Source organism: Cyanistes caeruleus, chromosome 1 (genome assembly GCF_971803275.1).
Source record: "Cyanistes caeruleus chromosome 1, bCyaCae1.hap1.1, whole genome shotgun sequence".
Taxonomy (NCBI): domain Eukaryota; kingdom Metazoa; phylum Chordata; class Aves; order Passeriformes; family Paridae; genus Cyanistes; species Cyanistes caeruleus.
The window spans coordinates 29,904,872-30,049,050 of NC_141701.1; the positions used below are offsets into that span (position 1 = coordinate 29,904,872).

Below are 144,179 nucleotides of genomic sequence, written 5' to 3' on the forward strand. Positions count from 1 at the left end.
AAAGAAAATACGAGTTTAAATTCTTGGTTGCCAGATGTGGGGTAAATTTTCTCAAGCTGAGTAGCCAGTAATAGAAGGAGACTAGGGACTGTGATTTTATCACTGGATGTAGTACCTCTGCTGTTCTCTTATTTCTATATATTCACTTTTGCAACCTGCATAACAGTCTTTATATGTTGAGATGCTATTTTTTACAGCTGTACTAGCAGACAAGTTCTTAAAAAAATAAGAGAGCAAATCAGAGCACAGAATATGTAAGCCAAACAAATTGACTTTTGGTAAATCCCCTGCACTGTTTGTGTTTAATTTCCAGCACACTTCCATGCTTCAGCTTGCTGGTTTAGGACACAATCTGTTTAATAAGGCACAGCACAAGCCAAAAGGGGAGATCACAGAGAAACAAAACAATGCTGCAAAGTTGGTTTTGCAGAGCCAGAGAGTTCCACAAAGCATTTTATGTGTTTGTCTTTCCTAAATGCTCACTTAGAAGATGGACTTTGCTAGGTAGACATGTAAAACTTGTGTGCATCTATGTATTGTATGAACAAATTGACCACCCAGCTGCTGAAATCTTCAGCTCTTCTGAAACTCTCCAAATGTCTTACACAGTAAATAAAATTAAATTTGTACATATGTACCATGATTCTGTCAATGAGATGAGGTGATTTCACCCTTTAAGACAATTTTTTTTAAATTAAGAAATTAAAATGGCATTACAAATTAATCTATATTTATATTGAAATTTGATACTGTATTTCTTCACTATGCAGAGGAACAGGTCATATTAGATCATGTCAAGACTAGAAATTCTGTCTGAAATTAAATTTTGTTTCAGAATAAAGTATTCTGAATTAATAGATGGAAAAGTTTCATTTTTTATTAATCACCTAAGATACTCAGCTTTTCTCCCAGAATGTGATCTTGTGATCCATCTATTCTTCCACAAAAACATGGACAGATTATGCAGTGCATATCATCCCTTATCACATTGTGAGATGTGACTCAATTTGCACGTTTGCAGTTCTTTGGGAATACATAGCCATGGATATGCCAGTAGAAGTCCTTCTTAAATAATTTTTTATATATCAGTTTTGCCAAGAAAGAAAACACTAAAGTTTCATCTAGTTTTAGATGAACATTTAGTTTTGTCTAATCCAAGTATCATTAAATTAGATGTACTTTCCCTTGAGTTAAATAAAGAGCCCAGTCAATGAATTCACCAGGCCTGTTCTAGTTGTAGCTGATCTCCCAGTGATCGTCTCTTTTTATTTTTCCTTTCAAAGCCACAGCCTCACTCTCTACATTTCTTTGGCCTTTCTCACACTGTCTCATACCAGTAACATTTGTGCATGGCCAGGGTGAGAATTCCCTCTGTCTTATGATGATTTGTGGGTTTTTTCCCCCCAAATAATAGATACCTGCATGCCCCATGTTCTGGTACTAAGATTACATCTACTGTGAGTATGGGATGAAAACTGATGCTCCAGCCTCTATAACACCCAGCTCAACAGGTTATTGCAATCAATTTCTTTTTAGGTATAGATCAGTACATTGGAAGTTTTCAGCAAACTGGAAGTAATCGTGGCAAATGTGGTGGCCCTCAGTCTGAGCTACTTTGGCTTTCTCTGTAAAAGTTTGCTTTGCTATGTAGTTAGATGCTTGGATAAAGATCTAATTTCACCATGTGATACAACTCCCCTGATCTTTCCAGCTTCATGTGAGTACTTATGGAAGAATCTTGACACATTTGGCACATAGTAGATTGTAAAAATTATTTGTCGTGATGAATGGTTGCTCATGAGTGAGTTTAATAATTACTGTAGATTTTAATATAAAGAAAAAAATGTTGCGTTTTATTTTCTAATTTGCCATCTGGCAGGAAGTTTTCCATATCTTGATAAATACTCATCAAATCTACACAGGCTTGAGCAAGAAACACAGAAATATTAGTCCATACTTTCACTTTGGGGAATGGGCTCATCAAACTGGAATATGTCAGCAATTGGGCTGTGGCACAGTTCTGTTTTTAATCACAGAAATCAGAAATAGAGGGGACACATGCTAGGTCAGAGTAATTTTCACAATATGTTCTTAAATATTTCATGCCATTTGAGCAAACTGCAGAATTTAGAGATGCAAAAAAAATCTTTGATTATTTGATTCACTGGATAGTATTTGATTTGACATAGCTTTTCCTTGATTCTCTTCTTTGGCTCACTGTGAAATGTCATATTGATGAAAAAGATTTACATATATTGATCTCAGAAATGGAGTCAAGGTTTCTGTTTTTGTTCAACAGCATGAGACACACTTTGAATTCAGAGCCTGATTAAGCTGATATTTACTCTGAGTGTAAAAAAAAGCCTATTTGGATATAGAAGCTGTTACTTGTGAAAATAATATCCAGCAACTATGGAAGTTTTTCGATCTCAAACCATTACTGACACTGGCAGAGTAAAACATGGAAAAAGGAAATGAAAGCACAAAAAACCACAAGTAGAATGAAGAACTGAAATTATCCCATCTGCCTCTTACTCACAATCATCTTCTTTTTCCTTGAAGAGAGGTAAATATTTGCAAAATGTAAACTTAAGTATGTGATTTTGGCTTTCATTTAATAATGGGCATAAAGGAGATTTTGAGAATCAATCTATTCCGCATTGATTATAACACTTTATGATGGGATTTTTGTTTGTTTATTTCATTTTCCTGATGCCACTTCCATGACGTTTGTGAGGATTTAGTTGATTTTAAATGGAATTTAATCTTATTTTCTCAAAAGATTACATATAAAATAAGGTAAAATATGCCAGGTAAAATTTGTCCAAAAAATATTTTTTTATTTTGTGTCTCTATACATCAAAATTTCTTATGGGACTCTTCTTAGTCTTTAATACATGAACATTTTAAGTGTTCAGTAGATTTTTGTGTCCATTTGAGAAGGCCATTTAGATCATAAACATATCAGGTGCTTCCAAGTATTGTCATTTAAAATGCAAAGGAGTTAGTCAGAGATCAAACATAGGCAGTAATGGGAGAAAAAAAAAAAGAGTGTTTTGCTGGCAGGCACTGCTGGTTGTCTCTTTCCTTATTGATTCCTCCCTTTGATTTTTCTTTAAATGCTTTTGGAGAACTAATTCTATAAAAAGTCTAATTAAAACTGAAAGGAGAAACAAGGAACTGAAACTGAGCTTCAAGCCCAATTTTGTATTTTTGAATATGATTTTTGTGTGGATCTAACTGCAACTAAGCCAGCAAAAATCATTTACAGCTCTGGGATACTGCTTACACTCCCTAAACATTTTGCAATACAGAGTCCTTTTACCTACAGATCTATCTACTTCCCTCTGATCCTAGGGATAATTTTATTCAACATCCACTAGTGTGAAATTCTCACTTTTTGTGGACCTAATTCATTAGCAACAGAATGGACAGAGCTGGCTTAGCAGTGCTGTGCAACTGGCAGTTCAGGGAGATACTCCACTGAATGCTATTACTCCTCTGAATACTTTAAAATCAGTCTCTTGTGTTACTTTCTTGGCTTGATTTTCTCTCAGTATTTCAGATAAGGCTATTTCCTAAGTATTCTCTCCAGGTATTTGAACATCAATTTCCAGAACTTTGCTCTCAAGGAATGCTCTTGCAACCTCAGGTTCTTCACTTCTCTCTCATCATTATTTCCCTCACCAATTTCTGTATTGTAAGCAGAATCAAATGAGCCCAGCTCTTCATTTGCACTTCTGATCTGGCTTGGATGACTATGTCTGTATTATCCCTTGTATGCATTTCATGCATCTTAATCAAGATTTGGGACAGCAGAGTCAGTAGGCACTACTTGTACCTGAAACTACTTTTCCTGAAACCAAACTTAAGCATACAGATATGATTTGACCTTGTGAAAGGAGATTCTTGGGCATCTCAGAGTACCCCAAGTTCTCTCACCTGTCCAATGTTCTGCATAAAATCACCATATGCAGTTGGGATAGATGGAGGCTGTTCAGCCATGTCTTGAAAGGCTGGGGCTGTTTGCATCTCAGATAAGTATGTGACTAAGTGGCTTTCAAAGTGCCTGCAGTACAGCAGACAAATGTGGGGATTTGATTAGAGCATGGTGACTGAGTCATCATAAAGCAAGCCCCATTTATGTCTTATGAGTCAGCACTTTGCATACCTGCTGAATATAACCATCAGTCCATATTTACAGATAGGCATGCCCTCCCTGCTGACCAGTCCTACAGGATATGTTACCTCAAGTCTTGGTGTCTTCACCCTTATGGCAAAGAGAGGGAATCATGTTGTGGACTGCACTGACAAAGCACTGCCAGCAGGCAAAGGGAGGGAATTCTGCTGCTCTACTCAGCACTGGTACTCAGTACTGGGGGGGTACTACACTGCACCTGGAGTACTGCATCCCGTTCTGGATGGCCCAGTGCAACAGAAATATGGATGTACTAGGCCTTCCAATGGAGAGCCATCAGGATGCTGAAAGAACTGGAGCATGTCTCCAGTAAGGAAAGGCAGAGAGAGCTGGGACTGTTCAGCCTGGAGAAGAGAAGGCTCAGAGGGATTTCATCAATGTGTAGAAATATCTCAAGTGAGTGGGCAAAGAGTACAGAGCCAGGCTCTTATCAGCAGTGCCAGTGACGGGACCAGGGGCAGTGGGCACACACCAACACACAGGAGGCTCCTGAGCATCAGGAAAGAGCTTTTTACTGTGAGAGTGACTGGGTACTGACACAGGTTACCCAGGGAGGTTGTGGAGTCTCTGTTCTTGAAAATACTCAAAATTCACCTGAACATGGTCATTGGTAGCTTGCTGCATGTGGCCCTGCTTAAGCAAGGGGGTTGGAGCAAATAACCTCCAGAGTCCCTTCCCTCTTCAACCATCCTGTGATTCTATAAATAATTTCAAACATAAAAGTCTAGCACAGTTCCTGGCAGAACCTGAACATCCCCTTGTACTATTATTTCTATGTCAGAACTACAGTGTTATAAAAATGAGTAGGTATCTCTTAGGTCATTCAGTTTCCCTATATTCAGACCTCAAACTTTTTGTGTCTTGGACCTTGTATTTGAATTGTCATTTTAGCTCTTTCTAGTCCTTTGCTTCCCTCAAAGTCCTCCACAGAAATCTCAAATGTAATTTCCGTCAGCTGATGTGTTTAATCATCCATTATCTTAATCAGTCATCTTTTGTGTATGTTATGCTATAGTTGTGTGCATGCCAGTTCAGTTAATATGCTTGATGCATAAACATCTGGTTTGCTAACAAAATGATTATTATTTTTGCCATCAAAAGAAACAAAAATTAGAAGCAAATGCTGCCACTGACATTCTTTGAGGTAATTGGGTTTTTCTTTGCCAATGGCTTACAATTACTGTGCAGCTATTTTTGTATATAACAGATTTCATAGTTTAGTAGAAGGGATGAGGTCACTGTTTCATATCTATGGAAATGTGGATCAGCATGCAGTATTCTACTTGATACAGTAATTTATAGGAGCTCTGCATTGTTCTTGTTTGCACTGTGAATTCTCAAGGCTTTTGTTTGCAGCTTTAAAACTCCTGCCATTCCTAGTTTGAGGAAATACCATTTTAACAAAAAGTATTGCTTATTTATGAAATATTCCCATTTCTGCTATGGATCATTAAACCACCATGAAAACAGCAGAGAAGTTGATTTTGGATGCTGCTGTGGTACAGATGATTTACGTCCTTATGCTTCTTTAAGTAATGCTTTGTGACATGATATTGACAGACAAGATTTTCTACATTCAATATGATTGTAGGCTTTGGCAAAGAAACTATATTAGCTTCATTTTCAGATAGACAAGATTTTTGGAAACAAAAATTCTTCCTTTCCCAGGAATCACTTTTAGCTACAGTTCTTTTAAATGACCAGTAGAAAACCTTTGTGTGAGTGGAAGGACATCCTTAAAAGTATGAAAAATTTTCTTGGTCCAGTTAGCTGCATGCTAAATAATCAAGACTGAAAAGTACTATCTAACCAAAACTAGGTGAAAAACAGGTGACTCGATATGGGAATGCATTGTTGTTGAATATTAGAATCACAAAACAAGCTTATTGTGCCTTTTTCTCACAGCAATTCCATAATTCCAGAAATGTTAATAATAAAAAGGTATTAATTGAATGCCTGAAAATGGATGTGAAATATCATTTTTATATATTTTGATCATTCTGTCTATGACTATTCATCTATCTGCAGTGCGGTAGAAAAACAGACTGTGAAATCTTTTTTTTTCAGGCTCTGCTTTTCATTTTGCATGATGTGAACTTCTTTTCCCTTAATAATATCTAGAGAAGTTATTCTTAAAAGGCTTGACCTGGGTGCTTGACTTACTGTCTAAAGAAGGCTACACCCACATAATTGGTGTAGAAAAAAATGTGACCCCTTGTTATCAGCAGATACTAAAGCTTTGTTTATCCTTTCTGGGTTCAGTATGTGCTTCCAAAGCCATCAGCCTGAGATCTGACCTCACATTCTTAAGTTTCTTAAGTTATTCTGAGATTGTTCTAGTTACTATGCAGACTTCCCTTCATTTCAAAGAGGATTTTGCTTGAAGGAGTTGTGCAGAAATGCTCCTGTTCTTTATTTGAGGTGAATACCTAAAGTTGTAGGGGTTCAGTGTGGTAAGGAAACTTGTAAGCAAGAGTAGAGAGTGAAACAATGATATGGTCAAATGTCATTACAAAAATTCTATTGGTATTTGCTTAACAACCCTCCTGAAATCCAGGCAGGCCCTTAAAGAGTACTCCTTTTCCTTCTCACAGCAAAGGCATTCAATCCCAGAGCTTTTTAGTAAGCCATGAAGGGACTGGTCCATAGTCTCTTCTACATTGCTTAATTAACCTGTAGGACTTAGTTAATTAGTAAGGGCTATCATTCTCTATCCAAATCTTACTAACAGGTCATGAAAAGCATGTGTCACCAATTACAACTGTCCTAACTGCAATAATCTATTGTAGCTTTTTCATTAGGGAGCTCTTCCATGTTTGTTAGCCTATGACTTTGTCAAGAACTGTGAGGGGAACAAGAGCTCTCTCTGCAGTAGCCTCTTCAACAAGACTTTCTGAAAAGGGTAAACAGTAAAGCTTGTGCTGCCAAAGTGACTATGTAGTCCTTTGGCATCTGGGCCTCTGCCCAGAGAGGATGTTCTGCCTGGCTGGCTGTGCTACCTTTCTACTCAGGTCCCCCGAAGTTGTCATTGTTTTGGTACAGGGCACTGGCTAAAAAAAGCTTTTTGTTTTTCCTTGCAATACAGTCAAGCAAAATGCTTGAGAAACTTGACAAAAGATGGTTTTTTTGTAAAAAAGAGGAAGAAGAGACTGTCGTGATCTTAATAGGCATCCATCTGCTATGTGACTTCATAGCTTGCAAATGCTATGCTGCATCCATCTGCTATGTGACTACAAGTGCCTTTCTGAAACTCTTAAAGAAAAGGATCTCACTCCATAACTCAGGCTTAAAAAGAAGACTTAAAAGATGAAATGGGACAACATTAAGCATCAAAGAGGGAAGTTTCACCTACAGTTATTGAAGAAAACAAAATTTTGACTTGTCTGGACAATTCTTGGAAGATGCTCCAGTCTGGGATGTCTGACTTGCTGTTGCAGAGGTCCAGCCCCAGCTGGAAGAGAAAGGTAACATTTTCTATGACCAGTTCGACTGGAGACAAAGCCCAAGACTTCTAGAACCAGAGTTTCTAATGACACACTTCAAAAGGAAGGATGAGGCTGGGAAAGTCAGACAAAAGGTCATCACAGAAGCAGCAAATAAAACCTGTCATTGCAAAGAAATCTAACTGTCCTGCCCTTCTCTTAAAAAAGCTGTTGTAAACCAGAAACTTGAACCAGGAGCACAATGTTTATCAGGTTTCCAGAATCTCTGTGCACACTGTCTGTCTGTTTGCTGTGTTCTCTGCTTTATCTGCTGTGTTCTCTGCTTTGTAAGTCCTCTGTCATCTCTTCTAAAGCATTCAAATCACGAAGTATTTCTCCAATAGATCTCACAGGTATTTACTGTAACTAAGTGCAACTTGGAAGTTCATGATGTTGACAAGGTTACCTTCCTCTTTGCATATTCTGAGTGAACAAAAACTGTGGAACAGTTACCAGACATCATATGTTAGAAAATATCTGGCCTGTAGGGCCTAGCAAGCATGGATGAACCCTCCTAGGATACAGCACTGAACAGTTAAATGGTAGGACTCAGGCTTGTGCCCTTGGTCCTACAGGGAAGTAAAACTTCTGTGTGTACCAGCTCACAGCCTGCACTCAGTCTAATGGTTTCCATTAAAAGGAAATCAAATCTGCTGTCCTATAAAGCCCTTCTTTTGGACAATGAAAAAGTCAAGTGTACTGATGATACAACGTGACTTCAGAAAATATCATTAATAAGTTCCAAAAAAGCACCACGTTTCTCATAAAAAGGACTTAGAACATGAGACTTTACTTTTTACCATTCACGGTAAGAAAACAAGGTGAGGATGATGTAGAATGGTCTCATTATTCAGGTTCATGGGTAAGGGTTTTTTTCCTAAGGAAAAAGCTTGGAGACATGTGGAAGACGTCAGTCACTAATGCTAACCATGATATTAAATCATTTAGTTGCCATATATTAAATAAATGCATGCAGTGATCTTACTTTTTACTGTATATGGATTTCAGCATGGTTCCATTTAGGTAACTGTTTTGTGAGAAGCAAAATCATCATAGCTTGCATAATCAAGCTATGATGAAAGAAAAATGAACTCAGTATTATATAATAAAAACAATAGCAATAATAATAATAGTAATCCGCCCTCATGACTCCTTAAAGTCTCAAGGCTGAAAGTCAATATGAGGGGAATGAAAATAATCAAGATTTTGTTTGAAGAATGGGGATTTTGTTTTTGTTTCAAATGTATTGTTTGCTCTTCTGAACTTTCAGAACAATATGCTATTCTCAGATACTGCCTTACAGCTGTAAACAGTAACAGTATTTGTAGTCTTACGTTCAAAGAAAGAAGTGAGTTTTGAATTATGTTCACTGGATTTTGTTAAGGATAATTTTCTAGGATACAGACATTTTGCATTAAAAGGAACCCCAGTACACTGCTGGACACCTCCCCCTCCCCTCCACCGATAGACCTGTAGTAGCAATTTTCAACAAATGCCCTAAGAATAAATACATCTATGCGCAGATTTAGATCCTGATAAAACATGAACCTGATTTACAGCATGGGTTTGATGCAGAAATTACAGGGTACAGTCAATTCCTGCCCTAAAAGCCAATAAATAAATGTAATATTCACTTCAACACCATTATCCTAAATTTACATCACAGGAGCTGAATTTGCCTCAGCAGTCTCACATCTACTCAGGAACGATGGATTTTAGAAAGATGGAGTCAAGGTAAATTTCTCACTTGTAATTTTCTTTTTTCATATGATCACTTAATTTTAGTATCTCACTTCATCAATTTCTCCAGTCATACGTATAGATTTATGGTATACTTTTCTGTCACATATATACCCATTTATATTCACATCAGATAAATCTTTCTGTTAAACACAGCTGTATAAGTTATATTTTTCCTATTAGTTTTAAATGTATTTTCTTCATGAAGAATAGGTCTTTATTTTTAAGTGTTTTTAAAATATTTGTTTGGAATACTATAAAAACAACTGCCAGGTCAGAAAACTACTAACTCCAAGGATTTTTTAGATTTTTTTTCTCTTCTTCTGTTCCCAGATTTCATTATTCCAGTTACATGTTTCTCTTGGTAAAGGATGTTTTGGGATTTTTTATGAATTATCAACATCATGCATGAAAAAGGCAGGTTGAGTTATTAAGTTAAAGACCCTAGGGTGGAGAAGCATTGAGTAACTGACAGCTTCAAAAGCAGCTGTTTGTCACTAACCTCTCCCAAAATTAGCCTGGAATATTAATGCCAAAAGGGAATCTGCTCCTGGATGCCAATGCTTAGTTGAATAGTTATAGTTTAAGGTTGTTTTATTATTCTTACTGTTGAACAGAAAACGCTGGTTATATCTAAATTTCAGATCAGTTGTGGTTTGTGATGTCTCCCATGAGAAGACTTAATAATGTTTGACTGTTTTCATGAGGAGGATACAACTCTTGCAATTCTTTGTCCTTTGAGGATGCCCAGACTGACCCTGGGTTATGGGCATAGAAATGGGATCTGCAGAAATCATGTGCCTGTACATTAGCCTGTACATTAGCCATAAGTGAAGGATAGCACAAGGTAATGTCTAAGACCTGCTTGTCAAGGATGTAAATGTCTCCTTTTGAGCTTGGGATGACTTTCTCTTCTTTGGCTTGACTGCTCTTATTAAGTATGCAAATTCCTTTGAGTAGGTCCCTTTGAAGACGAGATTATCAATCCCAATCTTTTTTCCTTAAAGAAAAAAATCAGTGTAGTTTTGGACCCATTGTGAGGTAATCTAGTGGTTTATGATATTCACCTGGGAGAAGGTAAGAAAGGCCTTTGATTTCTTTTTACACAGTGGGGAAATGCTTTTGAAGGAAGTCTTGAGAATCTCAGCACCAGAATACTTTCTTGTCTAGAAGGTATATAGTGGAGGTTCAAAGCCTCAGACAAAGCATGGGAATTACACTAAATCTTTGATGCCATGGATCAAAGCTATCAAAGCTTTATTTTTCAAACTGTTGTGGAAACAGGCACAATTGCTATATCCTTTAATAAAGTGGTGTCCTAGGAAGAATGAGTGATAGATTGAGACTCAGTGTACTCTCATGATCATCTGGCCTTTGTTTTTTCTCATGTATACTTCAGGTATTTTCTTTAAAGAGCAAAATGCCCTGAAGTTCCTGTGGCTTTCAACAGGAAAGACGGAGAGATGTCATCTTCAGCCACAAAGGGACATGGCATCTGGACCTCGTGCTGTTTTATACTCTTATTTAAAATTTTGAGTTTTGACTTCAAAAAATCATTGATGAAAGTGATGAATAGCTGTCCAAAATAATAGAAACTTGACTTTCTGGAAGAATAAAGGGTTTAGGGAGAATGGTTCTGAGTCTTGTACTCAGTGGCTGTCATATTCAGAGCCACTAAATGAGCTTAGTCAAAAACAATCCTTATGCAGAATGCTTCTGTCCAATGTTTATTTCAACTCTCTGGCAAGGACAAGTGAGCATATTGGCTTATGCCTAAAAGATGGTAATTGAAAGAGAGGGCTAACCTTTCCTATGTCTGAAGCTACAAGGTTATATGCAGCACCTTCACTTCATGTACAGCACATCTGCACTTCCTTGTGATGCAGCCTGGAACACTGGTTTGTAGAAATAATGAATTTCAAAGCCCAAGCTGTCAAACTGCACCCAGAAAGCTTTTAAGATAAAACTGCTTCCTTGTCCAGTAATGTGTCTTCAAAAAGCTTCGTGTATTATCTTTATTGAAATATAAAAACTAACAAAGACTTTTGAACAATATAAAAAATAATCTCATCCTACCTGGACTTGTTAGGTATTATAATGCTCATGAAAAAAATGTTCTGCTTTTCCTGTTGATGAAACTGAAAAAAATATTGAATGCTACTGAAAAATCAATTGCCATGTGATTATGGTTGGTGAGTTGAGCAGTTTCTCTGCTCGGGAGATTGTACTGTTCTACTCATTATAGATTACAGAGATATGTAATATATACCTATAATATCCCTATATATCTATATGCTTGTATCTGTATAAATGTGTCTAGTGTATCTCTATATGGCTGTATCTAATCTATATGATTAGATGGAGATATAGATATAAATAAAGATATATAGGTCCAAAGATAAATACAGATCTTTTATTGATGCACTGCATGGTTCAAGAAACAAGTATTAAGATAGGGCACCTTTCACTGCTCTGAACTTGTTCACATATTAAGTAGGCAAAAACCTATTCCTCCTGGCTGAGTAGTGGAACAGATTGATTTTCTTAGTCAGTATGCCCCCACATTCTGTAAAAAAACTTTATCAGTATCATTCTGAAACCCTTCTAAGTGTTCCCTGTGCTGTAGGCAAAAGAGCAGAATCACCTCAAAGTTGTTACCTACTGAGTGCACGTGCTTCTCTGAAACTGCTTATTTCCTATGTAAAAATGGTGAAAAAAACTTTACATTTGATTTAAACAAGCCAACTGGGCTTATTTTTAAAGCATTAAAAGTAGATGTCTCATGCTTTTTTTAAACAAGCAATGTCTTCAGAAAGTGAAGAGGGGAATGTCAGTATATGGTACAGAAATAGTAAGAAAGGAAATAAATTTACTGGTATTGATGAAACATATATTGGTAAAAAAAGTATTGTATTATATTTAATTGTATTGAATTCTATTAAATATATTCAGTTTCAGGTATTACCACTGGTTTAATTCATTATGCTAGTTCTGCTACACTCACTTTACAGCCCTACTCAAATATTAAAATAGAAAAGAACACAGTATAGATGGAAAGGAAATACCTTCCAAGTTGACATATATCTTCTACCTCCTTCTACAAAGTGCAAAGAAATAAGACAATATGAAATACAGTAGTGTCATCCCGTCTTTTTAAAATAAAATCACTGATACAACTCAATCCACAGCTTTTTCACAAAGGAAGATGTTTTCAAGATTTCTCATCAAATAGCACTGAAGGTGCTCTAAAATGACCCTACTTGGGCAAGGAAGCTGGACCAGATGATCCACTGTGGTCCTTCCAACCTGACCTGTTCTGTGACTCTGTGAAAAACAGACTTGCAGCTGTTACCACTGAAGACACTGAATTGTCAGATGATTTTATGTGCAATGCAATTGCTAAAGTGAACAAACTTCAGATGCCTCTTGCTGGGGTTGTTGATGTGCTTTCTTCAGAACCTTACACAGCTGGTCAAATTAGTGTCTTTTGAAGTACTGCTTTCCAGCTCAAGCTGGATCATTTTTCAGGTTGGCAGACTGTCATATGTTAAAAAGTTGATCATTGTGTTTATGAACTGCAACCTTGTTGTGAATCATCTTGTGTCTAAATCTGCAAAACTCCATTCACCCAGTTAATGTGGTTCATAAAACATAATGACTACAGTGAAACTGCCACATATGTTTGAAATACCTGCTCCACTTGGATATGAGCCTTTGCTATCTCATTTCATGAGAAACGGCAAAATTAATAGAAAGTGAAGGTGAAAAGACAAGTTTGTGAGTCCTGATTTTCATTGCCTAGGTATAAAGAAATATTTGTGCTAGACACTGAAGGGAATTGTCTGTGTAACTAAACAGGAAGTCCCACCAAACAGTTTTTATAGGGCGCAATTCAAAGAACCTAAACTAGATTGTGCTGCTTAATCATCCCCTGGAGAAGCTTCTCTCTCTCTTGACTGTCTTTCAGCCCAAACCAGTACAATTGGTTAGATGAGGGATAAGAATTTATGGATTTGAACTGGGACAATTTATTTGGTGAAACCTCAGGGCAAAAAAATACCTCATTAATTCTCCTTGTGATTGAAGCTGGAAGACAAAAAATTTATTAGCTGAGTCTGCTTCTGGTAGCCAGAGTGTATTTTCCTGTGAGTTTTATAATTCTCCAAATCTGTTATCTTCTGTGAAGAGAGTCTTTATGAGGTTTTCTCTGACCTATTAAATCAGATCCACTTTTTTTTTTTTTTAAAAGAAGTGGTATTTTTGCAGAATGTGGTGAGCACAGTCTAGTAACTACTGTACATGTACTGTGCCATAAAACTCCAAGCAGTTACTTTTCTTTTTTCTTGAAATTAACTGCTCAGTTCTTTCCATTCACTATTACTGTGAAAATATTCAGGATGCTGGAGTATCTACTGAATAGTCCTAGATTTACACATCCTAAAGAAATAAAAACAGTAGAGAAAAAAAACCCACACTTTAATATGGGAGATAAAAGTAGTAATCTGACTATTTTCTGATATCACAACACATGAATATAATGCTTCAGAGAGTAGCCCCTAAATATCTAATGGAAGAGAGTAAGGAGGGATCATAAAAAGGCTGTGAGGTCTTTGGAAGATGTTGACTGGCCTTGCATGTAGCTGACATGAAGGCAGGTCTCCTGCAGGTCAAACTGTGATAAAAATATTATGTTGATAGATCTGCGTGCAAGTTTTGCAAAACTACTGTAATTAGGACTAGGGTTTGTTAGACTACCATGGCAGAATAAATAAGGTACTTCGTCATTTGAAAACAGTGTCTTCAGGATAGCACAGTACAAAGTGCTGACATTTTACATTAATGTCAGGTATTTTATGGCCAAAATTTGGTAGAATATTATTTAGTAAAGGATGTGGATTTTTCTATAATATTTAATATGTGAACTTGTTTTCTTCAACAAAGAATCACAGAATTCCAGAATAAGCAGAGTTGGAAGGCACCCTGAAGGACGCTCCTGCTCCAGCTCCTGGCCTACATAGGGCCATCCCCAGCAGTCACACCATGTGCCAGAGGGTATGGAATGCCAGCCTAATTTTCCAGTCCTTGAATACATACACAAACACATATACATGTATGGAAAGTAAATACCTTTCATCAGACACATCTATCATTTTAAGCTCTGAGAAAACAGCAAGTTTTAGGGAAGAATGTGTTCCTGAACAAAAGCAACAGAATTCACAACTGATATGATTCACAGGTACATTCGGATTGCCAGTAACTCCTTGGGAGAAAGCCGTGCATGCAGAACTGTGTTTGCAATACTGAAAGAATGGTTTCTGGTTTTTGAGTGGTACAAGTGTTAACACTTTTGCTACATATTGAAGAAATTCATTACTATGAGGGTGGCAAGGAGCTGGAACTGATTGCCCAAAGTAGTTGTGGATGTTCCCTCCCTGGGCGTATTCAAGGATGAGGCTCTGAGCAACCCAGTCTAGTGGAAGGTGTCCATGCCCATGGCAGAGGGGTTGGATCATCTTTAAGATTCCCTCTAGCTCAAACCATCCTATGATTCTGTTTGGAAGTACCACTGCAAGACAACTTCCCATCCCTGTCATAACTCATATTACAATACTCTGTGGACTGTGTGAAAGCACAGATAGGCTACTTTAAAGGGAAAGAAATTTCTCTGTGGCTTTGTCTTATGCAGAACTGTTCCATAAACCTTAATGATTGCTCACAAGGCTTGTTGGAGGAGGAACATATTCCAGACACCGAAAAGAGAAAAAAATTGTTGATAAAAAATTGAACCCACAGCAGCACTAAGTCACCTTTCAGACATCAGCAGAGAAGGTAGGAAATAGGTTTACTCACCAGAGCTCTTTTCTGTTGACCCCTTCTCTTTGAAACATCTTGGGTTACTTATGGTGCTAGCCACCAAATTCCTACATTTATCTTTTTAACACCTAGTTGTTTGGCCCAGATCATGGGAATAGCACAAGGAAACGGAGGTCTATCATAGACACTCTGTAATGCTTTGGGATTTCCCCTCTTCTGAATTTGCCTTGATGACATTTCTGAGGGTTTTTTGTTTGCTTGTTTGGGTTTGGTTTTTTTTTTTTTTTCAGGGGGAAATTCTGGTAAGCACAAGTTTTCCACAAATTTCAGATGACTATTCTTTGGTTTTGCTATGCTGACTATTTAAAAGTTTATAGCCTATCTGATATACTCAGATTGTTAATTTCCTGATACTCAATGTCACCAGGAAGGTGCAGTATTTTGTCTGTACTGTCAGACAGTGACAGAGTACAGATGAACATAGGCTGGGATTCTTTTGGGTGTCCTCAGAGCCATCAGTTTGAATGAAGACCAGCCAATAACGCATTTCTGATTTCACTTCACCTACTGCAACCAGTTGCAAGGCCTACTTTAAAACCCCAGGTTTATTTCCAGTAGTTATGGAAATCTTATTTATGGGGTATGGGTGCAGTGCCTGGGGAAGTTCTGAAAAATAATGTTTTTTAAGAGATTAAATACAAAAGCCAAGGCCATAATTCAGTCATGTAAAAGATACATTTACAATACTCCGCTGTCATGATTTTCAAAGAGTTTTCTCAACCCATTAATTTCCCTAAGCCTTTGTATTATGAGTTGGTTTAATTTTGAATCCTTCTGTTTAAAAATACACCCCAGTGCCACCAGGAGGTGTCCGTGTGCCATTTTTTGGTTACTTTCTGGGGTCCTCGCCTTTTTTTTTATTTTTGGGGGGAGAGCTCCTTAATAATGCCATAATAGTAGCAGTTTCTATAGAATCATTATTATTAATATTATACACTGCTGGTGTTTGCATCTCCAAACAAAAGAGGATATTGTGTTTGTGTCCAGAGGGTTCTTAATTCTTTCCACGGATGAGAGAATTACGGTTGAAAAAGACCTGTTGAGTCATCCATCTTCTTCCCTTCTGGCATGCCCTGTTCTCTGAAATATACTGTATAATGTATTGAGTGAGGATATCAGTCTGTTGCTAGGGAAATGATGACTATAATCAGATGTTACACAGTCTACATTTTGACTGCATTGCAGGATCAAAGATGAGGCTGTGAAAACAAAGATTTTTACTGAAACACTTAAGCTGTGCCCTATTTGTACTTGTGTATAATTTCCAGGAAGACAGGAGTGTATACTTCAAAAAGCTAAATATCTCATAGTATTTTTATGTTGCATATTCTTATTGGGTCTGTGATGTTTAATTGAAAAGTATATAGTGTAGTTTCAGTGCAAATGCAGGCACAAAACATTTACAGATTCCAAGGACATCACAAATAACTACAAGAAATTGTATTACACTTCAGCCTGAAGTAGAGACATTTTAATTACCACACAGATATTCAGCAGTGTAGATCAGAGTGAATATTAAATCTATTTTCATTTGAATATCAGATAGGAAGAAAAAATTGATAAAATATACCTTGTGATAGAAGGTATGGTTCAGTTGTACTCCACAGCCTCTCTTGAAAATCCTATTACAACTAAACCAAAATACAGTGTGTTGCAACAGTCACAAGCATCACCTGTGGATGCTGTGTCTTAGGGAGGGCCATGTGCAGGAATGACACTTTTTTCCATGGCTGTAGAGCCAGATTGAGTTTTTCTACTTTTTATTACATCTTCTAACCAATGTATTTTGATAAAGTGCACACAATCTTCGTTGAGAAGAAATTGTTAGCCTACAAACAATTTCCAAATACAATGGTGTGTTGTATGGGTTATGGCTAAACTTCTTAAAATGTTAAAAAGCTTTTTAAGTTTGCCAGATCTAATTTAGTAGCACATTTCTATGAGGATATGATTTTCAGGCTACCTGTGTAGCACTCCAAGTTTAAAGCCCCCCTCCCTCCCCAAATTTATACATAGTGCTGGTGTTTTATATTCATCTGTAACTATAATACCATTCCACCAAACACCTAGCATAACCTCTTCCAGGACCAGTTATTGGATTCCCACAAGTGATGGCAGTCCCAGGACATTTTAAAGTAGATCTTCACCCCAAGGACACATCTATGTTCTTTTCTATTGATAGAGAGAAATATTAAAGCAGAAGGGCATATCATTACAGTGCATATGTTCTTGTATCAATAGCCAGCTACTCACCCAATTGGAAAGAATGTGGATAACACAAGTCATTCTACAGGCAAGTGAGTTGACTAAACTAGTAGGAAACACAGTGAAATTTCACTAAGACTTAATAGATTTCCCACATCTAAGATATGGCTAATAGACTAAACACTTGCCATTTGAGGACCCTAATAATAACTGAATTCTATTAAGGAAAATGCATGGTTTTGCTGATGTGCACATTCTAATACTGAATTTCTTTGCACAATCACATGTTGTTCTTTTTTTTATTGAAAAAAAGAACCTGCAAATAAAAATATACGAGCAATGAAATGGATCTGTTAGCATGCTGTGTGGTTAAAAATACCATGTTTCCTTTGCTTTCTTGGAAGCCTGTTTTTGGGTTGATAATTAACTGTTTTGTGTATCTGTTTGCAATACCCAATGTTTGATGAATGCAATGAGACAATTTACATGCTAATGCAACAAACCAGATGTAGAATAGATCAACTCACATGCAGAGCTGCTCAAGATTTGATCTCTCAACAAGGATTTCCCATACCTCTTGTAGGTGACATGTCAGTATTTCCTGTAAATTACTGCCAAGCTACCTTTTAAAAAAATTTAATCCCTTATCTTTTTGTATGCAAAATCATAATTAATTTTTCAGGTTCGAAAGTTTGGTTTTTTTTCATAAAACTAGATATAAGTATTAACTGATAAACCACTGATAAAATAGGTTTATTATTTAGCAAATACAAAACACTTATCACCTTTCTTTGCTATTGAAAGAAGGTGGTGTGGATTTTTTACGAATGTTTTTGTCTCAGATATTTTGGGAGCACTCAAGATCATCTGCCTCAGTTGAACTTTTGTAAAGCTACTTGCTATCACACTACAGTCATGGATCAGCACTGGAGAATTTCCTAACAGCAAATAGGACTGAAAGTGTGTACTGATGGCTAATTCGATAAAAGCTTACCTTAAGAACTCATAAACAAGTCATCACTAGCACTGGTCTTTCTACAAACATTTTGTTTCAGGGTACTGAAGCATGTGTTGCCTGAAAATACCAAGAGACCATTTATAAACACATCATGTGCTGACAAGTCTGTCCTGTCCTCAATCCTAAAACATCAGCAGCTCCTAAGCCATAATGTAAAAATCAATGTAAAATGACAGTACATGAAGTCCTGCTGCTTTCAGAAGATGGGGATGCTTTTTGTAATCATGAATGCACTATATTTTTGTTTACCTTTACTCTCTGCTTTAAAACTTGTTCATATTTTGTTAACTCACTATTAGATAGTGAATTAATACTCAACCACATTGATCATTTCTGTCCCTACTCTCTTGCAGGAGAAAATAAGTTCAGTCTGAAGATGTAGAGAACAGTGAGAATGTTCATGCCACCTTTATTTCTATAATTTTCTTATCTGTTAAGTGTTTCTGCTTTTTGAGAGCATTCTGTGATCTGTGTTAGAGAACAAGAGGTATCTTTGATTTCATTAGAACCTGGTGATACTCAGATTGGTCTCAATGGTACGTGCCACAGATTTATGGATGCTTCTGTTCTAGAGTACAGTTGAGAACCTGAAGTTGGTTCTGGAATCAAAATAACACCTAAAGTTGAACAACTTGTCTTTTTAGCCACTATCAACACATTCTAACTCTTCATCATATAATGAAGCTATTTTGTGCACTGAGCCCACCTGCCTTACTATTAAGAAAAGATATCCTCCTTATATTGCTGGCCAATCTTCCTGAATTCACACTTCCTTCCTGGCTCTATTGCTTCTCTTGTGAAAAGAACTTTGAAACAGATCCCATCTGTGCAATGACCAAAAAGATTAAGTGAAACAATCTTTCCACTGCAAATCTTTAGTCAGTCAATTTACAGTATTTCTGGGGAATTATTTTACATCAGGGAACCACAAGACAGAAAATAAACCAGCTAGAAAGAGAGGCAGAGTGAAACAAAGTAACAAGTTGGCCAAAAAAACCCCAGCAGTTCAACACAGGAACACTGCCGAGGTAAGGCAAACTCTGTCAAAGCTGAGGTTACTATACTGTGCTCGGTCTGAACAGCTGCTCTCAGTCCTTCCTCTGAACAAAATTCCGTGATGTTTCTGAAACATAAAATACAAACAAAATTAAGAACACCCAAAATTCTACAATTTAGCTGAGAAAGGCATTCATACTGTAGAAATTCCATCTTAACCACTTTGGTAGTTGCTCCTTCTGGGCACCAGATAATTAATTATCCATTTGCACTACTATGAGGATACACCTTTTCCCATTTCAGAATTCTGGGGAAAAAAAAATGCAAGAGAAATTACACAGATGAGGACGCAGTATAATGACATTTTTTCACATTCAATAATGGTGTTATTAAAGGTCATGGTGAACTTTTGGCTCTAAAACGATGGTTTGATGAAGTAACAAATGTGTGTGCCTGCTGCTGTCTTTTAACACATGCTTTTTTGAAATACATGGCCAACACCAAAGGAAATAAGCCGAAGAAAGAAATGCCAATTATAGTGCTAATAGTTCTGTTTGTTTCAAGTGGACAGGGAACCTGGACCCTGCAAGTGCAATATTTGTGGATATAGTCATAGACTTTATTATGGAAACAAGAACATGAATATAGAGACTTTTTAAGAGATGGTCCTTCAGAGTGCCCAAGAGACTGTTAAAAAACAAACCCAAAAATGAAACAAAAAACCCATCACCATCCCACCAAAGCCAAATCTTTTAAGGATAAGGAGTATTTATTATGCTGATATTCCAGACCTGACTTTGTTGTGTTTATATAGCTTTTTGGGAAGATCTTTCTAAGATAAGCATGGATTAAACAGACATTTAATTATTACGAACAGAATAAAATAGAAAGAAGATACTGGAAGAGAAGCCAGAGTGTGAGGTGAACTGAAAAAGGTAACTAACAAAAGCAAAAATAACCCAGTCAAAATCTGGTTCTGCCATCAGTGTCCCTCTTATATGATGCAATTACACAGAAGTAAAGGTGTGAATATATTGAAAGTAGCTTTTCTGTAATTGGTGCTTCTGCTTTGGTAACAATAATATTTAAGATACACTGCTATGACTTGGCACAGACTAACCACATGTTTACATTGAGTGAGGCCTGCTTATAGATGCTACAGAAATATCCAAAATTGGGATAGCAAGCACAGCTCAAGTGATAAATCAAGCACTTGTACACTTTTGAGGGAAGAGGAACATAAATAGCCTTTTACTCCACTAAAATTAACAATACTATTTTCCATCACAAAGAAACAGGTTTCAAAAATCAGCAAAATACTCCATAATTTGTTTAAAAACAAGAGAAAAAAGAGGAGAAACAGAAGAACAGGTACAAAATAGAGAGGAAAGGCTGAAATTAATTTTATTTAACAACACAAAAGAATTAAGAAGGAAAGTATACTAAAATAAAGAAAAGCAGTGAAGGAAAATAAGGAAAACCATCATTTTAATATACTGTAAATACTTATTTCACTATTGCCTTTTTTTGCAACATTTTACTGATGTTTCATGGATCATCAATAAAGAAACACTATAAAAAAAACCCCTAGAATCCTATTTCCTTCTGGCATTTGTGCTAGATTGACTGTAACTAGTCCATGACAACGAGTTCAGCTTGAAGACTTGATGCAAGAGCAAAAAGGGGAGAAATAATTTAAAAAAATGTCAATAATAATGTGTTAAGTCTGAAAGGAACACCAAGTGAAACAAATGAATGAAAGTTATTTAAGGATAACAGTATTTCCAAAGCAAATGGACTACTTCTCTTACCAAGAAGATAGGGCATTTGACAGCTAGTAAGACAGCAAGGCATTCAGCTTCCAAACACTAAAAGTTGAGAGTTAATATTACACGCATGAGCCACAAGCATACGGCTGGCTTGTTTTTTATTAACACTAATAAATGATCTCATAATACTGATCAGAAGTGGGTTTTTCCTCCACACGTCTCACAAAAAATTCTCAGGTGACAAATACTATGATACAGATGGTGGAAACAAACAGCTGTGGCCACAAAGATGTCTTGTTAACTGATGATTAATATATTCAGGAAGCAATCACACTATTCATTAGTAAAAGTTTACAAACATTAAAAAGTGCATAACATTTGAAACCAACAACACAAAAATATATATAATATATATACTATATATAAAGTGACATCACCTCCTATTAATAAAAGAAAACAAATCTTCTGACCTTGTGATTGGTGCTTGTGTGATTGCCATGGTTTACTATCAGTCACTCTCTTCACTCACCTTAGTCACACAGAGGTGTGGCTGCCCCATTTTGCAGCATTCAGCCTCATGTATGGCCTTGTCTATTGGGGCAGGATGAGGGGAAAAAACAAATCAATCAGCAATAGCTATGCAGAACAGGTTATTAATTTGTAGATATTTTAAGTGATGTCCTGGATGGACAAGCTATCCTGGTATTTTGATGAAGGCCCAGTTTGGACTGTCATTTTGGAATAGATGAAATGGGAAAAAATCTAGTCTTTGGGTGCTAGACGCCAAGTCTCTCACCTCCCTTTCCAACTCCAAGCCACAAGGCTACTGTAGCAGTTTCTAGCACTTGGCTGTCCTGGTGCATCAGTAGCAGGCTACTGGCTGTGCAAACTCAACAGCCTGATCAACGGAGGCAAAGGGAAGGAATAGTAAAAATTGAACCTCTTGCTGAATTCAGCCCAGGATCCACTCATTGGACTATCCTGCATTCTAAAACTCATTTCAGAATACATAATTGGCAATAGCCTATGCCAGTTATTTTCCCATGTGTAAACAAGGCCTATCTTTTACAATGTGAATCAGGAAAACCTCTAGCACCGTGGAATTAGTTTGAATTTTAACCCATATAAGGTTATAAATGTATTCTTAAAACTACTGTAACAATAAAATACTTGGAATAACATTTTAAAAAAATATCTCAGAGAAAGATTACGAAATTGGGACCAAAATTAGAAAAATGGGGAAGAATAACATAAAAGATTCAATTTGAGTCTCTGATATGCAACTAACTACAGGCAAGTGGCAAAACTGTACCAAGGACACAACACACGCTCAAGTATTCACATTAACAAATCGTTTTGAAGGCTCATCTAGTAACAAATTAGAGTGTTGCTGAGTCATTTAGGTTTAGGCATAATCAATTTAGCGGTTGACGTTTAGATCTATCATGTGCACATCACCACCTTATGCAAAAAACCAGCCCTTTCAAAACGTGTGGTAGAAAAATTCACAGTAACAGAAAAATTCTTCATAAGCAGTTGAGAAGGGGCAGTGTGGAGCATCTAAGTCGTACAATACAAAAACCATTGTAAATAACAGAGCTGTAAAACAGATGCAAAGTTCTAAAAACAGTGCTTTCTTTACAGTTCTTATAATGGGCAAACACTTTGGCCAGAGAATTTTAAACTCTGAGGATCACACAAGCCTTTGCTTAAGATACACAATTAGATCCTCTGATGCTTCAAAGGCCATTTGCTACAAGATTTACCTGTTCTACTTTCTAAAAGTGTTCCCATCGAGTAGTCATTATGAAGGGATCCATCTGATGACACTATCCCAAAAAATCAATACATGTTCAACCATTGCTAATGACAGAGGTAGAGAAAATTCTGTCTTCTGTCACAGCTTGTACCCAGATTTTTAGCATTGTGTTGAGTGGGTTCCAGCAGTGAAGACACACGCACTTTCTTTTCTACCAGCTTGCTCATGGAAACAAATTTGTTCCAGCACACTCTTGTAGCCTGAAAACATCCAGCAGCTGCTCCACTCGGTCAAAGTCCGATGTCAGCTTTCTTGCTTTGCTGCCTCCCCTTGGGCCTCCCCGGTTTGCTCACTTGGGTTTCGTTGTGCATCTCCTTCTCCTTCTATAACACAGGAAAAAAAGGATGAGAAACCTACCCTAAAATAAAGAGAACCCTGATTGTTCATCCATCATTTTCCAAAACAAAGTAAAAAGAAACTGAAATATGAAACTCTTCACTACTAAGATAGCTACACTTTGTTTTAGAAAGTGACTCTTGAGATGCAAATTCCTAGCTGCAATCACAAGTATCACTTTAAATAAATAGCAAAGGTAGCTAAAAAATAATGAATTTAACAAAAACAGTAATTGCTGAAAATTTATTCACTATGATGCTGTAGCACTATAAGAGAAAAAAAACAACATTGCACCAATCTGAACGGAGTTTGCTACAAAGAGATGCAACTTCAATAAAAGCTATAGCTTGTTAAAGCTGCTTTAGTTCTGTGCATCTGTTTTCAGCATCATGTCCATGGAGTTCAGTCCAGCTGTCTCACTGCAAACCACAGAACAACCTGAGGAACAGATCACATCCTGCAGAGGCACAGTGAGCAGAGCAGACAACTCAGTCTGTCTAAACAAGGCTAAGAAAAGCACTGTCAAATGCATTTACTATCTACATGCAAAGCGTTGTATTTTACATAACAATTAAAGACCCCACAGGTTCAGGCAACAGGAAGGTAAGTGCAAGTGAGACACAAGTCCCTGAACACTGGACTGATCAGCTATAGATACACAACAAGGAATAATGTTAAGACATACATTATCTCTTATATGTTGCAAGGATTCTGAGTAATTTGTACTGAAATGGTTTGATAAATTACCATCAAACCATGGGAAGAAAATTTTGGGAAGAAAATTCCATGGCTAGGTTGTAAGGAGGTCTAGATAGATGTAGCAGTGCCTCCTAATTTTAATCTACAGATCTTCAGAATGAAGTCAGGGCTCTCAATGCAGATATTTATTGTTTCTTCATTTCAGATCACATGGTGCATCTGCAGATTTATTTCTGTTTATAGAAATAAGCATCATAAACGCCTTCTCTTTTCTGTTTAGAAGAAAGGGCACACTGGTAGGGGAGAAAGTTCTTTGCCTTGAAAAAAACATTGCAAACAGCTTAGACATGACAGCTGTGTTTTGTGCATGCACTGGGTATTTAGGCAGGAAAATGCTCCAAAGGGGACTGTGAATTATCACATTCAACCTGATTTAAAGTTGCATGGAAAGTTGATTTCCCATTAAACAGGTTTGCTCTGTTCATTATGGGCTGAGTAGTAAATACACAATTGTTTTGCAAGGCACTTTCTCAGAAAACTCTTCTTCACTTTCATCTCTCAAATTAGAAAGGATTCCATCAGGACAGAACTATGTGTGATTATTTACTATTGGGCAGAAACCCCTTTTGCCCCACTTGTCCAGACACTTTCTGCAAACCTCCTACATTTATTCTGATACTGCAGAAGATGTGATAAGTGTAACTTCAGGGTTTTGTTTCTTTTATACCTGCTCTGCCCTACATTTATTCTTACTACTATGTGGGCAAGCCAAACTTGCCTGGTGGAAAGCTCATCAACAAAAATAATAGGAAAAAAATCCCAAAACTGAAGAGTAAAAAACACTCTTTCAAGGAATTTGTGTTTAGAAGAAAAATCACTCCTGGACAAAAAGCCTAAATTTTTCACTACCTTAAACATAGAGTACAGAGTTCCAAGGAAAGAGCACTAAGGTTCTAATAACCACTTCTTGAAAGATTCTTTTAAACTTGCTGAAAAAACTGACTAATCTGCATTCATTTAATCTATAATACACTATCGTGGTACCAGCTTTTTCTTTCTACTGGCAGAGCTCTCCTACTAAAGGCTTTAAAATATACTTACAGAGATAAATTTGCTTTTAAGTTCAGAGAACCTCTACACTGCAAAGCACATTGCTATTCTTCCTTTAAAGTCTGATGGCTAGAAACCCTGAAGAGCAAGATTGTAATTTTTATACATAATTTTCAAACCAGCAGGCAGTATTAAAAAAAGAAACAAAACTAAATAATACAATACTCTAAGCCACAATACAGTTGTGTGAGTTGGTCAGCTGGCTACAGTTACCAGTCCTGCTAATGTGCAGCTTTTATCTCCATTTTCTTCCTGTAACATTACTGACACTACAGTGTCTATCACTATTCCTCCTGCTTACACCCAAAACATTTCTACCATGGACTAAAATCAATTACTTTCAATCACTAATTTCTACAGTTTTCTGTATTTTTTTTAGTTCTTCATTCCAGTTCTGTATGTCTTCAACACCCTATTACCACCATTATTTGTAGATGCTTGGACCAAGCATCTACAACTTTTACAAGGAAATGTCCTTTTCACTTTTGTGTTCTATAGCACATACAAAACCAGCAGTTTGTTTTAGAGATAGATCTGCAGAGACTTGTCCTCATTTTTCATTGTACTTTTTCCTCACTACATCATTTAGCTACAACCTGCAAGATGACCAAGTCTCTTGGACTGCACTGATTACCTTGAGAGTGTTGAGCAGAAGAGCTATCTGCTGATTTCACTGCTAAAAATCTTTTGCTTCTGTCTTATGAATTCTCTTCCAGTTTTCTATCTATCACAGATATCTATCTATCTATCTATCTAGTACACAGTGTTGCTTTTACTTAATTTAGATAAAATGTATTGACATAGTCCTTGGAACCTGTATTTTGGGGTTTGGTAAATATATCCATTCCACAGATAATAACAGGTTGTTAGCTTGCAATGGACAAAGAAAACTGGGACAGTTGTTTTGAAGGGAGAATATCACACAGTAATTATACTAATTACACATAATTATGCAGTAAACTCTTGATTATCTGTTGTTGACTCATTGATGAGGGGATTAACCAACACTCATTTCAGGTATCAGCTATTGAGTAACAGAAAAACAGATTGTCTTTGAACAAGTCTAGCATTGTTAAAAGCTGTTCTGGTTTTTTTCCACAGGAAATGTATCTGAAGGCTTTTCAAAGTGAATGTACTAAATATGCTTGGGTAGTTTAATTTAAATATGTTTTATAACCACCTTTCTTTTACTTCAACATCTGCATTATCTCCTACTCTGCCACTACTCCATGCAGCTGAAAGCAAAAACACTTGAAGTTTTGCAAGAAAATGCACGCAGCTGTAATAGGAATGAAAGGAAAGAATCGAAACTTGATGTCTATATTTATATAATTAAGTTGTACTTAGCATAAATTGTTTGACATGCACCTTGAAAGAAATAATATATAGATGCCAAACATTTGTTTTCTTCTTAATCCTGTCAGGTGTGATGCACATATGCATCCTACAAGCATTAATCTATTCTGAACTAGGATTTTACATGCAAAATATTTTTTAGCCTCTCTCGATTTGGAATGACATGATGTGATAATACACTAATACTCGCACGAGTGCTAGATAAGACAATGCCTTTTTCAGTAATTTTGGTTTGGAGGCTTTAAGTTGGCCCCTAGTTGTACTAATAATACAGGATTTAAATGTATTTTCATTTTATCTAATGGAAACTGAATAACCTTCTGAAGAAGTATGGAGACATTTCTGTGTTTCTACTATCTAAAGCAATTTTATGAGCAGCTCTGTATACTTTTCTGCATTGATTAAGTTACCTGGGCTTTAAAAGGGATCACCAAGAAGAACTAGAGACTCATGAAAACACATTTCTGGCTTATAGCAACTCCACTGTTTAACTTAAAAATTGGGACTGCTTTTATCTTCTAAATGGACAAGATCAAAAACAATTTTGTTAAGTGTAAATCTGAGACTGAAGAAAATTAGAGCACGAAGGAACGTTGGCATTATGCCTTTCAGATGGCACCTACTTTCTATTTTTCCAACATTTTACACCTGTCCCCACTAAAATAATTAAGACACACCTACACACATACTTATAAAGCATTTTTTTAAAAACAGAAATAAACTAAAGGGCCAGCTAGAATTGCATGCATCTAGAATCTATAGGTTCCAAAGTGGCAATTGCAAAAGGAATTACTTAGGATGTACATTAGTCCAAAAGCCAAAAAAAGCAGCCCTCCTTCAAAACAGCACTACAACCACCTCAACACCATGCTGCCCACATGTGATTGTTCTGTCAGAGACTGCCTCTCAGAACTCGTCTTTATCTCTGAGAAAAGTATGTGCACAAACAGGGCAGCTGCTTATCAACAGTTCCTTCTTTGCTGCATTTATTTTCTTCTGCTATTATTAAAATAAGCAAAACCCTAACATCTGAAAAGGGCTATCTGTAAGATCCATTAATCAGCTGCTACTCATCTAACATAAAAATAAATACTCAGTCATATTACTATTTTTATTTCATGGAAGGTCCACTCTCCCTCCTTACTCTCAACTGAATATGCACAAACATTTAAAAACACTGGTAGTATTAAAGATTTAGGGTTGCATTACTGTTTATCACCTTAGAAGGAGGATAAGTATCAGCAGAAAAGAGGAAGAGGAAATTCACTCAGAAACAAAGATCCAGGTAAAACAAACAATAGTGCATTCCTATTGCTCTGCCCTTTGGCAGTTGAAAAAGTTAATTTCACAACAACCTTTCAGTAGACACATGGCTTCTACAGGCTTCAAATCAGAGAGCTTCCATTAAAGGATATTATGCAGACTTGGGTTTTAATAAAGACTTCCTTATATTTTATTTTTCATAAAATTTATCCTGATTTGGACCCTGTCACTAGGCACTCACTGCAGAACAACTTTTTTCAGTGACATGTTGTACTTGCAAATAACCACCCTTCCTGATTATGAAATCCATGATTCTTATTGCAGGCAACCCATGCTAATTAGAAAAAAAAAAATAAAAAATCTCCATCTGAGGGACAAGGGAGTAATATGGGCACATAAACCATGTGTTGTGTACTAGTTGTCATTTTAGTTTGAAATAAATATAATAAAAGCCCAAACATACTCACCTGTTTTGTTTATATCGAGCTCTGATAACTTTAAGGCTAGTTCACTAGAGTTCCCACCCGGAGACGACACAAGGATGTCATGTAACGCATTTCTTCTACCTGTTCTTCCTGAAGCAATAAAGTCTGCATATGTAGATTCCACATCAGTCATTGCTAACAAATATCCACATAGCAGTACCTGGATGGGAGGAAAAAAGAGAAACAAAAATCATCACTTAGACCACCATAAAAACAGATGACTTTATGGAAGGTTCCTATTACAGGGTAGATTGAGGCATCTTCTTTCACTGGTTAGCCAATCTCAAAATTCGGAGAAATTAGAGAAGGAACAAAGTAGAAAGCAAAAACACTGTGTGAATTTCATGCCATCTGTATGCAACAGTATCTTACCCAACTTCATTTTCCATGCTTCATAAAGAGATAGTGAGTACTTTATAAAAGCAATGACCTCAGCAACATAATTTCTTTATGGAGTTGTCTCTGCTTTTAATATTAGCTGAGATGTAGGAGGTAGGCAGGGGGTGGAACAAAGTTCTTTTCTACTAAAAGCAAGAATGTAACGAGTAAGAAAGTACAAATCGATAATGCTTTTGGACACAGAACCCTGTGCTCATACACAGACACAGTTATGTTTTGTATATTTTCTTTTCTCTTAGTATTAGTTTTGGCATTGTATACAGACCTCTTCAAGCTCAACTAATTTATTTTGGTGTGGCAGTTTCCCTAAAGCGAATGCATTACCATAATGCTTCTGAAATGAGTAGAGATGTGCTACCAGAGCAAGCAGAATAGCTAAACTAGAATGCAGAGGTTTGAAAGCAGTGCTGTGTAAGCTAGATATAAACCTAGAACTTCTTTTCATTAGAAAACAATTATTTCTTGTGTCATTATGGAATAATGTGATGATATGCATTAATGCAAGATCTGACAAAGATACAAGGAATTCAAGATGCTATTTCAATCTCATTAAGAGAAAGATTTGCCTCTCTGCTGCAAGATATGCTACAGATCTAAGCTATTAGAATTTTATTTTCTTAATTTATAAAATGTTGAAGAGTATAGGGGAGGATCACTTTCTCTTGCTGATCACATTGCTTTTACTGTAGTTTCATGTGTACGTGTCTAAGGTTTCCTGCAAAATGCTAGGCAACCATACCTTCCTCATGTTTTCTGTTTCCATGTAATAGAGGAATCAGTGAAGCTTTCTGCTAGAGGAGTACTCCAAAGAAAAGAAACACTACAGAACTACTAAACCAAAGCAGCACCCCCACAGTTGTATGCTTCCTCCATTCCTAAGCAGAATTTCTCTGGTTTTGCACACTGCAGACAGAGGACATGGCCACAGGCAGAAACTCACAGCTGCCTACAGCAAGAAGCTTTAGCTGCTATTAGTAAAGTAGCCAAAACTTCACATTTGCATAAAATGCACTAATCTTTTTCACCAGTTCCTACTGCAGGTGCTGGACACTGAAGCAGCTCTTGAAGTCATCACAAACATTAACAGCAGCAAAAGGTTCAGCTTTCTCTCTTCAAATTAATGACCAAAACCCTAATTTTTTACAAACACTTTTTATTTTAAAAATAGATACAAAAAAGACAGCCAATCCTTCTCCACCCTCACCTCTGAATAACTTTACAAACCCTGTTCACTTCTCATCTTCATTCCATTCTTCACCTCCCCAGATTCAGTCAGCTCTATGAGGGTGTACATATGCTGTGTGAGAAACCAAGAAAAGTGTTCTACACCTTATTTTATTTAGTCTAAACATAACTACATCAAGAATTATTGCAAGACTGACTGACCTGAAAAGAAGTTCACTGCTATCAAGCATTGGTGTCCCATGCCAAACACTGAATGGCTAGCAGGCTAATTTTACTCTTATGATCAACCACTGTGATACAGGAAAAAACTTTAAAAAACCAAACCAACAAAGAAACAAAAACTCTGACAAAGCAACAACCAAAACAAATCAACAACACAAAACCTAACACCACCACCTAGGGAGGGAAAAGAGGTCAGCACTGACTGAAAGCCTGCCTGACACACGTAAAGTAGAACGGTGCCTCTGTTTAATAACAAAAGCTTTTATGAGAATGAGACCACGTGCATTGCTTCCTCTGAACTGCCCTCTTATTGGAACACTGCAATGCCAAATGTATCAACCTTGTAGTAATGCACCATGTAACTTGCAAAGGTGAAGGGAAACAATGAGAACAGTTTTTTATAAGAAAACAGTACAAGTTTTCAGACTTATCTGACCCATTCACTGAAGAGCATTCACCAAAATCAGAGACTAAAAGATTTTAATCAGAATTCACTTATATTTGTGCATGTTCTTTATTGCAACTGACTTGCAGAAAAGGAAGTGCAAACCATGAAAGCAATCAATATACAGGCTTGGATTTCATATTAGTGTAGGACCAGTCCAAAGTCACCACAGCTATCACCCCCGTGAAGACATTAATTTATTTTTAATTTTAATTTATTTTTAGCAAAAAAAAAAAAACCCACCCCAGAGTTGTTTTCTTTTCTTTTTTAAAAGGTACATATGAGTGCATCAAGCCCAGAATAACCAGAGAAAACTATGACCGAGATGGAACAAGCTGCAGGGCTGTAAGACTTGCAAAATAATCCAGATCATACTCCATGAGATATTCCATGGATGTACAAACCATACTCCACAGAATATGCTTATGAAATATTATACTGCTCTTGAAACATTCCATATAAATGGAGAACACCACGGGAAATCTCAAGCTTCTTTAGTTTTAGCTAAGAAATAAGTTATAAAACCATGGAAAAATGTGCTTATAGAGAACTTGTTTTCAAATGTTCATTTTCTGTATGCTCAATATGGGATTACTAACAACATTCTGATCAAAAAAGAATGTTATCAAACATACATTTATGACACTTCCAAATTTGCCTATCTGTGTCTCCTCCTAAATATCAAATACCATTCTGTTTTGTATTGGCATTATCTTGAGACATTACTGCATAAATATGGAACTCCACTGACATCACCCAAGAGCTCCCCTTCCAATGAATGGCTCAGCGCCCAGCAGTTTGTACTTATTCACTGAACCAGTCATTAAGGAATTAACATTCACTCGAAAAAATCTTTTTTTTTTTCCCCTTCAGTCTCTGTGGAAGGAGTGTAATTTGCTAACAACTCTGTGAAATATAATTTGAATTTCCCAAATAATTGCATTAACAGGTACTCATGCATTAAAGATTGTGGTCACAGTCCTGCTAGTTCTACAAATTTAATTTTTTCCAAGAAGTTGCAAAAACGGTACTCTGCTACATGGAATTAAACTGAAATAAGAGGGCTGCAAACCTCACAACTTCTGCCAGCTGAACCAGCAAACTGAAGAAAGAAGCTCTGAGACAATAACGATTAAGGAAACCTGCTGTTGCAAGATTGGATTCCTTGGTAACTGATAACTGTGCCATCAGAAATCCCCCCCAGCTGGGCTTTACCTTTCCTCCCATGCAGAGTCACTATGCCTGATAATGGGTTAGACTTGGCATCACAGCCCAGGGGATTTTCATACAGCATCTTTTATTTCCTCAGATTCTTCCTTTCACAAATGTCTAGAAATGTGGGTATCTTAGGCTTTTTCTCTTTCCCTTCCCAACTCCCTCCTCACAAAAAGTTGTGCTGAAAATTTTTTGTAAATACCGCAAAAATTACAGGGGATGAGAATGGTAGAGTTGTTACCTTGGATTTCGGCCAGTCTATCAAGACATGCCCATATTGATAATGAATATTCTGTATTAAACATAAGGGGTAGAGTAAGCACCCAAGGAATGCAGAATGAGAAGGATGCCAAGCATAGCTTCAACAAGGCCAAGTGCTAGGTCTTGAATTTGCATCAGGACAACCCCATGCAATGCTACAAGCTGGAGGAAAAGTGTCTGAAAAGCTGCTCAGCGGAAAAGGACCAGGGGATGCTGGTCAGTATCTGCTGAACATGATCCAAAGAGTGCCAGGGTGGCCAAGAAGGCCAATGGCATCCTGGCCTGTATCAGAAATATTGTGGCCAGCAACACCAGGGCAGTGATTGTCACCCTGTACCCAGCACTGGTGAGGCAGCACCCGAATCCTGTGTTCAGCTTTGGGCCCCTCACACAAGGACAACGAGGTGCTGGAGCGTGTCCAGAGAAGGGCAATGGAGCTGGCACAGAGTCTGGAGCACAAGTCCTAGAAGGAATGGCTGAGGGAGCTGGGGGTGTTAGCCTGGAGAAAAGGAGGCTCAGGGGGGACTATATCACTGTAAAGTGCCTGAAAGGAGGATGTAGAAGGCAGGGGCTGGTCTCTTCTTCCAAGTAACAAGTGACAGGATGAGAGAAAATGGTCTCAACTTGCACAAGTGTGGTTTATATTGGCTATTAGGAATACTTTTTTCACTGAAAGGGTGATCAGGTGTTGCCCTGAAAACTAAAGCCTTCTGATAATGTTTTCATAGTTTTAGTTACTTTCCCATGAAAGTTCTATAAACATAAGTTGTTTATCACATTCCTTCTAAGAAACATCTTTTGATGGATGTTTTGCATGACCAGTGTGCTTGGGAAGGCGGTAAATTAATCATCCAATCCCTGGTCATTGTTGAGAATCTATAAATACTGGAGTCAGAGAATAGTTTTCTTCTTTCCTGTTCTAACACTGAGACCCGTGTGTGTGAATCATTTTGTGTCCTTTAGCGACAGTCAGGCACTGGAAGAGGCTGTCTAGGGAAGTGGTCAATCACCACTCCTGGAAAAGTTCAAAGGACATGCAGACGTGTCACTTAGGGCCATGTTTTAGTGGTGAACATGGTGATGTTTGGTTAATGGTTGGACTTGATTATCTTAGAGGTCTTTTCCAACCTTACTGATTCTATAATGTGATTATAATTTAACAGATACAGAAAGAGTCAGTAATTCAAAATTCAGAAATTTACTAGAATACTCCTTTAACTCTACAATCCAATTTATGTTAAATTTTCTATTTCCATGCTATATGTTGCAAATGTTATCTCACAAGTTTCTGAAGATAACTGTCAAATCTCTGTAACTGAAAAAAAAAATCCTAAAAAGTTACTAATGAGCTCACAAATGTAATCCAAATTTGACTGTGTTCTATAATCATTCAGTGAAACCCAGCATTACACAGTGCCACTGTTCTCAAGAGTTTGTGAGGAAAACTACAGGAAATATGTGCTATACCAGCATGAACTGAAAATCAGTGTCGCTACTGCTCATGGGCTAGAGGTACCTAGGGTTATTGAACTAAAGTCTGTTTAAGGGACTAGACACCTAAAAGAAGCCCAAGTGAATTTGAAGTACGTGTGCTAATTGGTACTCATTTCAAAAGGGAGATAGAACAGGAGCAGGCACTTGACATACATACAGCTTGTCTATGAATTTGGCACACGCTGCTGGCAAGCACCAGAGAGCTGCCATTTCCTTGGCAAATCAGTGTAAGGCTAAGAGGTACAGTCCTTCAATGTACTCCTGCTCTTTCTCCCTCTATGCTTAATGGCAGCATCAAATAAGAGATTTTCTAATGAATCTCTCCCAGGCCTTGGCTGCTAAATGTTGTATCACGATCAGCACATTATTTAAATGTAATTATCTATATTCAGCTTTCACAAGGGAACAAAAAAAAAAAGAAAAAGAAAAAGAGAATTTGTCATTTAATAGCATGTCTGATTTAGAGAAGGTGTATAATTATGCTTTTAAAATAAATTTTGGTTCCAAATCTAGCCTTAACTTAGAGACAGGGCTACAGGGCTCTTTCCAGTGAGGATACAGATCTATTCCACAGCAACCTCTACCTAGATTTCTACCTTATGCATGGCCTTCTAAGCTGAAAGTAAAACCAGAGGAACAATTTAACAGCAGCATTTTTCTTCCACAGAGGTTGTATCTATTGTGTTATACAACAATGTGCTTTTGCACAGACACAGATGAACAGGAAAACAGCATTAACTCTTGAAAGCAAATTAAAGAAAATATTAATAACAATGCAAGACACCAAACTGGACAGTATTTTAATCTGCACTTTGAAAACCCCTCATGTTGTTTTTTCTATCTGAAGTTTAGAAGTTTTTCTAAAGTGACCAGATCCTTAAAACAGCAATGCAGAACAGTAACTTACCTTTGACAATTAGCATACTTTTAGGGTGCATATTCTATACGTAGCAATCCTAGTACTACTAAGATCTTAATAGAAATTAAAATTTTATCTTTTTAATCATCTGATTAAACAATAAAACAGAACAAAGAAAATCACCATCTGAGATTTTTTTCAGAAAAAAAAATAAGCTTGTTTAAATTTGCATAAAAAAGCACTGTGAAGTCAGATATCCTTCAGCTCACAACCTATAGGAGTTAATGAATGAAGACAGCTAATAGGTTTTCCTTCTATGGTATCTAAGTTGCAGTTTTCCTAAAGAGATCTACAGAACTAAAAGCCAAATAGTTACAATTCTTACCATGTCCTTGTCCAGGCAAATTTCATAGTTTGGTCTTTCATCCACCACTTAATCTGAGTTGAGAAATTTAGTTTTAGCTTTCATTGTTCCATAAAACTGGGCAGTGAAATAGCAGCAGCAAATTAGAAAGACAAAAAAAAAAAAAAAGCACAAACATAACCAATGAAGCAATACTACAGATATCGTGGTTCTTTGGAAAATTACAGTGCAGATATCATTGATAGTTTGGGGATTAATTAAAAAAAAAAACAATAAATGTTTTGATATTTTGAAATTAACACCCTATGAAATAAACTAATCACAACATTTAAGTATTTACATAGGGACACTATGTTGGGGAGCAGAAGGGGGTGACCTAGAATCTACCATCACTGTTCACTATCTAACCTAAAGAACAGTAATGGCAGGCAACATGTGTTTGTGAGGAAAGGGATCCACTGCTGTGTGACTTTTTACTTGCAGTTTGTCAATGAACCTCTTGGCTTGTGAAGGGAAGGAGCAAGTTAAAACACTACTTTTCAGGACACTCTGATACTCTCTATGAACAGCTAAATCCATTGCAAGCACCTTATAATTACAGAGCTAGATAAAGGCCAGATGAGAGCATTTTAGCTCCTCAGGTGACACACACTTGGCAGCCCTGCTGAGCATTCATGCATCTATCTGAGCTGAAAGGAGGTCGATGTTTTAAGGTTTGGGAGGATGAGGCCAGGAGAGCAGCACCTTAGAATGCTGTGGTGCTCTGAACCAAGGAACACAGGTAGAATACTACATTGAACAAATACAGAGTTTGTTCAAATGGACTGGTTTCAGCCTTTGGAGAAAGCCTGTTTATATGACAATCCAGAAACACCTCTTACAGAACAGTAAAATGAAATAAGCCAATGAAGACACAAACCCCACCCTTCAACAGCAAAAATGGGCTCTTCCTCAATTGCTGGGTAACTGCAAAAGACCAGTCAATTGAGAATTCATAACTGACTGGCAGCTTGGAAACAATCCATGCAGAAAAGACAAGACTTGCTGCAGAAATGTGAAGTTGATCCCTACTTAAGATCAGGATGTTTAGTAGAGGGGATGGGGATTAGGGGGGAGGGAAATTTGTGTGGGCTTTGCTCATGAAGCTCTCTATCTTCCTAACCTTGCCTTTAATTCAGGATTTGTGCTGTAAACGAGTTTGTTCTCTCAGACGCTTCTGTCAGCAGTGCCAGCGTTCACAGCCAGTGATTTAAAGGTATTGATCAACACAGGTCTCATTAGGTGAGACTGTTCCTTAGAGAACTTGACATAAGCACTGTAGTGACTATTTTTGTAATAGCCATGCCTCCTTTAGTCACTGCTACACACAGCAGTCCACACATGGCTTCATAGGGGGAAAAAGCCTCAAAATATTGAACAGTCATGATCAGTAACCTGCAAATACTTTGGGCCAAACTGCTATGACCCACAACTCTCCACTGAAAAAAAAAAATACAGGTTTAGCAAACTTTTAACTGAAGGTCTGATAGCAAGATAGTTCTGTGAATTACCCACAGACAGGTATGAGCCTTCCAATCAATGGTACATAGACAGTAATGTGGAAGCCACTCAAATAAAAGGTTTTCTATGAAACAGATTTCCTGTTTTTGGCAGAAGTTTATTGCTGCAGAAGGGGCTAAGAATGAGATCAATTAGATTATAAGAACTGTATATGCTCAGCCTTGAGAAAAGAAGGTTTTAGGGGACACCTTATCACCATCTTTCAGTATCTAACGGGTGGCTAGAAAGAAAACAGAGACTCCCTTTTAACGAATCACATGTAAAAAAAGAGGGGTGATGAGTACAAGTTATCACTGGAGAGATTCCAGCTGGACACAAGAGGAACATTATTCACAATCAGAACACTCATCCATTGGAATATCTCTCCAGAGAAGTGGTGTATTCCCCAGTATTGGACACCTGTAAGATTCAGCTGAACAGGGTGCTGGACCATCTTGTCTACAGATGCTTTTGCCAAGAGAGATTGGAGCAGAAGATCCTTGAAATCCCCTTCTACACTTGCTATCATATGATTCTGTGAATCCTGCTCTAAAAGGATTTCGGTCCATTGAATTTTCTAATTCAGCATTCATAAAACTCTTATCCATGTAAGATCTATTTCCCTCACTATATATATGTTTTGTTTTTTTTACTTTGCAGTTATACATCTTGCTAGATACTACTAAGGCTTTTGAGGTGAAACAAAAACCCCAAACCACCCTCCATAAAAAGACCCCAAAAGAAAAAGCCTTCATTTTCATCAAAACAAAACAAAACAAAAAACAACCAAAAAAATCCAACAAACAAGAAGTGGCACAAAGACTGTATGCAGTACATTGTGGTGCACTTTTCCATTTAAATGGGAACCAGCTGTGTTTTCCAAAAAATAGCTCCATAGCACAAGGCAGCCTCCATTTATTTATAAGGGCTCAAATACTCAGCTGAACTATAGATTTGAATGGCTAAACATTCCTAAGTAATTCATTTTAGTTGTTGCAATTCCTAACGGCAAACCATGAAATTAACATGAAGATTCATGCTCTTTGTTACAAGCCAAGAAATGTAGCCCATCTCTTCTATATTAACTTATACCCACACTGGTAAAATATTTTCTGATGCAAAATTTGTTATGCAATGGGTAAGAGCTTGCTCTTCATTGTTTTAAAAGTATCAGTAAAGGTAATGGCTAGCAAGAGGATATTAACTAGCACTGCCAGGACTTACCTATGCAAGTGCTGGGCTAGGGGAATATGACGGCATTATAAAAACACGATATGGATGTGAAGAATCAGATTTCAGGTGGAGAGGTACCATCCAGAAAGGGTAGTCTGTCTGCAGAACAAGACCAAAAAGGAAGAAAAGAGCATATGGAGATAGGGAGGAAACAGCAATTGCCTTAGATAATTGCAGAGCTCATTCAGAGAAACCAGTTTACAACCAAAAAGGAAGACTGTGGTGGACTCTTCCAGCTGCTCTACCAAAAAGCTCCTGGTGGGATAACTTGATTCAGGGACTTCACACAGGGCCACTGATTTGAATGCAGGGCTTGACTCCTCCATTGCAATGTGTAGCTCCCATTACTAAGTTAGCTGAAGTTTGTATTTTGTGATGTTCTGCATTCTGTCAATTTGACTGATATGTTTACAGTACCTACAACAACTGTTTGCAGGTAACAAAAGCCTTTGATAGGGAAAGCATGCAGTTAGAGCAGCAAATAGAAAATGTCTGGATAACAGTATCATGACAACATTTTTAACAGGAGGATGCACCAGCAGTTTCGTAAGGTTTCTTCCACACCTATTTGCTAGGATTCTTCAATGTTTCAGTACAATGTGTAGTCTGGGTAAATACTCAAGCTATCTAAATGCTCTACAGTTAAGCTGTCCATGAATCCTTCCTTATTGTTAAAACAAACAGCTGTCCCCCCTCCAAGGCATTTTCCTCAAATGTTTAGGGCAATATAAGATGCTAAACAGAAGCAGCATTTGTTGTATTACATATCTTTTCAGCAATTTCTGGTGAAGTAGCTCAACTGTTTGCATGTGACTACCTTTCAAAATCATGCAGGCATGACTCATCAAGAAAGTATGTGCTGCAGCATCCAGAACAGAAGAGCTTGAGCTTATTACTGTTTCTTCTTGGGCAGTAGCAAACACTGTACTGAAAGGAAAGGACTTCCTTTTTTTGATAGCAAGATCAGACACAACCGTCTGTTTCTAAATATTGGTTCCTATTTGCCTTTAATAAAATGAATTACCTCTCAGAAAAAATAAAACTGCTATAGGATAATATGCTTCTGTTAGGATCTCACATTTCACGTGCAAGAGTGGAGTTTCCAAAAATACACCCAATGACATCACATTTTTCAGTATTTGCAAAGATAAATACCACTGGGTTAGCCTGACGACCTGTGAACATGAGACATCTAAAGTATATTTTCAATGCCTGGCACAGAAAAAAACAGGATGGAAAAGGCAATTTATAAAATACTGATTAATGTATTGTGGCACAAAGACATTCACATTCCTGGTTTATCTGGTCGGCTTTTTGATTTGTTAATAACAAATTGCCTTTCCTATCCTTTTTTTTTTGTCCTGTGGCAGGCATTTAAAACCTACTTTACATTTGAATTAGTTTTCTCAGCCATCAGACATTCTGCCTTTTAATTACTATCTAGAAGCTGCAAAAAAAAACGAACAATTTGGCTAACAACATTTCAGGTTTTTTTAACTTAAAAGCAGTTCAGTTTTTTATACCTCACAAAGCAGATTCACATTTTATATTGTATATTATTTCCCTTTGGTTTCTCCTATTCTCAGCCTTATATTTTTCAAGGTTTCCATCATTTTTGCATTCTGTTCCCATGTGTACACCGACTACTTTAGAGACTAAAGGACTGCCTGGCTCTGTTGCTATGCAACAGCATAGCCTACTTAGGGCTTCCTGAAATAATTGTCTCAAATGTGCTTTTTTTAGACTTGTTTCCAGCAGGAATACTTTACAGATTCTTCATAATGGACCACTGATATTACCACAGTGTTAGATAGTGGTCACCTGGGAAGTATGGGTAGCTACTTAAGAACAAAAAAAACAATGTTACTGCTTGCAAAATTCCAGAGATACCTGCTGCATTTTCACAGGGAGGTAAATATCACTAATATTCCTCTATTTTTGCCAGATGTTATTCCTGTGTATGAGAGCCATATATTTATCAGAGGAAAAAAATACTCTTAATTGTTCTTTTTTTCACTCTACTTCATTCAAGGGACAAGTTCTCTGTTTAACAGAATATGTCACCCACCACTCAGGAAAAATAAACCTTCTTTATATAAAGGCTATTATAAATTAAATAATCTCAACAGAATGAACGCATATGCAAATATTCTTTATTACAATTCATTATCAAATAAGTTGATAGAATTCTTTAGGACAAGGGTCCAAATTTTTTAAATCACACTATGGGTGCCAGAAACTGGATCTGTATTTGCTTTTTGAGGTATCTTGAAGCAGCCCCTGAGAAACTGTCCCATGAAGCCTTCAATCTTTCCAGCCTTCAACAGCATTTTTCTTGTTACAATGTTCGTACAAAGCTCCTGCTTCAAGAGTGGAAAAATATGTTTTGTTTTCTTACAGATGGCATAATGGGGAGCCTTAAGTTAATAAATCTCTGTAAAAATACATAGAGGAATATAAACACAAGTGTACTAAAAAAGCATTGATTAATTCCAGAGGGCCAAACATCTTACAATACACCAGGCTGAGGTATCAAAGAAAGGTCTAACAGTACAGAATATTTTAATGAAAGGAAATATTTTATATTTTACCTCTTATTCTTTTTCCTCTCTTGTTCACCTTAGCATGTTCAGCAGCAGTTGCATCTACAGAGAGCAGCGTGTCAGTCCGGAATTGTGGTAAAGAGAAAGATGTTTGTCAGAGCCAGAGAAAATAAGAGCAAGGTTTAAATTAAGGTCCCTGCAGAGGCAAGTCCACCTGCAGTCTTTTAAAGGAAGAGGGGGAAGAGAGCAGCAATTTCATACTGTTTGCAAGATCCTAAGTCTTAAAGATGACTTTTTCTTAACAGAGTGGACTGTGCTAGGCTTCTCAAAACCCAATGCAGGAGGTGGCTTAAAGGGGTAATTTTCCATATTCATATGCATAACCATATACATGCATAATAGCCAAGCTATCCAAGAATATGAGTCAGCAAGGTTTAGTGAGTGGGACTCTCCCAGACTTCAAGCCTCTATTCTTTAAAACCACATAAGTAGTACAGCTCAGACTCTAATATGTAACGATACTGTTTTAAAAGCAAAGAGATCAAGACACGAAGAGAAGCAACGTTTGGAAGGATCCCCTTTGTGGCAAATAACCAGTCTGAAACCTCAAAAATGACCCAGAATCAGGTGGAGGAGAAGAAAGCATTAAGAAAGAACTCTATAATGGTGAAATCTGTTGTTACGTGCAGTTTGTATTTTATATTTTGCAGTATTTATCGGCATTTCAAAGACAGGCCAAATAATTTCTAACCTAGCCAAAGTAAATCTCTTATATTTGCCACAATATGCTTGAAGATAGAAACCTTAGCAACCTCTTTTGCATGTCCACATTTAAAAAAGAATCTTATTAAACAAAGAGGAAAAAAGCAAGACAAACTACAACTCTCTTGCTAAATAATCTTTTATCACCTAGGATCATTCTGTACACTTTGTTTTGAAAACTATGCACTATAGAGTACTTTTCTGACAAGTTTCCATGTGCTGGAACAAGATGGAAACTAGGAAAAAAAAATTGGCTTGCATATACTAATATTTAATTATATATATTATAATATACTAATATTTAATAAGCAATTGTGCTGCATTACACAATCTGTTCATGATACTCAGATTTAAGATGCATTTGTAGATGCAAACTCAGGTACCCTGACAAACAGAATACCCTAACACAACTGAGGAACATACAAATTCTGCAAACCACAGCTACTTAAAATCACTGCTACAGCTTTGAACCTGCTGGTCAAATATTTCTCTTTGCCCCAGTTTCAAGTGAAGTTAAAGCTTAAATACTTAACTCATATTTGTCTAATGTCCCAGTTCTTCATCTAATAAAAAAAAAAATCCCAGTTTGGGCAATTTACAAGCCAGTGATGGAAGCGTATAGACAAAGCAGAATTTTCTGGACTCACACAGGTCATTGATATTATCACTTTAAAACACGGCCTATTAAAAACCACATACAGGAGACATTTTATACCCATGCCAAGAAAAGATACCCAATCAAACACAGATTTCCTGCAACTCAAGCTCTTAATTCTACCTTGCAACTCTCCCTTTCACAGAAGTTGCTGACCAGTAAGAAATATTAGAAAAGCCTAAGAAGAATCTGAACATACAGTTCCTGACATATGCATAAACTCAATAAAATACAATAAAGTGTAAGCCATGTTTTCTGGTTATGAGCGTAAACACACAGGTATAAGCAGAAACAGGAGAACTGAGAAAAACCCTCAAAAAATTCCTGAGAGGAATTCATGTTGTCAGACTACACAAATCCATCTGTATTTGAATAGCTTACTTGAGCTTCAGGGCCATGCAAATTGCAGATTTCCTACTTTTTACTACCTGCTGGTGGATAATGAAAGGAAGTACCAGCTGTCTGCTTACAGTAAGAATGCATATGTGGGCAGAACACTTCTTAAGACTTCCAATTCTTAAATCCTGGCACAGGGAAAAACCTTTTAAGAGCAAGAATCACCCACAGATGTGAATTCCTGGATACCATATTCCCCATAAAAGGCAAACTGCAGGTATAAATTCAGAGGAAGAACGTAAAAATATAAAAAGTGTTGCTCAAAATCTGAGGCAACAAAATCCACATCTCATAGTCACTAAGGAATTGCCTTGTTTGAGTAAAAGCTAAACTTTAACAATAAAGAGAATAAAATAATCAAATCATTGGGAGCCAATGAAAAGACATATGGGCAGAGTACAGTAAGAAGGAGCATGAAAACAAACCCAAACGGACCCTCAGACTGAACAGGAAAAAAATCAACCTGAAGTGTCTCCTGACAAAGATGAGATGTATTTTATTTTTATTTATTTTATAGTTGTCATTCCTCCTGGAAAAACCTTGGGATGCTGACAGCTACCTGTAAGCCTCTATCCTATCCCAAGTACAACTGTCCACCTTTATACCTAGAAAAACATGAAGGACCATAACACCAGAGAAAACTGGTAGAAACCAGTAATGATCCTATGCAACAGTTTGAGTGTTCAGGGTTAGAGAACTTTGAATATGACTTTATCTACCCATGTAAATATATGTATGTATACCTGCTGAGATGGGTATCATTAAATATTCACAGCATCTGCATAACTACTTTCCTCTAGACAGATTTAGCTGTGGATTAGTAGATTCAGTAGATTTCCCATAAACTGTTAAGAGAACTGCCTTACAGCTCAAATATCTGCCTATCTATGTGTGAAATAATTAGTTTTAAAGAACCACTTGTGGGTTGACCTTGGCTGATGTTCACCCTGCTCTCTCATTCCCCCTCAACAGGGGGATAAGGGTGAAATGGTAAGATGAAAGAATGAGAACCAGTGGGTTGTGATAAAAATAGGGAGATATTGTACTAATTATCAGCAAAACAGACTCGACTTGGGGAAAACTAACTTACTGCAAATTAAAACAGGTTTGGATAGTGAGAAACAAGACAAGTTAAAACAACACCTTCCCTCCACATCAGTCCCCTACCTTCAGTTTCACCCTGCCTTTGCCCAGGCTCAGCTTCACTCCTGAAGTTTCTGACTGCTCTGGTCCTTCCCCAGCTGTCCAAGAGGATGGGGAATGGAATGTGCAGTCACATCACTCCCTAACAGCTCTTCTCTGCTGCTCCCTCCTCCTCATGCTTTCCCCCTGCTCCAGCTATGGTCCTTCCTATGGGCTGTTCCCACATGCTCCAGTGTGGGCTGGGGGAAACACCAGGGAGCTCTGGTATGGCACACACTGGCAGGTAAATAAATACCTACTTCTACACCCACTCCACTGTGGTCTCATCCAGGGGCTGCGGTGGAATCTGTGCTCCAGTGCCTGGAGCAACACAGCCACTTCTTCCTTTTCCTTCGACCTTTGTGTTCCCTGCACTGTTTTGCACTATCTTTGTTTGTTTCTCCTCTACCTATGTGGTTTGTTTTTTTTAATTCCCTTGCTTAAATATGTTTTCCCAGAGACATCACTGTCCTGGCTGAGGGGCTCAGCTGTATCCTACAGTAAATCCATAGAGCTGATCTTATCTGTGTCCAGCATGGGGCAGCCCTGACCTTTCCTCACAGAGGCTGCCCCTAAAGCCTCCTCACCACCAAGAGCTACCTAACAACAAAATTCTTATCTGTCAGAAGATGCCCCGTGACTGTAAATGACCGTAAGTACTTAATGTGCTTCCTTAGTGACTTCCTTAAACTCACCTAACTGCTGAGACTGCCCTTCTGTCACTTCGCTTCACATAAGACTTAGAAATCACAAACATGTGAGGATCTCATCCCTGGTATCTCACAGCTGATAGGAGGCAGCCTCTTTCCAAGCAAAGGCTATGTGGATAAGCACATTAACACCATGAGGGATAGACAGTAAGGCACTATTCTCTACTCACCAGCTTCTACCATCACAGAGCAAGAAAATCTCAGTGTTCATGATCACTGTAGCTGTGACTTTTATAGCACCAGAAACAATGTGTTTTTCCCCAAGAATGTGGCCCTGTTTTACATGAGAGTGGACAATGAATCTTTTCTGTTATTTTAAGTAATATTAATACAAGATTATCTTTGACATTTTTAGGTTTCTGTATCAAGAAAGGTAAAAGAGAAGTATATACCAGCTTTTCAAACTCAACGGCTACTTCCAAGAAAGCATTCACTATAGACACTAAAGTACAAGGTTTTCCTCAAGATCACACCATATTATTCAATTGAACTAATGCCTCTCAGAAGAGCCCGAAGTGCCAAGAATGCAAGCACAGTGCAAGAGGTAACATGTTTGTTTTTGGGTCTACTCTAAGCATTGATTAGCTTGTTCACAAAGTAAACATTCCAAAAGAACAATAGGTAAAAAGACAACATTTGCCCATATGCCAAGTTTGGGTGAATAATTAGAGCATATAAAGACTCATATTCTAAGTTTCAGGTGACCAACATGGGATAGTACAGAGATCCTTGCTTCAGAAATTAGTATGAACTAACCTTTGTAAAAGTATTTAGGGTTAAGTAGTGAAATAAACTAGCAAATGCAAGCCCTTCTATAATTTCTGAAAATTTGACTTAATGTAACATAGAAATGTAGGACAACACCCATGGAATTTGAAGATAAAATGCTAATTTCAAGACCAAACGTTGTTGAAGAAAAGCCCCACTTAGATTTCAGCTCAGTCAGAAGTTCACCCAGACTGTAACAAACATTAAGGGAAGAAATACCAGGGGCGAGAGAGAGAAGGTAGGCATTATTTTTTCGACTCCTAACCAATTAATGCTCACACTTTCTAACCTGCCTATTTACAGCTGGATTAAAAGCTTCACTGAACATGTACTCCACAGGTAACCTTTAGGTAAGTAAATTTTAACTTTTAGTTCAATACATTTGAAATTTGCTATCTCAACCACAAAGAATTATCTTTTCTAGCCTCCCCTTTAACAAAATTTTCCATCCCTACCACATACCTTATACCTACATCCTCCTCATGATCCAGCAGAAACACCGGCAATATTTTCAAACAAATAGCACTGATATTTGCACAATAGATAACATTCCATATTTGTTTTCCTCAGACTCCAATGAATTCAGAGCCAAGATAAAAATGGAAAGGCGATGTATCTTCAGTTCAAAACAGCTTTTCAGCAGTCAGAATGAAATAACATTCTGGTAAGACACATCTTAACTATACCATGCTCAGCCTCAAAGTCTTTTAAATTTTTCTTCACAAAATGTGTCTATCCCCCACCACTCCAAGTAATTTGCTTGTTAACCCTTTGTTGGGAATATCTTTAAAGTACAACTTTCAAAACTATGCAATATTTTTGCCCTTTTGTATGTTGCCCCTTTTCTTGCTCAACCCCCCACGAGGATTATTAAAATGTTAGCACTCAAACATTAAAATCAATTAAATTAAAAAACTTTAATGTTACAAATTATGAAATATAAAAATTTAAGCATGCAAAGCATTGAAAGTAAAAAAATATATATGAAGAATCTGGAAGGCTAACTGCAATAGAAAACTACTTCCCCAGAGGTGACTTTTGGATGAAGACTCACAAACTCTGGATGCTACATTCCTGGGAGAAGCACTGCTGCATCCACATGTCTTGACATGTGTCCCCTCCTTTCCACAGAGCCATTTTTCATTATGTCATTACAGGATTAACACATTTGTAACCAGACAGCAGTGATCTACATGTGACAAGATGTTTTTTGGGAATCAATACAAATCTTTTAGCCATTTGACTCGTATGCCAAATGAAGCAAACTTTAAAGTCAAATCTGCTTACTGCCTGAAACTCCACATCTTTCACAATACATAATATGATGATTCTTAGGTTCATTAAAGCTATTTTTTTCTAAGTTCTTATCTTGTTTGGCCTACTTCAGGATGCCATTTAAGAGACTTAAAAAGTTAATGGATTCAACAGAAAGTAATATCAAACTAAATCAAAATTTCCCCATAGAAAAGAAATACTGAAGGATTTTTTTTTTTCCCTTTTCTTAATAAAGATGCAACTGGACTGCTGAGAACATGTAAATGTGCACAGATTCTCTGAGTCTGACAATCAAAAGAGGATATTATATGAAGACAAGAATAAATTGCTACACCATCCTCATAATAAAAACAGTAGAACAAGAAAAGGCATTCCCCACATTTGCTCTAGGAATATAAGCAGAAAGAAATGGGGTTGTTTAGCATTAAAAAAATCAAACCAACCCTCCATAATTCCATGAACCACAAGCACACCTCTTCCACTCATGAGACAGAAGACCAAACAAATGCTTCTTTCCCAATGACATTTAGTTGGAACAATTTCAGTTAACTTTCTGGTTTTTGAAGAAAAAATAACCCAGAAAAGCTACAAAACAAATCACCACCTGTAATTTAATTAAGTACAGATTCTGATTACACTGCCAACAAAGGCAAACTGGTTTAGTCTGATTATTAGGCAGGTAATCAAAGGTTCCACTGAGCTCTAATGTTACTGCATGAAGTTTTAAGGAAGCAGCACAGCCTCATGTCTTTTAGATGTTACAACAGTAATAACCAAGTCCTTTAAAACAAAACCATATGAAACAGATAATTTTTGCTCTTTTCAGCTTCACATTATGTTATTTTTTTTCTGCATTATTCCTACTAATCTTAGGCACTCTAAAACAACAGTAATAGAGCAGAGGAGGTCCAGAGACAGAACCATGCCTGATACTAGATAAAAAGGTTCTTAGAAACAATCCTGATGAGGTACATCTAGAAGACTAAGTACTTCAGGTCAGCTCACATGCTTCATTAAGAAAATTACTCTCATTATTCCATTATAAAGTTGCATATATTTTTCCTTAAAACACAGAGCCAGAAACATGCTATGTCACAAGGGTATTTTTATTTGCATTGAAGAAGACTGGAGAATATTGTGCTGATCATGGTTAACACCAAATAGATCAGAATTTAGAAGATACATTTTTATAGTAAGATACTTCTTTGTTATAAGAAAGCAAGCTTTATGAATAGAAAAAAAACAAAGTATAAACTAAAATAGTGCAGCATGCAGAAATAAAAAAAAACCCTGTGCCCCATACAAAGCGATTACTTCACGTTATGCCACTAGCAACATTACTACCAAACACACTCCTTTTTTATTGAGAATCAAAAAATAACTGTTTTATTGATCCAGAATGAATACTTTTTCACTAGCTTTCCATAAGAGGTCTGTACAGAAAGACTTTGGCAGTTGTTTAAAGTGAATACACTTCAGGAGAAGAAGCTACAGGGTCTCCTAGAATAATGTCAATACACACAATTAAAAAATGAACCAAAAACCAAAACACAAAAAACACCCCCCAAATGGTCTTGAAATTCTACAGTCTTTAATGGATTTTCTTGGTTATCTGTGGTTTCTTATGCCATTCCCCCCCAGTACAATATGAACTATATACTGTTATTAATTTAAATTAATTTACTTCCCAGGGTTCTTTTATGTTTCACAGATTTCAGCATGTGATGGAGCTTCTCTTGAATATCTTCTGCGTGGGTGGATTTTATAGAAGGATAAATTTAGTTTGCAAGGCCTGTTGCCACATATCTGTATTTTTCTGAACCAGAGTAAGGTACATTAAACAATGACAAAGTCATTAACACCTAAATATGGAATTGCTTATTTTGTTCATGTCTCATTGTCTTAGTAAGAACTTCACATGTGGCAGCATATGGAAATCAGAAGTCATCTCTTCAAAGAAAAAGAACGTGGTGATGTCTTGCAGGTTCAGGGGAAAAGCAGCTTTCCACCACTCTTTTCTACACATAGAGTTTGAGACCCACTTCATCTCAGCACTTGAGCGTTGCTCCGCTGCATTTGGATACTCTCAGATGTAACTGAAACAATGCCACTCACATGATCTTAGATCAGCTTACTCCTGTGAAATGACACTCTGTGATGGAAAAACTTATCCTAAGGGTAACAACAAAAGTGAAGAGGACTTCCAGAACTGCTCCTGTATTTTACTACAGAGACCATTAATATCAATGCACTTAATCTAAGGAGCACGATCCAGAAGTGGAGGTTTCCTGTTCTTCAGCATACAAATCACAAGACTACAGAGTCAGGCATCCTCATCTGCAAAAGGACCAGAAGGAAAACAATTGTGCTTGTAACTGATAAACCAGTTTCAACATACCTACTATCTTGGTGGTTCTGTCTGGGTTCCTTGAGACTGAGGACAGTCTGGACTCCAAGTCTTGTCCTTCCTTAGAAAGAAGCTATTATGTGGAAGATGAGCAGTGAGATTCACTTCTTCCCTACCTCCACACAGGGTTTTGAGTTAAACTCAGATCCTGAGTCAGGACTGATAGGTCTGTATGGGCACACCTAGTAAACCACCACTCTTTGAATCACAGAAAAACTTTGGAAGGGATATCTGGAGGCCATTAGGTCCAGCAACCACTTCAGGTTAGGTAGGCTAACCTCAAACTTCAGTCTGGTTGCTCAGGGACTTCGGAAGAATTTAGAGTATCTCCAAGGCTGGAGGTTCCCCAGGCATTCTGCCAAGCGGTACCAGAGCTAAACCGCTTTTTAAGTGAAAGATTTTCCCTCCATCTACCTGGAACTTCCCTTACTACAACTCATGACCATTGGCACTTATCCTTTTGTTGCAGAACTCCAAGAAAAGCCTGTAACATCTCCACAATGCGTCCTTGGGTAGTGTTCTTTCATCCTGCAGTGTCCTTTTCATGATGGACAAACCCATTTCCCGCAGTTCCTGCTTGTACATCATGTGCTCTAACCTCGTGTTTTTTGTAGCCTCCACTAAACTTGAGTAGGCATAACAATATATCCCTGTTGTAGCCGATCAGAGAGTCCTCGATACCAGATCTTAGATGAGAAAAATACAAAGCTATGCAAATACAAAGAGTCTGTCCAGCAGTTCTAGATACTTAGTGCTTTTAAGTAAAATATGAAAGATTAGAATCTTGAATTCAGTTTCTTAAAGCCTATATGTAGTTCCCAGATATTTTCTTGGCTCAAGAGTCCAGTCTCATTAAAAGCACCAGAGAAGTGAAGGGTACAGGAACATTGGTTAATCCATGATTAGAGTGTAAAAAGTGTTACCATGTCATAGGTAAAATACAGCCCTCAACTTAGACATACATCTTGCTGTGGCCTAGCAAGATGATTCCCTCACATTAATAGAGCCCGCTCTAGACTTGCTCATTCCTGACATATAGTAAAAGTAACTAAACATTTTCTGGTTAATCTGCACAGTGTTTGTAAAATCATATTTTAGCTTTCTGCTTACAGGAGCCCAGGTTGAGACTGAAGTTGATTCTCATTTGTATCCTGGCACAGTAAAAAATTACAGGCCATTGATCTACAAAGGATTAACTACAACATTAATCCACAAAGGATGAGAGTTCTAACTCTTCACAAGAAACCTGTCCTCTCAGCTTGCGGCCTCACGCAAAGAATACCTGGATTTCTGCTTACAGGCCTGAGACTCCAGGAGGCTGCCTGGAGTCAGGCCCTTATTGATCCAACTGTGAGACAAGACAGCATGTTTTAAATTACCGTCTGTGTAATTAGGCACAGTAAAGACTACCTTTTCATGTGAAGACATGTTAATTACTTTGCTGCCTCTCTTCTACTGCCATTTCTTGTCCTGAAGGACCAGCTGCCCTTTTCATCTTTCTCTGCCTTCTGCTCAGAATCTATTTCCCCTTTAGAAAAGGGGACCAATATCTACCTATCCCTCCTCTCCCACATAACAGTATTTAATTAGGAACATACCCCTTGATATTTTTAAGCCCCAAACTGTGTTATAGATTGAGTAAGCATTAAGATTTGATTAATTAAGGTTGCAGAAACTGGAAGTATAATCTAATACAAAATTAATGCAAAGTGTTCTCAGGATACCAGCCTTAATTAACTTTACTGGAGAATTTTCACTGGCTGAATTCTCATCAGATCCTACCAACACAGACAAAAATATGCAATTTCTCAAGAGAAGATGAGGATATGCATACTTAACTCCTAAACTTGCAAGAACCCACATTCTCAGGCCTTCAGCTTGATGATAGCTTAAAGGTTGTTAGGCAGTTGGCTTTTAATACATATACTACCTAATAAAGTCTTACATATAAACTATACCTACAAGCTCAGTAGCATAGTACATAAGGCAAAATGATGATCTCCTTTGTAAACTGGCCCACAAGTGAGCCCTTGGAACACAATGGGCAAGCAGGCATTGAAATAAGGTTTTATTTTTAAAAGAATTTTTGAAGTACTAAGTAAAAAAAAAAACTAGAACAGGAAATTGTATCTGTTAACAGCATCTGAAAAAAAAAAAGGCTTAACTATACAGTTTTGCAGAGGTTTCCTCACTAATATATTGCAATTATGAATTTTCAAAACCTTTGTTTTCAAACTAGGAATTTGTGAAGGAAGCTAGGGAAAAAAAGCAGTAGATGTACAGTATGAAACAATCACTCAGACATATGGACTGAGCCCAGAAATTACCTTCATATTTGCTTTTAGAGAGAAAATGAAAGTGGAGGGATACAAACATAGAGTGATCTGGAACTGGTAGAGGCTGAAAACAAAGGATTCTGCAACAGCAAGTCTCATATAGTGTTCTGGCCACAGCACTGAAAAATAGGTACTTTCTAAATTGGGAGGGCTTGGGAACTTTTTGTTTGGTGTGTGGGTTTTTTCTAGTGTTTTTTTGTTTTTTTTTTTGTGTTTTGGTGTTTTTTAAGCTGCTTCTCAGAGACTCCTTAGAAGATCTTGTTCATTACAATTGGTGAGCTTTTTCCTTGCATTTCTTCATCATGTGTTTCATATGCCAGTTTCAATAACTGATTTGAAAGACCAAGTCAGCATGCTCTGGCTGCAACAGATACAAGAGGTTGTCTTCATGCTACTAGGTAATATGCATAAGGCACAGTTGGCAGTCTTCTGTTTTCCCAGCAGCCACAATTTTGTTGTATCTCCTAGAAGAGGAGTAGGGAACAGAGTGGGACATTAAACCACTCCCTTGATGTTTAGGCAACATGCTGATGTCTGAAAGAATCTTACCCTGTTGTAGGTGGAACAAGGAGCTGTAATGGAGCTGTAATGTAATGGAGAACATCCTGTACCAAAGCTTAAAATGCAGAAAGACAAATAAAACAAAGTTCTTGTTGTCCAGTACAAACAAAGCAGAAAGAACCAAGACACACAAAATAATGACAAGAAATTAATGAGGTGCAAAACATTTAAATGAGGCAACAGTGATGAGTCATGCGGAAAGAAACAGAGATGTCCAGTTTCAGTGTTTCAACTGTTTGACAGTTTTACAGCAAGAGAAGGGAGCATTTTAGTGGATTTAATACGTAAGTTTGCTATGAACAGGATCACAGATGCATTGTATGTAAACAGACAAAATTGCACTAGTCGTGCATGTCTTTAAGATGGTCTGGGAGAACTCTTAATTTGCTTTGTGCTGCCTTTGAGTTCATCTAACAAACATTCTTAGTGAGCCTTATGAAGAGGTATTTTTAAGATACTGTTGAGAAATTTGCTATATTTATATACTCTGAGTACCAACACTTTTGAACAAGTGGACTTAGTATGTATTTATTTGGTTTCAGAGTTTTATTTCAAAAGAAAGATTTGCGTCAAGGTAAGCTATCACTAGGAAAATAATTCTTTCCGACTGGTACAAAACAGAAGCTGTACGACATCATGTAGCTCTCCAGATATTCAGAGCTCTTTTGAGCACTTCTGAATTCTGTTTCTACTCTCTGCTGTAGGAAAAACTTCCCTCTTGTTTTTATTTCTTGGCAGGGCAGGTGAGGGAGGAGGTGGTAGTCAGGGAAGAGACAGAAAGGTAAGGGAGGACTCACAAATATTGCAAACCATTGCAGAGACAAGCAAAAAAGGGAAAAACAGACATTTGCCTTCAAATAGATAGTCACTGGTATTTTCTGAGGAGGCAAGACTCTTAAGACCATCTTTTAGGCATCTTTTTACAGTGGACACCGAAGGAGCTGCTTATAGCCTGGGCCAGTACTGATCTAAACAGCTACAACAAAGTACTTTTTGGGAAGTTATCACACATATAGGACAGGTACAAAAAAACCTACAGTAGGTAAGTCATAGGCATGAGCTGAACACAGCTGAATGCTGAACAGTACTGAAACTACCACTGTGTTTACCTGGCATACAGGAAATAACATCAACTTCAGTTTTCATTGAGCAAGATAGGCTTAATAGTGTACTTCTTGTAACCTCCAAAATAGTAAAGCTAGCATGTCAGGGTCTCTTTGACAGGATCTTTTTTCATTAACCATCAGCGATTTGCATTAATTATAATCCTGTCCTTCCATATACTTTACACTTACAGCTTTGCTTTTTCTACTGTTTTGCCTGGGAATTATCAGATCAACAGACCTTGGTAACTAAATTATTATATTCACCTTTTTTGTAGAAGATCTTAGATTAGCTTTCTTTTGACCTGCAATTTCCCTGCTATTCCAAAAAAATTAAGTGAAGAGTACATAAGCATGGAAGAAGGAATGGTGAACAGTCTAATTTAAATTTGAGTGACACTGTTTGGTTTTTTTAAGCAAGTTTAAAATGTGGGACAAATAAATTCCACTCTTTTGGGTGGCTTATATACACAGAGTAAGAGAAAAAGACTACAAAATTGGTCACAAAGTATTCTTCTTATTGAAGATAAGAAGAATACCAAGAAAGTTGCATAGAAATAAGTGGATGTCATAAAAGGCTTGTAGAAAAATTTCCTTGAATATGAAAACTCCCTTGCCTATGTCTTCTCCCAGGAAGTCTGAGGAATGAATCAGAATTACTTCAGTTATTAGGTGCAGTATCTTTTCAAAAAGACACTTTGAGTAGTGAAAATTACAACTATTTGGTTAACTACTTTGAAATGGGTTACTTGAAGTAACACAATTTTAGCTCCCTCAAAGCACCTGGCAGAAAATTTGCATGTTCAGGTAAGTCTTGTAACTGTAAATAGGTACTGTTTATTCAGCTTGAGATAGATAGGAAAGCATTGAGTACATCCTCTTCCAAGCAATTGTGGAAATAGAAACTACTGGCCAAAGATATTTTCATCAGAAAACTTGGGCTAAACCATTCTTTCTGAAAGATCCTACTGGATCTTATTACTCAGTGCAAATAGTAGACTAGCTTTTGTCATTTTAAAATTTATAAGAAATAAAAAAAAGTATTTTAAAAGTCCACTTGTAGAAAAAGCAGAAAATGCGACAGTCATTTAGACCAAACAATAAAGTTGCATATTTCACAATTACTTTGCAGATTTGTCAGATTAAATGTCAGGAGGAGACCTAGGCATTTCCATTCTCTGCACCCTCATTCCTGTTTCCATGGAAAGGACATGCACAGACCGTGTAAGTGTGCTGTGGATTACCAAGGTGCACATGGTGAGGCCCACAGTTGGCATTTTAGAGCTTATTCCAGTCTTTGTTTATTCCTCTCATGTTCAGAGGCAAAAGGATTTTCAGAGGACAAAAAAGGATCCTTCCGGAGTAACTGGTTATTGTCAGATATAGTTGTGTGCAGATTTCCCAAGTGAAATTAAGCAAATGATTACAAAAGCAAGAATTATGTTTTCATCAAGCTTGACATGAAGCTCTGGAAGCAATCAGTAAATAGGAAAGGAGAAATCCAAAAAGAAAGTAGCAGGCATTCTGCTTTTGAACAATCAATCACTTGAAGGAATAAAACTGGAATTAAGCTGGTGAGAGTTAGCCCTTTCAGTTAACAGACAGGCCAGCATTCAGCAAGGCCTTGTATGCAACCTTCTTCATTTATAGAGCCACATGGATACTGACTTCAACTCTGGCTCACTCTCAGATGTCATTCATGCCACCTTAAATAACCAACAATTCTGGCAAAATGTGTCTAAAACCATCCTTCAAGGGTAGGAGAGAATAGACTCTTTTTACACTCAGCTTTGTGAGCAGGTACGTAACAGCCATTTCAAAAATTTTACTTTATCCCTAATGGGCTTTTTTTCCATCTCTTCTTATACTTGATAACTTGTAAACCTGAGACCCTGGTTCGATGCTTTCAGTAGCTGAAAGGATTTGACAAATTGTCTTTTCTGATTCCCATTTTACATTAACTTCCCACAATTAATGCCTCTTTCTTTAGCTTGCTTTTAGCTTTCAAAGGCTGCTCCCGCATGGAACAAATCCTTATGCTTTGTTATTTAATCCTACTGAATCTTTTCATGCTTCTCTGAATACTTTTCCCTTTAGTGATACATCAGCTGGGTTAGATATAAACAGCTTTCAAGCCAAATACAAGATTTTGGCTTTTCAGTGAGCTGGCTAGTTGGAGAGAATAGTAGAAATGTGCAAGAAAACCCAGCACAGAAGCCTTGCTCCTTAGCTTGTAAGAGTTGTTAAGCCTTGTTCCTTAGCTTGTAAATTGTAAGTTGTTATGCCCAAACTGTAAGATAGAAGCACCTAACTAATACCCAAATACATATACATGCAGAAGAGAAAAAAAAAAAAAGGAAAGGAAAAGTTCAGAGCAGTGCTACCTTTACTTTGGGTTACTCAAATTTTGCTATTACTAATCATTGTAAAAGGAACTACTCCTTGACTCATATTGGGCTTACAGCTGATAGCTCCACTGAGACAGCACTTCATATGGACAAAGAGAGAAAAAGTCAGCCACTGGACAAACAACTGACACATCACCATTACTATGTGTATGCAATTAAGCTTTCAGATCTTGTGTTTTTGACTTATCCAGAAGGACATGCACTAGATCCACCCTCCAATTCTCCTGGTGACATTTAACTCCTATTAACAATTTTCCAACCTGTCCATATCTATGTCCTCACTTACAAAAGGATTTCTTACAACAGAGGCAGCACTGGTGACAAAGTAAAAGTCTAGTATTTTGACCATAGTTATCAGAATGTTAATTACATTATAAATTACCACTGTATAGGGATAATCCAGAAATTTAAGGTGCTAAAATATGAGTTATCTTTGATTTTCACATCACTCACAAAAAACCTGCACATGTAGAAAGTGAAACTACTTGAAGTATCTACACCTGTTACTATGAAAATCATGTTACTCCAAAATATTTCTCCTTTCCCTAATAAGGCTTTCAAATATGCTCAAAAATAGAGATAAAGCAGAACACTTTACTGGAATTGCTGCTCTATGAGCAGAGCAGGTATACTTCAGACAGGGGGATGGGAAGGTGAAATTTCTTCAGCAGAACAAATGGCAGATATGATTAAGTGTTGAAGAAGAATGTCACAAACATTAGCTGAAAGACAGGTATCACAGGATGCAGGATGCATAGAAAGCTTCCACTGTTTTCAGCAGTTTGAACAGAGAAAAGCCAGACACATTAGCCAAAAATCTGGCCTGCTTCAACAGCAACCACATCAAAGAAGAATCAGGTAAACTAAGAGACTAATAAAGGGAGAATTTCTTTTCTAAACAACATTCAAATCACCTACTGGGAAATGGGATCTAACTCATTATAACAACATGTCTAAGAACAAGTTCATATCATATCATATCATATCATATCATATCAACATGTCTAAGAACAAGTTTTGCCTTGTTCGGAAGAACAAGTTGACATAAGTCGAAAATGCACAAAAATCCTCAGCAACAGTTTAAAAGTCATAGTCCTAGTCCTCAGCAGAATTCAGAGACATTGTTAACCTACAGAGATTGCAACTTTGATCCTGCTGATAGCCATTCCACACAAAAAAAAAAAACCCAAACCTGCCCAAACTCAGAAATTCCATACTTGCCACCGAAATTCATACAAGAATAGAATTATGAAAGATGACACTGAAGAGCAGCCCTGAGAATGTAATGAATCGCTACTAAGCACAGACACAGAGAAGCTGGATAGAAGAGCTCACTTGCCAGAAACATATTTGGACACCAAAATGAAATGCTCAGGTGCCACCTTAGGCTCAAAAAATACACAATGTTCAGATTACACCATCTGGAAAGCAGAGGAAACTTGGGATGTTTTTGTCACTTTTTTTTTTTCTCCCACTGCAGTAGGAAATTAAAGCAAAGTACCACCACAGGAAGATGGGCATTCATTTGGACAATGACCTCAGAACACAACTGAAGTTTTCTTTCTATTCTGCCTTGTAGTTGGCTTAAGAAATCATATGCAGTTACTTAAGGTATGTAAAACTGTTAGTCTCCAAATAAATGTTCAAAACAGTAGCTAAGAAATGTGGTGCTACCAAGAGGAACACAACTTTAAACTCAACAATTTTACACTAAAAAATTCAGTAGAAAAATACATACGCAAAACGAGTACCAGTTCCTGTCTTAGCCAGACCAAGAATGCTAGATGGGGATGGAGGTACAGAAATGCAAACAAAGAGTGGACTTGGAAGACCTAGAAAACTTACACAAAATATATGTGAATAGTGTGTTATCCCACTAGAAACACTGCTTAACAAGCAGAGCAGCAGTCTGTAACGGATGAATGGTCTTCAAAAATTGCTTCTACGAGGCACAAGAGTGAAAGGAAAGAGAATTTTCTGCCTGGAAGGAAACGGCATGGTTCAGCGTGCTGCAGTAGTCATCAGAAATAAGTACTTTTTCTGGAGACTTGCATAAGTAACTCCCTGATCTGCAGCCTTACTGGCTATACAATTGTGGGAAAACAACGTTTAAATAACAGCTTTCATCCCTTATTTCCAAATATTGTCAATGAAAATGGAAGCACTGAAAAGCGTTTTGAGAGCTTCCATGATGAAAGGGGCCACGTAAATAATACATTTCTCCAGTGTCTGAGAAAAATAGGGTAACAAAAATGTTCTTGCTTTTTGGTCTGTACAGCAATTCCCTGAGTGCACAGAGTGTACAGTCGAAAAGTATCTTCTAGAGTGAAAATTAGCTAATGAATTATACCATGCAAAACACTTTCAATTCTTTTCTTAAATGCTAATGAAGTCATTCTCCATTATTAGCTAATATTAAAAGCCTACTGTTACATGAACATGTAATGAATACTAAAGTATCAGTGAGGAAGTGATATTACATGCTTAAATTTCTTACACAGTATCTGTGTTCCTCTGGGTGCAGGCTATCATGTTCATCTTCTATAAATACCCATTCAAAGTTTATCCGTTCTGGAGATGCTTTGTGCACGAGCTGGGGATGACTGAAGGCTTTGCACCTGTTTTTCACCATGTAGCAGGGATTTTGCTTTTGTATAACTGAAGAGAATATTGCCATTGCCCCAGCCAGGCCCAAGCAGTACTACACTAGGTACAGACAGAAAAATTAGACTTTAAAAGGACATGTAGCAGTGGTGGTACTATTTTTGCACATTGTCACTTAGAGTGAATGACACTAGCATCAATGTAATTGTTACTATCATATAATATTCCAGCTGCCATTCAATAAATTAACATCTGTATTCCCAGCAGGCAAATAAACACACAGGAAAAGGGGTAAAAAAAAAAAAAAAAAGAAAAGAAAAAGTGTTCCATAAAGCCTAAAGCTATTTGGAATAACTTAAGAGAACTCCTTATTCAGGGCAAATATTTTGGCTGGAAAAGGTTTTGGTGTTTGCAAACATTATTAGCTTGTATATAAACAAATATATGATAAAATGGGCTTATTTCACTGGCAAAAAGCTGTAGTTCCCTTAGGCTTTAAAGGCATGCTGTAATCGTTTTGATAAATTATGTCTCTTTCTCAAGTCATACCACTTCTATATTTATGCAGACTCCATTCACATCTCTTATCACGCTTTGACTCCATGAGACCTTACAAATAACAGTTACTTAAAATGCAGCAGTCTATTTTTGGTTTTGTGTGGTTTGTTTTTGGAGTTTTTTTATATAAAGTGTTTCACTTGATGCCTGCCTTTTAGAGTCTGATTATTTTCACATGCTCCAATTCTTATATGCATTAACAAATCCTATTCACTTCTGTTTCTGATGCCTGAGCTCAAAAACATTAGCCCAACTCAGTAAAGCTGCCATCATCCAACTATTTCACAACACAAATAACAGAAAAAAAAGGAAGGGTTTATGACTGAATTTCTCTGTAAGACTACACACTACAGTTTGTTCTTTCCTACATTTAAAATGCATTTTTGATATCCAGCTATCAACTTTTATGTCTTCTGCTAATGGCACCAGTACCTTAATGTCAGGCAAACATATTATTGTATTGATCCTACAATGAAAAGGAACCTCATAGGGACCTAAGAGATCAGCCCAATTGAAACATAATTAGTAACTGGAAAAAATATGCATAGTGAAAAAAATTGCAAGGAAATGGGACATAATTATGAAACTATTGTACTACTAAATAGAGTTTCTAAATCCTGCACATGAGAAATAAATTTTCAGGAAGTATAAAAACAATGTCAAAGAATAAATCAAATATGAAATAGAGTCCATATGTACAGAAAGAGTACATACAGGAAGATGACTCTCTCCTTGAGGAAAAAGAATGTGACAGAAAATCTTGACTCGTGATAAACCAAAAAGGAAACAATTGTTTAACATTACATCATGTCAATTAAAAAGGCACCCAATTAAGCCATTAGGCAACACATTTTAAGGGAAAACAAAGAGACTTTCTTCCTTACACTCTACACGCTCTGCATCATACCAAAGGATACTGTGGAGCCTGTGTACAGAAATCAGATCAGCCAAACACATGCAGCGAGGACACGACGTCTCCTGCAATTAAATGTAATAGTGCAAACATTGCTTTATGCCCACGGAACTCCTAATCAATGCTGAGCACCAAACACTGGGAGACTGCATCAAAAGATGATTACTCCACCTAATTTAGTCATTATTTCTCTAAGCATCCTTTATTGGAATCTTGCCAGCCATCTTATTTTAACAGCAGACTTACATTTTTACAAGCTACATACAGCACAGAATTTTTTTACTGAAAAAGAGGTTTTTGCCCATCCTATAGAATTGGAACCGGGATGTGACAGTCACTGTTCTAGAGTGAACAACTATTTATTTAATCTATTAGCAATACTAAACCAAATCAATCAATGCAATCTGTCATGTACCACAGGAAAACAAGTTTTCATATATATTTCATTTAAAAAGTCACAAAAAATCCAGAGCTACTCATACTACTTGTTATGAGGAGCTTTTGCTAAATTTGAATGAAACATCTTTTGTTTCTTATTTTTCTTGTGTATTTTTTTCCGCGTATAATAGTGTTGTCTTGGAATTCACTAGCATCATACAAATATCAAGAACTTTCTATGCCTCAAATGAGTACCTTGGGAAGGCTGAAAGTACCTGAGCCTGTTCAGCCTGATTGCACTTTCAAATTTACATCTAAGCAAACTGACCGTTAACATCAAGAATTTTTCTTGGTCTGCCTGCAGATAGATGATTTCAAAGGAGAAATACATTTTTAACTTCCACTTTGACCACGTTAGACAAAAAAAAAAAAATCCAAGACAAACGTAGATCAGAAATATTAGGCAGAACTCTTTAAATTCTTTGAAAGTAAAACTAAGAATCCAAGTGACTCATGAGACTGAACAAAAAAAAACAGGACTTGATGGAACATTTATGTACCTAAACATAATTTAGTCAGTTTAGAGATTACTGTTCTATGACAAAAAGATACATATATATTAGGCAACAGACTTGGTCAAGGTTAAAGTTCTGCAATTATTTACTTTCCCTTGAAGTGTGAAAATGATGTTGAGCTTGGCCTGGAGGAATTCACTTCAGCTGGGTGCAAGATTTATGAATGTAGATAACCTGTGACTCAGATAGATAGACAGATGTGTAGATAATATCATGATTTTTGCAGCTCTTGGGGTTGACTAGTTATCCAAAAGGCAGCAGGTATTTCCACAGAACACCTTGTGAAGGATTCAATGACAGCTCACTTGATGAGCATCACAGCTTTGACTTTTCTGTGGAGTTTACCTCTCTCCTACCTACTAATGACTGAAAAGTTAAGTCAAGATGCTGAACAAGAATTAATTTAAGGCTGCTGCTGAAGTAATAATATCCTTTACCAACATGATCCACAGTATTTTAAGTGAGGTTTCACATGCACTATAAACAGTATCATGGAAGGACCATTAATAAGCATCTGTGCTATTTTAAAACAACAGGTGGTGAGATCGTTTCACCAAAGTTATGTGCTCACCATATGTGTAAGTGGAAATACTGTAGGAGGTAGAAGGCAAATGAGTGAATAGTTAGCAAATATATATATTATATAATATATATAATTATATGGATATATTAAGATCTATATGATCTCATTAAAGCTGCAGCACATTTCATGGGCTAGCTAACAACTGCCAAGATGACTTCGATATTCCTTTGAATCTTTTGGAATAGTCGCTAGAACAGAAATGTGACAAAAAGAAGCAGTCAGAGTAAGAGAAACTAAGACTGCATGTTGGCATTAGACCTATTTGCCTATCACATCTGATGAATCATTGGGACATGAGTGCAGAAAGGGATATAGAACTGTGCAGATACCATGTAGTTACCATAAAGGCAGGTTAAATTCCCCATGAGTCCTGTAAAGCCAAAGAACAGCAAGAAGACAATTTTAAAATTCATTTTAATATAGGTTAGAAAACAAACCAAATTCTGGTAAAAAGAACTACATCCCAGCTGACATGGAAATTCTTCTACTGAAGCTCTTCCTCACAGTTCATGTTGTATACTTGGTTCAACCAGGGAAAAAGAGTAGAGGTACCCTGGAATCACTTTACAATCACAGAAAAGGACGAGCTCAGAAATGTAGCATGCCTTCAGTATTTTAGGGAAGACAAAAGTCACTATCATAACTTACTGGTTCTAGCATAAGAATTAAAGGAAAAAGTACAGAAGTTTTTTGATCTGGCATTTGGCTGAGACATTTGCACCAACTGTCCTATAAGAGTCCATTTTGTGTTACTTTCTCCTCTGATATGATTATACATTTAGACTGGGATATATACTGGAAACATACAGCTCTTGTACAATCAGATCCTTTCCTTTATAATGTTGTCTTAATAAAGTAATTCTTTAAGAGTAGACAATACGGAGGCTTTCTCAAAGCTAGTCTCTCGATGCATCATGAAAACAATACCTATAAACAGATCCAAGCCTGTGCTGCTGTTTGCACACAGTCCCCTTCAAGGAAAAAGCTTCAATCACCTTTCTTTTTCAAGAAGAATACATGAACTCTGCACTTCTATCTCCATATTTCATATTAAACAGAGGGACTCATTATCCAGGTTGTGAAGCGCTGACTTACTTGACTGTGTCAAATTCAAAATAAGAAGATTATCAATACCTGTCTTGATGCCACCACTAATATATTTTAAATTGAAAAAACTCTTAGTTCTCCTTAATGATTGCTACCTTTGCAGTTGACTGGGTACTCAAACAAAGACCCTCTATTGACAGTGCAACATGAAATCTATTTGCATAGTAGGAGACAAAGTTTCAGTTTGTGCCTGGCATTTCTTTTTCAGAAATCATTTTTTTCTCTCCCAGAAACACGAGATATTGCACATGAAGGACATGCATTTGGAAAGTGTGAATGCATTTCTTCTCCAAAATAAAAATGAGATCACTATTGTTGAAATACTCTTGATTGTTTGTGTGAAGTTCATTGTGTAGTATCTGTCCCCTTTTACCCTGCTCAAACCTGTTCAAATAGAATTCTTAAATTGGAAAAAAAAAAATCCAGCTGAAAGCCTAGCAACATAAATGAAAAATGACCTGCTTGCTCTGAGATACGGTTATTTCAGTCAGTTCAAACAGCACTTGCTAACATCATTTTTAAAATTCTCATAATAATAGAAAACAAATTTAACTGAAGTGTTTCATCTCAGCCTTTGGAAAGGACCACAAGTGAAAGCAAACCTCTGCAACTTCAAGTGCATTCAAGGTCACTGGGTTTTCCAGTTTGCTCTACTAAGGAAACAAGCCTTTTGCAAACATACGCATCTGGTCCCCACGAATAAAACTGGGTAAATGAACCTGCTGGTTCAAAGGCTGACGGCAGCCTAGAAACCTCAAAGATAATTAAGCTCTAACAAATCTGAAGAACAAAACCAGATGAAGTATTCCAAAATAGCAGAAGCTCTGAGGAAAAGACAACTGAATCTCAGCTGCTCCCCAGTCTGTCTAGCACCAACCAGCTGGCCACCTAGGCTGCTCTTCCACTCAGTAGTGCTGCTGCCCCAGATCAACCACAATAAAGATGCTTTCCTTCACTCGGTAGAAGTATGGAAGCCACAGTAACAGAAGGAGCAAGAAGAGTTCTGGGAAAGAAATCTGTAGGAAGTGGATTTCCGTCAGTTACACCACTGAACTAAACTCACATTGATAACTGGATATACTTTTTCTTCTACGGACACATGCGCGTTACACCATTTGCCTTTAGAGTACGCAAGATGAAAACAGAAGCAATTCAAGCTTGCAGTGGGGTTTTTGGTCAACTGCTACTTCATCTCTGCTACCATACTGTTTTAAAAATAATGTTAATTAAGAGCCTCGAAACATTAGGTTTGCCAGGAAGCACAAAGAGCTAAATGTGCTGTGAGAACACTGTGTCAACATCGGTGAGGACTAATACTACCCTGTGCTTGCAACAACTGTCTAGGAGGCCATGACTTGATTTCTTCACTCTTGTGAAGAAATTGACTGTATATAGAATGGGTGGGCTAATATGTGAAGCATCTGAACTCTGAACTCAGCTACATGGTTTCTTTTTTCAACCAAATCCAACTAAAGAAGAAATCAGCCAAACATTGCAACTCGAACTGTCAGCCATGCTTAATTCTAGAAAGGAAAAAACAATAGAAATGTTCTAACCAATTCTTCCAAGTTTTTACAGGAACAAAATAAATGTATGGTAGATGAAAGACACAAATTTGACAAAAATATGTTTTTTTTCTAGTTTGAAATACATATATTGCATGTGCCATGACATGCTTAAAGCAACAAGCCTATACATGATCATACATAATTATTGTGCTTCAGAGAAAAGATCTGTGTGTTGGACTGATTTCTGACTGTGCAATTAATCACGCGGTCTTTGTTTAAGCTTTATGAAGCCTCAATTGTTTTTTTATACACATTTTCTGTCCCTGTAGCTGTCATTTGCCTTCTGCATACCCAGCAACAGTACTGACTGTATTTAAGTATCTTCCCAGAAATAATAACAACAAATAAAACAACTCCCTGTTACCTCCTCAAGTATTATTTGTGTCACCCTAGCCCTTGTCCAGAGGCTTCAACCAAAACCAAGAACCCCACAACTGTCTGAGCTTCTCTGTGAACTCTTGGGTAACAGGATCCTTGAAGATGAACATACAGGTAAATAAATATACAATGAATAAAACATCTTTCAGCTTCCAGTATCCTGCTGCCTTTTTCATTAAGAAGAGACTAATTCCCAATTCTTTACTTCGCAGAGACACAGTCATTGCTCCCATTTCCAAACCACACAGAGCCATTAACCACTACATGCGCAGTTAGTGGTTATTCTAATGAGCTGCCTCTGCACGCCAACCTCCTGCATTGCCATACCTGCTTTAGGGCAAGTTTTCTTTTTTAAAGCAGAACAAAGTTAAAAAATAAAAATAAGCCAAGCAACAAACAAAAAAACCTCAAAAAAACAAACAAAAACCCCCAACCAAACAAAAATAACAACAGCCACAAAAACCCCAAACAACCAAAAAAACCCAACTAAACAAAACCCAACCCAACAAAAAACACCAGTGCATAAGGCACAGAAATAGGTCAGACAGACTTTTTTCCCTTTTTCTCAATTCCAAAATACCATTAATTTGACGTTAAGTATGTACGTACCACAATGTAAAATGTTAATAGCCAAGCTACAATATGCATGCATTCTTGTTTTTTCCACTTCTACAGGTGATATGATGGAACAGCAAGTCAACTAATTCTTCCATCAACAAACAAATGCATTTCAATTTTGCTACTATTTTGTTTGTCGTAAACCTTGGGCTAGATGATAAAAATAAATAAAAGGAAAAAACCACAAAGTCTTCGAAGAAGGAGACAGAATCCAATCTGGCGTAAGGGCCGGTTCCCCAACTTCTGCACTCTTTAGTTTCCTGTGAAGCGACTTCCAAATCCAGGAATGTGTATGAGATGGCATCTTTTTTTGCTTCTGTTCCCTTGAAGCCCTTCTGCCCTAAGATGTCTTCCCCGTCACTCGAGGAAGGCGCGTCGGACTGGGGGGAGCCCGGGCAGCGCGGGCCGCAGTCCCGCACCTGTCGCAGCCCTCCCGCTCTTCCCCCGTCCTGTGCTGCGCCACTGACAGGCTGCCCCCGACACGGGCACGGAGCGCAGCCCGAGCGGCGGCTGGCACCGAGCCACCGCTCATCCTGGCCATGGCAGATAAAACGCAACACCGTGGCGCTTCAGAGAGGGCAGCCTTGCCGCTTTTGGAGGGAACTACGGCAGAAGGGAGGAGAGGGAAGGAGGAGAAGGAGGCTACGAGCCCCAGCACCGCTCCAGACGCTGCCCGGGCTGGGCAGCCGGCAGAGGCGGAGCGGAGCTCGCAGCGGCAGCGCCGCGTTCCTCCGGCCGGGCAGCGCCGCAGCGTTCGCCGCCCGCCCCCGCGCCCGGCGGCTCCCGCTCACCTTTCAGCGACCGGCTCAGCGCATCTTCCTCCCTCCCTCCCTCTCTCTCTCTCTCTCTCTCTCTCTCCCGCAGCGGCTGCTGGTGGCGGCCCAGACTCCCCGGGCTCGGCGAGTGCCCCGCGCTGTTCGTCCCTCAGCCGGCGGCAGCTCCCGCTGTCACTTCACCCCCACATCTCGCCGCCGGCGGCGGCAGCTGCTGCTCCTAAATTCACGGCGCTCCGGCGGCATGAAGTCATCCTCCCCGCCCCCTCCGCGGGCCGCCGCACTCCGCTCCCGCCGCGGAGGGGGAGACGGCCCCGCCGCCCGGCAGCCCGAGCCCCGCGGGGCCCCGGCGCTCCAGCCGCACCGGAGCTCCCCCCGCTCCCGTCGGAACACCCGTGCCCGGCCGCCCGGGAGCCTGCGAGGGGCGGTGCCGTCTCCCGGGTGCGGTGGCGGTCCGGGGGATCCTCCCCAGGCACGGCGGCGGGATGGGCCGCTCCGCCCCGCGCCAGCCGTGCCCTCCCGGGAGTCCCGCCCGGCGGCCGGGGCTACGCGCCCCGCTCCGAGCCCCGTGCCCGGCACCGCGTCCTCGGCACCCGGCCGGCTCTACCGCGCTGAGCGGCGGGAGGGCAGCTCTTGCCGCACTGCAAGGCCGGGACCAAGGGAGAGCGTCCCCGGGGAGAGCTGTGTGCCTGGCTCTCGCCGTTTGAAGGAAAATGCGCCGTGATCCCTCGTGTGGTGTGTGGGCTCCCTGTGCCCACTCTCACCTCACGGCCTCAGGGCGCTCAAGCGCTCCCGACCTCGTGCCCCTAAAAAACGCGGCGCTGCCTGGGATGCAGGAGAGCTCCTCCGGCAGTGGCTTCTGCTCTGTGCCTGGAAGGGGAGAGCAGAGCACAGGCACTGTGCTGTGCTCAAGGTCACCTGGGCATGCTTCCCCCTTACCAAGGGCGTCCTGATATTTCTGAGACCCAGCAGTAGGCAGCATGTCTATTTTTGTTACTTACAGAGTGCTGTGCACATACTGAGTGACCGACAGGCTTGTAAAGAAGTCTGGATTCCTATCACAGTTCGCAATCCCATGACCCATCCCATGTGCAAGACAAGCACAGCTATGCTGGTACGTAAATGACACAGAGCAGTCTAGTTTGGATTGATAATGCATGACACCGGGGCATGCCAAATCACTGTCGTCTGGGAGCTCTTCATATCGCCCGAGCAAGGCAGGGTTGTGTCTGGTTGAGAGAAGCCATGCTGGATAAGCTCCCAGAAAAAACAAACGGCAATATTCAAGATCCTGAGCTTGCTCAGTTGACCCGGTAGTCAAGTGGTGCCTCAGCAAGGCTTTAGAGTGGACTCGTGCTGGAAATGTTGACGATTTCCATTGTGGTAAGGTCTGAAATGTGGAGACCTGCTTGAGTGGCCTGGGTATAGGTAGGAATATTGTCTGTAGTGGTAGAGGAAAACAGCAAAGAGCAATCTCATTAAGGTAAAGTTCTTAGTCTCTCAGATGAAGTATAAAAACTCTGAACCTAAATTCCCTTTTGGAAATTAATTGTGTTTATTTTTATAGTGGCTATGGTACAGCTTTTCACCTCTGTGGTTCTACAGTTGCTTTATTTTGGGCTGCTCCTATTTAGTCCCTGCCTTGAACCTCTTCTGTTGATTGGCATTGCAGACCAGAATGTGCAGCACTGGCAGCATCTCAACAGTGATATTTAATCTCAGTTGACAGTGTGTTAGTTTAGTAGATTGAAGGCTCATCTCCACATGCACAGAGGAGTTTAGGGGCGCTTGGGCAGGTGGAGATGAGCCAGGTCGGGCAAAGGGCCCAGCCCCTCCCAGGGATGCCTCAGTTCCCATGAAGGTGGGGGACACACCCAGCAGTCAGCCAAAAATCTCTGTGTGGGTGTTACTGCCTAGGGCTACACGACACATTATGGGATGGATAATAGAGCATTTTGGGGTTAAGACTTATGGGATGTTTAGAACAAGAACCAAAGAGGGACGGGGAAAGGAAGGCATCAAAGTGGTATGGGAATGAGCAAGTGTGAGAAAATAGTGGGAGGAGGAGGTAAACAGGGATAGTCTTGGGTAAACAAACTATGGGTCAGTCTGCTTGTCTGAGTATGCCCTGCACCTGATCAGCTCAGTCTCTCCTAGACTAATGTCCTAGACTAGACTCTATTTCTGAATCTTACTGTGTGAGAGGTCTCCCTGTGTGTGTCTCTGCATGGGTGTAAGTGCCAGCAGCAAGCGTCACACCTCAGGTTACAGGGACTCATGCCAGAGAGGAGGACAGGATTTCACCGTTCATGCCATCTGTGTTTGAGTGTGTTTCTGTCTATGTTGATCTCTGTGGTTGGCCTTGTGCTTATCTATTATGTGCTTCTCTATATCTATATTTGTGTGTACATGCTTTCTGTGTGTGTATGCCTGTTAGGAATATGTGTTCAGACTTGCTACTGACTAGGGATAGGAAAACGTTGCTATGGCAGCCTCTCTTCTATTGGGCTATATGGTTCAGCAACTCATAACACAATTCACTAAATGATTAGCATACTAGAAAATCCCAGATCTGTGCAAAAGCAGGAATTATTATTTATTTTTTATTTTATTTTATTTTTACTTATTTTATTTTTATTTTGGTAGCAGTGAATTCCAGAGTCAAGAGAAGTAAATGCTCTTGGCCCAAGGGTTTTAATTAGTATTATTCAATATACATGATTGCAAAAACAAGGCAATGAGTGAGACATCTATAGGATTTTATTTTAATAGAAAAACCATACAGATATCCATCATTTAGCAACATTCAAAAAGCCTGTTTTACTCAGAGGATATAATCTTTGATTTAGCAGTCATGGGTTCAATCAGTTTAAAATGAATGTCAATATAAATTGATTGAAATCTAAGCATTTCAGCTTTAAAAAGTATGCTGTAGGGAAAATAAAAGGAAATAGATCTCTTGAATATCTGAATATAGGGAAAGTGTGGAAATGTCTTTAGTAAGTAAGAACATTGTATAACTACTTATTTGCAAATGGAGTTACTTCAAACAGGATGACAGAAGTAGCAGGAGAAGAAAGCTGTGTCTTAGAGTTTAGAAACAGCAAGGATGAGGTGAGATTTGCCAACATTCAAATTAAATTATCTTGTTAAAATAAATAATAAACAGCAAAAGGTACATCGCTTGTAAAAATGTAAAGAAATCCTGAAATGAAGAAGTTGAGCTCTTTTTTTTAGTGAGGAAGGGGTGAAAAATGAAGGCTTTCTTACTCAAACTGTCTTTTCTGATAATTGCTGACTGGAGTAAAAGGTGGAGCAAAAGAAAAACAATGAAGGGGAATGAATGAATATATACAAATGTATGTTACTGTTTTCACACGGAAGTTAAAATCAAGAGTGTGTTCAAGTCAGAGGAATAAAGCTCCATCTAAATTTATAAATTCAGAGGTGTTGCCCATTCCTGGAGATTGTCAGACAATACCAGTATTTGTGAAATGAAAAGAGATCTAGGAAGTTACAGTTACATGGCCTAGTAGGTGATAGTATGCAACACCACAGTACAAGAACATAAGAAGAGACAAGGACCACTGTACACAGACTTCTTTAAAGTTTATACTCCCAAAACTAGAGAAAATTGGTTGTACTGAGTATAAAAAAGACCTCTGATCTCTCATTCACTTTTTTCCTGCCTAAATAGCCTACTTCTTATGGACCTGCTTATGTGGCAATTATTTATGGTAAGTTATTTTAATGTCTTCCAAAATTCAGATTCTTTGGGAATCTCTGCAGTGCAAGCCAATGTGCTGTTTCCTGAAGAGCAATAGATAATTCTGTTCTAACTAGTTTATTTGTCAGTTTGCTGTAAGGTTTTTTTTTCTCTTTTATTAAACTGAATACTAATGTAAACTTTAATATCAGGGTTTTTTTGGATATCCTCAGACTGCATTTAGATGAAATCAAGACGATGGATGAACTGTTCTTATGAAATTTTGCCAAATTTTTTAAAGAAATATGGGCAAAAAATTTACATAAAAATTTACATAAATCAAAAAATGACTGAAAAAACCCAATTGTCACATTTCAACAGCAGTGTGGTTTAAGATACTGAGCATTATTTTATGGTTCCCATGGAGAATATAGTAGAGTACAGTATAGTAGAGTACAGTAATATTCTTACTGGATATCAAAACAGTCTTACTCATGTGGAAATACAATGTAGGAGTGCACCATAAGAACCCTTAGTTACACCCCTTAATAAGTTAATATCCAGCTGATCCATCTGGAACTGTTTATTTGAAGTAATTTAATGTCCCACAAATAAAATTATGCACAAAATAAAAATTGCTGTAGGCCTTCTACTGAGAAAAGACAATATTTAAAAATACTGATATTGGAAGTATTGTTTCTGCAGATAATTTTTAAAAGCAAAGAGATTAAGCAGTTTTTCTATGACCACTGTTTCACTTCATTACTCTTCCTTTCTTTATTTATTCTTTCTTTTCATTATAGCTTTATAAGCTGTTAAGTAAATTGGGAAGATTAACACATTTTGTTCAATTGGTTGAGGTGTAATATATATGCCAGAAGCAGTGACTCAAAAGTACTGTGATGAAGAAGAACATTGCAAGATGAGCTGCAATGTCAACAATACTCAAATTGACTGCTTTATTACAGAACCATTATCAAGAAAACATTTTTAAAGTAGTGATATATTTCTGCAATCATTTCCAAACCATTTGGAAAGGAATAATTTTTAAAGTAAATTCTGGTTGATCACTTATCTAACAAAAGAATATGAATTAAAAAGTAATCAGTATATTATTTTCTAATCTTCAGCAATAGGAAATTTGAAGTAATACGATCTGGTTGTACATAGTTTAGAATAACGAAACTGTGGATGCAGACAGTCTTTGCCAGTGTTTCTCAGTTTCCTCCTCTTAATGCTAGTTGCTTGCTTTCTTAGGCTGGGTTACTCAAATTTTCATGGCAGGGGCTGTCAAAAATTCAGTTTGTACAACATTGTTAGGCACGAGCAAAATGCATTGATAATAATTTATGACACAACAATACTATGAACTTTTGACTTCGATGCGTGGGACTCGGCTGAACCCGAAGTTACAAGTTATTTCAGCTGAAAGTAATGGTAGTTGTGTGTGCACAGGGGCAGAGCCTGCCCCTTAGCCTCCTTGACGTCAGTAGGAACAGATGTGTTCTCCTTTCTTTTCTCTTGGGGCTTTCAGCATTGTCTTATTACAAAGGAGTGTGACTTTCTTAATGCTTTAAATTGAAACCTGCTTGGGTTTTCTCATTTTCCACTGCCAGCTTCATTGCTTGCTTATATGTTTTCTAAAGTTGGTAGGAATAATAGTCCCATCATAGCATTTTCTGTGCTTAAAAATACATTACTAGAATTGTAATATAAAGCATCCTTCCAAGTGTGAAAAAATAACTTAGAACAATATAATGTTGCTATAATGCATATCCCATAAGGGGAGAGAAATTAAGACATTAGGCAATCTCAATTCAGGCATTAGCCACAATGTTTTCTGAGTTCTTGACTTCTCAGCCTTTGTTTTCTCACATTTTTCAAAGTGGTATGTGAAATCTGTTATTTCTCAAAGAAAAACAATACTGTTATGACAATTCTGGTACCTTCATAGGTCTTCAGTATGTTTATTTATGTGAGTAGATATCTACTGACCTGGTGTAAAGTTGTCCCTGCCCATGGCAGGGCATTTGTTTTAGGTGTTCTATAAAGGTCTGTTCCAACCCAAACAATTTTATAATTCTATGATATTAAAGTGAGATGTAATGTTTTATCTTTTGCTGCCATTACTGTTTGTCAACAGTACGAAAATGGGAGAATTCTGACATTGGTGTTCATGCCCTCTTCTAACTCTGTCTTTGCATCCTTCTGGATCTTCAACTTAATTTCTATCTGCAGGCTTCTTATACCAGCCTATTTCTTTGACTGTCATTAATACAAATTTAGAGTTCTGTAAAGTTTTAGGCCTGATTTCACATTTCTTCTCTTACATCTGTCTGTTTTAGAGGAGGAACCCATTTAAGATGAGTCAATGAGTCCAGGTGTTCATTGTTATGTAAAAGCATTTAGAAAGAGATTTGTCCAAGAGATTGTATTCTCTTCATTTACTATTCAGCAGAGAGCCTCTTGCAACACAGATCTTTAATTAAAAAAAGAAAAATAAGAAAAATTCTACCAAAATTTGCAGTGCATAATGAGAGCTGCCAAAAATCAGTGCCTTTGCAGATGCAGGAAATTTGACAGCAAAAATGTGTCACAATGTTTCTGTATATCTTTGATTATTATTCATTGCCAAAACAATAAAAATCAGCCAAGAAACATGATAGTCCAGTCCACCTGGCCAGAAAAAATACATATTTTCCTAATTACAGATCTAGCACAACCCATTTCTCAGTAATGTCTCAGCACCCTTAAAACCTTGCCTAAAGTAATTTCTAAAACTGAAGACTGCCTGTTTTCATTCTGTATATTAGGTTTGCTTCCCATTTCCCTTTCCCTTTCTGTTTAGTATCCTTGGGTAAAAAAATTCAGTTCAGAATTAAATAAAAAACCCCAAAATTTTGGATGGTAACTAATCTTAGTTTTCTAAATAAAAGACACTTGTGGGTTGCTTGTGGTTTTTTAAATGTTGGTGAGTAGGTGGCATTTAAACATATCTAGTTCTGGTTTTCAAGGCATTTACAGTTCTCAGTTATTTCTTTGGGTACCATCTTTTGCAACTTTTGATTAGGTCCCTCCTCCTGCCTTTTCTTGTACCAGTGTAATTCTTCCTGACTTTAGTGCAGTCAGGAACAAATTGGACATTTGGAGTTCAAGTTGATTGATAGTCATCATTAGGAACATGTTTTATCAGTTAAGACAGCTGCCTGTTTCCTGAGAAATCTTTTCTCAGTTGTACAGGTATGTATATTTTGTGATTTTTTTCTTCCCTGCAGACTAAGAAGAAGAAAATTAATTAATAATTGCTGTGCCAAAAGCTGTTTGGTGGTTTTGCTAAAGCAGTCAGGGTGTTGGGGCTTTCTGCTTAAAAATAATTATTTCCCAAACCAAGTACTTTAGTGGTTTTGTATCAATGCTAGTGAATATTTTTTTCCAAAACATAATTGTATAAAAACTAATTGACTTGTAATTTGTTTTGGTTAAATTTTGTTCTTTCATTTCTGAGAGTATATTAGAAAATTCTGTAACTGCTACTTGTGCCTGCCTACTCACAAGCTTGATGCCTATATAGAAATCTCACTTTCAAGTCACTCTCCTGTTATGATTGTGGATTTCTTTGAGTCTGTTTATGTTCCTAGAGCAAGCTGTGTCAGACATGAAACACAAGAACAGTAGTCTTTTGGAGATTACTTTCTCAGCAATAGGTTAGTGGGGTATTATTTTGTGCTATGGTGGGGGGAAATAGATGCTGGAAAAGTAGATCATTTGAGCCAGAGCTGCATGAAAGGTACAACTGTCACAAAAGTCTTCTGCAAGGATCTTTTTTTCCAGTCAAGAAAGAAAGAATTACCACGGAATAATTTGTAAGAGATGTAGTCAGTGTTTTAATGAGCTCAGATATTGTTATTGTGATAAACAGGGGAATAAAATGGTACTATCAGTGGAACATTGACATTTTATAATGTGAGGAATTTCATTGTACTTGTAGAGCTATGAACACTCAGACAGATAAAATTATATGAAATGAGCCTTGGATGCACAGGCAATATCTTCCAGAGGTGATATCAAATTGCATGGCAGTGGAACAGGAGAGCGTGCTCCATCTGAGAAGTGCTGTTGGGCAGTGTATGCCAGCTATCTCAAGGCAATAAAAGATTAATTAAGTGGATAAGTAGCTGACTAGCACAGACCTGTAACTTTCAATTTGTAGGCCAAATATATCTTCTTTTTTTTTTTTTCTTATCTGACCTCTGATGCTGATACCCAAAGTTACAGTTTTTTTTCACTTCAGTTTTTATGAGCAACAACAATTTTCATCATCCTTCGCATGTGAAACCACAGATGTAGGAATGCACAGAAATGCATGCTGCAATCAAAGTTATGGGATAGAGAGTTCATTGTTGTGACAGTGTTATGACTTTGTAAAGGCAGGGCACATGGCAAAGCCAAAAAAAAAAGGATTTTGTGGTAATTCATAAGAACATAAATGAGATTTTTGGTTGCATAGCAGAATAGAAAAAGAAACCCCAAGCATATTTTAGAAATGTTTTGAAGACAGACCATGGCTGAAATAAAATCTGGAAGGACAACAGAAGAAGAGTAAGGACAGAACTCTGAGAAGACACAGACAGGAGCTAAGAAAGCTACTTGGAAGGCCACCCTAAAAGAAGTGGGAAGAGACCAAGGACACTGTTTTAGTCAAATGAAGAAAGGAAGAGATTCCACGGTCCACAGGTTGAAAATCAGTGGGAAGTAGGAAGTACTCGTGGTTCTGAGGTTTTGGTAGAACAGTGGTAGGAAAGAGCAGAACCTTGCTTTTTCTTGCATTTCCCTTCCTTCCCACGGTAAAAATTCCCTTCCTTTGGTTTCTTAATACAGCTATTGCATGAATCAATAATACTGTTCATTTTTTTAGTTTACTCTAGAATATGAGTTTTCAGGGATTTAGTGGATTTATTGCTCTATATTGAAGGGCTTTTCAGCTGAAAGTTGTCCTTAGATGGGGAATACACTCTTCATTTTACAGTTATATTATTTCAAATGTGTCTAAAAGACTTTGGATTATGATCTTCCATTTAATTATCGTAGAAAATTATTTAATTATTGTATAAAACATTTTCTAAGTGAAAACCCCACCCAAAATGTGACATAACTTTGTAGTATGGGCTTGGAGATACTTAATTAGGAAATGTCAAAGATAATTATCAGTCAATGAGACATTAAAGAAAATACTTTTACAAACAGCCACAGCAACATTTCTGTGCTTTAAGTGTTTGATGCTGCTTATCTGTGAATGTCAGATCATGTCCTTTTGTTAATTTTGCAGCTACGAGAAACTTCATTAAGCTAGCTGATTAATTTTTATCTTAAAAGAGACAAAGTTAACAGACTTGTGTATCAGCTTGTTTATTCATAGATTTGTCATGATAGCTGCATCTTTATTGAGAAGGAACTCTGCTGGGCAAACAGTGAGATACTGTCTAAAATTCTGATTAGGCAATGTGACTAGCGAATCTAGAGAAACAAAGCTGGTATTTTAATTCCCTGGTATGCAATGAAGTTCTCAAAGGAAGTCTGGACAACACAATATTTTGGATGTTGTATATAGACATAATGATAAAAATTACATCCATGTCACCTAGATTCTGCCTCACCTTGACTCTCAGGATTTAAATTTTGCTCAAGTCCAAGTTGGAGTGGCTCTCCAGAGAATACGTATTCTCTTTGACTCTTCTTAAAATTCCTTGTATACCTAAAATTAGGGTACGGATATACTGAGGAAAACCCCTGACTGAGCATAGAAATCCTTGCCTTGTGTCTAAGCTCTATGCACACTTTGTGCCTGTAAAAGTGTCCAGTTCTTTTCCCCAGGATTTGGATTGACGTGCAGAGAGGCGGATTTTGCATTCAGATTTAGGATGTTTATTTTTGTTGTCTGTATTACATTTATACAGACAGTGACCACTTCTACACACTAACTTAACAAGGTACAAATGGCCACCTAGGGCTCTGTCCACAGGGCCTTTTAAGCATAAACTATCCAATTATCAAATGCCAACTAATTTATTTTTACTTTTAACCCAATAACCAAACGCCCATGTTCCGCACTGCCTACTTTTCTATCCAATCACCCAATACCACCCAAAATCATGAAGAAGAAGGAAGAAAGAGCAAGGCAGGTTAATGCCCAAAACCCTGCATCTTGTTGCATACATATTACCATATTCTAAAGCCTAAAAGTGTAAATTTTCCACCAAGTGATAAAATACACTTCTGTTTAAATGACACACTCACAGTTTCAGTTCTGTCTATTAATTTTGGAAGCCTTTCCATAGCCTCAGGTCAAACACAGTGTTCTCTTGTGGGTCTGTGTCTGTCAGCACAGAAAGCATGAAATTCTGTGTCCAGGGTTCCAGCAAAGCCCTAGGCTAATTCTGCCTTACATCTTGGAGAGCAGTTAACTGGTGCTGACAGCACTGGCGTCACTAAAAAGCATGGCATGGTACTCACCTCATGCAGCTCTACAAAGGCATTAGTGTATATATGGTGTATACAGAGGTGTGTATCTCAGATGTCTTATAATCTGAATCATTCATTCACAAAGGGGTAGAAGAAAGCGAAAAGGAATTGTTCATTACTGCTTTACAAATGGAGAAAAGGAAGTGCATTAAAATTTGTGCAAGGTTTGGAATCTGCTGGAAAAGTCTGCTTCAGCTTGCCATTCTGGGTAGGTATGATGTCTGCGTGTGACATTTAAAGCTTTTCCTAATGTTCCTTCAAAGCTTCACCAAACAGAAAATAATGAACAGTGCCAAAATTTATCCATGTGTGCCTGTCCCTGTCAGGCTACTATTGACTTTTCATTATTCCAGCTCTAAATTGAATGCAGCCTCAGGGAAGGACATATTTATGTAAGAGGGTAACAGTGAAAGAATCTCTGTCCTAATCCTGCATGTGAAAAACAGGCCTTGGAACCAGCATGTCTTCAGCTGTTTAAATGTAGCCATTCCTCCCCTTCAGGAGATGGTTTTCCCTGCAAGCTACCAGGGAGCTTTATAGTCCTTTTCCTTTGTTGCAATATAATTTTGGATGAGGAAACTAAAACTTGGCAAGTAAAAGAAGTCTTGATAGAATTAATGTTATGCAGTATTTGTGTGCTTGTATAGGTGAAAATTTTGTAAAGCATATTTGTGTTGGGAGCATTTCCTGACAAAGTTATTTCTTCTGTGTTGCTAGGTTTCTCTTCTACTTTTTCTCTATTTATTTACTATTTGGAAAAATAGTCTTTTGAGGAGAATGTTTATACTGATTTTATAGGGAAGTCCTAGCCTCTTTTGATTATACCAATAACATGTAATAAAGAGATTCAGAAGACTAGTATTTTTAGGCTATTTTGCATTAATTTATCACGTGTCATATTTAATAAGCATAATTTCATTGATGTCTGATACCTCAAATTATGTTGATTTGAAGCAGCACAACATTTGAGACCTCTCACTGGTTCTAGAATAGGTAGCTACTGAATGTGGCTATTCAAATCTACATTATTTGAAAGAACATCATGGAAGAATTAATGTTTAATTACAAAGGTTACTGAAAATCATCCAGTTGACTGTTAAAATTCAGAAATACAGCTTGTGCACTTAATCACACAAAAGCTAAGTTCATCACTCATTCAGCATTCTTTGTGTCTAACAATGCCATGGGAAAACAAAGGCATGTTTTTTCTCCTAGAATGGACTGGGCAGCTCTGTTTCTTGCCTCCCTTGTTTCATTTACAATATATGTATTGTTTCAACACTTTGCCTGAATATTTTTTGCAGTGGATGCATTGTCTGTCTTGGAACTGTCTAGATCCAGTGCATTAATGTTCTGAAGCTTTTATATGAATTTCAATATATTATAATTATTTATATCATAAATATATTTTTATTATTATGGTATTACAAATATATCTATTATATATTGAAATATATTATCTATATTTTATTTTCAACCTTCATATCGAAGCCTCAGGAGAAGAAGCAAAATAGTTGTGAAAACCAGACCTTGGTGTTTGGGAGTAATGTGTGCTATAAATTCATGCTCATACACACATACATACATACATATATATGTAATGCAGGGTATGAATTTTATGGCTAAAGATTTTTTTTTTTCCATGGGACATTTAGTAAAGTAAGAAAAGCTGCTTTATCCATCTGAAGAAGAAAAAGTCTATCTATATCTTGCAAATAAAGTATCAAGAGAAGTCATAAATTATGGGGATAGCTAAAAGATTTTATTAATGATAAAATTATATTTAAATGATAATTAATTGAGGATTGAATGAAAAATGGTGATAAAGAAATAGTTTAATGTTCGTTAAACTGTGATGTAAAATTAATTGAGAATTACTTCAATGCTCATTGAAATGATAGTTTAGATGGTGATTAGACATTGATTGAGACAACAATTTAGACAGTAGTCAAACACTGCTGCTTACCACACTTCTAATAATTAAGCTACAGCTGGAGATATGTAAAGTATTTTAGCCTACAGTATATTTGATGCCTAATGTAAAGTATTACTTGCCTTGTTTTAGGTATCATATGCTGGGACCTCGAGCAGTGGCCCTGCTCATGGAAGGTTGAGATGTCTGCTGTGCAACCAGCAGTGGTTCAGGAGAACACAGTTTTATTGCAAAGTGACTGACCTGCAGGCAGCCCTCTCCCCTGGCTGTAGGAGTTTCAGTTCTGCCCAGCCCCAGCTCGAGCTCCTGATGGGTCATGGCCTGGACTCCCCTGTTCCTGAGAAGATGCAGCCCAGCACAGGACTCAGGGGCTGCCCAGCCAGGCTGGGTCCAGTCCAGACCCACCAGCTGCTGCTGCTTGAACCATGGTGCTCCTCACACCTGCAGGGAGGCTGTGTTCCTCACCCCAGCTTGAGAGCGCACAATTAGAGGCAGCAGCAAAGAGAATGAGGAAAGAGGCTGTGCTGTCTTCTTCTCCAGAGTTACTAAAACCTGCCTGGATGCAATCCTGCTTCAGGTGCTTGAGCAGGGACTGTAACCAGATGTTCTCCAGAATTCTATTTCAACTCCAGCCATTCTGTGATTCTGTGATACTCTGAGTTCTGACTCCTCTAGAAATGCCTATTATGAGCACAGAAAAACATTTTGTATGCACTTTGGGTTTGGTTCCTTCTTCCTTTTTTTTTTTTTTTCAGTAAGTTGAAAAACTAGAATGGCATACATAAATTGAACCTTTGTAAAGACTGCGTAAAAACAAGATAGAGAAAGAATATCTAGCAATGCAAGAATGTTGGGGGTTTATAAAAAATCAGGTTACAACTTGTCCTAGGTCTCAAACACAAAGAACTATTTTTTATCAAAGTCATTTAAATTTGCCAAGCAAAGTAAATTTGTCAACCCACATGAAAACTTACTGAATAAAGTTAAATTCTTGGTAGCATGAGTGTGAGAGAATACAAAAAAGAAAACAAAACCCCCCAAAACAAACCATAGGCCAATTTTCAATTCAGAAAAGATAATCTGAAACAAAAAGAAACAGCAAAAAAGTCAAATTTGGAATCCGTGAAAATTGTGTTGCCAAAATCACACCAATCAACATGAGATCATCCAGTGCTGACCTCTCTAATGTGGTAGTGTAACTACAAAGGATTGCTCCAACTGCAAGAGTCAGTAGAATGAATATATATATATATATGTAGAATGAATATAATTTGTATATATATATATATATATAAAACATACACAAAAGAGAATCCTCCAGCTCAGGAGACACAATGGGAACAATAACACCAGTACAGCAAAATTTGGAGTTAGTCCTAGTCAATTAATTGATGCATGCATTTGCAAACTATATTCACCAGTTATATATCTTGCACCATGTTTAATAATCCTTAATCTGTTGATAAACTTTAGTTTTGTCTTTCTTTGTCTATATGCATGTGGTATTTTCTAATATATACTGTGTGAAAATGATAGAAAACACAGCCAAACTTCATTAATATGGAAAAATGATGCTAAAACATTCTTAGTAGTTAGCTTGCAAATATACTAAATAAAAATTTATAGATGTTGTAAAGCTAATATGACATGTTATTAATTAAAAAGAAAGACATCAATTCTTTTTTGGTGAAACATTTTCTCATATACTAATTTTACTATTTTGCTTCTGGTGTGTCAGTAACAGGAAGTAAGAAACATTTAGTTGGACTCTCCAAACCTTGGTTGCTATTTGATGATAGTTTTTGCAGAGAGATTTATCAAGAGCAATGTAGTTGACTTGCTATGAAAATGCCTTTTTGCACGGGGTGTGGCTGTTGGAATTCACACACACTCCAGCTCTTGCTCTCAGGAACTGACAATTTTTTTTCAGGATCTGTTTTTTTTTAATGCAGAAACTAATGGATTGATGTGATAGTCTGCAGCCTTTAGTACTCAAAGATGGAGTGTTAAAATGGAAGAATTATAAAATAACCAAGATAATGTCAGAAACAAGAAAATGTGTCTATCTGCACATAAACCCAAAAGCACTCAGCATGGTCTAAGCCCATATTGACATTTTAAGCTATATTTATTATCAGCAATTTTGTTGAAAAGTGCAGGCCTGGACTCCACTGTTACAGGAAAGTATATGAGTATATGCAGCTGATACTGATGGCACCTTGTAAAGATTGAACTCAAATTGCTTGTTTTGTACTGGCTGAAAGGAGCAAAGAACTTGTTTGTGGTAAAGTCAGTTAAAGGTTCAACTTGATCTTTTCCAACATAAATAATTCTGTGAAAATTCTCTTCACTATTGCTTATAACCAAGTGGGCTTGTGGATGATGATATAAAAGAAGAAAAAAAGTTTAAAATCAGATTCCTGGTCCATAAGTAGCTCTCCTAAGTTACAATATTGCAGTAACAATGCATTTCTGCAATATTCTCTATTGACTAATTAGTCCTTCATGGAACACTAAGCACCGGTATCTGCATGGTAAAGAATTACTGTCAGAGCTACTGGGTTCTTGTAGAAGTCTCAGGGAATCTTCCAGAGGGATGGGGAAAAAGCAGACAGATACAAGGAAAATAAAAGAATGTGAAGATTATGTTTAAAAAGGTTATTAAGGAAAAAACTGACATTTTTTTCCAGAGTATTAAGACCTTTTCTCTCAAATCTATCTTTTTCTTGCTCCCGTACATACAATCCAGCATGCCTCAAATTGCTATTTAAATAGTTTCTAGTTTTAATGTATTTCAAAACATCAGCCCCCAAAAATATTTAGTATATAAATATGTAGTTGAAATCAGTTTGACATTCAACCTGAACAGAATTAATATTTATATTAATATTAACATCTGCAGCAAGATTCTGCAGAATTCCCAAGATTGTTTATTTGAGAAAATCTGATGTGAAGATAGAAAAATTAATTATTTCCTAATTTTCATACTCTGTTCACTCTCAATTAAAATGTTCCTTATGGAAACAATCTATAGTATGTCAGGCTGTCAGGCTCTAACCTTATAATTATTGTAGTAGTTTTGTGAGAGTGAAATAGTTGCTTTCTACTGGAGTTTAGGGTTTGGTTTGTATTTTTTTTTCTGACCCATGAATGTTAAGTCTGAAAGCTATATTGAGGTATATTGAGAGTATATTGCTAAAATAAATTTCTTTATGTTTTATTGTTGTTGTTGTTTAAATACATGCTGCTTAAGGTGTATTAAATTTGTAAAAAAATAATTTTTCATCAACTTTTCTTTGGTGCTTAACCATCAATGCATTATGCTATTAAATAAATGGGAATGGTTCTCAGTCATGGAAAGTTTCTTCCAATCCATCTTCTTCCTCTTTAGAGAGACTAAAAATTGCAGTTTCTTCTCTAGGGATAAATTTAATATTGGAAAGTAACACAACATTTTAAGCTGCTTTCAGCTGTAGAGATAAAGGGACGCACATACATTTTATAAGTGTCTAAAGCTAGCAAAATGACATAGCTCCTATTATCCTGAAATTCTGGAAGATGAGAAAGTATGAAATCTAGTATTACATCACTGGCAGGATCATTTTATGACTTATAGTGCATTTTGCTCTGTAGGAAATGGACAATTAGCTAGAAGTGAATACTTGTTTTTATTCTCCATTAATTTGCAGACAGAGTAATATCTCACAAAGATGATGGCTGCCCCAGGAGAGTCCCAGCCCCAGTATCCAGGCAAAAAATCCATCATCATACTCATTGGGAGTAGGTCTCCTTCTTTCTGACTGGGAGGACTCCCTGCCTTGTGGTGGGACATGTGATGGGATGGAGAGGAAGAGCACTTGGGATGAGACAACAGTCATGGGATTCCAGGCAAGAACCAGTGATGAAAAGGGAGGGACTTAGGAGATTTGGGGAGGAACAAGTGTGGAAAATAGTGGGATAAGGGAATGAAAAAGGCTGGTAAAATACAAATGTTTGGGTGGTTGGTGCATTTGTCCAGGTGTGCCCTTTGCTTTATCAGTGCAATCTGAACTTCTGAATTCTTTCTAAAATCGATTTTTTGATCAACTTTCTAAAAGAGGCATGTGGTGTTATTTAGATACTATAAGCTACACATTTCTTTGAGCAATGGATAATTTGCCCACATTTTCTTGATGTTAGACCACACATGACTCCACTTCAGAACTGCTGAATCCCATCCAAAGATCATGTAGATTTACATTAGCTAACAACCTAAAGCAATCAGAAAAGACTTCTTGGAATATCCTGGAGAGGAAAAATGCTTTCAAATTAGTAAGGCTAATGGATCTGTTTTACTAAAAACTGTAATACCTTCCTACCTCAGGACTTGCAGTTAGCTCTATTTCTCCTAAATAAATACACAATACTATACATGCTGCCAATAACCCAAATACAGTGATAACTTGTGATTAAGTATTTGATGTCAAAAATCACCATAATTTACATCAAAAGTAACATCAAATTAAGTAATGATGAAAATTAGAAAGTTGAAAAAGCAGCCCTTTATCAATACTGGAAGCTGGCTAATGTTCTGATTTCCAAGAAGGGCACGGAAGACCCCAGAAACTACAGGCTTGTTAGTCTCACTTCAGTGGCTGGTAGAATCATGGAAGAGGTTATTCTGAGAGGTATTGAAAAGCACCTGAAGGACAACCCAGTCATTGGTCACAGCCAGCACAACTTCATGAAGGGAGAGTCCTGTTTGTTGAATTTCCTTCTACAATAGGATAACCCACGTAGTTGATCAAGGAAAGCCAGTAGCTGTAATTGTTTTGGACTTCAGCAAAGCTTCTGTCTCTTACAGTGTCTTAATGAACAAAATGTCCAGTGCAGACATCCAGATGTTTATCCAGATGTGGATAAACACATCATGGGATGGGAGAGCAGCTGGCTCACAGGTCAGGCACAAAGGGTTGTAGTGAATGGGGTGACATCAGACTGGTGACCTGTCACTGGTGGGGTTCTTCGGGGCTCCATCCTCAGCCCTGTGCTCTTCAGTGTCTTCATAAATGACTTGGAGGCAGGACTTAAAGGAGTACTAAGTTTGCTGACAACACCAAATTAGAAGGAGCTGTCAGCACACTTGAGAGTAGAGAGGCCCAGCAGCGAGACCATGAAAAATTAAGGAAATGGACAATCACCAGCTGTATGAAGTTTAACAAAAGCAAGAACCAGATTCCATGTCTAGGACAGGGCAACCCAGGTTGGATGTGCAGACTGGGGAATGGGAGACGAGTGCTGTGGAAAGCATCTGGCGGTCCTGGTTGATGGCAAATTGAATGTGGGTCAGCAGTGCCCTGGCAGCCAGGAGGGCCAAGCATGTCCTGGGGTGCATCAGGCACAGCATGGCCAGCTGGACAAGGGAGGGGATTGTCCTGCTCTGCTCTGCACTGGGGAGGCCTCACCTTGAGTGCTGGGCATAGCTTTGGGCGCCACAGTACAAAAACAACATTAAACTATTAGAGAATGTCCTAAGGAGGGCAATGAGGATGGTGAAGGGCCCTTCCTTGAGTGGAAGCTGTACGAGGAGTATAAGGAGTAGCTTGGTCTGTTCAGCCTGGAGGAGAGTGAGGGGAGATCTCATTGCAGTTACAACTTCCTCGTGTGGGAAAGTGGAGGGGCAGGCACTGATCTCTTCACTCTCTTGACCATGGACAGGGCTCAAGGGAATGGCCTGAAGTTGTGTCAGGGGAGGTTTAGGTTGGATATTAGGGAAGGGTTTTTCACCCAGAGGGTGTTTGGGCATTCCCCAGGGAGCCTGTTTGGAACAGGCTCCCCAGGGAAGTGATCACAGCACCAAACCTGACAGTTCAAATAGTGTTTGGACATGGCTCTGAGGCACATGGTGTGACCATTGGGATGGTGCTGTGCAGGGCCAGGAGCTGGTCTAAGTGATCCTGATGTGTCCCTCCCAACACTATATATTATGTTTCTATGATTATAATAATACTGTGGAAACAATTTTACCTTCAAAATTTTGAACACCATTTTTAACTATTCTTTTGTTGGTTTGTTTTTTTTTTTTTTTTTCCAAGTTAAAAATGAGACATAATGCTTTGGGAAGCATGAAATTTATTATTTCTCAAACTAATATAGTCACTCGGTAGATGAATCTAATCCTGAAGCATAGTTTAGCATGTTGAAAAGGACCATAGCTCTGCACAGAAACAAGTATTGGAGCAAGTATTGGAGAATCTGATTAATAAGTTATAAGGAAGAGGAATTGTATTTTGGGTCAATGTCGTTTTGTAATTTAGAGTCTTTAAGAATAATTAAGCTGGTGCTTAGTTATTATGCAATATAAACTATATTATTCTCAGTACTGTATAAACACTTTAAAACCACTTTTCTTGCAAAAGTATTCAATTGCACCATTGCTGTGGCCGAATTCCAGAGTATTTTAACAACGTAGACTATATGGTCAGGCAGACTATTTGTGTTCAAAATGCTTCCACACCTCTTTTTAGAGCTTTTAGAAGGTCTGTTCCTATGTTTAACAGTCACCCTCCTTCACCTCAAGAAAGACTGCAGACTGTATTTAAAAACACTATGAGCCACTGAGCAATGAATCAGTATAACTGGGTCAGCTCAGAAAGTATAATTCTTTAAAATATCAGTGCTCAAGTCTTTCCTGGGTAAGGCAGTATTGTCCAGGCATTGCTGGGTTGGTTTGCCTTCTGGTGTCCTGCTAAAACTGTGTAGCTCTCAGTCTTATGGCTAAATCACATGAAATACTTTTGGTGTGGGATAACAGGATGAAAACCAAACAATTCCTCTCTTCTCCCATGCTCCCTCCCTGCCTCCCTTTCTGCCTCCCTCCCTGCTACTCTTCCAATGTTCTGGATAACCTTGATAGTCTACAATTGCAAATACAGTACAGATTTTAATAATAACACTGCTTCATATTAAATGTAAGTTCCAAATACAATATGAATCCTATCAACTTGACTGCACTTCATAAGATCCCTGAGTCCTTTTGAAGAGGAGATGTCTGATATCTGCAGTGTCAATAAATGTGATGCTGCCTCAGTCAAGATCTGCTCAGCCTTTCAGATGCTTATGGCACTCGCACTGTCACAAGTTTCTTTTGTTCTTTCAAGAGATTTTTCTGAAGGTCATTTAAGAACTATAAAATACTGAACATCTTCACTATAGTCTGATTCATATTGTAGAATCTGGATTCTCTGTAGTAAGAAAAGCATTTGTCTTTTCAGCACAATATTAATATTTTAGTAAAACATATTACTTCTTATATCTTCTTTCAAAATAGTAGTTTTGCCATCAGTGGAACCAAATTCACACCTTTTTAAGCTACAGTAAGAATCAAAGTTCAGAGCAGTTTTCCTCACTGAAAGGAAGGAATCTCTGTCATCCATCCACCTCCTATTGCTGCCTTCTTGTGGGCAATAGGTGTCAATAGGTCCTTTACAGCAGCTTCAGTATAGAGGAAATGATGGAATCCAAGCACTATCCTCACCGAATACAAACGCAGTTTACATTTATCATAGAGAGCATACAAGGGTTTCACACTCATGGTGTGAGGAAATATGTACAAAGAGAGCGGTCCATTAATTGATGCAAAACCTGAGTTTGCTTAAAAAATTACTTTGGCTGTCTTGCAAAACAATGCATCTTTCTACTGAAAAATTTTTAAAAAACAAAATAGAAAATAGCAAGAAGCCTTTTAATTTAAAGGAGTATCTCAATGTCAAAGTATACAGAATTTAAATTACATAACATGGGTTCATAGCAAATGGCATGTGTTCAACTCTCCGTCAAGATATGTGAGATTTGTGGGGATTGTAATGCAGAGAGAGCAAGAGTATCTAGGCTAAAAGGAGGGTTGTTTTCTGTGGATGAATGAGTCTAAGAGTAAAGCAGAAACACATTTTGAAAAAGAAGCTGGAAGCATAGAGTGTGGGCCTTGCAGAGTAATTCAGGACAATCTTGTGTTTGAATTAATTCTGTGAGACAGTGGCTGGAGGGGACTTCTGAATGAGAGCAGAGCAGGAGTGTTGGTTGAATACAGTGACAGAATCAATGGGAAATCCAAAATATGTCCTACTGTTGAAACTGAAAATTATTTGTTAACTTTTCTTTATGTACATATTTTCAAGCATGATTTTTCTAGGCTATGACTTTAGCTAAACCATGATTTCACAACATTTTTTTCACTAAAGCTATCTGAGCTATTGTTGACATGAAAAACCAATATATATATAACACTCAGGTCTCCTTTCTTTTTTCATGAGACCCTGTATTCTGTCATGGATGACAACTAAGTTGGTGTGACAAGGTTTTAACTAGGCAGGCTAGGTTGGCACTACCTCCTTTCCTTTGTACTTTTCAAGAACTTAAAATTTCTTTATTGTTTGACAGTATTTTATAGTTCTGAATTGAGATGGCTAATCTAAAATAATTTGGCTTCTCCTTATTCTGCCCTGCTCTCAAGATCTCCCACATGTTTTTCATTTTTCTCCTTTTTTTTAGTAATGTCACCCATCTTCTATTCATTTTGTTCAACCACAGCTATTAACAATGCTGAGGTTGCTTCAGGGCAAGTCCTTCAGGATTTGCTTGCAGTGTAAGTGTAATATAAGGCACTTATATTTGCTTTTAAGTGCATTACATTCTTCAGGAGAAATATTTGAGGCCCAGTTGATTGAAACCATCTAATTTTTCTCAGTATCCTTAAAATTGTTCCTTTTTTGAATTCTTATTTGAGCACTTATCCTGTGATTATGGATTTTGTCACAGCTTATTAGATTTCTCTCCCTATGTTTGATTGAGATTAATTTCAGATCAAATTAGCTATTCAGAAGAGGTAATTTGTGTTTGTTTTCAGTTTCTGTGTATCAATGGCAGAGTTTGGCTCAGAAGAACCTAAGTGCCAACATGGGAAATTGCTGCTAAATTACCATTTTATTACAGGACACGAAATTACTGCCCTCAAGTGGCAAAGCTGGAGTAATACCACTTGTGGCACTTCTGTATCTTTATTTGCTCCAAACAAATTTTTATTAGCAGTGAGGATCAGAGATTTGAATTAAAGCATTAATTAGGGTCTGACAACTTAGGCTTCTGTTTCAAAGATTGCCAAAGGGGCATGCAGTTCTGAAGGGGCAGGTTCTCTGTAAAAGCTGCAGTGTCACACTCAGGCAGGACTTCTTTGAGTTTTTCTATTCTGTTTGGTTTCCTTTTATATCATTTGTTAGGGCTTTTTAAGACTAATGTTGAATAAAATTATTAAGAACTGTAAAAAAACTTCTAAGACTTATTAGTAAATGAATATCAACATGAAATTGGTCTTCTAAAAATGCCAATGCTGTTTGTCACTGGAAATTTAGAGAAAGGGGACATTAAAATTTTATAATATTTTCAATGAGTTTTTTTTTTTTCCCTAAAATGTAGAAAGTAAAGGCTTTATGCTGTTAAAGAGAAAATAATATTCTAGCTGTAGCAGTACTTGAGCTCCATTCTCAGAACCATAGCACTTTGTCTAGGCAAATTTGAAACACTGAAAACAAGTGAACAAAAATCCACGGAGAAACTTCTAAAGTGTATTCTTCTACAGCTTCTTCATCCCTTCATTTTGGACCTTCTGTGACCCACCATTAAGCCATGATCCACAGGAAACAGCAAAGAGAACAAAAGATTCTGGCAGGGCACATTGGGAGTCCAGGCTTTACAGCTGAGGCTGAGAAGTGAGGAGAACAGCACTGGTGGCAGTGTTACAGCGTGTCCTTATGAGGCAAGATACAAATAGTGCATCCTGATGGACAGCTTCACTTTTAATTGCCTTCTTCTTGTCATTTGGAACGGGGTGTTTTGTTTCTCTGTGTGTGGGAGTGTGGGAGTGAGGTTGGGAGGTAAAGTCATAAGTTTTTTTATTGTCAGGACTTGTTTAGGATGAGGACTGTATGCTACTAAATATTCTTTATTTAGAGAAATTGTGCACCTGAAGATAACATTAGCAATGTACAGTCAAAGTGCTTTAGCCATACCATTTGAGAATTTTCTCTAGTGCAAACATCTGAGTAACATTTTGACCAGGTATATAATGCATGAAATATGCATTTATTTTCTGTCTATTCAAATGTCAAGTTACAAGTGAAAACAATATTTTCCAGTAACTGAATTTTCCTTGTAACTCTACAGCCCAAGCAGGCAAATACTGTTCATTTACTGGATCTGCTATCGCTGTCCTATTTTCCTTCAGCACAAGTGGTTTTGGGGAACAAACAGTTTTGTATTGCAATTCCTTTTTCTATCTCCTTTTCCAACAACTGTTTTTTTCCACTGGACCTTCAGTCATGTCTTGTCAATCTAGAGCACCTGGCACTTTCTAGAAGCCTAAACTGCCTGAAATTATGTTGCATGAGATGATGGAAGGGCATTTCCCATGGGGAGGTGAAGGGTAACTCTGTTTGCTGGTAATATCTTGAACACAGCTCTGACTTAGCAAATCCTGCACAGTGATTTGACTGCATACTGTCTACCCACAGTCAATCTGAGAAAGCTTTTTTAACTGATTAGAAGCCTGCTTCAAAGTAAATTAATATGATAGAAGGAAGAGATTTATACACAGGCAGAAAACATAAAGCAACTGATGTGTGGTTAGTTACCTCCAGTATCTTCCTAGTTAGTTAATCAAACACAGTACTTGGATCTTCAGACCCTGAAAGACCATGCTAGATTCATGTGAAATTAGACAGAAGCTGGAAAAATCAAAGGGCAGTCTTCCCGAATAGATGGAAATTTATTTAGGATCATCTTAGACCATTGTATTCAGGAAAATTGATCTTCAGCTAATTTTAACTTTTGAAGATAATGTTTTTTGCTTCTTAGATAAGTCTACTTGAATGCTAAGGGTCTAGTTCTAAATAGGTGTGTGAAGGACAAAAGGTGGAATTCATAATGGTTATAGACATCTAAAAATTACTCAAACACCCCTTTATAATAAGCAACATTAATATCAATCACATCAATAATTAATGCTAATAGCTGTATATTGACTTGGACTGTAAACCTTTTTATTCTTTCTGGAAGCTGAAAAAAGTCTTGTTAATTTTCATTTCTACGCCTTGCAAATCATAAAATATTTGATTTATGACTTGGTTTGAAGTCAGAGCTAAATGCTATCCATTCTGGGTGAAGTTAAAAATAGTTTTGGGACAGAAATGTGATGTTTCAGAATGAGACAGAAAAAATACATTTATCCATTTTTAACTGAAGGGAAAAAATAAAGGGGTTTTTATGTCTCCAGCATCTTAGAATGATTGAAATACCCTTGGCTGAGATAAATTCATTTGAAGTTGGAGCAGCTCAGCCCAATGATAAAAACAGCTTTTCATAGTGATAATTATTGCTTCAATTTTTTTGAGTGTTCGTGCATTTGTCCGTGTATTGTTACATTGTAATGGTAAAGTGCTGCCTGTAAAAACCACATGTAAAGACCAGGTGGGCTATAAAAATCAGGATGATCTTGCCTTAGAAGTAATGATTCTCAAAAAGCCTGTCTTCTACTGAGTCAAATCTCAAAAAGGAACACAAAGTCAAAATAAAGCATTCTAAATCTAACCGGCTTTCTGTAAAATGTCTAGAGACAATCAATATGCATGAAATTTGATATATGTGGAGAATTATATCTTTATAAAGAAGTCAGAGATGCGTTTAAGTATCTGTATCGTTTTCTCACAATACTCTGCTCAAAAACACACTGGGCCAAATGCATTTGCCTTTATCTCATGAGAATTTCAATTACATTCCGTGAAACTAAGTGCAAAAATAAACGGAACAATCTGGGGTCTAATATATCTTTCTACTGGCATCAAAATGAAAATAGAAAAGCTTTTTAGCTTTTTTTTAACTTGCATTTCCTGACTTTGAATCGTTTCATTTCTGAATGTTCGTGCTGAATTAATTACAACCTATTTCATGATATGTCTTTGGAAAGAAAGACTATAAAACGTTAATAAGCTTCTATCATACCAGAGCAGGAGAGTACCTCTATACACATCACAATGCATCAGTATGCTGCATCTATTTCTGTCTCCTGCATGAGAAAAAGTACCCTTCACTGACAAATGAAGACCGTGTTGGTAATATATATGATAGATTTTCCTGATCTTCTTCCCCAGATTTTGACAATCTTATTTTCTTCAAGTCAGGAAAGCTGTCAAGATCAATATGTTGTAAAAAACATCTTACTGGAAAATAAACTGTGGCTACCTGTGTATTATTCAAGAATTCTGGTAATGTGAAGTATTAAAATGAGGCAGAAATCTTAAGTAATGGTACTTTTCTGAAGTAATCTGAAGAATGAAGAAATATTCAAATAAACTGGGGAAAAAATAGTATGTAGGAAAAGCTATGAAAAAATTACAAAGGAGTAGATGGGTACACATGAATGCCATGCAACTATTTTTTTCTGAAAAATAACTTTGTTTTTCTCTAGTTCTGAGGATAAGATTTGGCTTTACTTTTCTTCCATTAGAATATCTAGGTATTGCTTTTTACAGTGCTGTGATGTATTTGCTCATCTTGTTATGACATGGGGTTCAGAACTAAAAGTTAAATGGATCAAGGTAGATCTTTTGAGACATTTTTATAAATGAAAAGCCCATTTTTGAGTCCTGTCTTTCATTGCGTAGTAAAAAAGAAGAATCTTTCACTAGATCAGGTTGCTCAGAGCTCCATCCAACCTGACTTTGAATACTCAGGAGAATGGGGCATCCACAACTTTTCTGAGCGACCTGTTCTAGTGCCTCACCACCCTCACACTAAAGAATTTCTTCCTGATTTCTAAACCTACTCTCAGTTTCAAGCCATTCCCCCTCTTCCTGTAACTACATGCCCTTGTAAAATATCCCTCTCCATCTTTCTTGTGGGCTGCCTTCAGGTACTGGAAGGCTGCAAGTAGGTCTCCCTGAAGCCTTCTCTTTTCTAGGCTTTCAGGCTTTGGTCTCATGGTCTCAGCCTTTCCTCATGGGAAGGGTCCCTCTCGTCATCTTGGTGTCTCTAATCCGGACTTGCTCCAACAGGTCCATGTCCTTTCTGTGCTGGGACCCCAGAGCTGGATGTAGGGTTCCAGGTGGGGTGCCACCAGAGCAGAGCAGAGCAGAGCAGAGCAGAGCAGAGCAGAGCAGAGCAGAGCAGAGCAGAGCAGAGCAGAGCAGAGGGGCAGAATCCCCTCCCTCCCCTGCTGCCCTCCCTCCTTTGGATGCAGCCCAGGACACATTTGGCTTTCTGGGCTATGAGTGCCCATGGCTGGGTCATGTCCAGCTCATCCACCAGCACCCCCGAGTCCTTCTCAGCAAGGCAGGTCTTAATTTGTTTATCCAACAGCCTGTGTTGATACCAGGAGTTGCCCCAACCCAGGTGCAAGGGCTGCAAAAACATGAGGCAGCAGAGAATGAGGAAAGTAGATGCCCATCTGTGTGAGCAGAAGTTGACAAATTTGAAAATACAGACTCTTGTCTTTAAAGCAGAGCTTCCAAACAGACACCTTGTGTGTGGGTACATGTGTGTGAATATGCTGGATTTTAGTTACAAAACATTGCATGAAAAGTAAAATTAATAAAACAAGCAACTTCTTTGAACATCATTTAAAATGCTACCCTTCCCTATAAAAAACCCTTATGTGTTTCCCAGTACAACTTCTCAAATTAGTGTGTGCTTTAGCTTATTAAATTAAATGGATACGTTCCAATGATGTTAAAATTCAAGATTCTCTTCTTTGTTACTTTATTACTAAGAAACACAAAAATTTAGAAGATTAAGAGTTATTAGGTAGTTTTGTATCTTTCTCTTTTGCTGGTCCTGTAGCAGCTTGGGAAGTGAAGACAGTCCAAAAAAAATGGTTTCTATTGAGAATCATCATTCAAAGTTTCTACCATTCCATCATAGATGCCAAAATTACTTCTACAATGCAGAATAGGCATTAGACATCTGTGATGGGATTCATAACAACTGCTGCCCCTGAGCAAGGGATCAGCACAGCCAGTCAGGCAGGAATATGCAGAGAAACAGCACACAAGTGGTTCCCTGAGGTAGCAGTTAGGCTAGGATTCACACATGTGGCTTAAGTCTCCTCCAGCTTTCTCATTCAGGAAGGAACAGCAGCTAAAGGTCTCTCTCTCTTTATGACAGCTTAAGGAAATGGCTTATTTCCTTAATTTCAATTCAATTTCTTTTTGTTAGGGGACATGTAAATAATTTGCATTAGAGGTGTGAGACCTACAACGTAAAATAAATCTCTTATATATTGTTTGCTATGTAATTTGCTCTATATATTCCCATTATTTCTAGTATTTTTTTTATTTTTTTTTTGACTTTTTAAGAAGGATTCGTTAGTCTTCCAGGCAGAAACCACTGTTAAGGGAGCCCTCACTCAGGGAGGGAGATGTTTCAGCTTTATCTACATCCTGTGTGAAGACTGCATTTGACTCCAGTCTCTGTTCTGGAAAATTGACTGCTGCTGTGTCTATGGGCAGACATTTATCTCAACTGGGTTGAATCAAGTTTATTAGAATCTTTATTTGGTTACCTGTACAAAGGTATTCACTGCTCCCTGAGGCACACTGGGGATTTAAGGCATCTGCGTGGATAGCAGTGATGACACAGAACCAGTGGGAAGCTCTAGGTCATCTAGAGAGGCATCTTAGACCCAACTGAGGCATCTGAAGAATCACAAAAGCATAAACACCACTGTCTTGCTCTCTGGATGGTGTAGATGGTCTGCCAGGTTGCAAGGTCTTATATATCAGTTCGAACCTTACAAATGGGAACTAGTTCTGGACTAGAAGACTGAAATGCAGGTTTTTATAGGTAATTGTCTACATGAGTCCTTGATACCAGTAGAACCAACTATTTAGGGCACGGTTTAGGGCATGATTCTGTTGTTGAAATGTAGGTCCTATGCAGACCTTTTGATTCAGCTAGAGGTTCCCTGTAGATTTGTTTTATATTTGATATCATCATGGTGGTGTTTCAGAAATCCTGTGGTGTCTCAAAAGTGACTTCCTTTTCAGGGTTCAGAGTTTTGAATTGAGACTTTTTTTTCATATTGTTGATGGAACCTGAAAAATTTCTCATCCCAAACCAGGTACTTGCACATAGGCAATAACAGTGAGTAACCTTGTCTTTGTTTTGAACTGAATTTTCCTTCTGTGATCTGTGTGGAATGTACTCCTTTAATTGTCTTTTTACTGTCTGTGCTTTGGAAAATGAGAATGGGATTTGAAGTAGAAGTAAAGTAAACCTCGTTACACCTCATTTCACCTGACTTCTTGCAGGTGTTCTGGGGGGTTAGGAGATGGGGAAAACATCAGATGCAATGTCTGGATCATCTCTAAGTTGGGGACAGATTGGTGCCCCCAACAATTCAGGATGAATGGAAATAACCCAACAAGCCACACCACCACCATACTACCTTCCTTATTTTCCTACTTATCTTTACCTTCATCCCAGAGGTGAAGGTTCCACTGAGAAGTTTTTGGGGTTTTATTTTGGTTTGGTTTTTTTTTGTTGTTTTTTTTTGTGTTTTGTTCTTTTTTTTGAGTTGAAGTGACTCAAATCTTTGTTCTCCAAGAGATTACCCTGCACACCAGGGACCTGAGCTGAGGGTGAAAGAATACATCTGCTGTTGAATTTGAACACATGCATCCATAACATGGTGATGGAACCATCTGACTGGGAAGGGAAGGCCTGAGTTCTGCTCTCCCCACTTACTAAAATTTTTGATAAACAGGCCTCAATTGCAATGTGAAAACAATCTTTCTCCCTCTTTCTTGTCTGCCATTTCCCTTTCATTCTTTCCTGCACTGTCCATACTCCATCCTCACTACGTGCCTCTACACGGTGGGAGAGGATTACTCCTGGAGAGTGGATCCCTTTGTGGAGGAAGGAGTCTGAGGAGTCTAGTTCCTATTTCTGGGAGAATGCATTAACTGATGCATGTGATATGAGAACTGAGACCTGTAGTTTCACTCTGGTTCCCTGATCCAAGAAGCCATGACTGCTACTGTGCTTTGTGCTCATCTTAATGCTTTCAATATGTATTAAATGATTACTGTGAACTTCTGTTTGGGTCCCTTGAGCTCCTGATACAGTTAGAGGTTTTTTCTGGGCCCCATGTGACACTGATACATTTTATAGATGCTAAAGGTACTTAAGTTTAATTTGCAAGAACTGGAAAGAAGTTAATGGTAATGAAGCTGTACCTAATTCATATAATTGTCAATACCACTGTTCTTATCCCTCACACTCTAATTTCTGAAACTCTTTTACACACTGGTAAATACAAGGGACAGAAAAAAAGTCAGTGTGAATTCCAATGCTTTGGCAAGACATTTGTATTTAATTTGGAATAAAAATAGTGTTTCCTCTGGCTGAATATATGAATTCTTAAATTTCTAAATTTCTGAAAATTTAAAGAAACATTTGATAGCAAAGATTGTGTGATTTTAGTGTATTTGGGTTCTCTGGCCTCATGGTGGCACAGTTGGTTAAGGAATCACTTGTTCCTGCAGTCACGAGTCGTTCCCTGAGTTTGCAGGAGAGGCGCAGATGTGTGCTGGAAAGCAATCCTGCCTGCTTCTTTCTCTATACAGAAAAGGACATTTTTCTGAGTCAGATGCATTTTGTTTTAGAGAAAGCTTGTGAAACATTAGCTTTGAAAACAGAAGTGCAGTGCCAGGCTAAGAAAGCAGCAGCAAACCCATCTGGTTTTGCAGTTCTCCTCAAGGCCACTGTTTGAAGAAAGCTTGGTGAATATATTAGTTAGACAGCTAATATTTGCACTGGTTCAGCTACCTGTATTTTGATCTATTGTTAATTTTAGAAGTTCTGAAACAATAAGTATGCAAGATATTTAATAAGTACCAATGATGCTCTGTTAGCTGCCTTATGTTTCGTAACAGATCGACTTTTGCAAAAACTTGGCTTTTTATCTGCCCTGGAAAAACACGGGTCAAAGCCCCAGCCCCTCACTGATTAGGTGTGATTAATGCATTAACTTAAAATATTTTCTGTGTGTTGTGAGACTTTATTCTTTGGAACATTTATCTCAAATTATTAAATAACATTTAACTTCTCTTTTGAAAATAATTTTTGAAGTACCACTGTTAGTATGAATTTTAATAAGATTTCCCTTGTTTTGTTTAACTGTGAATTTCACTGTCTGCACAGATAAATAGCAAAACAGTTATTAAAGTTTTTTCTTCTTTCTTGACTTACATAAATTCCTGGCTACAATGATGGAAGTTGTTCTGGGATGAATACTGTTGAGGGCCAAATCTCGAGAAAAAAGCCAGGCCAGCTACTCCTCCCCAGCATTGTGAGGGAGAAACTATCCTTTTAAAAAAATTATTTTGTATGATTAAGATTTTAATATCAAAAAAAATCTCAAAAAACAAGTGAGTGATGTTTGTGGGACCAGGACTTCAACTGAAACCTGTTTTTTTTTAAAAAAAAATTATTTTCACCTGCATTAGTTTTCTATTGATCTTGTACCATGCATCTATACAAATTCCAGGAGAAAGGAAGAAATGCAGACACCTGAAAGAGAAGAACCGAGTATTGTTCTTCTTGATGGGCAGCTCTGAATTATCTTAAACAGTCCAAATGGATCTCACAGAGTTTCATAGACTCTTTTTTTCTCCCTTTTTTATGAGTCACTCACTTAAAAGATTTCTGCGTGGTTGCTGCCAGGGAGATGGTTTTATTCTGAGAACTGTAACAAGAAAAGCTGGTATGTTTCTATCCCCAAGGAGAGAAAGAGTTAGTGGGAGGGTAGAATAGGAAGGACATTTTATTGAAAAGACCTTAATTTTCAAAAGAGGGAAGCAATCTTATGTTTTTGTAGTAGACGGGAAAGCTGAGATTTGGGTTGAGAGTGCCTCAGGGATTTGTTTTTCAGTAGCTTTACAAAAATATTTTTTTTATTTCTCTGCATCATAATGCACATGTAAACTATTTTTTTTTTCCTCAATCAGATTGTGTTCAGACTCAATATGTGTGCATGAGGGTGGATACATAAAAATACAAAGTTTTGAGAAAAATCCTTTACATGCCACACATGACAGTGCATAAAGACTTGGAGTTGTTTCATGAAGATGTATTTTGCTCAGATCAGTACATTTTTCTTTTCAAAGCAAATAATAAATAAACTACTTTTTGTTTATTCTTTGTCTTTTCTGTTGGGCAGGGAGGAGTCTTTGTTTTCCACTGGAAATCTATACAACAAGAAGGATAAATTTCACTCAGGAATTATTTCATCCTCAGCATGCCTGACTGCTATGTGTCATGCCACCAGTCCTGCCTAAAGGACCACGTTCTGCTCTTCCATAGGATATCCACCTCCTTCAGGTCAAACACTAGAGCAGTGAAATGTATAGAAAGATCCTCACTGACTTGAGCAGGCTCGTGACCAGGCTGTCCCACTGCCTGCTAGACACTAAACAAGGCCAAGAACATTGAATTGTGCTGAAGTGCCTGGAGAAGGACTTTGACTGTGTGCAGTAAATAAACTATGTGGGTCAAATGGAGTATTGAACAGCTTATGCTCCCTGAGCACAATATTCCCTGGCACTGAGTGAGAAACCACAGGGCTTTTGTTTTAATAAGAAGAATAGGTGGTTATGTACTGAGAAGGACAGTGCTCACATACAGAAAGGGCAGAGTTAAGGTTATCTGGTACTCTTGTAGTGAGTGCTTCCTTTTGCAAACTTAATGCTTTTTAAATTTTGTTGCCATTTGGAAGCTTTGTAAAGGCCTTCTTTGTCATGTTATCCAAAGTTATTGTGACCTCATTTAAAATACACTGAATATCTTGAGTAGTTACCTTAGAGCATCTTGACTTGTAAAAGGGGATGAGCTTTATAAATAAACGGGTAAATTATTAATGCTGTGTCATATAAGTCTAGACGCTGGTGTTTGAGTAGGGCCCTGTAATAGCAATAAAATTTCATCAGAATCAGGAGATCTAGGGATCACAGTAGCAATGTTATTCAGCTCCATTCCTAAGCTGGAGAAAAGTGTTCTGTCTCCTCTGTTACATATTAAATTGTTGATCTGTGGATATTTTTTCAGTCATCTGATGCATCTGGAAGAACTGTGTTTTGTACTACAAGGACCACCTTTTCTAGTATAAGTAAAATTGGAAAGTTGTAGAAATGTATCTTAATAACTCAGCTTTTCGTGGCAACATATAGTTAAGATTTCCACTGGGAATGTTGGGAATGAACCTTTATTCCCATAGAATGTTAGGAAATATTAAATGATATTATTTTCAAGCAAGAGATACTGAATTTCAGTGAGGTAAACACAAAAGAAATTTTTTTTTCCAGGAAAAATACCCTTAAATATAAATTTGTGAGAACCATCATCCAATATAGCATTTGGGAATTGCTTGTTTATGATTTCCTTTCTGATTCTAGGTGGAAAAAAAAAAAAAGGAAAAAAAAAGAAAAAAAAGCCTGATCTCATTTTGTTTTAAAATGAGTATTTTTATATAAAGCAGGTATTCTATTCCATTAAATCCCTAGGCATTGTGCACAAATGACAGCAAAAGTGTGGCTATTGGTCCATTTCCAGGCAAATCTTGTATTGGCTGATATTCACTCAACTAATATAAAGCCTTTAAAAAATAGGATACAGAATGGAAAAATGTTCAATCAAAACATGTATAGAATACTCTTCCTAATGCTCACAACTGTCATTACATATCAGTTATTTGGATTTGCAGACAGGAGGGAATCATCTGAAAAAAACATATTTCAGCACCAGAAATTGAAGTGAAATAAAAACTAAATAATAATAATAATAACAATTGCAATAATAATAATAATAATAATAATAATAATAATAATAATAATAATAATAATAAACTCTGGGTTTTGGAATAGAAGCATCTTTGAATCCATTTTTAAATCCATTCTATTTCAGTTTTATTTTCATGTCTTCCCTTTAACTAAATTAATTTCTACGTGCTGTTGCAGAGGAATAATGTCACTGAAATCCAGGCAGTCCTTCCTTATCAGTCAACAGCTGTCCCCAGATGCAGCATTTTAATTTTGAAAGGAATATAAGAGCAATACATTTTCACTGACAACCATGCAGCAAACAACCCTCATTCTATAATAACTTGTCTACAGTGTTTCTATTCATAGTGGTTTTCTGCCTATTTCACATAACTGAATTTTATATTCACCTTTTTTATGTTGTTTAAAGAAAAGGTTGTCCATTTCTGTTTATAATTTAAAAGTTCATTATTTTTGCTGGCTCTTTTTCTCTTCAGTACTGCTTCTTGTTTGATCTGTTCCTGTTGTCCTACCAGCAGGAATTCCATTGTAACCAGACTGCTGTGCTCAGTGTTCCTGCTGTTTTCCATTTTAATTGCTATTATTATGTTTGCCCCTCTACTATAAGACTTGGTAAATAAAATAGTTACTGTACACCTTAATCTTTGCAAATATATAAACTGTAATAAAAATTCTGCTTAAAAACTTTCACAGATTCATAAGATCTCTTCAGAGAAAACTGTAGGTCCTTTAAAAGTCAGAATAATAAGACATATTTAGTTTGTTCCTAAGAATTTACATACCTTTTAACAAAATACTGTAAATCAATTAAAGTTATAGGAGTGTTTTCCAGAGGAAGTTATCATGATTGTTATTAAGGATTCTTTAACTGTCATTACTTGTCATTCATGCACTGATATAAATGCAATTGGTGTTTCTAATCCTTTGTACGCAAAACTCTCAGGAAGCCATCTCATTAGCAAAGATAATACTGCTAGCTAGGTCTTTATAGCAGACTGTAAGGAATTTCAGTTTAATAGTATCTAATTTTGTAAGATATTATCTCCAGTTTTCTTTATGTTAGAATATACTTGGAAGAGAAAGACTTCTTTGCATAGTTCTAACTAAATTTAGTTTTGTTTGTCTGGGCCTGGAATAGAGAATATTATTGAAAACTAGAACCCTCAAGCCCTATCTTGTATCTCCAAAGCTAGAGAAAGCATTAAGGGTGAGCCAGAACAGTCACTGTGAATGCCAGCTGGGAATTTGCCCAAATGTCAGGTCATGACTTGACTTAGCCCAGTGTAGATTGGTACCAGACATTAAATTTGGGTCAAAATTCAATTTCTCTCCAAGGGCCTGATGTGTTTCCAGTCAAGCTTTCCTATTTATATTACAGTCACTTGTCTGAGTTTAATGGTGAAATCCATATCAAGAATAACACTAGGAATACAGGCTGTTGGATTATTCATGTCTGTGGAATTTGGGAATTCCTGCTGTCATGTCACAGTGACACCACTGGAAAACCAATGTACCTGATTGATTTTGCGTAATTAATCTGATCATGGATTTCGTGTTTCAAAGCATTCCAGATTTGGAGGAAAGAGCATATACCAGACAAAGAGAAGATTCCTTGTAAATGCAGCTGTCTCATTCTAGAGAACTGAGCCAGGGCTGCAAAACTAGTTCAAGAATCAGGGGCAGATTCATCTATTTTTTTCTGGGTACTGACTCCGTGCCGTGCTGTGCTGAAGCAGCCATAAGACTGCAGTCAAGGTTTTCACGGAGATTTTCAGTTTCATAGCATAAGGATTTATTTTCACATTCCAAATTGTTTGAAAATATTGTATACTAGGATTATTATTTTGAAAGTACTAGAATTTTTGTGCCTGTTTTTTTCGCTTCTGTTTACAGCCCAAGCAGGCTATGATAGATATTTGTGAAATATTTTCCTGAAAACATCATGAGAAATTTGAGGCCTCAAGTGCTCAGCTAATTAGATACTGCTTGCAGTGTTCCCTGTAATTAAATGCACTAGAATGATGTAGTCCTGAAATGCTGAGTTTATGCTTAAAATGCTTTATCTCATCACATTTTAAAACCTCCTGTTTTCATACCTTTTTCTTTGTGCAATTGTATGCGCAGGATGCATGAACTCAGAGACATCTGATTCAAGCAGAGATGCAGGCACTGAATTTTAGGATTATATTAAGCTACCCAATGGAAAAGGACCTGGGGATACTGGTGGCTGAACATGAGCCAGTGTGGCCAGGAAGGTCAAATGGCATCCTGGCCTGTATCAGCAGTACGATGTCCAGAAGGATGAGGGCGGTGATCTTGCCCCTGTACTCAGCACTGGCAAGGCCACACCTCAGATCCTGTGTTCAGCTTCCTCCAGGAAAGACATTGAGGTGCTGGAATGAGTCCAGAGAAGGGCAGTGGAACTGGGGAAGGGTCCAGAGAGTAAATTATGTGAGGAGAGGTTGAGGGAGCTGGAGGTGTTTATCCTGGAGAGAAGGAGGCTCACAGAAGGTCTTCTCACTCTCTACAGTTACCTGAAAGAAGGCTGTGGCAAAGGCCAGTCTTTTCATACAAGCAGCAAGTGAGGAAATGGCCTAAAATTGTGGCAGGGGAGATATGGATTGGATATCAGGAGAAATTTTTCCACGAAAGAGTGGTCAGGCATTGGAACAGGCTTCCCAGGGAATCATCTGAGTCACCATCTCTGGGGGTGTTTCAAAAGGACATAGATGTGGCACTCAGAGCACAGTTTAGAGGTTGCCTTGGCAGTGCTGGTTTAATGGCTGCACTCAACGATCTTAAAGTGCCGTTCCAACCTAAATGACTTTTTGATTGTGCATGCATAAATATGGCCTATTAGACATTCATATGAGTGGTTCTCCATTAATTTACAAATTTGTGATAATCCTATGGGCAGATTAAACACATGTAACAGGCAATGAACACCCCAGTTGGGCTGCAGCTGAAATGGAGGTTTACTCAGTTATTCACTGCTTTGGTCTACGCTCTGCTTGGTATGTGTATTATTTTAACAGACCAATATATGGAAGTGACTGTGTATAGGCAAGTAATATTGTCAGTGAAACTGTAGGTAATCCCTGAGTGAACAATCATCTTAAATTCAGTTTTTTCAGGACAAGTGATGTCTTTATGGTACAACATGCAAAGTTGCTGTGACCAGAAAGAAAAGTTTCCCTCAAATTAGAAAGTATAAATGTTTTCTGTATTGTAATTCACTGATGAGCTGTGTAATTCAATAAGAGTCACCCATCTAGGTTTTTAATAACTTGTCTTGTGCAATTAACCACCCATTGTTTATTCTTTCTGTAAATTTTTTTTGCCCCTTCTGACTAGGATGTTGAGCTGGAGGATTAATGACAATCAGATCAAAACTGTAAAATTCAGCCTCTATTAGGCTTTCACCTCATTTTGCTCCAATTGCAGGACCTCTCATGGATCTGGATGCTTCCCAGGAAAGGAAAGGTGTTTTTCTGTGTGTTTAAGGATCCATTATCTTTGGGAGTCAAGTACCATTTCTGAAATATAATTCTGATAGGAAAAGGAGAATCTAATGTGAAAAAGATTTTTGCACATGTAATTGAAGAAAATTTGAGCCTGTGGGTATTTCTTGGATACGGAGTTGCAAAGAGCCTGGGTAAAGCAGTAATAATTCAGAATCATTCTAGATGCATAGTGACTGTAGTGAAGATCCTTTGTTTCACATCTGTATATATGTATGTAAAGATATAAATGTATATCTATATATATATACATATCTCTGTATATCTCTGTATGTAGATAAGTATAGCAAACTCCTGTACTGAGAGACAATTCATGTACACTAGGTATATGAACATATGTTTAGAGAATTATGGCTCAGTTCTACTTCAGCCTTCTGTTCTGGTAGCCTTTTTTTTTTATTATTTTTTTATTTTTTTATTTTTTGAGGGCATAGACATGCTATCTGAACATATCCAAATGTCATCATGGTGTTGAGTTTAGCTTTCTACCACCCAGGAACAGAAATGTTCATTGCAAGCTGTAACCTGCCTGCATGAAGCTAAATGATCTTTAAAACAGAATAGACTCACGGACCTTAAATAATTCCTTTTCTTCTTTGTCAGCATTCACACAATGAAGTTAATACGAGTAATGACATCAGATATGTACAGCATGCTCTGAGTACAGTCACATGCTATAACCATGTCATGCTTGTGTTCATTTATATTGTTTTAACAAAGGCCATTGCCCCTCTATTCATTTTATACCTGGCTGCATATTCTCACTTAGTCAAAGGAAGCTTGAGGCCTGAATCATTTATAAAGCATGTATTCATGCTTTTGGTCAGTTACTTTAGATTTCACCAGCTGCCTGTAGAAGCCTGCAATGTATAGCAGTTCAGGAGTTTGTGGTGAATTTATTATACTTGACAATATTCCCAAGCATATTTGGTAGAATGGTCTGAATATTAATGCATCTCCTGAGTCAGTACAATCCCTCACTGTTCTGTTGTTACTGCTTTCTTTGAAATTCAGTCAACAGCCTGCAATACCAAAACAACAAAAATATGTGCACTTATCTTCAGGCCATTAAAATCCTACAGCTGTGTTTACCTTCCTTTTTGTGCAAGGAATGAGTAAAAAGCTTTCAATCAAATGCATGTAAAAAAGAGGAAGGACAAGGGAACTCCCTAGCAGGGATTAGAAGCTGCTGCCTTCCTGGCACATGCTGCAGAACAGAAACATCCTGTATAATGTTAGCTGCCCTTTTCATTTCTGTTGAAGCAGTGACAGAGTTTCTAGCACCCCCTGCTTAATGGCTAAGGGGCCCATGGGTACAATTCTGCAATCTAATCATTCCAGGTAATTTGCTGTATGGATGGTTGGGTTAAGGCAAAGTGGTCCAGAGACCTGAATTCATTTCAACCCCGACTTATCGTCACAACTGGAATGAGATTCATGTTTTAATCTTAACTTTGTCCCTATATATTAATGACTTCTCTCCTACCTCCCACACCATGTGCAAGGGAAAATGATATACATTTGTTGTTTTAATTTCAATTTGGTTTTGAAAGGAGACAGGGAATCTAATGTATGTATGAGAAGGGAGAGAGACAGCTCTTTAGGCTGATTGGCTCTTTGAGTTAATTAATACCTATATAATCTGCAAAAGTATGTGCTTCCCATGCATGTAGGTTGTTAGGAGCTATGACTGTCATTCTTGCAGGAACCTTACATGTTCCCCTCAGAACAGGAACTATTTTGGTCTAGACATGGGTTTTTTTATTACCTTGCCTTTTCACAAAGGAAAGCAAATGGATTCAAACACACATTTTGAAAACTGAAGCAAACAAATTACATCCCTTCCCCCCACTTTCTTACTGGAGTGATCCACTGTGGTAAAATTTTATTCATAAAAAATTATTCAGTCTTTCTGCCTCTCTTTTATTTCCCCACCCCAAAATAACAGAAAGACCTAACTTCTCACTGAGCAATTTTTGGAAGGTAAAAAAGGTCACTCATTTCTCTTTTCGTTTTCAAATCCCAAGAGGATATTTTCAAGGATACTAAGGGCTGTTAAGCACCCAATTCCCACTGAGCATCAGAGAGAATTGGACGACTGGCTGCCCTTTGTGTCTTTGATTTATTTCCCTCTTTGGTCTTTACTAACAACAATTTTTTCTCATTTGGAACACACTGATTGAAAACATCCAAGGTCAAATTCATTTTGTGGAATTCTACTGAAGTCAACAAAGACACACACCATGATGGAGTTGAGTCTATAGCTGTACTTTTAGCCTCTCATTAGTACCAAATCTTCAGGTTTTTTTTATCTCCATTGGAACCACTTGGAGAAAGAGGAAAAGACAACTTAATAAATGCTTAAAACTGAAGAGAAATGAAAACTAAATTGAAATTGGTTTTTCTGCAAATTTTCTTTTTAAAAATCTTATCAGGAAAAATATTTTGCTTTTTTTCAGGTTTATGTTCCTGACATAAATGCTTCCTTAGAACACATTACAAAAAAAAAAAAAAAGAAAAAAAGAAAAAAAAAAAAGGGTTTCTTGCTTAACTGGGTTTTTTTTAGCTCCCTTTTTCTGCATAGCTTCCAGTGGTTGTTAAGAGTGGAATTCATCTCACATCACTTTACAAGTCTGCAATCTAGCTGTCTATATTTGAATTACTTTTCCTAGGCTACATTTACAGTCTTAAGAAAGACAAAGGCACTGTGGGGAATAATTAATCTGACCTATCCTAAATAAGATGTGAGGAATAACACCCTATGTGTACTTGTTTTTCTCCACTAGCAAGAAGGGTAATCCAGCTGGCTAGATCAGATTTGCACTGTAGGAGTCTACATTTGATCAGATGAATCCTCCCCTGCTGTCATCCATTTCTTCTTCCTTCCAAGGCTAACCTTGTTCAGTCTGGTGTGATTGTGGTTTGTTTGTAAGATTAATTGCATTTGTGAATCTTCACATGTTCTACTTTCTCTGATGTTTTTGCATTAAAAAAGACAAATTCCAAACTCATGAATAAGATGGAACAGATCATGTAAAATGTGGCACATTTGTCTGTCTGACATATTATGTTGGCCTTTGTCACAAAAACGTATAAGCACTTTAGCCGTCCCTGTTCATTAATACACTTCATTAAAAATATTTTATTTTTATCCAGGTGTAGTAGGTTTGTTCTGATGTAGTATAGAATTATCTAAGTCAAACTAAAATACACTTTCATTCCTATCAAGAATATACTGAGAGCCAGAACGATTATGGTTCAGGAACTTGTAGCATTTGTCATGGTGACTAGTACAAGTTCCAGGTGACTGGAGACTGGTGGTTCACATCAGATTGCTGAGATCTCCCTGAACAACTACTTCAGAAAAGCTGTTCCATGGGATTTGTTACTTCCTGGGGCAGAGTTTCCAAATTTCCCAGTGAGGTTATTGAAGGTGCTGTCCATCATTATTAGCCACTTCAAGCAAAACTCCATATTTTCTGATAGCATGCCATAATGAAATCACACTGCAGCTGATGATCTGTTGTTGCTGTGCTGTCATTAGGGCTAAAGTGTTTTCATACTTAATCCTTGCCTTGGTATTTTAAAATACAATTTTGCTTAGTTAGAGCCATTCTCCTTTGATCATAATAGTAAGTGCAGAGAGGGTAGGGAAATGGGTTTGTCTGGAGCTCAGAAACAACCAGGTTTAGAAAGCTTAGTTTTAATGACTTGGGCCTCACTCAAAAACTGGACAATCAGTAGTTAAACCACTATGTGTGCTCACTGACTGTAATATCTGAGTTACAGCTGCAACTGAGAACTACCCACCTAGGTAATTTTGGTTTTTTGTGAATATCCCAACATGGCTGGGAAAATGGAAGATTTACATGACTACTCTGCTGTTTACATTTTTTTTTTAGCTCTACAGGTACTGTTGAGCTGAAATTCAACAAAGCCACAAGGATTATTGAAAAGGTCTGAATTCTTTCTGTGGATCAAGAATATATACCTTGAACAATTTGGTTTTAATCATCAATCAGTTATTAGAATATGTTTTATAGGTAGAATGGTGAGAATCAAAGATTGTTTCACTGAACTGTAGTGCTTTAAGGTAATTTGTCAGATTGTCTCATCAATAACTCAAACATAATCAATTTTACTTACATTTTTCTGGATGGTTCCTTGTTTATACAATATTAAAGACCTCCAATTATGAAGATTCCACAACTTCCTTAGCCCATCATTTGAAATGCCTCATTTTCTTTTATTACCATACAGGCTTTTTTGTCTTTTTACCTAACCCAAATCTTTTTTTTCTACCCTTTTAATGCAATCTGCTGTAAGATGAGATAACAGATTATTCTGATCTTAGATATTTTTGGGGACATGTTATCATACTCTCACTTTCTCTTTGGTGTAAACGACTAAATGTATTCATTCTCTCCTCCAAGGTATTATTTCTAGACAGCTGATGATTCTTACGGTTTTTCAATTTCTGCTTGGTCCACACCTTCCTTCAAGTGCAGGGAAACTAGCTAAGATCTACCAGTATGGTGCTTATAATTTTTTTGCAGCAGGATGATGTTGTTGACACTTACTGAATGTGTTACCCAAGTCAAGACCCCAGTGCTTATTTTTTGATTAATTTTTAGCATAGAAGGACAGCCAACATACAGAATGACTATATGGACACATAATATTTGTTTGGAGTCTACATGAGGTACAAGACAGCTGCTTTGTCCGTAATCTCAGAGTGCCAGGCCTTTTAGTATTCTTATGGTAGCCTTAAAATCTGAATTATTTTTCCATAGAGCCTCTGATTAGGTGTTGTTCTAGCACCAGGGACAGTTTGTGAAGTTGATTCTTTCTGACACTGTTATTATTGACCGGTTTTCAGGTCAGATCTCCACCTCTGGTTTCTCAAGGTGAGTTTTAATTCTGGCTGTCCTTCCTATCTTGTTATCTGAAAATGTAATTATCTGCACATTAAATAAGTACCTTCTTTATTCTCTCATCCAAGTCAATGGATACCAGATCTGGAGCAGACTCCCATGGATACTCACACAGTGTGTTCTTCTATTTTGACAATGAACCATTCATAACTGGAGTACAGTTACACTATGGTCTACAAAGGAATACATTGAAAATGAGACCAATGAATTAGAAACAATTGCTGATTAATATTTTGTCAGATCTGTTTCAAGTTAGTTACTTATCTTCATTCTTAGTGTAATTTTTTTCCTTTTTTGTTTACCAAAAAAAAAAACAACCCAACCCACTCAACAAGAACTCTAAATGAACTAAACTGCTTGCTCATTGAAAAGAGGCATTATGAAGAGCTGAATCACTGTTACAATATATTTCTGTTGTTTAAGGCTGTTTGCTGCTTTCAAGTAAGTTAATTTATATGTCTATCAGCAGAACTTAACATTTTGGGGAAGAGAGTACTCCTTGCTCAAGATGTAAAGCAAAGGGCTCACAGAAATTCTGAATTAGTAATGGAATGAAGATTCTGATAATACTGGTAGACCTTTTATCTTAATGGAAGAACAATACTACCAAGAGTGTCTCTGGGATAATCACCAACCAAGCATAAGACGCTTCAGTTTGTTTTGTGAGCTTTTTGCTTTTAACTGAAATTCTGGTTTGGTTCATGGCTTACCTGAGGATCTTCTTGTGTATTTATGCACAGACTCCAAAAAAAGTGCACACACATCCACACAGAGGGCCCAAATTCTGTCTTTTTCTGTATATTGCATAAACCGCATTTGAGTCTTGGGTTACACAATCATAAAATTAAAACTGAAATTTACCTCTCAGTCTATAAATAAATATACAAATGAATAAAATATAAAGTAATATGTATGAAAACCTGTTAGATGAAGCTGAGCAAAGAACCTTGTCTCTCTTATTGCTTATAGAAACCAGAGTGCAGATGTTCAGCCCTGGCTGCTTATTTGCAGTGTTACTGTTTAGGTCATGGGTGACCATCTGTTTCCTTTCACTTTATGACACAGCACTTGCCCTCCATGAATCTTTCTGAGTTTCCTTCTGATATGATGGCAAAAGAGGAATGAAAAAAATACTTATTTGGACAAGAGGCAGAGGAGCTTGAATGAATAATATTATTGTAGTAAAACAGTGTGATTCTTCTCTTTACTTTCCAAGCATCCCTAACAGCATCGTTAACTGCTCCTCAAACAAGACGAAAAAAAGGATCCACAGCCCTATAGATATGTGACTTTAGGCCTTGTAGGGCTCTGTTTCTTCCCATTGACTAGATTGACCCCCTTTGGGAAATGATAAACAGAAGAGTAAGTATCTAAATTAGCTGCCATGGTATGACCACCCCTCTAAGGAGCTGGACGAATACTTAGAGGGAGAAAATGTTTGTCTAAACTTTGTAGCAGTAAGACATTAGCTCTTTCAGAAAGCTGAACTGGCATTCAGTACAGTTTCATAAATCAGAGGCCTTTTCTGTAACACAGATGGGCATTTTTTTGATTAATTCTAACCCTATATTATGAATAGTTCTCTTCATGAGTGGGTCTGGGTTTATTTCTACAGCGAAATAGTATCTTTTCTTTTTTGAACAAGATACTTCTAAGCATAAGGGGAGAGAACAATGAAACAATGTTGAAAAGAAAAAACAAAATGCAAAGTTAACCACAAATTTCCATAATGAGGAAACAAACCACAATGTTCTCTGAGATGGTGCCAGCCAGTCCCTCACTGCTTTTAAATATAAAATAGAGGGTAAAATAAGAAAAGTTAAGGGACTTTCAAATGACTTACATGTCCTGTTGATTTTAAGTCCCAACTTCTTTTGTCATTCTTGTGTCAAATATGTATATGCAATCCAGTTGCATGCAATTGTGCACACTTGAATGAAATGACAACAAAATTATGTCCAATGTATACATTGTGTAAGGAAGCTAAATCTTATGCCAGTATTCTGACTTTCAAGAGCTTAAAACCCAAACACATCAACAGACTGGAAAGATAGATTCTATTTTTTGTATCTTCCATAACCGTATTGCAAAATGTTGGGTTTATAGCATAGCCACTGTGCTCAAAAGTTTGGTACCTTTAATGTTTTGAATCAGATTTAAATCAGTTTAATTACTTTAATCATGACTGTATGTACATGAGAAGAATTTAACCTATTCTTTCCCACAAATATTCATTCCCATTAAAAGTGTTTCAGATATTAAATATGCAATTTAAATAAGTGGCTGAAAATTCTCATATAACTTCTAGCTTACCACAAGCTGTCTTGGGTCATTATTTGGCTGTCAACTGAGTGAATGTACTCAAATTTGAAACCATTTAATTCCAAAACAAATCTTTCCTTTTATAAGTCTTACCATTTTTAATTCAAGTCCAGAATCCACAGACTTTTTCAAGCTAATTTTGCCATTCTTCACAAACAGCAGATCTAGGTAAAAGTCAAAATGGACCCATTTAACAGTGGGCTCTGTCAGCACAAACTGGGACTTAATATACATCAATAAGGATTTTTGATGTCTATTGTCTCAAGAAAGAAGTCTAACAGAGGCTTCTATAATTCTCTACCATACTTTTGACTACCACACAGAACACTTCATTGAAATAAATAAAAAATGGAGAAGAATCAACAATTATTTTGTTTTTGTGAACACTAAAATATTTCTTTAATAGAAAAATGTTTGAATTAAAATAACCCATGTATGAACAGAAAATACACTCTTCAGCTGAGATTTGACCCTCACAAGATCCACAGTCATATAAATATTTATCCCCAACAAGAATGGTTGCTGATCACTGTTTTCCTTGGAAGAACTAATGTGAAAAAAAGTTAATATTTCCTGGAAGGTTCTACAACTTTCATTGGAAAATTCTGGAACTTTCTCAAACCCCTTATATATGGCCCTGAATGTCACTAATTCTGTTCTATTTTTGAACTTATTTACCTATCAACCTTTTTCTTATTTGCAGAAAACTGTAGAAAACATGGTATCTGCTAATTAACTCATGTCTCAAATAGAGAAATGGTCTTGACTTGGGTTTCATTTGTAGTATTTCCATGAAGTTTTTGCTTTCACTGAGCCAAGAAATCAATTTTAGTATTACACAATTGTGCACCGAATCACCTTTGAACTGTAATGCTAAGTGCAGTGAAGAACAGAAAACCTTCTGTATTTTTCCAATCTATGTGTACAAACTTAGGGCTGGGGAGGAGGGTCTCAGCACCCTGCAAAATAGGGTACTGAATTTTATTAAGTCAATACATTTCCTACAGATTTATGTCACTATAAATAAGTTAAGTGAGCTGAGTTATTACTCAAAACACTGAAACAGAAAGTCGATGCATATGTGGAAAAGTAGTACATTTTCTTCTTTAATCTCAGAACATTTGATATAGAACATTTGCATTTGACTGGACTTTGTATAAAAATGCAAAACAACCACCTATTACTTCCCATGGGAAATTAGTCAGCAGTCCAATAGTTCTAATGCTCTGGGTGCTTTTTTCACTTCATCTTTCTAATTCTTTATTTCATTTTATTAATTCTCATTGCATGGGTACTGTTTTAAATTATTCTTATATCCCTTTGATATTAATGCTGCTATATTTTCAGCTCTCTAGCCTACTGCCTAGAAGCATCACATTATATTCTTCTTTTGCAGTAGAAGGTACAAAAGCTAAAAGTGCAGTTTAGGCTGCCTATGCAACTTCTTGGTATCCACGCTGTAGATAGAATAAAGCATTTACAGACATCTTCACATAGTTTTAACTAGATGTACAGTCAGACTGTCAGGGTCCACTTAAACATATAATACCAATGTTTTTTAGCCAGAATTGAGAGTTTAAGAAAATCTTATTCAGATGTCCTGGGGTTTATGAGACACCCTAGATAAACACATTGTCATGCAGCAGCTTATGTCAGAACCTGGAGAAGAACAGCTAATTAGAATCCCTGAAATGATATCTAACTTCATGGGTGCAAGGGGAAGTTGATGCTTCTGGACACATTTGCATGAGAGCCCAATAATTCAGCTGTTTGCCAAAAGGACCTCTTTGATCCAGCGCCTCACTGTAAGAGGATTTGCACATCCAGCTTTTGTGTTCTGGGAGGGCATCTGTACTGACGGTCCCTGGAGTGATTTGACCATGACTTAGCTTGTCTTCCTATTATCACTGAGATACATTACAGCCAGAAAGGGAAAGGTGATCAGACCAGATAGTAGAAGCCTTGCCCTGTAAATAGTTGTTTGGGCATGTGGCCAGGAAGGATCATATGGGGTCAAGTCCTGCACAGTCTCTTTTTTCTCATTTTTGTCAAAGGCCAAATGCTTAAACTACCCTGGGAGCACACTGGTGTCTAAAAGCAGGAAATTATATCAGGCCCTTGGAACCTGGAAATCTGAACAGTGACCATGAAGCAGGTGTTTAAAGCAGGCAAGGCATTTTAGACAAACTGAAACTCTCTGATAAAGTGAGATCACAGGTCTTTTTGTTCCACATACCCTCTGCCTTGAATCCTAGTCTACAGGCTTAATTTTTCCTCCAGACAATGTAGGAAAAAGCTGGATCTCTGACTCAGCTTTATGAATTTCATTTTTTGAATATGCTGAGTGCATGACTTTAAAGCATTGCAGCACTGAACATTATTATGCCAAAAGCCTTTTGTTGAGTGATTACCATGGTGAAAAATACTCTAAAATTATGTTTCCACAGTGATAGAGAAGTATTTTCATTATTTGACTTGATGCATGGCTCTCATTTCCTGCTGATTATTTGCACCTTCTGCATGTAGGGATATGTGGTACAGGCTGATAGCAAACAGTTTTCCAGGCTTTAGTTACCACTGTCCAGGTTATTGATACCCATCTTGTGTCCTGCCTTCCATTTTGTCTTAGTTTCCTTCTTAAATAATTTCTAGTTCATTCCAGTATCTAATTTTTTTTTCTCCTTTTCCCTGATTCTTCCTTGATTTTATCTTACTGTTTTGTGTTTCATGCTTGTAAACCAATCTACTTTTTTCAGTGCATTTCAAGGTATGAAGTCAAGTCTCCAATACACCATTCAATGTCTTAATGGTAAAGATCCCCCTTTGTCTCCTCTTTAATCATCTTCCTGTGTTTGCAACAGCTGGATTACCAAAACCACCCTATTTTATGGTGGTTGGCTCTAACTTATGAGAGGAATTCAGCACTTCTCTTCTACTCTTCTGATATTCATCCACACATTTTCAAAATGCAGTTGTTCCTTTCTATATCATAAGCAATACGTGAACAAGGACTGATGTGTGAACTTCCCTACCTCCAAAACAAACCCCTCTCTTTTTGTATGAGTGTCATAATATAGGAGAGAGGGGTTTTGATGTATGAAGGGTCTTGTGTTTCGATAAAAGTATGTCTGCCTTCCCTCCACTTCCAAAAGGATGGGCACCGCTGTTCGTACTGCTGCTGATTCCCCAGAGAGCGATTCCCTCCCACCTTGTAACCAGAGGTGCTGATGTCTTGTGTTCCTAGTCCTTTAAAAAGATGCTGTCTAAAATCTGACCAGTGAAATTAGGTCCAAATGACTGGAATTTCTTCAAGTTATAAGTACATATATGAGTACAGTATAATTACAAAAACTTACAGTAAGAAGGTAGCTTTAGTAATGCATAGATCCTAACCATAATTTTGCTTTTTGTGCTTCCTTATAAATGAATTCCTCTAAAATTCCTCTAAACCCCCACATCAAGAACAAATGGAGCCCATTATTCTCTAGGTAAGAATATGAATATTATAAATATGCATACAAAATTTGTGATTCCCGATTGCCAAAGTATAATGCATGGTCTTGTTTAACTGTACATTGAAAAATTCCACTGGAGTATGCATGTACGTGTGTGCACTTGAATAATGAAAGATTGGTACTTCCAGTGAAGTCTCTATCCATCTTGATTCCATGAGCATGGGCGATGTGTTGGAGGAGAGCTTCTGACCGGGGAAATAGTTTGCTTTTCCATTTTCCAGTGGTGTCTAATAGCCCCTTGGGAACATTTTAAGGAGAGATGAGTCAAATCTTTAGTTTTCTTTGAGGGTCTGGGGACTGGTCAGGGGTTTGTAGGCCAAAAATGGTAATGGTCTTCCACTTTTCTTATGCATTGCTTCCTAGATGTCCAGTGTTTCAGAACTGAATTTTATTTTTTTGCATCAAAGTGGACAATGCAATCTGTCGGCAATTAGGATCTACCACTTCTGTGGTCAATAGTATATTCCAGAATTAAAGTTTTATTCTTGCTCACCAGGAAATGCATCTTGCAGTATATACATATTTTCATCCAAACCTCCTGCTTTTTTTTTTCTTTTTTTTTTTTTTCAAATCTCACTGAGCATATCCTTTTAAATTTTTGTTTCAAACATTGTTGTATTTTGAATTAGACTCATTCCAACTCCTGAGCAAAGATCCTTGAAAAGCCCTGTGTCAATGAGCTCTACACCTATAAAACAATATGCAGTTTAGAGAACCCATTTTGTTCCTCCCCAGCCAGCACAGCTCCAGAAGGCAGTGTGCAGCCATCCAGGTAGCCACAGCACTGTTTATAGAACTACTGAGTGGGCCATCACAGCATCCCAAAGCTCCAGCAGTTACAGCCTTACCATGCCCTTTTCAGGCTCATATTGGCTTTATCCTGCTGCAGCACCAGCTTAGGTGACAGCAGCAGCACACAGTTGTGCATGGGCAGCCTGAATTAATCTCTCCATTAAAATCAGTGGAATTAGTCCTCAGGAGATATGCAGGGAGCAGAATGACAGGCACTAGAGGGCTCTGGAGCTTTGTACACCTGATGGATTTTATATGAACGTTTTGTAGAAAACTTAATTGCCTTCATAAGTGAGAGACAGCTAGTCTAGGCAGTAGTCAGAGGTAGAAGATATTGTCTGGACTTCAGAGGAACCCATCCAATCCCTGCAGGAAAACAGAGATTACTGTGTTGCAAGCAGCCCCAGTTTTCAGCTTTCTTAGCACTATTCCAGCTCTTGAACAAATGAAAATTCAATTGTGTTGGAAATTCTGGAAAGAGAAAAGAAATATTAAAAAAATCCCTCAATGAATTAGAAATAACCTCATACACAAACTAATGACTCTTTCCAATCTTCTTTCCAATCAACTCCTTAAATGAGATTTTATCACTGAAAATAGTTCACCTAAAAATCATAAAATAAGAAAAACCTTATTGAAAAGTTCACCCACACACCCCCTAGCTAAAAATTGGCTATTTATTTTCTTCCAGTTGCTTTATAAATTCCCATGGGAACAGAGATCCCTTTTTGATTTCAGGCAGGAAATATCATTCTGTCAATATGCATGTCTAACATACACTAAGTCATTTTTTTTCCAAATAGGTGACATTTTAACATTGCAATTTTTTTTTTTACACAAAGACCGCAATATTAAGAAAACTTAATGTAATCATTTTTCTTGTATGAATAAGAATCCAGGTACAAGTCTGGAATGAATTTTTCAGCAGTGTTAAAGGTAATAATGGTTAGGTTCCTAAACGCTGATGTTTAAGTTTCGGCCTTTTCCACTTGTGCTTGTTCAGCTTCTCAAGTAGCTGTGAGCAGCTTTATTTTTCTACTTCAACCCAAAAGAAGACTCAATCCAAAAAAAGTTCATAAGTAAATCTTAGAACAGTACAAAGATCCAGCAATCCATTTCCTTATATGTGTTCTTTGCCCTGTAATTTTGGCAGCAGGACCATGTCCTCAGTGGGTATCTTTTTGTGTCAACTTCATTGGTTGGTCCCAGTCTTTTAAAACTGCAAATTCAAGAAAAAAGGGAAAAATTCAGTGTTTTCCTAAGGAAAAGTTGGACACAGAGCAGACATGCTGTGATGGTCTGTATCAGGATGCAGGATGTGTCTGCTGTTTATGGCAAATGCCATCATTTTCCTGTCCTCCTTATCAGACTATTCTTCAGTCACCATTTCCCAGGCACTTAAAAGGCATTATTAGAACACAAGAAATTATGAAAATATAAGTAGTTATATACTATATATGAGAGACAAATGATACAAAACATGCAGTTTATATTCATTGTAGCTAGAGACTGGCATAACCTTTTGGTAAGGAAAGAGAGCAGTTTCTCTTCTGTGATTTTGGGAGTTATTCACATGGATACTGGTTATGTGACACACATATTCACTTGGTCAGTTTTATTTGCAGTGTCTTAATTGCACTCCTAGCTCAGTGACTTTAAGTCACTTATGCAATATGAAATACATCTGACATCAACAGTGGGTTTTTGGGGGGGAATAAAAGTCACTATTCTTTAGTGCCAGTTCCTAGCTTTCCAGCTAGAAATGAAAGTAAACTCAGAGCTAAAAATCCCACATATAAGTACCTCCCCACAAGTGACTGTAGGTGCACCGTGTGTCTAAGCTGCTCCTGTGATCAGTGAGATGCAGCCAATGTCAGCAGCAGATGCTGAAGGTCGCTGCAGCTGACATGGAATCAGGGATCAGTGTCCTGTCAGCCGCTCGGAGCTGTGTGCTCCGTTGGCAGGGAGCTCAATCCAGCAGCTCTCAGCCCCACAGCTGAGACCTCACTTGCTCCACTTGCAGGGTCTGGACTCCAGCCTGTAAAGACTGAGCAGTGTGGCAGGCTCTCTAACATTCCCTTTCAGAAACCTTTGAGTGCTGAATTAGTTGTTATTTAAAAAGGAATGGAAAGAGGATTTAATGCCATTTTTGTAACATATATTTTTGGTCTACTAGTAGAGTACAGAAAAGATTTTTTCCCACCTTTCTGACATTATGGTTTGTGGGGTTTATATTTTCCACGTTTTTCTGAAGCACAAGGTGTTGAAACAAGGGCAAGAGGGGCTTAAGGTTTTATTGGCATTTGAGAAACTCACAGAGTTCTGACTGATATGTGTCCTTTAGGACTAAACTGATCTCTTGATTTAGATTTAAGAGTGTTTGCAACGTCAAGTTCACACAGACCTTTTCGATTTTGCCTCTCACTTTAACTGTGAGCCAGAATACACTCAATGAAATTACTGGCCAGTTTCACTTAGGAGATTTTTATATTAATGGGATTACTCAGGACATCAGTGATGACTCTGACCAGTAAGGCCATGACAGCTGCATATTTACAGTGTCTTAACTGTTGAAATGGTTTCTGTGTGGATCATAGCATGTGTTACTGAAACATGCTGCAATTAAAATACTCTGTGTACAGCAGGCAGCTCTCAGTACTTCCTGAAATTCAGTCCCCTCCACATTACAGCAATTTGAATGAGCAAAATACCAAATATGCAAAATTATTGTTTGTTTTTAAAACTCTTGGGTTGTGAGGGTTTTTTTTTGTTTCCTATTTGATTTACTGTCTTCATACCTAAAGCAGAAAAATCATGGAAAATTTACATTTGGATACAAAATATTAAGTATTTGTATAGCGTTTTTGTTACAGAATCATGTTTGTTGTGGTGATTTTTTTTTATTAAACTCCAGCATCATTTGCATAATATTCTCATACCCAGATGCAAGGTGAAGAAGTTGTTAGAACGTTTTACACAGAAAGGTGTTGTGACAGAAAAACATCACATATTGCAGCTTTAAATTTAAAATATTTATTTACATTGGAAACCAAAACAAAAGCAAAAGGATTTAGGCAGAGAAGATGTTTTTCTCCAGGACTTGCCATCATAGTCAGACCATGGCCAGTTTATAAATGATGCTACCTTCAAGAACAGTTAGCTGAAAAATATTTTATTTGTTAATGAAGCTTCACAGCACTATGCAGTACTACATGATGCACTGCATGAACATTCATTTCTGAATTGTAACATTTAAAAGCATTATAAAAAGATCAACTGCCTCCTTTTGTTCTCTCTTGACTGGTAATTTTGTACTGTCTGCTGAAATGGCAGCATTGGTGGCTGATTACAATGCTGATGTCAAAGAAAGAGATGTCAAAGACATCCTGTTAAAAATGTTACCTTCATTACATATCTGTTTGGTCATGTATATTGCAGATTATTTCTGAACATTAAAAAAAGCCTACATGGCATGGTCCAGAAATTGTGCTTTTTACATTTAGTGATTTCTTTTCCCCCAGCTAATTTCTTCTCATACAGAATGATTTAAATATTTCAATACTAATAATAGCCATTTGATTCACAAAAAAAATTGTTATTCCTGTCTCTCAACAAAGGGTGAATTATCTTGAGCTTAATCTGGAAGTGACTACATTGGTATATTGCTATTTTTCTCCTACCTCCCCTATTAGAAAGCAACCATTGAAATGATCTTGGAATTTCAGGGATTCCACACCACCAGTCTTGAAAACATTTAAACAATAGAAATGCTGCCAAATGTTTCTTCCTTATGTAATGTGAATTTGTTGTTGCCAGAATGTTTGTGCTGGTTATGGATGCTCAGCTGAGCTCACCTGTCCTCCATTGGTAAATGGAGTGAACAGCATTTGAGAAAAATCAAAACATTGAAACTTTCACAGAGAAAGGTAGAAAGTTAGAAAGGCAGAAAGTTAGAAAGGAAGTTAGGAAGTTAGGAAGTTAGGAAGGAAGTTAGGAAGGAAGGAAGCTGGAAGGAAGTTGGAAGTAAGGAAGTAAGGAGGTAAGGAGGGAGGTAAAGAGGGAGGGAGGGAGGGAGGGAGGGAGGGAGGGAGGGAGGGAGGGAGGGAGGGAGGGAGGGAGGGAGGGAGGGAGGGAGGAAGGAAGGAAGGAAGGAAGGAAGGAAGGAAGGAAGGAAGGAAGGAAGGAAGGAAGGAAGGAAGGAAGGAAGGAAGGAAGGAAGGAAGGAAGGAAGGAAGGAAGGAAGGAAGGAAGGAAGGAAGGAAGGAAGGAAGGAAGGAAGGAAGGAAGGAAGGAAGGAAGGAAGGAAGGAAGGAAGGAAGGAAGGAAGGAAGGAAGGAAGGAAGGAAGGAAGGAAGGAAGGAAGGAAGGAAGGAAGGAAGGAGGAAGGGAGGGAGGGAGGGAGGGAGGGAGGGAGGGAGGGAGGGAGGGAGGGAGGGAGGGAGGGAGGGAGGGAGGGAGGGAGGGAGGGAGGGAGGGAGGGAGGAAGGGAGGAAGGGAGGAAGGGAGGAAGGGAGGAAGGGAGGAAGGGAGGAAGGGAGGAAGGAAGGAAGGAAGGAAGGAAGGAAGGAAGGAAGGAAGGAAGGAAGGAAGGAAGGAAGGAAAGGAATTTATTTGTTTTCCCCTGTACTTAGTGTGTCAGATCATTCTTATATTTTGAAGAAACATTTTGAAAAGGAGTAGTTATAATTATGGCCATACATCCTTTGGAGTGTTTTATCTTACATGTTATAGATGTGCTTGGAGATGATCAGTCTACAAACCCAAGAAGAAATGTATGCAGGTGCAAGGGTGAGAATAAACAGAGAGGACAAAATAGATCATTTCCACATTGCTGTAGCAGGGGAAAAACTTGTGTCATAACCTGTTTTGTCTAATGGACTGTGCTGTGTAACTGTTTCCAAAATTATGTGTTTAAAAAAAAGAATTTCCTTGGGTTTGCTGAATGCCACATCAGAAGTAGTTAATGGCTGATATTGTCCTCATGATGATATTTTCAATCATTTCCATGGCACATCTGTACCAACAAAATAAACCCACAAATGCCCCACCCCTGCTCCAAACAAATATGTGCTAACTCTATTTTGAATGGAATTTGGGAGTTTTGTCAGAAATTATCTATAGCAGGAAAACACAGGTAAATTTTTGCCCTCTTCATATTAAAATTTATTTTTCTTAGAGGTGAGGCCAAGTTGTGAGGTCAAACACAAAAAAGGAATCATGTCTCCATGGACACCCACAGCTCTATTTCCATATATATAAAGTAATGTTATTGATACAAATATCTTGTTTGAGAAAGAAAAGAAGTCCTATACCCAAGTAAAGAAAAAAAGAAAAAAGAGGTAAGAAATGCATTCTGTCTAATCGTTCATATGCAGAGATGTTTTAGATATTAAGTAATAATCACATTTAAGCTCATTCAGGACAAAAGTAAATGCAGTTTATGTGGGTCTATATTTTTAAAGTTATATTGATCCTGATTTAATATGATTTTAAAGTTATATGTAGACATTAATATAGGTATATATATATAATTTAATATATTTTAAATCATCCGAAACGTGCTGATTTCACATACGTGAATATTTTGTTAACTACCAATTTTAGTAAGAATGGGTTTTCTACCTATGTCCATTGAAACCAACGCTGAAAGTATTGAGATTAGTTTTTCTGTCATCATCACAACTTTGACCCAAGTAAATGTCATCTTTTGCCACTGAAAAGAAAGAGCATATGCAGTTATATTCAATGTGTTCCCATTTGTATTTTGAAATACTGGCTGCTGAAAGCTCTGCTGAGGTCTAAACAGAAACGTTTCTTCCTCCCTTCCTCCATATGCACACACACAATTTCCTACACCTCCTATTTACCACCCAGAGAGAAAGATCACATTTCCACTCCTCCCCTGCTCAGAGTATTTCAGAATCTTTCTGAAAAACTCTTGACCTCACACATATATACTATTACTGCAGAAAGCTTCTTTAGTTTTCCTCTGATACCTACTTCTGGGTAAACTCATACAGAACTATAATTAGGATAAATAAAGAACTCTGTCTTTAGAGACCTATTATTCTCCTTCAGGTATCTTTGTGAATGATTATTAACAAAAGGTTTAAGAAAAGTGCCCTCTTTCCATGCTTTGCAGAAGCTCTGACCCTCACCACTACCTCTGAAACACCTTGCTTCTTCACAGTAGCCAAGGTGTTTTGGACAATGTAAGCACTGTCTGAATGTGCTGTATTATAAGTGCAGTAAGTTTTATAAGAGTGTGAGTCTTTTGGGGCTACTCATCTTATGAGTACTAGCTATTCTGAAAAGTCCCCAGCAAGAGGCAGTTGACAGCAGGACCACCAGCACTGCAAATGCCTGATATTGCTTCGAATTCCCCTTACATTCAGGGTAAAAGGCATCTGCAAACCCAGGTAGACCCCCTGGTCTGGAGAGCTTGAGAGTTTCTGCAGCAACAGCACACGAGGGCAATGTAGCTAAGCAACACAACCTAGTTATGTTCAATGGTCCAGCCCTAGCTGTTTTAGGAAGTGTTCAAAATGTTGCACATAAACACTGAACTGGTAGGTTGAGATACATCTTCTACAGGATGGATGCCATATTGTACAACAAAACAACAGAAACACACAAGTTAGTTTCCTCCAGGTTCTGACATAATGTCCCTTTAAGCATATGCATATTTTCTTTAGTCCTCCATGTGATCTACAGAAGTATTCCAGATTCCTTTTCCTCCTGAGCTTATGCCTTCAGGAATATTTGGGTATTTTTGTGGAGAAATGTATTCTACTTAATGGAAATTTTCATTTGTATTGCTCAAAATGAAAAATTTCTTTTGCAACAAGGCCTGAAGAACAATTCCTTCTAAAGAGGATGAGGCCGAGCATTTTTGTTCTTAAAAATGGCTGTAGTTTCCTATTCTCAGCAGGTCCAAGGCTTCAGGCTGCCCTCAGAGAAGTTAGTGACCCCTTTTTCAACATGGTCACCTCACTTCTTATAGTCAGTGCTCTCCATGGAGTGAGCTTGACAGCCCTGGTGTAGGTGGAATTTCCACTAAGCTTCTCAAAGCCCATATACCTCCAGGATGCTGAATGACAGCACACTCATCTGCCTACACACAGAACTGAGGCATTACAGCATTGGACAACTCTGATTGATTGAATAGACCCTGAGGGCAGGACCCTATTACCAAGCCAATGCTCAGAACTGATTAACCCCTTAGCCAGTGTCAAATACAGTACATTGCTGTAAGAAGACTATAAATCATAGGATAACTGTAGGGTCAGGCCTATTGTGGCCCTCTTATATGTCTTGCCTAAAGCCTACTGTTGATTTTTCTAAACAGAGTATGTTAGTGCTCTTCTGGCAGAAGGATAACAGTACAGGAGTTTCCCATCCCGATTTTTATAAATCAGAACATTGTGTAGGTTGTTTTATTTTTTGTTTCTCCTGAGCATGGAGGGAAATGCTTTACATGAGAGACAAGGTGTGTTTATGGTGCAATATCAGCCATGCCCACACACTGTCTTGGAGCCCAGGGCTCTGTGTTTGGTTCTGTTGGTACATTTCCTCGGAATGGGAATCAGAAAGTTGGATAATTTAGCAAGGAGACAACTGAAGTTAGTAACAGCTGACGGTAGAAAATATCAGTGAAAAACACCATCTTAAAAGAAAACATTTGTGCCTGTACTCAAGGATTAGGAGGCTTGCTCAGATATCCTTCTTGGAATCCAAGGGCTGTTATCCTCTCTTAAAAACAGGTGATTGAACATGGAGAGAAAGAGCGGGATCTGCACATGTGAGAACAGGAGACAGGCCCTGTGACTTTGCTAGTTCTAGTGCTGGTGATAATTCTCTTTTATAAAGCAGCCCAATGACTAAGGTGCTACTCTGATAGCTGGGAGAAGGCTGTTCCCACATCCACAGCCATATTTGCCATAAAACATCACTAGCATAAATGAGGAATGAGCTCAAGCAAGGACCAGGACCCAAGTTGGCTCCCTTTCTGCAAATGTGTGCCATGTTTCTGCTCGTTTTTTTCCCTCTGGCCCAGAATCTTGAATTCTCTATTCATCGTGATAGGGACGCTCTGTAAAATGCTGCCAGCATATAATGTATCCTCTTCTGAATAGTGTAGGACATAGCTCAGCTGAGAGTAGTGCTTAGGGCACCCTCTTGGGAGGCAGAAGATGTAATGAGAATATCCTCAGACTGAGGAGAGGGCTGATTCCGAGTTATCCACTTCCTGGATGAATGCTTAAAGACAAGTGCCTGCATTATCAGCTCCTTATAAAGGAAAATGAAAATGGCCCCTCATTTAACTATACCTATCTTTATCAAGAGAGACATAAAGGGCAAATTTTTCAAAAATGGGTTAGGCCCAGGTCCTCAAAGACATTTAGGCGTTTGATTTTCTTTGATTGTAGGGGGAATTAGCTTCCAAAGTGCCTTTGAGGATCTGGACCTTGGAGATTTAAGATACTCAGTGTCATTTATCAAATGTGGAATCAGTAGGAGTCGGGCATCTAACGAGAACCCCACAGTCTATATGTTTCTAAATTATGTATGCACTTTGAAAATGCTAAGCCCTTTATCATGCAGGAAATCAGGATTGATGACTGATGATCCTTTCTCATCTTAACATCCCTTGTAAAGCTTGCTAAGATCATGTGAGCACTGTGATGGACACATCACAGTCATATATATGTCATGCATCCTGAGATATTTTATATCTATATACACTTCTGATGGACAGTCAGTTTCCTACCAATATGGCATGTCTTATGATAGGCTGCTTTTTAATTATTTAAATTATTTCTGCATTTTCTGATGCTTAGATCTTTCAACTATATATTTCATTTTAAAAAGAAAACTCTGTGTGTCTTTACACTGATTGATGTTTTCTAAAAGTGCACTATTTCAGTATTGATTTATCTTAGCAGAAACAATTCTGTGAATAATATCTATAAATTTTGTTGGAATAAAAGGTTTGTGCTATTTACCTTGAGTGTTAACTTCCTAAGGTTGATATATAACTTTCTGTTCTTGTTTTTTATTGTTTTATTTTTTTTTTTTCCTGTTTGTTTGGTTTGTGGTTTTGTTTGTTTGGTTTTTGTTTGACTAACAATAATAGAAACTCCTCTTCTGGTCTTTTAACAATCTAGCTTTTAAAGTAATCTTCATCTTTTAAGTGCTTTATGCTAAACATCTGCCTTCTTTCTCAGTTTAGGCAGAAAGCTACTGACTGTAATTAATTGCTGAGTTTTTCCAGAAAGGTTAGAGTTGGGTTTTTTCTTTTGTATTTTATTTTAACTAAATTGCTGTTAGAATTTTGTGGTAACCTGGGAAATTTTTGCGATCCTTTGCTCCAAACACTGTCAATGTAACACAGATAACCTTCACCACCTGCTCAATGTTAGCCTACCTTTTAATGATTATTAAAGAGAATTCAGCATCTTAGAAACTCTCAGACTCCACACCTGATATTGAAAGCAAGATCATATCTTTGTTATTCTACTCATATTTTTTCCTTATTATTATTATTTTTTTCTTTAGGATCGTTTCCTTCTCTAGTGAGAAGGTGGTTTGCCACCCTGAGGGCAAGACTGGGTAAGTTCCCTATTGTTAACATGTGATTCACCTTCTTGGTCTCGGGTCCCTTTCAGACATAATAAGCAGTATAAACTGCCTTTATATCTTTTCTTATCTTCAGCCGTTCTGAGATGAATCTTCTTCATGCAGTTACTCTATTCTTAAGTTTCTATAGTGTATCAACTGCTTTATAGTAAATCTGTTTTACAATTTAATGTGTGGCCTGGCATGTAAGTTTAAAATAAGACAGAGGATGAACTATTTATGAAATAGGAGGTAATGACTGAGAGGAGAATTATTTTATTTAAATATCATTAAATTAAATTAATTTATTTAAATATCATCAGAGGATGAGCACCAAAATACTCACAAAAACTGAGGATACAGAAGTGATATAATTTGTCTGCAAGTACTAGCATAGATAAATAGGCATGGTACCTAGCTATCTATTAGTAGTAACAAAACTAACTGATGCCTGTAAGTGTGGTTCCTGTAAAGGGAATATGATACAATACATTAAAATGTGTAGCTAAAAGTCAAATAGGACACCAAGAATTTGAATTTAGCATAGGTATAATGTTAGTAAAATAGAGTTTCAAAATGGAGAATGTTGTGAAATATATTTTGTTTGAGAATGAAATGAGGAAAAGCGCATCCATTGAATACGTGTTTCTCTGAATTATGGAGAGAGAGGGAGAAACTTTTTGACAACTATAGCTCACAGAAATTATTTGACTTTAAGCGTACTTGGAGGGAATGAAGCTAGCAATCATTTGTTAATAAAATAGATGAACTAAATAAAGGAGAAATAATCTTAAATCTTCTGTAGGTCTTTATAGAAATACAGCAAAAGAAGGGAATATAAGAATGGTTACCAATGTTGAGTAATCATCTTCTCAATTCCAATTAGATGTTAAAACAATGGATTCTTAAGACATAGAGGGTCACACAGTTCATGAATTACAAAATGGAAAAATTAAAAAGTTCACATTTCTAAATCTTTATTCATCATTTACTCCTTTCCTTTTTATTCAGTAAGAATCTTATACAGCTGAGACATGGCCTGTGGTTTTCCTCTAGTGAAGGACAGAGGAAAGAATGGTTCAGCTACAATCTGCACAACTGCAGACAACTAGAATTGTTCAGCTACAACCTGCAGCTGCACTATTGAGTGTGCCCTCAGCAAACTTGCTGGCAGCACCAAGCTGTGTGATGCAATTGATGTGCTGGAGGGAAGGGAACCTATCCGGAGGGACCTTGGGACCTTGAGAGGTGGGTACTCTTGTGGTTCAACAAAGCAAAGTACAAGGTCCTGCAGTCAGGGTCCTGCAGCCATGGCAATCCCAGACACAGCTACAGGTTGGGTGGAGAAATGGTTGAGAGCAGCCCTGTGGAGAAGGACTTACGGATGACAAAAGGAAGAACTTACTGAAGATGAAAAGCTCAACATGAGACAGCAATGAGCATCACAGCCCAGCAAGCCAATTAAATCCTGGCTGCATCAATGGGAGCATGACCAGCAGGGCAAAGATGGTGAATTTTCCCCTCTACTCTTGTGAGACCCCACCTGGAGTTCTGCATTCAGTTCTGATATCCCCAGTATAAGAAGGATATTAAATTGTTGAAGGAAGTCCAGAGGAGGGTGATGAAGTTGGTAAGAGGACAGGAGCATCTCCCCTATGAAGACAAAGCTGAGCAAGTTGAGGCTGTTCAGCCTACGGAAGAGAAGGCTGTATGGAAGCCTCATAGCAACATTCCAGTATCTGAGGGGAGCCCACAGGGGAGACAGAGAGGGACTCTTAAGAATCACAATAAAAGGAGAGCAATGGGTACAAGTTGAAAAAGTGGAAATTTAGGATAGATATTAGAAAATTTTTATTAAGGATGGTGAGACACTGGACTGGGTTTCCTAGGGAGGTCATGGGTACCCCAACCCAATCTTGTTCAAATCCAGGCTGGATAAGGCCTTGACCAATCTGGTGGAGTGGAAGGTGTCTCCACCCATGTCAGTGGTGGTTGGGACTAGATGATGATTAAAGTCTTTTCCAACTCCATAACATTCTAAGATTCTTTAACTATATGCTGTAAATTGTTTTTCATTTGGATGCCCTGACAATTTACAGAGAAGCTCATTTAAAGTATAGTTTAATTGAGAAACATAATAATTAATATTTAATTTTATATTTAGATTTGTAATTGGATTTAGAATGTAAGGAAGAAGAAATGTTCATACTTATAATTTTTAAAAGGATCTGTCAATAGAATGAAACATTTTTATTTCCAGAATGCAAAATTAGAAAAAAGGAATTAAGCAAAATATATAAGGAACACATAACAAAAAATGAATTTTGGGTAAGGAAAATAGAGGCAGTAAAAATTAATCTACACTTGTTCTTGTATTCTAAAATAATTAAGAAAATGGAAAGAATTCAGTCTTTATTTTTGAGGGAAAAAAAAAGTCACGGAAAAAATATATCGTTTAGAAACTTAGGAGAAGATGACTTTAGAAATAGTTAAAAATTACTGACATTCAATTATCCTTTAAAAGATATTTGTTAGAATGAGGCATACTAAATGAAGCCTATATAACTAGCAAATGATGACATTTTCAAATATACATTGATAAAAACTAGACGAAAAACCACTTGGAAAAGTAGAAAATTTGCAGATTGTTCAGACCAACTGTTAGGAAGGCAATTAGGAAATCAGTTAATCCATTCTAAATAACTTTTCTACAGGCAATTATTTTTAGGTAAGACACGAACATCTGGGTAATTGCCTAAACACTATAGAGAAAAGGAAACAAATTCAGAAACAAAAAAATTGTTATCTGAAGATTCTCTCTATATCCCAGAACAGTACTGGGAAAATATTGAGAGAAAAGAGCACATTGTGAATTAGCTTACTCAGCCATCCCAGAGAGCAGGTCCTCTCTCACATCTCAAGTCAACTCCATGTAAGCAGGCAGACACAAGTGAAAAAAACCCAAACCATAAAAAAAAAACCAACCTTTTCTGTATTGTTTCATTACCTGCCACTTAGAAAAGCTGGCTCTGGGAGAGGAACAAAATATTTCCTTTACTCAGAAATTAAAGTGAATTGGAAATATTTTGACTTTCTGAGCAGGTTTTTATTTGTCAACTTGTTTGTTTTTCGGTGTGCTCCAGAAGCAGTGTTTTCCTCACCAGAAAGAGAGTAGGGGTGGAATGTGAGTTTCAGGAACATGAAGATTTGGAGCAGCAGGAAGATTTTTAATATTGTATCTTGATAGATAAAGATGGTAACATTTTACTGCATGAAAATTGAATGGATGGAAGAAAAGCAGTGAAGGTTGATATTTAATTAAACCTCTGATAGCATACCTCATAAAATGTTATCTAAATTATTCCATAGCCTGAAAAGTGACTGCAGAACCATAGATAAGAGAAAACATAAACTTCCATTGACAGAAAAGGGAAGAGGTTAAGGAAAGACAACAGGTACTGGTTTTAAACTCTACTACATTTAACCTATTCTAGTTCATAAGGATGTACAGATCTTGAGTCTGGAGGAAATGATGCTTGAAAATTTACCAACTCTCTTCAACCCCCTTCTCTTCTAGAGCCCTAACCTGTGGGATTCCTCTGAGTAAGTCCTTTTGACCTTTGAGTAAGGTCAAAGTTATCTCTCCTGAAGTCCAGGGTTATAATCCTACTACCTGCCTTGCTTCCTTCATGCAGGATCCTAAACTCCACCATCTCATGGTCACTGCAGACAAAACTGCCCCCAAACATTCAAAACTCTAGCCTGTCCTTCACTGTTTGTTAGTACAGGGTCCAGCAGCATGCATCTCCTCCACCATGGATGTCAGAAAGTTATCATCAGTGCTCTGCAGGAGCCTCCTGGACTGCGTGTACCGAGCCATGTTGTCTTTCCAAGAGATATCAGAGTGCTTGATTTCCTCCAGAGAACTAGGCCCTTTGGTCATGAGGCACTTTCAGCTGCCTGTAGGCAGCCTAATCAACTTCTTTTTCCTGACCAGGTGACCATTTTCCTGACCTGAACCAAACTCTCACAACATTGTTGCCCATATCAGCCTGCCCCTTAATTTTTACTCTTAAGCTCTCAACTCATTCGTGATCCTCTCTGAGGCAGAGATACATTCCACTTCCACCCAAAAAGCAGTTCCATCACCTCATTTTGCTGGCCTGTCTTTCCTAAAAGGGACATAGTTATTCATGACAGCATCCAAGTCATGTAAACTATCCTACCATGCCTCTGGATTTGCATGGAGACCATGGCCCTGTGACTGCACACAGATCTGTAATCCTTCCATCCCTCCTGCATTCCCCATGCTGCATGTGTTTGTGTGCAGGCATTTCAGAGAGGTAATTGTGCATGCAAGATTTCCCAGGAGGGGTGCAAGGGGATCTGCCATAGCCACACAAACCCTTGAGGCTGTTGGCCTTCTGGTTCTCATCCTGGGAGGCAGCCAAGGAACATTTGCTGCTGCTGATCAGGGTGGCTAGGCTTATCCCCAGGCTGGATGCCATGGCCTGAGCATTGCCCCTCCGGACCCTGCATTCTGAGTTCTTCAGTTTAAAGCCTGGCAAATCAGCCAGCCTGCTGCCAAAGAGTCTCTTGCCTCTTCTAGGCAGGTACCTCCCACTCCTCCCTAATAGTCTAGAGGTATCAAAGGATACATCATTGTTATAAAAACCAAACCCCTCACAACAGCACCAGCCACAAAGCCAGAATTTTATTGGTATTATATGTCTATTTCGGATTGCACCCTTTTGTCTAACTGCTAAAATGGAAGAGGAGATATCTATGTATTAATATTATATTTATATATCTCATCTAAATACTCAACATAAAATATTATATAAACATTTAATTTAAATGATGCTAAAAAATATTCAGTACCTTATATATTAAACATTGGCTTATGGTGTCACATGGGCAGTCACATATCACCTTTCTCTTAAGCCCATTGTTTGCAGGATTGACATGTGGAATTATGCAGCCTCTGCCATCTGGCACAACAGAAGTAGACGAGGATGGTTTAAGGAATGTCTTGAACCTCAAGTATTCCCAGTTTCTATCATACTGGTTTACACCATTCCTAGGAGAGAAAGGGAGAACCAGCTGCCAAGTACCCCTTGGTGCAAGAGGATATGATGCATAGGTGAGAAAGTGTGTTCTTCATAAACAAACCGGCAGCTATTCTATGAAATCTTGAAAAACATTAGTAAGGGCTGAATAGATCATTTATTTTAAGATTCAAACACTGAGAGTAATTTAAAACAGTATAAAATAGGAAAGAACTAATTTAAAAATAATTTGAAACACATGTATATGTGTGTGATAAATAATTGGTTTGTGTGAAATATGGAAAATATGTGAAATTGTAAGGAAATAACACTCATAACTCATGAGATTTCAACTAACCAAAATAGTATTATAAGGCCAGCAAAACCACTCACAAGGGGAAAGTGCAAAATTCCAGTAACAGTTAAATGAACTAGTTTATTCATTTATGGTTCAAAAAACCCTCCACTCAATATAACAAACTACATTGTGGTAGCAAAATAATTCAGTGTACTATGGAAAAAGAAAATGATCCACCCTGTAGGTTAATTTTTTCTAAGCTTTTTTTCCCTCCAAAAGAAAGAAAATAAAATGAGAGAGAAAGAAGGAAAAAATAGAAACAGATTAAAAGGAAAATTGAATGTTCCTTATCAAAGACATTATATGATTTGTAAACAAGGGCCCCAAAGCAACAAAAGGTATAGATTTGTTCATACTACTACCCTTTAGAAGATTTTATGTCTCTCAATTGGTGAGTCACCCAGATTTTTCTAATAAAATATTACTACTGACATATCAAAATAAACATTTTATTTAATTCAGTATGTCTCTGAATTATGCAAATGACTGACACTGTAGTTTTTCCATTTCTTTAAAAAACCAAGCACACAGTCGTTAGACTGTGATTGAGGGTGTATTAATTCCATAACCACCATTATGCAAGTCTATCACCTGCCATTTGGAGACAAAGTCTAAATTTTCAAATACAAGCTACAATTCTTAGCTCCCTGTCCCAACCCTGCAGGGCTGGGGCCTGCAGAAAAAGAACATTGTCATGCAAGCTTATTTTATTTATCTGGATATGTGTGTGTGTGTGTGTATTCATATATATATATTTTATTCACATCTTAACTGTTGGTTTAACATCAGAGAGTGAGTGCTCTGGAGACAGAGCCTAACCTCAGTGTTAGCAGAGAGCTCCATTTTAACTCTGTGCATTGAAATGGACAACTGAGAAAACTCTGAAAAAGAGTATCATATTTAATTTTTTTGCCAGTTACTAGTCCTAGTCAAAAATACACGTCAGTTCAACATCTGCCTTTTTCCAAAATCATCTCAGCAAACCAGACATGCGAGCATTTTCCAGTGCTGGTGGCCTTTGAATGGGTAGAAGAAGTGCTGGATAGGAAAAAATGATATGGCACAAAAAAATAATTAAAAACTTAATAAAAAAGAGTGGCTGAGAAAATAGCTGTCCTTCTAGATAAATGATGAGGTCAATGTTCTCAAAAAAATCCTTTCATGTTTTACTTTGTGCCAGTCTCACATTACTGTAATTCCACTAAAGATAAGCATTATGGCTAAATTTGGGCAAATGCATTAAAATCCCCTGTTTTGATAGCCTCAAAAATATTTTAGGTAATTTTTTCTTTTTAATCTGGGAAAATAGATAAACCTTTATTTGGCACTGAAGTGTAGCAATTTGCAATGCTATTTTTATTACAGGATATATGCACTGGAAAAAATGTTTTATTTTGGACAGAAAATTCTCCTTCAAGTACAGTGGGTTCAGCCTTGGATAAGCATTCATGCATTTTAAAAAAAAAACTGTAAAAAAGAATGGCTTCCTCTAATTAGGCAGCTTGATCAATGTATGCATTAAAGACACATTTCCTAATGTATTATGAATTCAGATGGGTGAGAGGAAAGCAGGCTTAAACAGCTTTTAAAAATAGCCCAGAATCCTCTGTAATTTCCCTCTACTCATCTCCTCTGCATGCCAGTGTTAGCATAATCTAAAATTCTTCAGCTACGTACTACTAAAAGAAAACCATAGAAGAGGTGGTTTCATGCAAGAAATATTTTCTAGCTCAAATTGCACACAAAATGCTGGGGAAAAAAGGTGTCTTAAGCAATGTTTATAGTCATGTTGTCTTCTTTCACCTAGGTTTAGTGCAAAGATTAAACCCAGCAGTGGAGATGTAAAGAAAGGATTGCTGCTCAGTCTCAGGGAAGACTGTAATTATTAAAGGAGAGCAGCCGCCAACCTGCAGGTCCTTGGATCTTCTGCAGTATGATATGATGATTGATAACCTGACCTACTCTTCTTGGATCACTTGGCAGGTAGAAATATAGCATCTGCTGTATTGTTAATGCAATAAATTATACCCCTTTCAAACATTATTTCAATAAATTAAATGCATGGATCTGTAATAGTTTGCATAAACTATGTAAATAAGTGCCATGACTTACGTGTTGCGACTTGGGCATAAATTCAGTCTACTTCTTTTAAAGGCAGAAGTTCAGTATGGATATTTAAGATGGCTTGTGCAATCATATTAATCTTTTTACTTCATATTTCACATTTTTATGAGAACTTTATTACTAAATAATATATCTCCATGTTCCCTTTTGTAGCTGTGCTCTCCATTACTTGCCTAAACTACTTGCTGTCATTAGTTATAGCAGTTTTATGCTTCATATGCTACACTGCCTCTGATGGCTGTCTCCCTAATAAATTCTTCATCACCTTCAACATGACCATCTGCATTGCAGCTTCATTAATATCCTTTCATTCCAATTTCCAGGTGGGCAATGTCTTGCTTAGTTAAAGCTTTTTGTAAATTATTAATTATTGCAACCAAGAAACCTCCTCCCTGGGCTCTCACTGGTATCATGAAATAGTGATTTCATGGATATTACAGAAGTGTTGCTCAGTGCTGCCTTTATCTGTTAGGTTAATGAGGATCATTCTGCTTGAGCACAATGGATCAAAATCTGGCCTTTGGTGAGCACAGATATTTCCCATTGATTTCACTGAGCTCATTGCATCTGAATCTCAGGCTTAGTAGCCTTTTAAAGTAGCATGGAGAGTGCAAAGCACAGATGGAAAAGTTTACCCTGGTAAATCAGGTGAAGCAGAAACTGAACAACTCTGAGACTTGAAAGAATCTGGACCAGTGCAATCAAAAGGTGAAAAAACCTTAGGCAACTGGGTGGGAGATCCTGGGTGATCTCAATTTCCTGGCTGCATAGAAGGTTAAATACAGCTCTTCAGCAGATGGGCTCTGTGTTACTTGATTCCTTAGGGAGACACTCTGCTGACTATAATATAGAGTCAAGTCAAATATGAGAACCAAAATGCTGAATTTTACACCTTTGAAGAGTCTTTGAAAAAATAAAAAAGTCACTAGATTATTTTTATATTGATGAATCAAATCCTGCTTTTACCCTATGCATAAAAATACTTGATCTGGTATGGTTGGACATTTTATCATTCATTTTCATACCTGTACAGGAAATTGTTAAAGTCTGACAAAGCTGAAAGCAATACTGAGTTTTTAATGCAAAGTTTCATGCAGTCTTCCAGGAAAAGTGACTCAGTGAACCCTACATATATTATGTCTACATTCCTCCTCCTGACTTGAACATTTTGTAGTACAATTCTTCTGCAAACCATTTAAAAAAAGTTGGATATACTCTTAAGAGAAAAAACAACAAACTTTGTTGTTCTATGGTTTGCACTGTCCCTATTTCCCCTATTTGAACTTCCTTAATTTCTTTTCCTTCAAATTATCTTCTTTTTGTTGTCTTTTTCTCTGTCTTTTCCACTGGTTTTGTGACTCCAATTTGAATTCATTTATACTCAAACTTCAGGACTCAGGCCCATGTCCAAAATGGACACTTTTTCTTGATGTGCCATCTCACAGATCTCAAAGTGGTGCTGGCTGATACGTGAGACCAGAGAGCAAAGCATAAATTGTGCACAAGACTCAAATCTGTCTTCTGAAATAAAGAGCATAAGGAAGGAAGAAATGTATCTTGATTAGCCAAACAGAAGCCCTCCTTCTGCCTTGGAAAAGAAAAGGAAGAGGTGCAACCTGGTTTGGTCTGAAGAGAAGTTGTTCCTTAGGTGATAAGAGCATCAGGTTTTTCTGAGTTAAATGTGAACGTGTGCTTCTGTAAACCAAGAGCACTTGTCCTCGAAACATGGTAGGACAGAAGGAGCTTTTTAGCCAGGCAGGCACCTGCCCATCTCTACTGTCAAAACCTCATATTATTCCTGAAGTAACAAGTATAGTTTTATTTGACCATTAATTAAAGACTACTTCAGCTAGGTGGCTGGATCTTGCCAAGCCGGAGACTAGCAGATTCATACAAGTTTCACTATATTGAATGTATTCATTTCCTTTGCCTAATTTATGTAATGAAGTAACCCAATTCTGTATGCACCCAAAACAAAACCTGCCCTTCTTAAGTGTTCTTTGTTTTTCCCTCTGGTTTTTTATTTTTTTTTCTAGAATGCTAATCCAAGGTTTAGACAGACCTTAGTAGGGGCCCACCTACTGTGGAAACATTTTCCCCAATATAATTGTTAGCGGAGGCTCCAGCCGTTTGAAAGAAATGAAAACAAAACCTTATTATCCAATAAAGGATCGTTAAAAATTCAGCAGCTAACAGTTTTTGGCTGACAAAATTGTTGAACACACCAAGAAGCAGAAAGCAAAATTGGCTATTTTCTGATCACAGACCTAATTAAAAATGAACGGCTTAACTGCACCATTATGTGCCAATGACTGTGACCTGCATGGTATTTTCATTTCTGAATCTCTTTATATAAAGAATTTCCTGTGAGATTTTGTTACTCTCTAAATGCCTCTGTATGGTACTGGCTACAGCTGAGGGTCAGGTTTTGTTAAAAGAAAATGTCTGGCTTTAATGGTGTGGAAGTTGAGTGTGTATATATGTATTTTATTGGGTCAGGTACTAAGACTGGATATCCCAAAGCACCAGTCTTGTGGATTTGGGTTGGTTTTTTTAACAAATTCGTTTTTACAGCCTACAGCAGCCAGTTTAGAATTAGACAATAAAGGTTATGTGAAAATTGCAGGACTATAGGACTTCCTGCAGTCTACCTCAGGAACTGAAATGTTGCCTTGGCAGACTCAGTTGACTCTTTGTGACCATATTCACTGTAAAACAGGGCAGAATTGGGTTTTATGGGCTATATTCCTTCTTATTTTTACTTCTCACAAATCAGCATAATTTTTTAAAGAATAAATTTGAACCAGCCTCTTTAGTGCTTCTGCTCTGGAGTCTACCTTTACTTGGATTTTGTGATCTGTTGCCCCATTTCTTTCCCTGTGTGAGCATGAGACAAAGGTCTTGCAGAATAAAGCTTCATTAGATCACAGAGATATCATAAATAATTTAACAGAGTTTATCATAATTGAAGGGTTCTTCACACAAGGGAATTAAGCTGACCTGGAGGCAGAATTAATTCCCACCTCTGGAATCAACTACCAAATAAAGTTGAAGGTCATTGGAAAGTCCCTGTTCTGGAAGTGCAATCCTGCTGGACTCTCACCTACTCTGGCCAGGCATTTCAACTTCACTCAGTGTTGAATCATGCCTAGAAGAAGGACTTGTAACACACAGGAATTCAAGGTGTTAGGAAAACTGCATTTTTTCATGATATTTGATATGGTGTTCTGTTTCTGAAAAAAAAACCAACCCAAAACTATCTTAAATAGACTTTCAAATACATCGAAATCATTGTTAGCTTATTTGACAATAGATGTTCCATAATTTCTGAAATTACAGAATTAGAGCAACTAAGGCAAAAATCTTAGAACTTATAAAAAGATGAATGAGAAGTGCTTTTTCACCAAATTTCAAAAGTAAGCATTGTTGAGTCTTTTCTCTTGCTCATTTAGGTGTAATCTATTATAAAGCCCCTTAAAGTCTACCCCGTTATAGATTTCTGTAACAAAAATAAATTGCAGAATTTGATGATTTCTGAACCAAAAATGCAGCTCCTTAATGTAATAAAATGGCATTACACTTATGTACCTCAAGCATGCCACCTCTTACTGTATTGTAGTACCACCTAATCACAACAGAAATGGCAAACCCATATATTTTTGTCTGCTATAGTATATAGAAAGGCCTAGTTTGGAGCTGCTCTGATACATAAATAATCCAGAGACTGATGTAATCTCACTCTTTTTCAAACAGATGGCTAATATGGGCAATGACAGTTATGCAAGCAACATTTTTACATGTTCAAATCCCATGTATAGATGTCATTGCATTCAGGACAGCATTCCTTTTACAGATGTTACCCATGTAGCCATTGCTCCTTACTTTCTCTTTTCCATAGTATATGACTCAAGTTTTTTTGTGAGACTATTCTTGACTGTTTAATAGCTAAAAAAACCCCAAAAACAAAAAAATCCAAATAACAAAACAAACAAACAGAAAAAACCCAAGGCAAACAAATAAAACCAACAAGAAAAAAACCTATCAAAAACAACAAAAAAACCAAACCAAAACCAACAAAAAAGTCATGAGTTGTTCATGCATACGCAAGGTGGCACGAAACCACATAAATTTCTGATTCCCTGTTTCATTAAGAGCCCCCAGCTTCAGGTCTTTTATGAAAAATTAAATTGCAGTATACTTTGACTTGGTCAAACTCTTGCAGAGATTCTGTGACAAAGTTATTTGTTTCCTTTAAACAGCTAAACAGAAATTTTTCTTTTGACCCTATTCTGAAGGACTACATTGCTAGAAAATGTGAAGTAAAGAGGGGATATAAATCCATTGGTTAAAGATCTTGTATCACCAGCTCAGGTGGCTTGGATGTCACCCTTATGTTCTTCTGATGTTACTTCACAAAGATTGTACTGTCAGCAGGAAAATGGGTCCTTTTGAAAAGATTTTCTCCTTTACCAAAGAGTCTTATGAGATGTTAAGCTCATTAGGAAACCAGAAGAAAATCCAGCCGAACTTTTAAGTCTTTTTTTTTACTTTTTTTCTCCCTTTTTTTTTTTTTTTTTTCAACTTTTGGTCATTAAGATTGTGAAAAGGGGCTTAGCTTTTTGAGAAGCTCCAGGGAAAGATGGGGAGGGGGGAAATGTTGAGATCTTATGACTACAGTTGTTAATATACAGTGGTGATACTATTCAAGCTGCGATAGTCAAAGGCCTGTCAGCACTTCCATTTAAAACACAATCTTTTTAACATTTATTTTTCCAAAAAGAGTCCAGTGTTAGTTGAATTTTAGCATACAAGAATGCATCCTGGGAGAAAATTTTCTTTGTGACATTTCAAATAGCTGGTTTGCATTGTACATGTTAGAAATAATTCAAAGTGTCCCGGTCTGAGATGTATTTTTGCATTTGTATCCAGCTGTCAGCCATTTATTTGTGTATGCATTCATATGTAGAGGTCTATGACAATGTGTTTATGCTCATATCTATTGTGGCACAACCTGCAAGAGGACTACCCTTATGCTTAAATGTTAATATAGACCTGAACTTTGCACAGATTAACAGCACCTTACAGGATGAAGTCTTTACACCTGCTCAATCAACAGGATGGAGATCTTGCTGTTCTCTTGCCAGGTCAAGCAAGCAGTCTGTGTTTTTGCACAAAAGTCCCAGTCTTAAGATTAAGTTTTGCCTTTTGTGGTATAAAATACACTATGCTGGTGGAGAGAGCAAGAATATTTTCATTTAAAAACTGCATTGGCATGACAAAGGCCCAAAATTCCTTTCCTTCAAAAAGGGAAGAAATGGATCAATCCCTAAATTTTCAGGTGAAGGTAATGAAAGGGGAGAAGAATATTTAGCATTCCTCTTTGTCATTTTTTGCACAGAAATTTAATTTACTGACTTTTCACTTACTAAAAATTACACTTAGATATGTAGAAAGCTATTTTTGCCATTTTAGGAAGGAAAGTACTAAGACAAAGTAGAGAACACATTGTGCCAGAGAGCTAGAATCTTGTCACTTGTCATCTCATCTTCCATATTTATTGGGTGATTTCTACTGACCTTGAAAATTTAAACTGTTGTTAATGATGTAAACCAGTGAAATATTGGAGACTGTTCTAACTGTGTTTTGAGAAAGACATGCCTTGAATTGTTAGGAGGTGTGAGGGGATACAGAATATGTGTCACTATCAAGAGAGTGAAAAGAGTATTTCTCTTTATGAAAGACCTCACACTGCATCTACATTTTCTATTTCTTAAGAAATTACAGAAGATGCAAATAAGTATATGAGACTTCTTATAGAAATCATGTTTTTCTGCTTGTTCAGGGTAGCTGATTGAATAACATTACATGGAGTAATGTTATTCAAAGCCCACTGGGACTTTGCCATGTCACTATTTCTTTGCAGGTCCTGTTCTTTCCTTGGCTCTTTGTGGAAAGACAGAAGGGAAGTCCATCTTGTAAGAGAGTAAAAGAATATAATTTAAGAATTAGTCTTTATTATTCATTATTTTCATTAGCAACTTCAGGAAAGTATACATATCTAAGACCATGTAAGTTCCAAATAAGATTCCTTGGTAATTCAAGCAAGATTAGGGCAAATGTGTTTTCTCAAGAAATAGGTGGCTAAGAGGTTCTCTAGGGAGTACAAGACCATATCAGTAATGGATGCAGATTCTTTCCAGAAAACAATATCTTTGAAGCAGGAAAGGGACAGGACAGCTCTCTGTAACCTTGGTGAGTGGTGAAGCATTCAGGAACCACACCAGCATCTGACTGCTGAGGGATTTGCAGGTGTGGGATTGAAAGGAAAGTGGCCCAAGGGCAAGGAAATACATATTGTTTCAACAATAAAGATTGTTTTCTCCATAGTTTCACAAACTATGGAGACAGGATCTGTGCAAGATAGCTCTCCAGGATTTTCTTTTCTGGTGCAAGGCACATGAGCACCAGAGTTAAGAAAGATAATGTAGCGTGTGTTATTTCTATCACAATGGAAATGACAAGGACTGAAGGACAGCTGCTTGCCTCATTATGGCTGGTTAATTTTTATTATATTTGAGCCTGTTTTTTTTCATTCTGAATCTTTTATATACATTCTACTATCCATTTAACCCTTTGTCCTTACAAGTGAATGTCTTGTAAAAATGGATCTCTTGTATTTTCATCATTTTTCCGTGGCAATTACAATAAAATCTCACAAATTTCTAATTTGGATGTCATATACTTTTATTATAATGCCATTGTACATAAAGCCAAAAGAGTTCCTAGATTCTTGAATCTGATCTTCCATAAGCTTTGCAACTTGCTCACTTTCATAATTTACCCAATTTAAATATAAATTTATGCAGTTTAAATATAGATCTGGCCAAAATTATATTTCAGAAAGCCATTGAATCTTGATCTGAAGAACTTTAGAAGTTATCAATGTCTAATTTCCAAATTTAGTTCCCACAGTTTAAACACTGGTGCCTGATGATACTAATTTTTTGATGCAGCTTTGCAAAGACCCACTCATAGAGCTAGGAATTTGGTGAAGTGGAACTTTTTTGTCCAGTCTTTATGACACCGGTCTCTGGATTTGTTATAAAAGATGCTATGCCATGTTTTTATGCTGAGGTGAAAAAATATTTTATGTCAGTGCAGAAGTGAGACCACACGGATAAAGTCAAAGTTTATGATTAAAACTCTCATTCAACCAACTCAATTCAATAGATTAAAACATGTTCCTAGTAACCAGCCACTCTTACCCTTCTATTAGAAAAGGTTTTAAATGCATGTTAAAATACTAATAGGAATACTAGTTAGGGCTTTATCAGTGCCTTCATTAACAGAAATATATTATGTAAATATACTTCAGGCCTTCAGGTGAGACGAAAGGATGTGTGCCTTTCTCCTGATTAATACAATTGCACTTATTATCAACCTTAAAAGAAAGCACTTAGGCAACAGATTTTTCTATTTTACTTATTACTTGATAGAATTGTGTTAGAGTTCATCTCACATCATACTGTCATGGTATAAAGGGAAATTAATTTTAAATTTTTTAACTAGGAGGTACAGGTAAGAAATAGTTGTCCAATGGTGTTTTCCTTTCCAGTACCATGATGGCCACTTTTCAACCCATGAGTCTTGTTGCTGGTGATCTAATTCTCCCCTTACATCCTTTCTCCTATATTCCCCCTGTATTAATGAAAAAAAATAAGGCAGATATATACTTTTTTTACTCTCTAGTGAGAATATATCTCTTGGGCAGAGAACACATGAAAACCCTTGAGCACCAATGTTTTACATATAGCTTTGGCAGCAATAATTGGGTCCTTTATTCTAACAGTTGCTGTTGCAAAGGAGGAAGGAATTGTCTGTATTCCTATAGCAGCTTGAAAACTTGTTCCTCTATCTGCAAGTGACCCGTGGTGTGAGGTAATGGGAAGAGAGCCAAACTTTAAACAGTTTTTATTTGGATTCCGTTGAATACCAGGTGAAGATTCAGGCTTTTTTTTTTTTTTGCTTTTTTTTTTTTTTTTTGTCCCAAATATTTCTCTCAGCCCAAGATGAGAAGCAAAGTCTCATATTCCATTGTTCCTTTTTCTTCTCCACAGCAGCATATTTTAAAGATGGAAATTCAGCTATCTGTATTTCCCTACTTTTGTCAGTTTGGGTCATAGCCTTAATGTTACTTAAACAGTTTCTTTAAAGTAATGGAGCCCTTAATATAGACTTAATAAAGCAATGTAAGGTGGTATGGATTTCCTTCTGTCTAAGGTTCAGAGGCCTTTATCTGAATAATACATTAGATACTTTTATTCACTGGTGAGGCTTCGTAACAGGAAAAACTTTGAAGGCAACGTCTATCCTGTCATTAAATTGATAATAGACATGTTCTTTACTTTTTATCCCTTTTGTAGCACATCTTTTACCTCTGACAGGTTTCTCTAGGAATTAAACAGGGACCATAGGATACTTTTACCTGCATATAACAATGTGGTCTCCTAACTTGTTGCAAGCATAAATAACTGTGGTGAGGAAAACCTTATCAAAAGGTTCTTTGATACTTGCATGTTACTTGTATTATTATACACACAGTGTTGTAATGAAAAGTAGAATACACTTTTAATATTCTTTTTCAGTGTGAGAGGGATGCATAAGCTAGGTTCATATTAAGGCTTAATTTAAAACTTCTTCCATGAAAAAGACGTTAACATTACGATGAGTTCGGATTCAGTGATACCGATATAACTAATATTCTTTTTCCCTTGAGTTGAATATCTGTGTGTCTTCATTTGAAAATAAAAGACTTTTAAAAGGTTTTTAATATGCCAAAATAAAAAATATTTTTTAACATATGTATAGCAAAATCCCAGATGTAACTGTTCGCTCAGAATGCCATATTCTATTTAATGCTTTCTTTTGTGTGTTTAAAGTCTCAGTCAGGGTTAAAGCTCTCACAAATATCCATCAGATTTCCTGTCAATTGTTAACAATCCCTGTTAATCAATTTATGCTGTTGGAAAAATTAAAAATTATTTATATTTTCTTCTTTATATTCATAACTCATTTTTCCTATTTAATCTACATTCAGCTGTTTTATTTCACATTAAAAACTCTAGCAAGGGTGTTTCAAATGAAGAGTTTTCAAAAATGCCTTAAATTCTGGACAAAGATATAAATAATGTTTTTGATAACCATTTCCAAATTCTCCACCGGTACAGGCAAAAATGTCTTCAACTTCAGTAAACTGTTTTGCATTTACCATAAAATCTGACCCTGAAAGGCCTAAAGGAAGTGAGTATATTGTTCTTCTGGTTGTATCTTGGCACTGCTGTGCATCAAAGAGAAAAAGAACTGCAGAGTGTAGGAACTAGTCAAAATTCTCTGTTCAGTCTGTCCCAAGAGACAAAGAAGACAAGATAAGATATTTCCAGGTTTCACCTGTGATACAAACAAGTTCTTGCATGGCTTTCAGTAGGAAATGAAATTTTGCAAAAAATCTCTCTCTATGAGATGTCTGATTCATGCTTTTTGACATTCAGATGATAATGTCTTTATTTCTTACTATGTTGGTGAAAACCCAGCATAGCTTGACAAAAATGTATGGAAATATACTCGATTTGCATTAGGATAGGTGATATTGAACAACATTTTATGTCATTTATAGATGCATATTTTCATCTGAACTGTGATAAGAAATCTTTTGAGCTAAGTCATACATTACTGCAAATCCAAATTAGAGCTCACTATGTTTTGTGAGAGCTGACATATCTATTTTAAAAAAAAAATTACAATTCTTATTCAGATTTTAAAAAGAACATAATTTGAGATAACAGATAGTTAAAAGTTAGCAAAAATACAGTTCTTTTCATAATGAGCAATAACTCCAGTTATTTGGAACATGGAGCTGAAAAAACCAAGCACATTAATTCAAGTAATGTATATCAGTGTCTTACTCTCTTCTATTTCAGTTATCTCATGAAATTAGTGAAATTATTAGCTGGAAATGATCAGATTATGTTCACTCCAACATGCATAATTTTAGTTTCGTTATTTGTATTTATTTGTAGCTCTTCTTAGTGGACTCTATTTTTTATCAATTGTAGCTTCATACTGAAATGTATAAGGGAGTGATTGACTTAATAAAGAAATTAATATGTCTTATTGCTTCTGGCTAAATGCTTTGTAAAATCCTGACACATTAATTTGGCATTCCTGTAGATGTCACATACTTACAAGAATCCTTCAGCTGGAGAGATCCATGAGAAGCAGCTATGAAAATAACAGAAATGAAGAAATAACTCAAAATCTAGGAAAACACATTAATCTGTAAATCTCTAACTTTTCATTTGGAATGAATACTTGCTTTCTGCTTTTAAAAATTATCTTTGAACTTTAAACAAAATTATTTTATTGTATATATCATGTTAGTATAATTTAATTGATTCACATTTCAGTTTTGATCAATTCCCTACTTTTAACTTAGTAGAATTTTATAATTCAAAGAGAAGTGTATCTAGAACTGATGTTGACACTACACTTAGCAACTTTTTCCCAAGGAAATTATCAGTGAAGGAAACCGGAGGTGAAATGGGCTATTATTGATTCCAAAGGTAATGAGCTTGATTATTTACTTTAGTCTTAAATTTGAGCCAGCTAACTTAATAATGCTACCAATTTTACAGCATATTCATAAACATATATTGCGATGGGAAATTTCACAGTCTTTTATATATTTCATGAATGGACTTCCCAGGTATCTAGAAAAACTTATTAACCTTTAGTGATTCATCTGCAAACCTAAAGCTAACAAAAAATATTGGACAGATTGCAGCAGAGCAGTTTTGAAATGAGAGGATTGGCTAAGGCAAAAAGGAGACTGGTAATGCATGAAGCTATTGCCTCCTTGTAGATCTCCCTACCTTGTGAATCAGAGGAAGCTGAACTCATCAGAGATATGAAAATGAGATACAAGAAAAACAACACAGCTACACTGGAGTTTATCACTGAAATGCTCAGTGCTTTCTGATGAATGAGACTATTATTCTGGGAGTTCATGACAAAAGCCCCTTCCTTTCTTGACCACGGGATTTTTGTTGAAAGTTCATATTCAGATAAAAAAACAAAAAAGAGTTGGCCAGCTGATGCTTGGTCTGTCAGTAAGGAATAACTTTTGATCGTGGTGTGGATAAGATCTGGCTGACACCCAGTCCCTCTGGGAAAGAATATATTTATTCAAACAGAATGCTGAGCTTTCTGGAGGAATCATTTAGACAAAGCCTTTTAAACATGGCACGCCAAGGGACGCTGCTCTCTGCTCCCTCAGTCTGCACTCAACTCCAGGGCCCCACTGAACACTGCAATGCTTTGATGACATGTCAGAGGGGGCAATTTTGCAGCCACTTGGGACCAGGAGTTCTCAGTACAGTTGAACAGAAAACCAATAAAACACACACAGAAATATAGTGGAAACACTGAAATTCCAGAATCTGCCTGTTTGTGCATTGCAATAGTTGAAGTGAAGATAATACCAAAACCAAGGTCAGCCATGTTCCTTCATTGCCATATCAAGGGATATATTTGATTTATCTGGTATTCTGCTAAGCTTTTTGTCAGCTGTGTAATCACCAAAAGGCTGTGTCTGTTCTCAGCGTGGTAACATCAGTCTTAACACTAATATCAGAAGTCTTAATGGAGTTCTGGGAGAGAAAAAGAAGGGACTTTCCAGATTTTTCCCTACTTAATGACAAAACATTTACTTTAAGTGACGACAGTGTCTAATGGATCTAATGGGAAATATAAGATAGTTTAAACACAGCAGGAGTCAATGCCTGTTTTTCTGCTTCTAATGAATCATAAATAATAACTTTCACTCATCAGTGGAAGTTTCTGCACAGTAAAGTCTCTTCTGAGAGTGTCTTGTGACTAAAACTTTGCAAATTCTACTCAATCTAAACAACAGAGCATAGTTAAGAATCTTAAATAATGTGAAGCATGTGGGCTCATTTAAATGTCATGCTCATTTAAATGGCTGAAGATAGTAACTTTTCTTATCTTTTTATCTTGAGGGAAAACTAAATAAAAATATCAAAAATAATGATTGCTTCAAAACTATGAGCTATCTGCATTTGTCTGTGTTGTTTTTAGCTTGCTATACTTTTGTCAGTGTGTTATAAAACCTGTGTTGAAAGTACCTTTACACTAGAGAGAGTTTTTTTTTTGCTCTATTTCTAGTTATGCAGGCATTTATTAGAAACTCAACTGGAGAAGCAGTAGCTAACAATTTAGGTAACTGACCCTTAGGTTAAAACCAACAGAGTTAATTACATCCCCCTTATTAATAAGTTAAAAAGAGCTCTGAAAAACTCTGTTATTTAAAGAATAAATCTTTCCTTTCCTTTTACTCCCCTGTAGACTACAGGGCTTTTCTTTGTGTGGCTTTCTGTTTCTTAAGACATTTGAGACAGGGATAATACTGCAAAAAAAAAAAAAATCACTGTCACTTTAGGACAGATCATGTCTTGTTTCTGAAACTTTAGCAGCATTTTTTCCTGTTTTATTTGCTTTTTAGAGAGAGGAATTAAAGCTTTTTTTTTTCTTCTTCTTCTTTTCTGGTCCCCCATTCTTCAGAGTTATTTAGTGATTAGAGGATACGATTTATGGGGAATGCAAGGTTACCTGTTAAACCCATAACTAGGTGGGATATGAAGCCCCAGTTTTCACAATTCTTTTGCTATTGAATACCTCATTATTTAATTGTAATGTATATGGCTTTTAGGCCATACTCACACATTGTTTTTACTTCCAGATTTCACTCTTTGACCTGGGGCAAATCACTTAACCTCTCTGTGCTCCCACTTACTCATCTACAAAATGGGCAAAATAGAATTAACCTAATAAAGATTCACATTTGTCTTGTGCATTATCGTTAATGGGGATGTGAATCATAATGGTGGAGTGCTTTGATGTCCCCAGATGATGCTGTAATCATGAAACTATTATTTTGTATTTGGGCAAAATAGCTGAAAATGTATCTGCATAAATTATGCAGAAATAAACTATACATCTAAATAATTGCATGCAGTTGTTAAGCTGCTAGTGGCCCATGGAGAGGCTTGTGAAGCTGTTCCTATGTGTCGCTCCCTCATAGCTTGGTTCTTGCTGAGCTTGGCTGCTCCACCTAACAGTTTTATATTAATAGGGCCTAAATCAGAACTAGGCTTCTTTTGTTCCTCATGATTGATTTTCTTTAGCACCATTAAAAAGTTTTCAGTTTATTCCGCTTGGAAATAAACCCATGGTGGGGTAAAGGGCCGTAAGGAAAGGTCGGTGTGATTTGAGGAGGAGACAGTGGCAAGAAGGATCTTGTGAACATCCTGAGAGGTGTTTGGCACTTGCTGAGGGGCTGGGAAGGACATGGTGACCTCCCCTTGGTGACAGGCTGTTCCATTCCTCCTTCACACACTGCTGCTGCCAAAAGCCTTCCCCACCTCCGCTTTATTCCCATGCAGTCAGACACAAAGGGGGGAGGGATGGGAGACAGGCAAGCTTTCAACTTACCCACTTGAGATGAGAAAGGGGCAGCCTCCAGCCATCATTAAAAGGACTAGGGCTCAGGTATTGCTAACCTACAATCATGCTATGACAATGGAGAGATATTTTCCTTCTGTTCCCCTACCAGGGCAATAATCAATATTTTCACTTTTTGATTAGGTAATAACCATTTTTTCCATCTTGCCAAACTAAGTCATTTAGAAGTAAAAAGACAGAAGGTTAATATTAGTAAAATAATACGTATCCAGATTATCTTGATGCCTTCCTGTATCTACAGTTCATCTCTTTTGATTTTACATGAGAAACTTGTTTTCTCTAACTAACCAAGATAATAACCAAATAGAGGCCACTGGTAGAAAATAAACATTATGCAATTAGCACCTTGGCTTATGTAATTTTGTTTTCATGTGAGTTACCTGAAAACTGCTGGAATTTTTCAGTGGGTATGAAATGATAGGTATGAAAAAATTATTATTCAGTCCTCTGGATTCAGGACAACAGCAGCAATAGTCCCAGTCTTGAGAGATGTCTATCTGCTCCTATTCAGTACTGGAGTCTCCTCAATTTCTTTAGGCAATCTGTTCTCAATTTTTCACTATCCAGCCATCCAGGCCTTAGAAAGACTGTTTAAATATTTAATATCTGATTATTTATTTTTGGTTATGTCACTCATTATGTTTAAGTCCTCTCTGGCAAAGGAAAAGACTTCAATAGAAGCCTTGGCTTTGGACAGGTAGCATATCAAAGAAACTTAGGGAAGATAAAGGCATCTAATACCTGAGAAGAAAGCAGGTATTTACACACCACTGGCTTCATCAGGAGTTTAATGCATCAGCTTCTAATCACCTTTCTGCATTGGACCATTATTATGAACCAAATCAATTGCCACATGATTTTAAAATCACACTGAGTAGATAGTCTGAAATATTTGTAGAAAACTTCTAATTTATGAAATGTACTTGATGGAAAGTTTTCACTGAGCTATTGAAAGAGAAAGGATGTCAGAGTGATGACATCCAAAGTACTTTTTATTTTTTTTTTTTTTTTTTTTTTTGTGTGTGAATTGATAAAGAAAACCTTGGGTCCTTAGCTTAATGCTTAATCCTGTGAGTATAAATGTATTAGCTCTCTCCATAAGGGCCCTCCTTTCTGAACTGAAATATGAAGTGAATTATGAAGGGTCAGAGGACACTGCGGTAGCATTCCAACTCACTGCAGGAATGTACCTTAAAAGTGCTGGAGGAAGAGTGGAAAGTGATACAAAATGCCCCAAATATCACAAAGAAGCAAAATATACTTCTGAGTAAATATCTGTTTCTTGTTTTACAAGGGTAAGATACATTGTCCTAGTGTTGAGATGTTTCACAGATGATCTCTCACTTTGAATTCAATAATCCATCCCTTCCTCCTTCTCCTGCTCCAGTGGCCTAAAGGTACCACCTGGACAGAATTCTCCACTTGTCTTTGTCAGAATAGCTGCTCTGTGCTGATATTTTTCACTTTTGGACTCTGTAATCTTATAAAGAGAGCTTTACAGATAGTAAAAGAACCTGACAGGAGCAAAATCTGTTGGCCTCCCTTTCTAAGTGAGCAGCAATTTCAAACCCAGCTATTGCCATTTTGCTTTCCTGATTTTTGGT

The 144,179-nt window shown here is 37.4% G+C and overlaps 2 protein-coding genes across 7 annotated transcripts; one reads left to right on the plus strand and one right to left on the minus strand.

Moving 5' to 3' along the window:
• Positions 1–21,423: 21,423 nt before the first annotated feature.
• Positions 21,424–64,994, minus strand: PKIA (cAMP-dependent protein kinase inhibitor alpha). Of its 5 annotated transcripts, none has more exons than XM_086884199.1 (6): positions 64,746–64,994; positions 40,158–40,211; positions 37,558–37,665; positions 34,816–34,868; positions 28,333–28,510; positions 21,424–23,424 (listed from the first exon to the last, which is right to left on the minus strand). In XM_086884199.1, exons 4-6 carry the CDS (start codon positions 34,816–34,818, stop codon positions 23,345–23,347), a joined length of 261 nt encoding a protein of 86 aa, XP_086740325.1. In that variant the 5' UTR covers positions 34,819–34,868; positions 37,558–37,665; positions 40,158–40,211; positions 64,746–64,994; the 3' UTR covers positions 21,424–23,344. The 5 variants fall into 5 exon arrangements, with proteins under 5 accessions (XP_086740325.1, XP_086740324.1, XP_086740326.1 ...); XM_086884198.1 differs by having other exon boundaries at positions 34,816–34,911; XM_086884200.1 differs by lacking the exon at positions 40,158–40,211 and having other exon boundaries at positions 34,816–34,911.
• A 1,616-nt stretch (positions 64,995–66,610) lies between these two features.
• Positions 66,611–80,102, plus strand: LOC147655413 (uncharacterized). Of its 2 annotated transcripts, XM_086884228.1 has the most exons (4): positions 67,756–67,841; positions 68,425–68,464; positions 75,038–75,160; positions 77,018–80,102. In XM_086884228.1, the coding sequence occupies exons 1-4, from the start codon at positions 67,782–67,784 to the stop codon at positions 77,125–77,127; spliced, it is 333 nt and encodes a 110-aa protein (XP_086740354.1). In that variant the 5' UTR covers positions 67,756–67,781; the 3' UTR covers positions 77,128–80,102. The 2 variants fall into 2 exon arrangements, with proteins under 2 accessions (XP_086740345.1, XP_086740354.1); XM_086884219.1 differs by lacking the exon at positions 75,038–75,160 and having other exon boundaries at positions 66,611–67,841.
• The last annotated feature ends 64,077 nt before the right edge of the window (positions 80,103–144,179 follow it).

What these genes read in the sequence shown, in the direction of transcription:
- PKIA (XM_086884200.1), bottom strand. An exon ending in GCTCGATATAAACAAAACAG is followed by an intron (nt 23,425 to 28,332) that starts GTGAGTATGTTT and finishes CCTGTGTTATAG; the next exon opens with AAGGAGAAGGAGATGCACAA.
- LOC147655413 (XM_086884219.1), top strand. An exon ending in TTATGTGGCAATTATTTATG is followed by an intron (nt 68,465 to 77,017) that starts GTAAGTTATTTT and finishes GCCTTGTTTTAG; the next exon opens with GTATCATATGCTGGGACCTC.